This window comes from Pseudorca crassidens, chromosome 4 (genome assembly GCF_039906515.1).
Source record: "Pseudorca crassidens isolate mPseCra1 chromosome 4, mPseCra1.hap1, whole genome shotgun sequence".
In the NCBI taxonomy this organism is placed as follows: Eukaryota; Metazoa; Chordata; class Mammalia; order Artiodactyla; family Delphinidae; genus Pseudorca; species Pseudorca crassidens.
The window spans coordinates 4,287,936-4,408,553 of NC_090299.1; the positions used below are offsets into that span (position 1 = coordinate 4,287,936).

Below are 120,618 nucleotides of genomic sequence, written 5' to 3' on the forward strand. Positions count from 1 at the left end.
CACCTGGTGACCAACAGCTCACCCCAAGGCCCCACTGGGTGGCCGGCACCTCCCCACTCCACTGGCAGCACCTCGTTCCCTCTCCTGCCTTCTCGGCAGGCTGCACACTGCGGGGGCGTGGGTTTTGAACTGTCAGCCCCCAGTTTCTCTCGGGAAAACGGTCCCCAACTTCCGCTCCCGCCCACGGCTCACACGTTGCAAGGGGGTCCTCCCCCAGGGGCCGGCCGTCGGGCACGGCTCTACCTCTTCCGAGCTGAGGTCAGAGGCCCCAGAGCAACGTGTTCTCTGGGGAGGGGTGTTTCTGAGCAAGGGCTGGGGAGCCACAAGGCCAGAGTCTGAACCCCAGCTCTGCCACCAACTGGCTGCAGGGGCCCAAGCAGATCACTTCTGAGCCACACCTCAGAAATGGGGCAGTGACAGAGCCGCCGTGGACAGGAATCAGGTCAGCCACGGAGCACTCAGCCCAGAGCCCGGCACGGGTGGAGCAGTGAGCGAGCCCCCGGCAGTCAACCCTCGAGCACCCTCAGCCTGCGGAGGACGGACACCACAGGGCAGTGGCCCAGAGCGGTGAGGCAGGTCACTTGCGGAGAGAGGGCACCGTTTCTGAGCACCGTGTGAGGGCCCAAACACCCCATGAGCCGCGCGCCTCCGAGCACTGGAAGGAAGGGCGCACCGAAACGTGGGCATCGCTCTGCCCAGCTCTGTGGGACCTGGCGGCCTGCTCCTAGCCCACCGCCGCCACGGGCGGTGCTGCTGGTCTCCACCCCAGACGGGAAGGGGCCACGGCCGCCCGCTGACCTTACGAGGCTCCCAGCAGGGTCGAGGTAGTGTCAAGAGCCCGGCGGCTGGCCCAGAAAGCCCGATGACCTGCTCGCACGGGCGGCAGGCTCAGGGATGTGAGCAGGTGAGTGTGGCAGACACGTGGAGACGAGGGGCTAAAGCCACGGGCGCTCAGGCTCGAGGGGCAGCAAGGCTGGGGCTCCCCTCCGCCTAGAAGGGGTGCAGCGCTACCTTTCCAGCCCTTGACTAAATTACCATAACTGTACCATCTTCCTTATTTAACTGAGACTAGTAAGTGGATTTTAAAATATTCAAACAGCATGATACTCAAGATCTTACCATGCTTCAGGGTGAGAACTCCAACTTTAAACCAAACTGCCATGAACGTAAGTAACAATTTTACATGACTTTTATTTAATAAAACCACATATTTACAATTGAAAAAGTCCTAGTTTGATACACTTTACTAAATAAAATTAAAGGTTAACTGTACAAGCAATTAAAACATGATATGTAGAGCAAGTGTTATCAGGGGTTTTCTATCAGCAAACTATTTAAAATAGTCAAAAACTGAGCCGTTAAAAAGTACCCTTTAAAGTGAACGTTTCTCCAGATGGGATTTCAATGACTGGTGGGGACACAGCATCCGACTCTGAAGTACCAGCTGCACAGAGGTCCCAAACCTGAAGTCTCACATCCTGAAAATCAATGGCACGGGAAGCGGAGAGGGCAGGCTTCCAGGGGCTGCACTTCAATTTCTGCTTCCAGTTTTTCTAAACGAGAAGGTCAAGCAGAGCAGCACAGCCCTGTGCTGTCCGGCAGCCCTCTGCGGAAAGGTGCGAAGTGACCCTAGACTTGGACTTAGAACTTCCCGGCCTCTGAAGTGGACGCATCAAACCAGCAAGCGCTTGTGTGGTCCCTGGACAGGTCAGGAAAACCTCCTTTGAACTGAAGATGTGGCAGTATTCCAGATTGGCCTGGAATCCTGTTTAAAAATGTAATGCATATATGGTGCTATCCAAAGAGATTTATGTCAAACTGTCTGACGATAATGTTGAGGGCTGGGGTCTGACTACACGTGAAGTTGCACAAACGCATTCTCGATAACTTGCCCACGCCCCCTGCTGCATCGCTTTCTGTCACCACTTAAGGAACATCTTTATGTACAGTAAGAAAATATATACATCTTTCAAGAACAGAAAGCCCATGTCATGGAACAAAACCAAGTACATCCGTGAGGAACGGTGTGACAGGGCTCGCGGCCCATTTCCCAGGCCGGGCTCAGCCTGGCTTACACTCAGCCGCATGACGTCAGGGAACGGCTGTGTCTGGGAGGCTGCCGAGAGCTGGGTGGAGACAGAACACCTCCTCCAGGAGGTCAGGCAAGTCAGCGTTTAAAGGCTGAGGCAGACAGTGTATGCAAGATGCTCTGCAACCTCCCTGGAGAGTTCAGCCAGGAACACAAGGGAAAAAATGACACACGGAACAGAGCTGGGACGGAGGGCATGAGGATGGCCACTGGCTCGGCACCTTGCTTTGTACCTGAAGTGTCATCGGCGGATATGGCAGATATAGAAAACCTATAAAAATAATGCTGTAGTTAGGCTCTACCCCAACCCGTGTCTCCCTGCCGCACGCTATGCTCTCAGAGCTGAGGGCGCTCCCGACATCAGGAACCAGGTCAGCTGGGGGCACTCCCTGGGGGTGGGACAGGGGGCTGACAAGGGCTGCAGGGCAGCAGGTGCCCTTGAACCTGGCCTACTGAACGCGCCAGAGACCAACATGCCAACGCGTTAGCATGGAACCGGTTTCCGTGGAGACTGGCCTGTCCTTTGGACCCTTCTGTGCCAAAACTCTTCATGTCTTTGAATTTGGATAACCAAAGTTCTCAATACAAAGTTCTCCAAATTAGTCAAGGAAAAGCTAGAACAAAAAAGTTGCTAACGAACTTGGGGAAAACCAGCTGTGCGGGGGGAAAGGCTGCCAGCACAGATACTGAGAATCCTGACAAGACGTGCGGGCCGCTGGATCCTCAGTCCTTACAACCGTCCGTCTGTAAGTCAAATGCGTGAGGCGGGATCACCGCACGCAGGACTGCGCCTGCCGTTTAGGGGACAAGGGGAGTGCGCTGGCAGAGCAAGGGAGCAGCCCCCGACCCCGCCGTGCTGCGCCGGCCTCCACAGGAGCCAGGAGGGTGCACGAGGGGGTGGGTCTGAACACCCTCTTGCCTCCCCTCCGGCTCAGAGGGGCCGCCGCCGTCCGTTTCCCACTAGCGTGAAGCCCGTCTCAACTGTCGCAGCGTCTCCGTGCGCACCTCCTCCTGCTTGGACTCATCGCCACCGCTGGACAAGCGTGGGCGCAGCCTCTGGGACAGCAGGGCTCCCACTGCAACCTAAGCATGCACTGTCAGCCCTCCTGCTGGAATTCTGTCAAGGCAACGTGGTAGAAGGTCAACCTGAAGGTCAGATCGTGTCCCGGGGAGCCCATGCGCACTCGTCAGCGGCTGTCCTGTGAGAACCCACTTTCCTGTAATGTTATCTTTGGTAGTTGGGCTTTAGAAACATGACCTGCGGCCCTCGAAAGATTATCTCGGTAACTAAATCAGTAATCCCTTTCTGACGAAAATATGAGCCAATAACATCTCTGAGGTCTCCCAAATAACGTTTCTCATGCACCCTGGCTATGAAAAATTGTAATGTACTTTCCAGTAGTTGACATAAAAGCATTACGATTTAATTAACTTTTGCTGAAATGAGGGGAGGGGATTAGCCACTGCCCTATTTTTAAACCATGCAGAATATGCAGTGGTTGGCCATGGCCATCATTCCACCGAGCTTCTTAAGGCTTAGCCTTGGTTTAATTCTTTTAAAACTTTTTTTGTTTGTTTTGTTTTTGTTTAAGGCCAACTCCAGCATTAGGAATCAAACGTGAAAACAGCCCCTGTTCTTCGGAGCTGCCAGCGTGTCCGCCTGTAACAACACAGGTACCACTTGGAGAACCGCTTCAGTGCCGAGCGCAAGTCCACCTGCCGCCTCAGTGTCTGAGAGATGGGCTTCCTTTCTCCATTTCCCGGCTGTCCTTCTGCAAGGCGGTCAGTACCTGGGAATCACAGGAAGACATCGGTGGGTGAGCTGCAACACACACTGAACACAGGTCCTGACAGCCTCCTGTCACCTGCCCCCTCTCTGGTCCGTCTGCCACGCCTGCATCCAGACCCACCCTTCAGCATGGAAATCCGAGCACGCCGTCGCCAGGCTAACGTCTAGGACCACTTCCCACCAGCCAGCAGGTACCAATGGCAAGGCAGGGCTGCGGGGCTCTGTTTCTTCCACAGCCTGGCTCCAGCCCCCGCACGCCCCACTCTAGAATGCCAACATCCTCTGGGGCCTTCACACGCAGCTGCCCCCGCTGCCCTGCCCCTCTCTCTCCACCAGCAAATGATGCATCCTTCTAAGGCCTAAGAGACATCAGCTCCTCGCACGCCTTCCTGGGAGTTCCCAAGGCAACTGAGCTCATTCAACTGGGTGCTCAGCTCTTAGTTAACACCTTTGTTTTTAAAAACATGACATTCCACTCTGATTGCTTTATAACAGCCGGGACATAACAATAGGCCCCATTTATCGCACGCCCACTCTAGCCAAGCAGGGCCCTCGCCAGGCACCTCCAGCACAGCAGCTGTTTAATCCACACAACACTGTAAGTCACCTGAACAACAGACACTCATACAAGTGACCTGCTAAAAGCCAAACAGCTCATATGGACTCAAACCCAGATCCGTCTGATTTCAAAACCAAGGGACTCTCTGTAGCACCTGTGCTAAACTACCTGGGCCAGGCACTATGCCACTTTAATTGAATTACAAAGTACAAGGGGTAAAGCAGAAACATTTTCTGTGGGTTTCAAATAAATTGCGCAGAAGGGCTAAAGGTAGAGAAAAGTCCCTCTCTCTCCCTCTAAGTAAATGACACTTTCAGCTAAACATAAACATTTAACTGTTTTGTAAAGCTCACCAGGATCTTAACCTTAAGCACAGTGTTTAAGAGAAACGGGCATAAAGCACAGTTCCCATGGGACCTGGAACTGAATAACCTCGTGGTGCCTACCAGCAGGCTAACTCCCATTACTGTCCCACCGTCAGAGAATGTCCTACTGTTTAATAACCTTCGACCTGGTTTTAACCAATAATTTTCACCTAAAATGCAAGGAGCAAAATGACAGATCTGGATTCAGTCCTTCTCTCTTCGCGTGTCTCTGTGGGTACGCGGGCGAGGGTGGGGATAGAGGCAAGGACCAGTGAAATACTGGGATGGCCAGAAAGTCCCTTCGGGTTTTTCCGTAATCTTACGGAAAGATACTAATACTAATTAAGGATTTCAAGATGTAGCCCCGTATTTTCATTCTGCGTTAATCAGAGAAAGGCTCTTCCCTCTCGCCAGATCCCTGATAATTATACAGCCAGTCCCGCTCACACGTGAGCTGAGTTGTTTTAACGGCTTTGCTGAGATACAGTTCACACACCACACAATTCACCCATTCAGAGTGCACAATTCAGTGGCTTTGAGTGTATTCGTAGATATGTGCAACCCTCGCCACAGTCAGTTTTAGAACATTTTCATCACCCCATCCTCCAGCTATCACAGCCCTGCCCCCCACCTCGCCCATTCCCTTGGCAACCACTAATCTACTTCCTGTCTGCAGATTTCCCTTTCTGAAACTGCATATGAGTGGAACCACACAGTATGTGGTCTTCAGTGTCTGGCTTTGTCACTTAACATAATGTTTTGAAGGTGCATCCATGTTGTAGCATGAGTCAGTACTTCCTTTTTATAAACTGAACATATTTACTTCAGAAATGCAACTCATGTCACACTAAGCACAAAACAGTGGCCACCCCACCCTGTAAAAGCAGGGGAGCAGTTCACAGTAACACCCAGGGGCCCATTATAGCAGCTGTGCTCCTTCCCAAAAGACCTAGATGGGAAGGAAGACCACCAGCCAGAGAGCATCATGTAACAGGACAGGGAGATGAGGAAGGACTAGCCGTGAGGCAGACCGAAGGGCCCAGGTGAGAGGGGAACCTCTCTCTGGTTAATAAGTAAACAGGAACTGAACTGTACACTTTTAAAAAGGTGAATTTTATGGTATGTAAATTAATAAAGCTGTTATAAAAATAAAGAGGCTGCTAACTAAGATCAAAGGGAGAGAGTCTAATCACCTATGAAGTAATCTGGCCAAACATAAAAACTGACTGAGCCTTCAGATCTGTCAATTTACAGACATACAGCGTGGAAGGACCACGTTAAACACCACCACAGGGGACTTCCCTGGCGGTCCAGCAGTTAAGACTCTGCGCTTTCACCGCGGGGGGCGCAGGTTCAATCCCTGATCCCCGCGTGCTGTGTGGCAGGCATGAATGAATGAATACATTTTAAAAACACCACAGGGATAGAACCTGCAAAATCCAGATAGTGGGAAATGCTATTGGACAAGTGACCTCGTTTCCTCAGTAAATAAAGGGGGAAGGGAGAAGTGGAAAGGTGGGTAGCCTATACACTAAAAAAAAAAAGACTTAAAAGGCATTTCAACCAACTGCAATGTATAGACCTTACTTGGATCTTGACTTAAGCGAACTATAAGCTACGGCTGGCATCCGAAAACAGAAATCTGAAACTGGAGATGTGACAGGCACATGGGGGTTCGTTATTCCATTTCGTTCTATTTTCGAATGTACTTCAAATCTTCTACTAATAAAAAAGATTAATCAGGAACAAGCATCGTATGGCACACTTGAGCAAGTGCAAGCCCCCCCGGGACCTGACGCTCAGGCAAACTGAGCATACGCTGCGTCAGGAAGCAAGGTTTTATTCTTTCCCTTTCGGAATGATCAAGACTAGAACCAGACAACAACAGCCAATCCCACAGGGGACAAAACCTAAGAGGGGTGTCCAGAGGAGAAGAGAGGAACCTAGAAGAAGCAGGCCCAGGGTGGACGCGCTCCCGCGCTATGGGCTCAGCTGCTCCGCTAACAGCTGCTAGAGCCGGAGCAACATATCCCCACATCCAGGGAAGCCCTCCTCCCGCCCTCCCCCCTCCCCCTCCTCCCCCCACCCTCCTCTGCCTCCGCAACTGCTGAGAACACACAGTTCACCTCTTTGGGCCTCCCTTGTTTATCCGTGACATGGGGACAAGTTAGTTCCCTTTGTTTACTGTCTCTGACATTTTAAAAAAGGGGGGAAGGCTTGTTTTACAAAACACTATCTGACACGCAGAGAGTACTGGGACGGCAAACCAGAAGTTCTGACCTCCCAGTGCCACTGCAGAAGGGGTGGGAAGGCTTTTATTCTCCAGCCCCTTCTTCTGGCAGAGACCCAGAGAGGAAGCGCCTGCCCAAGACCCCCCTGTGGCAGAGCCAAGCCTCAAGCCCAGGTCACCTCACTTCCAGCCCAAGAACCACTCCAGAGAGGGCTGTTTCCTCAAAGGGCACTCGGCATAACTCACTTCCTGAATCAGACCACTGAGCCATGGCTCTACGGAGTAGAGAACAAAAGACCCGCTTACCTGAGCCCACTTCTTGTTTCGACTTTGCATCTGAACTGCAGCTATGGAAGCAAAAAGCTCCTCTGCCGGCAAGTCCTCGGGCAGCCGCGTTAGGAACTGAGCTATGTGAATGAAGTCCATGTGGGTCAGGATGTCCTCGAACAGCTTCAGGAGGCCCAGGGCCGTGCGGAACAGAAACTGCTCCCCGTCACGACAGAACACATCCCACACACGACAGGCCAGATCCAGGGGCAAAGATTTGCTGTATAAAGTAAAGATCCTGGAAAAAAAGTTTGAGTTGTTCACATTCTGGATGGCACAAAGAAAGAGCTCTGAATTCAGGTCGAATCCATTAAAATGCTCCCTGAGTTAGTCACTTTCATACTTACGCTGCGGGGTGGTGGGGGGGAGGTGGAGAAGCCCTAAGCCTGCATTAACTCTGACGGTCAATTTAAACATTTTATAGAACAGCATTATCAGGGAGCTTCCCTGGTGGCACAGGGGTTAAGACCCCGTGCTCCCAGTACAGGGGGCCTGGGTTCGACCCCTGGTCAGGGAACTAGATCCCACATGCGTGTCGCAACTAAGGAGCCCCTGAGCCACAATGAAGGGGCCCTCCTGCCACAACTAAGACCTGGCACAACCAAATAAATAAATGAAAAACAAAAAACAGCTTTATCAGCTTTCACAGAGAATCTCAAACACCGTACAGTTTCTGAATTAGACATCAATTACTTCTGCATACAACACATATTCACCGTGCACCTACTATGTGCTTATTACTCTGAGGTAAGTGCTAGATATAAGGTCAATAAGGCAGACAGAGCTTAGAGTCTGGTAGGGAGTAAAAACAGTCAACGGAAATGTATAATTCAGGGACTTCCCTGGCCGTCCAGTGGTTAAGACTCCACGCCTCCACTGCAGGGGACACAGGCTCGACCCCTGGTCAGGGAACTAAGAACCTACGTGCCACACAGTGTGGCCACAAAACACACACACACACACACACACACACACACACACACACACACACACACACACACACACACACACACACACACACACACACACACACACACACACACACACACACACACACACACACACACACACACACACCCCCATACACAAGTACCCATTACTTCTGAAGAGTACCATACACTTTTCTCCCAGTAGGGGTCAGCAAAGGAACAGAATAAATTCTTCCAAATAAATTTGACAGTGGATTACAAGAAATTGATCTTATATTTAGCAATGCAAACCATCAGATGAAAAAAGTAAGTGAAACACAGATATGTACTCCCTTAGAAAACTGGGATGGTCACAAATCAAACTACCAAACAAATACAGTCTTAGGTGAGCAAATAGGTCTAATCATCTCTACCCTGGACTTGGGCCTATGTCACAAAGCAAGGCGAGTCCAGGGTGAGATGCAGGCCAAGCTGATTCTCTGTGAATCCGCCCTCCTCCCGCAGCTGTGAGACGCAGCCCGGGTGCCATCTCCGGGTGCTTCCTGACCCCCACCCGCTCCGGGCCCCGCTCTGCCCCTGTGCTTTGACCGCGAGCTGTTTGCTCCTGTCTTCCCCACGGACACTGCCCAAGAGCAGGGACCCCACCCACTGCATCTCCATCCGCAGCACCTGGCATTCTCTGCTGAGGAAGTGTGTCCACAAACTCCCAGCCGATCCAGGACGGTACAGGTGTTAGTGGTTCTCACTGCCTTCTTCCCTGTATTAGTCCTCATCACAAGTGGGGACGTTCTCTAGCCCTCCTGGAAAATCACTTGTCCACAGGTTTCAGTATTTCCTCAGTGCCCATGCTGACTCGAGACCCACAGGGCCCGTGAAGGCAGCTGAGCTCAGGTGCTGGACTCAGACGGCGGGGCTGCCTTGGTCAGGAGGTAGTGTCACCAGGCCTCTAACAGCAGGACTCTCACTCTCCTACAACAGATCCTACCAGAAACATTACACCGGGACCTCGCTGGTGGTCCAGCGGTAAAGAATCCTCCTTATAATGTAGAGAAGGCGGGTTCGATCCCTGGTCAGGGAACCAAGATCTCACATGCTGCGGGTCAACTAAGCCCGCGTGCAGCAACTACGGAGCCTGCACGCCTCAACAAGAGCCCGCGAGCCGCAACTAAGACCCGACGGGGCCAAAAGTAATGAATAAAGTAAATAAATAATAAATCTTAAAAAAAAAAAGAAATGTCACCCCATGCTGGCAGACGTGCTCACAGGTTTCACAGGCACGGGCTTCCTGTCTGCCGCAATCTACTCTGCCTCTCTTCCCCTGGCAGGATGCTCTGCGGAGGAGCATTCATACAGCGTGCTGAGACCCAGTAACCTTCAGGGCTACCCCCATCAGTGCTTTACAAGGTTCAAGAAAGGCATAATAATCTAGATTTCAACTCAGATGATGGAAGAGGGAGACAGATGTCAGAGAAAAATCACCCCAGCTCCCGCCACCAGTGACAGAACCAGACCCTGAACCCATGCCCTGAATGTCCACAGTGGGCCACGTGCCCTCAGGCAACATGCTGGGGAGGACAACCTACCTTTAAAAGGCACAACCAACCTTCAGCCTGAGGGTTTTACTGTCTCAAAAGACAGAAAACCATCTCATTACTCAGTCTAGAAAACACAGTTCAAGGGACAGCCAAGAGATCTTTGTTTCGCCTCTCAGTCTGAACATTCTCAATTCTATCTAGAAGACATTTTATTTTTAAAAAATGAAAAAGAACTGACCTAACCCATGCCAATTCATCAGTGGAAATCAAACCTTTACATCTTAAAAGCAGAGTCTTGAGCAAAAAAGATGGGAAAATTGAGTAGGTATAGGCAAAGAGGGAGAAAAACAACAAAAGAAATTTCTCCAACATAATATTCTTGAGTTCAGATTTGTGTGTGGGTCTTCATAAACTACTTCAGATATATTTTGAACTTTACAAAATTAAGCCAACATCCAAATGATGGAGAATGCCACATTCATCTGGGACACAGTAAAAGTTCTATACAAGTGTGATTTATTATTACATTTTTTAAAAATGTATACCAAAAATGATATATATTAAACACATTCGAAGTACTGTCTATGGAGTGGGGATGGGATAAAAAGGAATAACGACAGACAAACAAGAGTAGCCTTGCATGAAATAGTGACACTAGTTTACCATGAACTCAGAAGTATGATTAATTTAATCCTCTTCAATTTACATTTTTTAAAAAATTCACAAGAATTTACCAATCAAGCTGTTATCAACCATTTGCTTTACTGAGTTGGCAAATACGGATTATTTGCAGGTAGCATTTGTAGTAAGTCAACGGTTCAAAGTTCAAAAAACTCACCCTGAACTTAGGATGGACTTAAGATATAAAAACTGGACTTCCCTGGTGGTGCAGTGGTTAAGAATCCGCCTGCCAATGCAGGGGGCACGGGTTCAAGCCCTGGTCCAGGAAGATCCCACATGCCGCGAAGCAACTAAGCCCGTGTGCCACAACTGCTGAGCCTGCGCTCTAGAGCCCGTGAGCCACAACTACTGAAGCCCGTGTGCCTAGAGCCCGTGCTCTGCAACAAGAGAAGCTACCATAATGAGAAGCCCGCGCACCGCAACAAAGAGTAGCCCTTGCTTGCCACAACTAGAGAAAGTCCACACGCAGCAACGAAGACCCAACACAGCCAAATAAATAAATAAATAAGATATAAAAATTACAGCCAAGCCCAGCCCACCCCAAAAAGAAAAAAAAAAAGGGAGCGCCACCCTTAATGCCTGTGATGCCCACCTGCTCCATCCTGCCAACCATCCTAGGCATCCCATTACTCCATGAGGTCACTTCCGAGATCTGAGCCCTGCTGGTTCTCATCAGGTCAGTCCATTCATCATCAATATTTTCCAAAGCCTGCTCTATGCCAGTCCCTGTTCTTTGTGCTGAGGCTATACAGCACAGAACAGAACAGACAAGTTTCCCTGCCCTCATGGGTGGAAAGGATATGCACAGAATGTCAGATGTTGATTTAAATAAAAGCAGGGGTGGGAGATAGGGACTGCCAGTGTGGCTGTGTAAACAGGACGGTCAAGGAGAGTGCATCACTGAAAAGTGACACTTCCATAAAGCCCTGAAGAGGAAGCGGCAAGGCAGGAGAAAGGGTCAGGGAAGTACCCAGACAGAGGAAGTGGTGAGTTCACGAGCTCTGAGGCAGGAGTAAACCCAGCAACACCCAAAGAGCAAGGAGGCCACTGGGCTGAAGCCAAAAACAGCCAAGGGGAGAACACGAGGATGCCTGTGGGGACCAGGGGCCCAGCACACAGGACCTTACAGGCTGTTACAAGGCCTGCAGGTTTTATTCTATGAGTGGAGCATCTGACCAAGGGTGGGGCCTGTCCCCTGCGCTGAGAAGCGCCTGCAGGGGAACGCAGACCTCACTGGGCGACCGCTGAAACAATCAGGCAGGTCAGCACAGCACGGCAGCAGTGGAGGTGGCCTGAAGCAGAGAGACTGTGGACAGACTCTGCGATGGATGTGTCTCACGGGAAATGCAATGGAGGGGTCTAAGATGCAATTCAAAGGATGGAGTTCTCGTTTAAGGAGATGTGGGATCGCTGGTTTGGACAGGAAGGTCAGGAGGTGAGTTTGAGGCATGTTACGTTGGTAAGCCAGACATCCAAGCAGATAAATGAATTAATCTGGAGTTCAGAGGGCTCTGGGCTGGCGACAGTTTGTGTATAGATGGTATCAGATAAAGGAAGTATTCTAGAATCAGAGAGTGAAGAATGTCAAATGCTGCTGAAAAGTCAAATAAGACTGAGAACTGATCACCAAGCACATACTTCATGTAGAAAAGTAGGAACTGTGCCATACATTGTATCATTTACTATTTTTTATGTACTGAAATGGAATTATTAAGGCCTTGAATGTACTATATCTTAAATAAAATGTGCCTTTCAAATAAAAACGTTTTAAAATTTTCCCCTGGCAAATGTCTACTCACCCACAGCTCAGCGTAGGTGACCCTCTCTGGGAAGGCTGTTTCCTGGCCCCTGGGCTAGGCTGGGTCTCTCCCGATAGATGTTCACACTGCACCTCATACATCCCTTTCATAACATTCATCGAATGGGGATGGGCCTCCCACCCCAGCTACCTTCCGTGCTCTGAGCCTCACAGGCTCTGGGAGGCCTTCCAGCAGTCAGCTGCCGGCCCCTGGGATCCAGCCCGGGCCACCTCCCGCTCAACACCAAAATTCCAGGGTCACTGCCTCCCGGTCTCCTGCTCTGGACGGCCAGCCTCTGAGCAGGGAGGTTGTTCTCCTCCCCCCTCCCCTTCAAGCAGGGCTGCTCTGATGTGCTCCAGCATCCGCAGGCTCCCTCCCTCTCCTCCCAGCTCCCCTTTCACTGGAAAACCATTCATTACCAGCAGCTTTCAAATGCTTGACTGTATTCTAAACCACATTCAGACTCAGAACCAGCTGTGAAGAGGACACTGAAACAATGCTCTCTCCTGGTTTCCTCTCAGAAGAGTGGTTAATCAGACTCCATTCCTGCTGTGAAGAGCCACTCAGCTCCCTGGGGCTGAGGTGAGCCGCACCAGCCCACAGCCCACAGCCCACAGCCCAGGAACACGAGGGCTGCTGTGCTGTGTGCACAGGGCCCTCCCTACCTGCAGTCCTGCAAGTCTGCTCCCCAAGGTGGACTCGGCTTCACCCTGCTCCAGCCAGGATGCGTGTGGAAGAGACGGGGGCAGACGGCGAAAGCCCCACAGGCCTTCCCGGGACCGCTGGTGGTGTTCTCCCATGGAGGAAGAGAGAATTCGAGGATTTCTCCCCCAAGACACACTTGCTTTGCTCCCCTGGACCACTGCATATTACTGCACTGTATATGAAAGATGATAGTTTCAGGTACCGATTCAACTAATGCATAAAAATGTCTTTTTCTATTGCTAAACTAATGAAGTGGCTATAGGCTCATAAAAGACAACAAACACAAACTGTGTGTATCTATTTCCCCCTTAATGTATGTAAGAGGAACAGTTTCTTCCCTGTCAAGTCTTCACAATTTCCAGAAAACATTCTTATCTGGAGATGCCTAATCTAACTGCTTGCCTGCAAACAGGGAGCACAGTCAGGGAAGGGAGATGGGGAGGGAGTCCACCACTTCCAAAGCCGGGCATGGAGGCAAAGCTCCTTCTCAGGAACCAGTAGTGGGAGAACGGACACCCACCCTGGTCTGCTTCTCAAAGGCCCTGGCTGCAGGTAAAACAGCCGCCAGGAAGTACATACTTCCCGGGGCTGGGCGCTGCTTTATAAGCTCCTACCTGGATTATCCAGTTTATTCCCTGAGGAAGTACAACAATCACCTCCATTTTACAGGTGAAGAAACCACAAATAAAGGGAGGCTGTAGGAACACAGACTTAGCCTGAGGTAAAAGGGCAAAGGTCACCTAGCAGTCTCCCTCATGGAGAAGCCACTGTCAGAGACGTGGACCTTCACGGCCTGACATCACCGATTTCCAGCTGTGCCCACATTTTCCCATCCTGACCAGTTCCTAAGAATGAGCCTTCGTCCCCAGAGCCCTGAACCCCACTCCCAAGCCCACCACGGTGCTCCAGAAACTCAGACAAACAGGGAAGACGCTGCTGGATAACTACCTAGCCTCCTTAGATGTTGTGAGGAGTAAATAAAACAACATTGAACACCCAACGCACAGCTGCATTCATTAAAAAATTGAAGGCAGTTGTATGTGTCTTGGTTCAAACTTAATTAATAAGCCCAACCCCTGACGCAATCCTGGAAGTCATCAGCCGGATCCGCCTCTGAGCCCCCAGAGCACCCTCCCACTTGAGCCCGAAGGTGTTCTCACCTTAGGCGCCAGCACCAAGCAGCAGGTAAATAATGTGGCCCCTGCATTAGCGCCTGGGCTCCATCTCAGCCAGGCTGCGGTGCGCTGGCGACCACAGGCTGCGCGGGCCCTTCCTGCGAGCAGCTTTCCCACCTGCGGCCTTGGAACCCTCCTCCAGCCCTCCACACGCGCTGAGGAGGCCCCCACGTGGGCCGGATTCTACTCCGGATGCCGGGAGCTCTGCGCGACAACCCCACCCTGGAGGAGCTCTCAGGCAGACCCGGAAGTTAGAAGCTAATGGGTGAGGGGCTTCCCTGGTGGCGCAGTGGTTAAGAATCCACCTGCCAATGAAGGGGACATGGGTTCGAGCCCTGGTCCGGGAAGACCCCACATGCCTTGGAGCAACTAAGCCCGTGCGCCTGAGCCTGCGCTCTAGAGCCCGCGAGCCACAACTACTGAGCCCGCGTGCCACAACTACTGAAGCCCGCGCGCCTAGAGCCCGTGCTCCGCAAGAAGAGAAGCCATCGCAATGAGAAGCCCGCGCACCGCAACAAACAGTAGCCCCCGCTCGCGGCAACTAGAGAAAGCCCGTGGCAACAACGAAGACCCAACGCAGACAAAAATAAAATGAATAAATTAATTTAAAAATAAATAAATAAAAGCTAATGGTGAAATGTATGCAAGATGCGATGGAAACTAAAATCTTCCGACGGTAATTTCACCTTGAACCTGCCTTTAAGGTAGAGACTGAGTGTAATGACAGGATCTCCAAGTATCACCAAACGTCATTCAAGAAACGTTAATCAGGATAGAGAAAGTTCTGCTTGACTCTTTTATTAATTCAGGATTATATATTACAAAACCTACTCACGCCTCCGAATAATTCTGCCGTTTGACAGCAGTGGGAAATGTTTTTGTAAGTTAAATGACCACATGTCAGTCCTCTGCCTGAACACTGAAAACTCTGTAGGAAGATGAGCACAGCGGGCAAGACCCTGTTGTGACCCTCCCGTCTCCGTGTGAGCAAAGAAGAGCGACAAGCACACTAAATAAGACCCCTTGTCAGGAAGGCGGCATCGGCAAGTGAATCTAAGTCTCAGCTGTGAAGTCTCTGTAGCGCTGGGCAGACGGCAGCCCCCAGTCCACGTGGGGAGGCTAGCACCCGAGTGAGCCTCGGGCTGGACTCCATGGATTTTAAACCCAGGAAGGGCCCCTCAGGAACAGCTGCGTTCTTGGCTCTAGGACTCTGAGCCCAGCACGGGGCCAGGCACTAGGGACACAGAGGGGACTGACAAAGCTCAGTCTGTTACCGGAGCAGCAAGAAACCAACGATGCTCTCAGTGGGTCGGCGCTGTGATGGACGGAAGCGCCAACTGCTGGGGTGGAGGGGAGAGAAAAGAGGATTCTGGAAGAATAACTCTTAAACTGGTCAAGACAATGTCCTATAAAGCTACAGTGTTATAATCCAGGGGGTGGAGAAACTGTCCTGGGAGTGAAGAAGGACAATTCCTAGATGGCCTCTGGTGGGCAGACGGCGGGGCAGGAGAGGAGATTTTGTCATCTAATCTGAGCACCTACACAGCTCACCCAGGACACTCGGCGGCCGAACCACAGGGGCTCCACAACCCTCCGACATGGACAAGGGGAGTCAGCCCCCGGCACCCTCTGCAGACCACACACACAGTGCAGCTCCACCAGGCGTGTGCAGCTCAGGCAGGCCCTGATGTCAGGGCTGTAGACGTGGCTTTGGGAAAGTGATGGGATGTAGCAGAAGAAGCAAAAGCTCTGGAGAGAGACCGATCTGGACCGCTCACCACGGGTGTGACACCGGGTAAGGGGCCTCAGTGGCTCCCTCTGTGCTAAGACGGACCTGCTCCAGATGCTGCGAAGGTGAAACAAAGCAATGAATGTCTCTGAAATGCCAGCGTCTAGGGCAGGTCCTGAGCAACACCTGCTCTTTCCCTGGGCCTCCTTCCCATTGCCCACCCTGTTTCTGATCTGAGCTTCTACCAAGAGCCTGAATCACTGCAGACCTTCTATAAATGTGGACTGCAAGGGATCATGGATGCACTGAACTCAAATCGCTACTAAGGCCTGCGCTAGGACTGCGGATACAGGCAAGGTTCCCCTTGGTCCTAATTCTAGAAAGCAGTCCAGCACTTCACCAAGAATAAGCCAACACCAGCAGAGGCCCAGGCACCAAAGCACAGCGGGCAGCATTCACGAGGCATCAGGCACCGACCACATCACATCACAAAGGTCTCGGGAGAGGAATCCTCGGAGCCCCGTTCATTGAGACACCCAGTGCTCCGCTGCACGTTCACTGCCCACGTGTCTGACGCACACTGTACGCTCTCTCATCAGAGTGCTGACGCGTCTTTGAGCTCTGGACCCACCTCGTGGGCTATGCTGCCTCGTAACTAAATCCCTCAGCGAGGACTCTGTGGGGAGGCGCACAGGCTCTGGAGCATGAACACCAGCGGTACCATCCAGCTGGCCGGGTGGCCTTGGGCAGGTCACTCTGCCTCTCCGGGCCTCTATTTCCTCACATGTAAAACAGAGGTGTTACAATTCCCTCCAAGGGCTTGTCCTAAGGGTTAAATGAGATCACGTGAGAAGCAGTGGAGTCAATCGGTGCGAGTCCCCTTGGCCTCTGCCCCCGCTGGGTTACAGCTATCCTCGGCCTAGAAAAAAGACAGAGAAGCGCTCCCCAGGACAGCGCTCTTCACACTGCCCGTCGTGACCATCACTGATCTCTTGCACCGTGACATCATCAGAGTAGGTCAGCACCAGCTTTTCGAACAAAAACAATAGGAAATTCCAGGGCGCTCTGCACATAGTAAAGGCCAGGTGCTGCTTCAACACCTGTCTCAGTCATATATGTATATATACATATTACATTGCTGCACACATGGCCACACACCGGGTCACAACACAAAGTTTATTTCCTTTTGCAAGTCAGGGTGAAAAAAGTTTGAAAGACACTATTCCAAGACAGTGTTTTCCAAACCTCCCTTTAACCTGGAATCCTAAGAATCTAACTTGGGGGCCTAAAACAGATAAGGTAGAAGTTGGAGACTCTGGTCCCACGTGATCCTCTCGTAACACCCTCCCCGAGGGGTCACAGGCCCCAGGCCTGGGAATCTGTGAGGCCAGGGTTCATAGTCAAATTACAGCACACGTGCACCAACAGGGGTGCAGAGGCACAGCCTATGCAAAAGTTGACTGTTCATGGTGTAGAGAAATCATTTGTTGGTTAAATTAAGGTGGCCTTTCAGGCAGGCCCCAAACACTCCCACCCGGCACAGCCAGACAGGTGAGCCCAGCACCCCAGCAGTGGCCGCTTCACGGCCTGATGTCTATACTATTCTGTAGTGACGTCAGCACTTGTGGCCTCAGCTACGAGCTCTGACCTCCAAACCCTCGTTCCCAGCAAGAATTCAGCGTAGTCAGAACAGTCTCAGGGTTTAGAACAGAAGTAATGAAACGCCAAAAGTCCCAAAGGCTCATTCCCACGGGTGCAGACAAATCAGCTTTATTTAAGGGACTGAGCCTCGTTTCAGATGACATTCGGACTTGACCTTCTAGAAGTAAGCCTTTTGTCTCCTGAAAAAAGTGAGCAAAAAAAAAAAAGTCAAACCAGCTACACGTTCCCAGCAGTTTTAGATTCACTGCGCAAATTAGTGCTGGAGCCCAAACGGGCCTTTCAGTCGAAGTACATCTTTCCTTCTGCAGAGCCCCTTCTGCAGGGCGGGGCAGGGGGATGTAGGGTGATCACCTTACAAGGCCCTGAAAGGCTACCCATCTGGGTAGACAGATGAGGAAACAGGCTCAGAGAGGCTCCACGGCCCTCGCTCAGGCCACAGTTAAGTAACGAGAGAGGCCAGGGGTCGGGCGGGACTGTGGGACCCCGGAGCTGACACTCTTCCTGCAGTGGGGCCTGAGGCGCTGCTCCCTCTCTGCCCCCGGCTACCGCCAGCCTTCTCAACTGGCCCCCTGCGGGTGACATTCCAGCCTTTCCCCAGGCCGCCACATCCACTGTGAGAGAAGACTTGCCGGTCTACCGCTCCACCCCGGAACTCTCTGGAAGCCTGTAAGTATACTCCGAGGTCCAACAGGTTCCCTAAAGCTGCCCTGTCGCCGCATCCGGCCCCTCTGATCTCGGCTGGTCCCTGGTCCCGTAGCACTTGCCCTGGGGCCCCAGCCCGCCCTGGCCAGCGCCCCTCCCTCACCCTCTACCCACTTCTGCGGCCTTGGCTCAGGCCCTGCTCTTCCACCCTTCGTCTGTCCCGCCTCCAGGCTCCCCCGCCTCCCCTAACCTAAAACTCACTTCCAACAGAACGCACCTCCATCCTCACCCCAAGCAAAGGCCTTCAACTGCTCCCTCTGGCCCCGGTAATCCTGCCCGAGCTCCTCAGCTTGGCATCCAAGATGCACCAGACTCGGCCTCCCGAGCTCTCGCCAGCCATTCTCTGCCCTGCACTTTAGGCTCCCACATCGCCACGCCAACTGCTGCTGCCCTGATGATGGTGCAGCACCGCATGCTCATGTCACGTCTTGCTCAAACTCCCGTGTTACCTTGTGTACCCTGACCCCTCGGCCTGTCTCCAGGCCTCGGTCCTCCCCTTGTTCCAGAGACGGCATTCATCACATGCTGCGCAGCCTCGCTGTGCACGGACAGCCTCTCCCCCGAGACAGAAGCTCCGGACAGGCAGCTCCGCCTGCCTGTCTCCGATCCCAGCGGAGAGCCCGCACAGACCTGGTGCTTAGCGACGCCTCGCAGAAGGAATGGGTAAACGGCACCTTGGCAGCTGAGAGTCCAAGACACCCTTCTCCCCTGGAGGGAGTTCAGGAGGACCAGTCACAGTCACAGGCAGCGCTCAAGAGAGTAACAGAGCCGAGCAGGTGACCCGCAGCACGGGGCTGAGGACACGGGGCTGAGGACACGGGGCGTATCGTGCTCAGGGCGGCTGGGGAGACTGTAAGGCAGGACGTGGGGCTCAGGTGAGCCCTGAGACAAGCTGGCAGTGAGGAATGAAAAATGGGGGCACGGAGATGAGAAAACACTCTGAAAACACATAAAAATGCAGTCTTACCAATCGATTAGGTAGATGTCTGGAGTTAAGTTGTTTTTCTTGAAATGAGCAAATAATTTCGGCAAATTTTCTTCAAAGAATACCTCAAATGCAGCAAAATAAGTCAACATCTAGGGAGATAATGTGAAATACACTAATAAACGCGTTATCAGCACACGTTTCCAATCTACCAAAAACAGTCAACATACTTACACCTTTAGAATCTGACAGTCATCTTCGTATGTACATTCCCACACACCTTCATCGGCAACCCGACGCTAGGCACTACACAGCCCATTTCTAAATAAGCTCACTCCCTAACCTCATATGACGCTACCGACTCCATCTTATTATTTGTTCCACTTGTGGATAACTGAAACTCAGGGCAGTTGCGTAGCTTGCCTAATGAGGCCACATCACCAGCGTGTGGCAAGGCAGGGCCCTGAACCCGTGCCTGTCCCGCAGGCTAGGCTGACTCCTGATGGGCTCAGTCTTTTCTAAGAACCAGGAACGAATTAACTGTCGAAAACGATCTCAAAAAACACGCCTGCCTCCCTGCTGACCCCCAGCATTTCCAGAGGGCATATAATGCTAACACTGAGGCAGGGCAACAGCGCTCTGGCTCAAAAGTGCAGCTCTTCTGAGGCACTGAGGGAGAAAACGCTGAAGGGAAGGGAAGCGGCCACAGCCTGTTTTATGAGCACATGCTTTTCAACTTCTTACAGGGTTTGCAGGGAAACGAAACACACAGAGCAGCGGTGCGGTGCTGAAACAGAAAGAACAGCTCCAAGTGGGTGGGAGCGATATGATCTCAGAGGCTGGATGCACGTGGGCAGACGGCAACTCCCGGATGCTGTTCGCACATCTTCGTGAAGGCATGTACGGTAAACCCGGGGTTCCCAACTGGGGGGCATCTGCCTCCCGGAGGACATCTGGCTGTGCCTCGGGACATTTCTGGTTGCTCCATCTAGAATGGGGGGGTGCTACTGCATCTGGTGGGTAGAGGCCAAGGATGCTGCTAAACAGCCTCGATGCACAGGACAGCCTCCACCGCGGCTACCCGGCCCCAAATGTCCACAGCGCTGCTGCAGAGAAACCCTGCTGGAAATGCAGGTCCCACTCAACGTTATGATTCTAGGATTTTTCCTTAATAATACAAGCTAAAATTTTTAAGCACAGTTTTTATCATGTGTTTCCAAAGAGGAAGCTGGGGTCTTACCTTCAAAATGAGGAGGTATTTAGATGTAAGTCATTTTATTATATATAAAGAGTTTTTTCCTGACTATGAAAGTAGTATCTGTTAAAATGCTCACTGTGGAAAACTTATGAAGCACAGAAATGAATAAAGATCATCCGTAAACACTGTTACGATTGTGGTATATTTCCTTTTATCGTTAAATATGGTAGCTGTTATGGAATATGTTCTGTTACACATGCTTTTGAAAAACTTAGCATTTTATCTTAAATATTTCTCCAATACAATTCTTTGCAATCAGTACTGCGCTGGATATATTTCCAGATTTTAAGGAACCATTCTGCATTCCCTTAAATCCCCATTTTTAAATGTTTTCATTTTTTACAATGAAAAATAATTTTAAATTTTATTGAATAACTACAAACAACCGTGTAATAACCACCTTTGTGCAGAGTGCCTTGCCCACACTTGAACTTTCTTAGAACCGATTCTTACGAGCAGAATTATATACCAACGCCATTTACTGCTACTGACATCTAACACCAAACTGTCTTCTAGAAGGACTCTGCCGATTTAACATTTCCCTTCACAGCCAGCATTCAGCAGCAGCTTTAAAACACTTCTTTAAAAAAAAAAAAATGTATGTATGGGCTGAGCAAGAAATACTCAGGAGTCCTTAAGGTGTCAAGGAGAAAAATTGCCTAGCTGATCTAAATTGTTAGATCGCTTTGGTCCTAAAGTACTGACGATAAATTAATTATCAGTGAACTATCAACAAATGATCAGCAAATCAAGACAACGTTAATTAAAAAGCTGATGATCTGTTGAACTGGTGACTCCTCGTCTGGGCTACGGGAAGCAGAAGGGGTTCCGACGCTGGCTGCTCGCGGACCAGCTATGCGCCTCGAAGGAACCCCGTCACTCCCGAGCCTCGCTTCCTCACCGCGCCAGGAGCAGGTGGGGCCTCCCCAGGGCAAGGACTGCCAACTCCTTCCTGAACACGCCGCCGCCCATGGAGACGCTGGTCTCAAACGCGTCTCCCCTCCTGCGTACCAGCCCACCGCGTGAAGCAGAGCCCCGCGTGGCAGCGGGCAGCCACAGGGCCCCACCATGCGACGGGCTATTGGACAGACCCTAACGTGGGGCCTGCTCCTGAGCTTCTGCTTGGACACAAAGTGTGTACGTTTGTGCAGGAGTCTCCCTCCTCCCTCACTTAAAGAATGTATTTTCAGAAATACTTTCTGAAAGAAGGTACTAAGAAATTCATGCGTATGGCTATTGACCACGTTTTTAAAGTCCAACACAACGCCCCAAATGAGCCGCCACGTTACCTAGGGCGACTTATTCTCAGTATCTTAGTGGAGGGAGAAGGCATTCTTTATCCCGCTGAAGAGAATGATTAGGCAACGCTTGCTGCGTGAGGACACAGCACCCAGGACACAACACACACAGGGGATACTTACGAGGCCGTGGTCCACTCGGAAAAACGCCATTTGACAGGGTTTATTCAAAAGATTAGAAAAAGCAATGAAGGCATCTGCAGTATCTAAGTTCAAGATCAACACGGCCGCTATAAAGGACATGCCCTGAACCTGAGAGGAGAAGAGAAAGGGGCGTTAAACGAACGGCAGCCGCCACAGTCAGAGCAGCTCTTCCATCTTATTGAAAGAGGAACCCAAGCACCCTCACGCTGGAAGGTCCCACACTGCGCCCACCCATCGCCACCCACCAGAGGCTGGACCGACAGCCTCATGGATCCCGGCCCGCCCTGACTCGGAACCAGCGCCCTGGCGCGCCAGCCGCCTGTGTGAGCTCCTTCAGTCCCACCCCTAACACGTGGGAAACCGTAACCGCCCCCACCTCTGCATTTGACACGCTGCCCTGCAGAATGTACAGCTTCCTGGTGCCGCAGAAATGTACGTCTGAGCGAACACGTCACTCTTTCTAAAGCCATGCATGCACACGTCTGCTAAGCCACAGAAACGTCAGCAGCATAGCTTTAAAAACTGTTATTGCTAAAAGCTTTCCTGATTTAACGCTGAGAAAAAAAAATCACATGCAAAAAATGAAAATCAAACCCAGTTAAAATGTAGTCAATGCCACAGAGCGGCCATGTCAGCTCCATTTCTCTACGAGGAAACTGAGGCAAGTCATTTACCGTGAGACTTTCCATACCCAACAAAAAATGGCGTCCAACCCGACATCCGCACCTACGACGTGCCGGGCAATACTGTGACTTTCTAGAGGAGAACATTATAAAGTATTGGAAAAGTTCACTTACATAACCCACATCCGGTCGGTAACAAGTGTAAGCGCCCAAAATGCTGTGCAACATGTCGTGGTACGGGCCACCCTACAGGGACCAACACACCAAAGACATGCGTCAGCCGTGTTAGTGCTTGGGTGATGGATGTCGCCGCCACCAGGCACACCTGCTGTTTCTGAGCAGACCTCGTGGCCAAGCATTATTAAGCAGCTCGGTGCGTAGCGCGTGACTGGACAAACGCTGTCTACCGACCCACAGCTGACCAGGTCATCTGTAGCTCCGCCTACGAAGCTGCGCTGAGCTGGTGGGCCAGGTGTGAGCCCTGCGCTAGAACAACTCCCTTAGCTTGGCTGCTGCTGTGTGACTGCAGTTCCCCGGCAAGTTCAGCAGGGGACCAGGTACCCAGGCTCTTCAGAGCCGGTGCATGCCCACAGGCGCTCTGCCCCCCCACCCCCGGCACGCCCCCCTCCTGACCACCCTTTCTGCCTCCTTTGCCCTAACGGCCACTGTCTGGGTTTCTTTTGTATTTTTCAGCATGGCAGGTGCAGGAGATACCCTCTAATTCTTAAGTCCTAATAGCTACCTTTTTATTCTAAGCATTCTCCAGCTCTTCCATCCCTCCAAGATTTCCATTTGTTCCTGTAACTTCTTCCAAAAATTTAATTTTGGAATTTCTTTTTCCTAACTGAGCACAGAGGTGCCTCGCACTGATGCTAACGTGTCTGAAGACACGGAGCTGACGGGCTCAGCCCACGTCACATGCTCACTGTGCACGTCCGCCGTGTGGCTACACGAGAATGCCATGGCCCAGCCATCCCATCCTGACGTATAAAAAGAAGAGGCACTTTCGAATCACAGAGGGACAAAAGCAAACAGCAATGGAAAGGTAAAAAGACGACATCCAGGGCTAAGCGGGTAAGAGAAGGGGGGACAAGGAGGGACCCTGCAGTAGCATCAAATGTCCACCCGAGGATTAGTGTCGACTGTCACCAAGTGAAATCTGGTCTAAGGCCAAATGAGAAGAAAGCAAAAGCACTATGCTGAGCTTCCCTTAAAGCTACACGTTCTTAACTTACAAGATTTCCCACCACCCTTCTGATTACGTCCCTCTAACTTTGGGGCTAAATGGCCTTTGTTTGGTGAAAATATGGTGCCAGCAGATGGCAGTTCCTTATTTTAAACGTCCTTAACTTGCTCTGGACATTTCATAGTTTCCCCACACACCCCCCCCTTTGATGTTTTCAATACCGCCCATTTATGAAATCTAGAACTTTGGGAACCACAGACTGAGAGAGACACGCCCGAAGGAAGCCAGAGCAAAGAGGAAAGCTAATTGTCCCCAGCCTCACCCGAAAGAGATCCCTAAAGCTCTCCTCCTCTTCTGAACACGTCTTTCGGCACCAAGTTAATCACCCGGTGACTCTCAAAGTCAGTGATGCCGAACCCCCAAGAGATGTTCCATGGAAAACATTCTGGGGCCTGGGTCTGGGAAAGGCTGGACCTCGGTGCCCACAGGGTGCAAGCACCCTCTCAGACTCTGTCCCAGTTCTGTGACAGCCCTTCCTGGCTACACTCCAAGTGTGTCTCAAAGCTCTGCCCTTACACTCTCTTTCCTCCAGAGCAGGGACTGCCCTGCAGCTGGTTCCTACCTCAAACAGAGCAGCCACCAGTTAGTTAGTAGGGTCCACGGAATTGAGCTGTATCCTCTCTGTTCATTCCTTTAGCGAGGTTCCCTCTCCCAAAAGGAAATGGGGATTCCCTGAACCATAAGCTGTTTGATGCTTCCATTCTGGTCCTCCTTCTGCCTGGAATGTCTTTCCCATTCTCTGGTCAGGCTGTCAATTCAAACCTAGTCCAACCACAGCCCAAGAGCCACTTCCTCAGTGACAGCATGCCTGATGCCTCACCCCTGACCTCTCCCAGCTGCTGTACGTACTACCAGGAGAGCACCTGGGACACGCCACATTTTTGAAAAGCCCAGCTGTGTCTAAGCTCTGCACCTCCTGGCTCACTCTAGGTGGGCGCTAACTGATCTGCTGTAATTTATTCCACTGTCCTTTACTGGTTACCTAGTATGTACAAGGCATGTTGCTAGAAACAGGGGCATGACAGAATCAGATTGGGTATTCCTAAGTCATATTAAATATTTGTTGGAAAGGATCAGTTACCCTTATTTTTAAAAGTCTAACTGTATTAACAAAGGACCCTCCCTCCCAACAAAAATCCCTAGTACTTTTCAAACTTGATTACAAATACATGCAATTTGACATCTGTGAATTTTAGACAAAACATACTTAGAGCAACAAATCACTGCCACCACCTACTTGCTGGAAAATGCAGAGATTAGGGAATGTTCTGGAAATGTCCAGTTTAATTAGCTCCAGACTGGCTTCTCTGTCTGCTGCTGAAAAACCAGCATCTGTCAAAAGATCAAGAGTCATCACACCTCTCAGAGGTGAGTGTGTGGAATAAGTGCGAGGCTTAGAACTTTTACAAGAATGAAACAAGGGAAGGAAGTTCCTCAGAAGCACACGAGCCTAATTACAACTTGAACCAACAGGATCAACAGTTTGTAGGATTTCTTGCTTTAAGAGTAAAAATCTCAGAGCACCATCTAATGTTAGCTCATCATCAGACATTTTCTAGAGTCTGAAATCAAAATCTAATTTGAAATTACCTTTTATCAACGACTGTCAGTGGAAGTAAGGGCAAGTCAGGGAACAGACACAAATGAATTCCAGGCACAGAAAACACCAAAAGAATCATTATTTAATCCAGAACATCACTGGTATGAACGTAGAATATGTGTGGGTTACCGCAGTATAACACTCGTGTACTATTTCTAACAAATAATTATGAATAACTTGCTTTATATTTTTAAAATTCCAATACCACACAGACAGTATTAAAAAAGAGCGGCAAAAAAGATACTAGTTAACCAACAGGAGTAATCATAACCATTCTCGTGTGTCCCAGAAAATCCTAAAAGCATAACCTAGGAAACGCAGTGTTCTTCTCTCTTTGGAAGTAGCTCTGATGCTCTTATATAAACCAACACTCAAGCAATCCCGGGTGCCAGGCCACTGTACATCACTGAGCAGTGAATAAAGGAGAAGATATCGGTCATGACCAGCCCTCCAGCATGCTAGGACACTAACAAGTCTCAGGAACTCGTATAATCTTTCTTATAAAAGTTTTCTTCTTTAACCTGTTTGATCTAAAAACTCCCTTTTCGGGGATTCCCTGGCGGTCCAGCGGTTGAGGACTCGGCACGTTCACTGCTGTGGCCAGGGTTCCATCCCTGGTCAGGGAACTGAGATCCCGCAAGCTGCTCTGCGTGGCCAAAAAATAAAAATTAAAAAAATCCCCTTTCCCATGAAGCTTTTATAAATTTGCACCAACCACTACTTCAGTTAAGTAAACCTTCCTCGTCATGTACTAAATAATGATACGCGTAACTGATCAAAGGAGCCCGCCGGGGTTAGCGCCATGTATACCTTCGTTCTCCACTTCAGAGCCTCCCGTGCTAAAGCACCGCCACCGCTCCTTGGCTCGGGCAAGACAGATGTCAAAGAGCTCTGGAAGAGAAGCCTTTGGGTAAGTGTCACGTGCACACATGTCTCCTCAGAAACACAAGACACTGCTGCCTCGTTCAAATATTTACAGTTCAACTACACACCACAGGCTTATTACAGCTACTAAAACGATCCCCCCAACTTAGCCAGAAGGTACTTCTATTGTCTATAGACATCACTATATACAAAGAAATACATAAAATGCCTCCATGCCTGGTATTCACTCTGTTACACAACCCACCCAGAAAGCGATATTGTTTTGATGTGTTTGTGAGTCTCTCGCCTTACTAGACTGTGAGCTCCTTGGGGTAAGACCATGAGGGTCTCTCATTCATGTCTGTATCCAGAGCAAATAGCTCTGGGATTGACACAGATCAATATAATCAATGAATATCTGACTGATGAAGAAAGGGAGAAACAAGCAGAAAGCCCAGAACAAGCAAAAAATCTGGTTTCAAATAAAGACAAGATGGAACCGCTACCCCCTGGCCCAGTCTTCCTGAACTTCATTCCTGAAAGTGGGAGAGGGGTGCAAGCAACACAGGCAGAGGTTTCAAAAAATAAGGATGCTTGGTGGCAGAGACGTATCAAGACAGGTCTCTCACAAGACAGCTTCCAAATCTCTCCATATTCAGAACTTATTTTTTCAGTAATTCTTCTCTTTGGGTAGTTAGGCAACAGTTAAATAACTCACACTCACAAATCTCACTTTTATACCCAGACTGCCAGGGGTATAGCCGTGCCCCACTCCTCCTGAAAGACGGAACCCACAGAGAGAGGCCTCCCAGGCCTCTGCTGGCCCACCCGTCCGGTGGGTGCCTCCCACGCCGCCCAGCCATCGGTTGCCCTGGATCACGAACGATCACTAGTCAATCACTAAGACTTTAATTGCAGCTACCCAGAGAATTTCGACCACTTTATTTTCTCCATCAATACTTCTGGAAAATAAAGCAGAGCACATCTGCCTTCCAGACAGTATGTGCTATTTTTTTAAATACAAGGTAAATTCTAGTAACACTGTTGTGTTCCAACAAGCTAAATTTTGATTAATGGCCTTCTTCTAACCTTGTGAAGGATCTGATTTACAATCTACACTAGTCTGCAAGGGCAGTACAACTATGAAATATAACTTCATACTAACATCATCACCTGGAAGGACTGCATGCATCTTAACTCAAATGCTTATGGAACAAATCTGGAGGTGTGCTGAGCTGGAGGCTAGAGGGTCTGGGAAACTTCCGCCCACTCCCAGTTTCCAGGAGGTGGGCTTAGCTTTGCTCATTTTGGCAGGAGGTGGAGGAAAACAACTGTGTGGCCCCTGACCACTGGGAACAACTTTCCAAATGAGGTTATCTGACAGTTAAAGCACAGATGCTGGCAGCCTCAGGGTAAAATGGGTCAAAGTGTCAGTTTTTAAAACACCCGCATGGTTTTACTGGCGTGTGTCTGTGGGGGGAGAGGGAGTTAGAACAGTGAACACACCTTCTTTCCAGACGAAGCTTCAAAGTACAAGGCTGACTTCCCAAAGAGTGAAGTTTAACAGTACGATTAGGTTGACCTTCAGTGAGTTTCCAACTGCACAGCCACAAAAAGAGCAAAACCATGGGGCTTCCAAATCGCAACACAGGCTTCAGAGTCAGCCAGTGGCTGACTTTCTCAGTAGGGAAATAAGGTCAACAATACCTGCCCCTCAGACCGCTGCCAATGTTAACTAAGATGCGAGTAAAGAACCTAATCCGATGCCAGGCCTCAACAGCAGACTTCAAGATCATCTGTGTTGTCACATTGGCTTGAATATGCAGCAAAAGAAGGACCCAATAAGGTGGCACTCATTCATTCATTCATTCAGCAAATACTTCCTGAGGGCCTGACTGCACAGAGAGCTGTGCTGGGCTCGGGTGACAGAAAGGAAAGCATGACAGGTGAGGCCCCAGCTTCCTGAGCATCAATTCTATGGGGGCAACTGACACTAGGCAGCTAATTATACAAGAAAGACACAATGTAAATAAAACGAGCCAATATCAAAATTTAGACAAACTTTCAAGGCATGTGACTGATTAATTAGCCATTTAGCCTGATATACGATGATGATACGGTCTATGAAGGATTTTAATTTAAATAAAATCAGTGCAGCCAACAGTGAGCACCAAAAATTAAACACACACACACAGAGTTCCCTGCATTACATCCAACTGGTGTAGAGTTGTTGATACAGTTTAGAAATTTTCAAGAACAGGGACTGAGATAAATGGTCATCCATTTCTCCAAACATCTACTTCCAGGGAAGCTGCGGAAAAACCATTTCCACAAGGTAAATGCTATCCATCTTCTCACGTACAGATGTTAAGTTTGGGGCAGGTAAGGATTAGCCAAAAAAATGCAACTTTGAGGAGATCACAATGAAAGGAAACCAGTCCCCATTCACCCAACCAGCTGTCATTACTCAAGACGGAGCACACTGCCGGGCAAGGCTACCACTGCACGTGGTGAGATCAGCACCTGACAAAATAAAAATTACAATAACGACACGAGCCCGAGCCACACAGAGAAGACACAAATCAATCTACTTTAAACTCAGGGGCCTTCAACAGGGTGAAAACTGCCACCACCAACTCCACAGCTGGGCACTGATACAGAGAAGACAAGGAAGGCGCTCTTGTCCTGAGCAGCTTAGACGGCAGACAGGGAGGAAGAGGGAAAAAGGAAGGATTACCATTTCTTCAGCACTTAATTGTAAGTCTATGAGCTCCTAGCGTCAGTTTCACCCTGGCTCACAGCCTGCAGAGCGCTGGGCGGAGAGGGGAGTGAACCAGTGAACACACTGGTGGAGGAGAAGCACACCCAAACTGTATGAGTGCGTATGGCGGGACAAACAGCCCTAAGAAAGGAGGGTACAGAGCTCGCCTCCCTCTGGTCTCAAGCTACTAGACCCTCAAGGACCCAGTCCTAGCACAGTATGCTGTCCCCTCTAAGGTGCTGATTTATAAGATGCCTAGGGAAAAAAAAGAGTCACAAAAAACCGGAAGTACCCCAGATACAGCACCTCCACAGAAAGAAACATCCTTCCCTTCCACTTTCACGTCTCCATCAAGGCTCACTTTCTGCAGGACTCTGAGAAGAGATCCGAACATGGCTCAGCCCACTAAGGCTTTGAGCCCCACGTATGCTCCCCACGTACTCAGGGAAGGTGACAGCTATCAGGAAGAAGGCGGGCGTCCGCTCTCAACTGACACCAGATAACTGTAGCACCCAGGAGTGAGCCCCGGCTCCCCACCGGCTCCGCTCCTGGAAGACACACTTACCTGGCCTCTCCGAAGACACAGCGGCGTGGCGATGGCTGCCTTTCTTCCTAATGGGGAAAATGGGACAGGAGAAGCCACAGGACCCAGGGGTGGACTCCCCAGGCCTAGGGTCATGCAAGCCACTCACCGTGGGTGATGTTTAACTCGTTGCCAATGGCTAAGCTCCAGACCTTGCCTCTCACGCTGGGAGGGATTCCCTGCCACCATAAATCTCGAACTTTCCTAGAGCACCACCTGGACAAAAACGGAAGCATGAGTTTATGAGTTTGTTCTCAGTGACGAAATGTTTGTCTACCCACGTGCTTAACCCCAAACCACAAAAGCGGGGGAGGCACAGTCGTTATGTCACAGCCCCTGGCCTCAGGGAGCTTACAGTCCACCATTCCAGACAGACAGACCAGGAGGTCGACGGCTACCTTCCACTGGGTCACTGCTGTGCCAGGTGTGCCACAGGCACTGCACACGCAGAGATGGGCGCCACAAACCAGGAGCCCAGAGCGCTACTGTGGAGCCAAATTCTCAGTGACCAGTAGCAGTGGAAGCAGAGGAAGGGTGGAAAGGACGTTCTGCACAGAAAGCACAGCAACGAGAAACAAGCCGGCCTGCTCCGGGAACGGCAGGCAGCTGGGCACGGTGTGCAGAGCCAGCAGGCGCTGCCGCAGAGCTGCCGATGGAGGGCAGGCCCCAGGGGGCCTCGAGAAGGGAGCCCGAGGGCACAGCCGCCAGCCTCTGCACAGCTGCACACACACAGCTGAAGCGCTCAGGCAAGGCAACTCTAACGGCAGGACAGCTCTGCTAACTCAGAATATTAGGAACTGCAGAGTCGCTGAGGTCTGCTGGTCACAATGAACACACACTGCTGACAGACTGGGACAGACATAAAGGTGCCAAAGGCTCCCAACACGGTGCTCCTCGGCACAGCGCAGAGGGGAGAGCACGGGCTGACGCTGCAGAAACCGGGGCTGCAGCCCCATAACACCCTTAGCTGGGGAACCCGGAGCAAACTCCTTCTCCTCTCACTATCATTCTCCCTAAACCAAGATGACGGAACCTTCCCCCTGACCCCCAAGGGCTGCTGTGAGGATTAAGTGGGACAAACCAGAAAGGTGCCCGGCACCCAGCTGGCGGTCATTAAGCGGCAGTTCCTGTATGAATGCACGCGTCTGGACCACATCAAGCATCAGTCAATGTAGGGTGGGCCAGGGCTCTGCAGCCACACAGGGAGTCAGTCCAAGGGTTCTGAGGACCTTAACTCTTGTTACTGGGCCCCACTGCCCAGAAAAGCAGGCTCTGGGCACAGCGTGTGTTCCCCGTGCAGAGCCTCAACAGGGCGATCTCTGCTCCCCCCGGACCCCACCTCCACAGTGGGAGTGAGTAACACCCAGGTAAGTGCCAGAAGCAAGTCCCCAACAACCTGACACACGGTTCAGGTTGGAAGAGAGAAAAAGGAAACTGGCGTCCAAGCTCCCCCAGCTCCTGCTGATAGGGGGAGGCCCAAAAGGAGGCACCAGCCTCTGTGCGTGGCTCCAAGACTGCTGTCCAGACACCGGCCCCTAACCATTCTGACCACGCACGAGGAAAGACCTACAGCTGTCCCTCAGACGTGAAGGAGACAACAGTGCCGGACTCTACTGTGTGCCGGCTACCGGGGGCTGTCACCAAAGCACACCCGGCGCCCCTCCTCAGACAGGACAACAGAAACTTGAGCAGACAGATGCAGTGTACCCAGCGGGGTCCTCTACAGGCACCTGGAGCCAGGGCGAGGGCAGGAAAGGCTTCTCCAAGGAAGACTGAGCTTTAAAGAACAAAGTGTTAACCGAATGAGGAGATACAGGGCAAGAGCACTCGATGCAGAGGGAATGGAACATGCAAAGGCCCTGAGGCTCCCTAAGGAAAGGGCACTGTCCAAGCAAAGGAGAGATGAAAGGTGAGGCTACAGGGAAAGGGACGTGCTGTCCCACGAAGGGTCCTGTCGGCTAAGCCAAGCAATTCCAATTTTACACCGAGAGTCACAGGAAGTCACTGACATGTAAAGTATGGAAGTGACGCAGATTCGTGCCTTAGAAGATCCCTCTGGCTGCCGAGCAGAAGACAAGTGGAAGGGGCGGGAGGGGAGCTGTCACAGTACCAGGTGAGAAACGGCAAGGGCTGCACCAAGGCAGAGGAAGGAGACTCTGTGCAACTTAACCTTATCAGATAATTTCATCAGGGGCTGTGAGAGGAGCTACAATTAATACAGCTGCTTCCCCTGAATTCTGCAAAGACGTGTAGCGTCTAGAGAGCTTACATTGTTTCCCAGTTAGGCAAAATCTCATTATTCCAAGTGAGGACAGCATTTCCAATACTTTCTTCTAATCTGCATCTTTCTTCCAGCTGCTTTTTTCTCCTCTGGGCTTCTTTCAGCTCTAGAAATCACAGTTAAAAGAAGGAAACATCTATTAACTGATATCCACTGATTTCAAGCTAGGTGACTTTTCTCAAAGAGCCAGGCTGCAAAAACACCAGGAAGAGGGCAGTGAAGTAGAGCACTGAGACCTGACCTCTTCCGAGACTCATTTCACACCTTACGGAGTTTAGAAAGCTTAGGCGTTATCCACCTTTTAGTAAGCTTTTCTGTAACGTAATACAGTATAACATATAAACAGAAAAGTATACAAATAAGAACCTAACGAAATTATCACAAAATAGACAAACCCATGAAACTACAGCCCCAGTCAAAAGACCGAACAGGAACAGACACACCAGAAGCCTCTCTGTGCTCGCCTCACCCTTTCCAATGGAACCTGCAACTTCACTTCTCACAGCTTAAGAATAACTCTTAGGGTATAACAGCAACTCTGAGAAATACCATGCATTTTCATTTATATATACACTTTTTGTGGTAAAATACACAAAACATAAAATTTCCCATTTTAAGTGTACACCCAGTGGCGTGAAGTATATTTCGCATTGTTACGCAACCATCACCACCGTCCATCTCCAGAACTTTTTCATCTTCCCGAACTGGAACTCTCTCCCCACGAAACACTAACTTCTCACCCCCCGACACACACACCCCGCCCTGCTCCCCAGCCCCCGGCAACCTCCACTCTACTTTCTGTCTCTATGAATCTGACTCTTCTAGATACCTCATATAAGTGGAAGCACACAGCATTTGTCCTTTTGTGTCTGGCTTATATCACTTAGAATAATGTCTTCAAGCTTCATGTTAAGAGTGTGTCAGAATTTCATTCCTTTTTAAGGCTGAATAACATTCCATTGTACAGACAGACCACGTTTTACTATACATACTTTTTAAACATCTAAGAATCATAGGGTTTTTAGGTGTCACAAGGCACTCTGTCAAATCCCATCACATCTTCTTGTAAATAAGGAAAACTGAGCCCACAGACAGAAAGAGATCTGCCTCTCCAGCATCACTGGCTAAAGCTTTCTGCAGCCTAGTACTTTTATCCTACACAGTCTCTTTCCTTGTGTAAATTCAAAGTGCTATTACCTTGAATGAATTAACCAGGAATAAGTAGTTAGTAGAAACATACGTTTTTGATGAAAATTATAAATCTCAAAATATTAAATAAAGCATTCACCAAAGTTCAGGTTCTACAGCTCCATCAGGTAAAGAGAAAATATCCACAAAGACACAAAATCTTGTGCTGACTTACATAACCAAACACATGTGAGCTCCATTACCTCGTTTTTTGGCCTGAACCACCATTTCTTCATACTGTTGCCTGTGTTTCTGAGCTTCTTCAGCTGGCTTCGCCGGGAGATTTCTTGATAGAAAAGAAATGATTTTTCACCATTTTAAATACTAAATAAGAGAAACTTGAAGCATCATTTACTAACAAATGAAAAGCTCAAAGACCAAAACCACATTTGTTAGATGATAAAGACGCAGCTCTTTCATAAACTAAAAATATTTTTTTACGAAAGTATTAAAATAAGCTCATTTTTAAAAACTTGGAGTCTAAAGATTAGCAGAAAGAAGAAAATAGCAATTAACCATAACTCCAATGGAGATAAACACTTAATCTTTGGGTTTTTTTTTTTCACCCCAGTCTCCAAAGAAACTTTGATTTGACCACATCGCACGAATACAATAATTGTCAACAGTTACCCTTGAAGTAGAGTACCCTAACGGCATATGTTATTGATACATCTATGTATGAATATATTCCCTGGCCAGTTTTTTTAAGTAAGTTTCATACTAGCTATGTGGTTCATCTCATTTATACACACACACACACACACACACACACACACACACACACACACAGATTCATACAATAGTTCTAAACGACTAAATGTGCTATACAACTCTGAATCCCGGTTAAAAAAATAAAACGCATGTTCTCTTTCAGAAACGTGCTGGTGAATTTGCTGGTCCTTGAAAACTGGGAGGGCGGCAATGTCTGGCTGTCTGCGCACATCACAGTGTTTTTGCTGCAGGAGAACAGGGCACGGCTTCCCACAGCTCATGTTTTAGACAGCATTACAGGACGGATCCTCACAGTGCGGCGGCTTCTACCAATAATCTCTACCTACCTTCTGAATCCTCCATTTCAGGGTTTCTCTCCCCATCTACCCACACATCCACAATTTCCAAGGACCGAAAATTAACATCAGAAGACACATTTCTTCGCAGACTTCATCAATTTTAAATGTCAGGGTTGGCAGGGACCTTAGGGATCCTAGCCGAATGTTTTACAATCTCTCTTTTTCTTAAAAGCTGTGGACGGGCTTCCCTGGTGGCGCAGTGGTTGAGAGTCCGCCTGCCGATGCAGGGGACGCGGGTTCGTGCCCCGGTCCGGGAAGATCCCACATGCCGCGGAGCAGCTGGGCCCGTGAGCCATGGCCGCTGAGCCTGCGCGTCCAGAGCCTGTGCTCCGCAACGGGAGAGGCCACAACAGTGAGAAAAAGCTGTGGAATCTTTCTATTCAAATACAGTGTTCTATGGAAACTCGATGCTTAAATAGAGATAAGCTATGGCCTGGTACAATGGAGCAATCCCTTTCCCTTACTAAGGTCTCCAAACACGATCTACAAGCCCGTCATCAAAACCCATCTCTCCTCATCAGATGGATGGAAACCAGAGGCCCAGAGGGAAGGGAACTTGCTGGGATCACCCAGCCTGTTTTCTGCAGATCCCAAAGAACCAGTAGGCTAGTCCGGGAATTGTTCTACAATACTGGGGTGCCTCCAGAACACCCACTTTCGAGTATACTTCCTGGTGCTTCTTACCGTTACAAGCCAGTCTACAATTAATAACAGCTCCTTAAGCATCTGGAAATGCTAAATTAAAGTAAAAAATCACCTGAATGGAAAATCCTGATCAAAAACTTCTACGTTAAATGAAAGTTTTCCACATCAGTCATGCTATCATATAGAACACACGTTAGTGGAGGGAATGAAGAGGGGCCCCGCATTTTTAGTAAGTGACGTGCTAATTTTTCTTCCCCTTTTCTAATGAAAAGGTGACTAGCAAATGTACTTATCCCTGAAAACAAACTCTCCACAGACTCTTCTTCAGACTCACGCTGGTCTGTCTTCCAGGATGAGTGCGGTGGTGGAAAGAGGCTCAAAGTCAAGATGCTTCCTCACATTCTGCTTTGGAGAGGGTGGCCTGCTAGGTCGTCCAGCCTTGTCTTCATATTCCTAGGACAAAGAAACCAGGGATAACTCCAGGCCCGGCCAATTCTGATATTACGAAGCCCTTTTCAAAGTAAGCAAGGTGTTTTGTTGTGAAGTCCTTTAAGTCGATTTTGAGGATGATGCACTGAAAATATTCCTTGCTCTTTAAAAGGAAAAACTGCCCATGAAAGGGGTTCAGCTCTGCAGTTCAGGCCATCACGTTATGGGGACTGTGGGCTTCCCATACTGGTAGGGAAGTCACTAAGGATCTCATCATCCCAGCTGCTCCGCTAAGGGCCCGCAAACATCGACTCGGGTCTCCTAGGCTGCTTCTGGGTAAGAGGTGTGTATTCTGTCTTCTGGACACCATAAATTTGAACTGATTATTGCAGTGGTCACAGGGAAGCTCAGAGTCAGAGTGATAGCCAATTCTAGCATGCATCTGACCCCCACCCCTGGCTTCATCTCCCACTCCCACCCTAAATTTCTAATGCATTTCCTTTTACACCACAGCATTTTATCTATTTTTGTTTGCCTTTCAAACCTTTCCTGAAATGAGGATGGGCTTAAAAATTAAAAATCTTTTGCTTGAAGATGATGAAAGCTGTTTCATTTTCTTAAAGCAGAAACGTCAAGAAAGAAATTCTTTAACATCTTTGTGTGAAGCCATCACTGCAAGCTGTTACACGAATAATTGTGCCATGCCCTGGAAATCTACGAGCGGCCTCCACACTTCCAGGTCATTAATTCGTCCTATGAGCTGCAACCACAAAACCTCAGTCACACCTGGTGACCCACATTCCAAACACCCAACCAGCAGAGTTCAGGAGAGCCAAGTAATCTGTGCCAAAGAGTCCAGTTTCTGCAACTGTGTGTGTATGCGTGCCTGTGCATGTGTACCCTTAGCCCTCTGCAAAAAATAAAAAAACAGTGTTCTCTTGTTGCCTATTATAGACAAGGCTCTCAGGACCCTCCCTTAAGGGAAGGCAACCTAACTGGGAAGACAGGACAAACAACCCAGTAGTTTAAACTAAGATTTAAATAACCACTCCCAATACAATAGAAGTAGTATCAGGAGTGGAAAGTGATGACTTGCTAAATGAATTTTATTAACACTAGTTGTCAAGTGGGGTGTTACTGGTAAAATTATTCGGCAAGCGATTATTCTCTCAGCCAGGAAAGCCTACAGAGGCTTCTAAAAAGTTAAAAGAAAACATTTTTTCCTCAAAACCCACAAGCTATGAGAAGCGTGTGCACCAAGAAACAGGCGGGTGGGGCAGTTTCTGTATATCTGGATGTACAAGGTTAGATGTCTTAACATTGTTCACCCCGGTGTAAAATGGTTCCATTAAAATCTAAAACGACCTCCACTCACCCAAAGCGGAGAAAATGGACTCACTGTGTCATCCATTCAAACATCTGAGCACCTCCATGTGCCAAGCACTCAGCTGCAACTTCACATGCTACAACAGCCATCCCAAGTATCCTATGTAGCCATCAGATTCTACATACGTACCCAATGTAAAATCTTGTATTTTATAGGAAATCTACCAGAAGTTGTGTGCTGAGAAAGATTCTGAGGCACGCTGCATGTTAACAAGAATTGTTAGCGAACGCCCTGCAAGGTGCTACTTACTTGCTGATGCTGGTCTAGTGGGCTCTATGCCAAGGCCAAAGGTGCTGAGCCCCGAAGTCAGAGGTCCCAGCATGCGGATGCCCACCTCCACTGGCTTTGTGTGCTTTACACATAGTTTAACTTTATCTCCATAACGATCTCTATGGCAAGTGTCACCGCATTTGACAGGTAGGGCCACTGAGGTTCAGAGTGAAGTGACTTGCCCCCAAGTCCATAGCCAGCAAGGAGCCGGGCCTGCAGGACTCCCCACTCCGCCACTCTGCGCAGGCCCAACCTCTCCTGTGGATATACTCAACAAACAGGTGTGCAGTTCTGGAGGGAAAAGGCCAGGGCCTATTCGAGTTAAGTGTGGTCTTCGGGGCCAGACGGGCCTGGGAGCAAATTCAGATCCACCAGGAACTAGCTGTGACCCCCGGCAAAGCACAGCTTAGAATCCCTGCACCTCATTTCCACATCTGCAAAAAGGGAAACAGCACTTAGCAGAGAGGGCTGTCTAAGGAGTGGCAGAGGCTTGTGAAGCAGTCCGCACAAGCCTCTGGGTGCAGAGGAAGTGCTCCGTAAAGGCTGGCCCTGGCTGCCGTCTGCCATGACCCTTTTTCTCCTCGGGCTTGAAACCGTATAAGGCAGAAAAAATGCCCTATGGCCAAACAACAATCAAGGAGCCCTGCAAGGTCTGCAAAGAGCACAGATACGAAGACGCGTTGTAAAGTTAATTAAATGCCTTGACTTGTGATTTTAAAAAAATCAGTCTCTTCAGTTAGAGCTCGGAGGCTCCACCACAAACGGTAACAAGCAGCACAGTCGCAACGGGCCAAGCACTTTACACACACGGAATGGGCTCAACTTGCCCTTCACACTAGCTCCCCACAACCCCGAGAGAGGAGCTGCCATCAGGTGGAGGCCGGGCTGGGGCTGGAGGAGCTGGACCAGAGGCCAGCACCCTGGCTCTGCCCCTGCACTGCTCACCGCAGACTGCCACTCACTAGAATGCATGATCCAGTTTAATCATTTATATTCAGTCTAAATGAAGCTTTCAGCTATGACACAAACCTGTAATAGTGAATTAAGTGCAGATGCAAGTCAAATACTTATGTTTTAACCACACAGAGCCCCGCATGATTTAAAAAAAAGGAGGCCTGGCCTGTCCATACTTGAAATCCCAGGGAAAGCCTTTTCAAAATTCTAAATGGCATTTCAGAATACGAATGGCTTTGGAAATTGTTAACAGATCCTACTCCAGATGTAGTTCTCACACTGCTACCTAGAGGGGTCGACAGTAAGCTCATCTTCCAAGCCAGACAAACCAACTTCAGGAACAAGAAAGGGGACGATTCACTCTCAGGACAAACAACTTTCAGCTGTGAGTTACCAACACTGAGGTCAGCATGTGATATGGCAAGAGCTAGGGCTTTGGAAGCGAAAAGACTGAGTTCTAAATCTAAGTCCTGGCTCTGATTTGGGGCAAATCATCTTGCTTCTCTCTCGGCTATAAAACGGTAGCAACTGTGAAGACTCCTGTGATGATGAGATCACGAGACAAACATTTAACGGCTGCCCATAAAGTATGAGCCCTTTCTGTGTGCCAGGCAAATGGTGGGGTCGGCCCAGCCCCGGTGCAACTCATCGTTCCAAAGTTTCTTCTCCTCTTGGGGCCCTTATGGGATCAAGCTGAAGTCTCTTGGTTTAAACCAAGTAACAATACCATTCATTGCTGTGCTCATCAGAAGTCCTGCAGGCTCATCAGTATAAACCATCCATTCAAGGAACCACTACAGATTCCAACACGCCGCATAACCCTAGAGGGAATTTAGAACAGGGTTCTGCAAAGTTCTAGTGGCAAATCAGTTTTACTGGTCACGACAGTATTTTTTTTAAATCAAACAACACAAAAATACAGAGTGCACATAGTAAGGACAGTTTGTTTCAGTTCTGTACCTACTTACAGCTATGCCTTCTTGAGAGAAATGAGTCTCAACCTAAATTTTCTAACCCGGGGATGGGGCTGGGGTGTTGTGTCAGAATAAAAAGTTTACAAGTCACTAATTTAGAAGAGGTCACAGTCCCTGCCCAGAGTGGTGCTTGTATCCTGCTGGGAAGGTAAGACCAACACCAGAGAGACAGCAGCAAACAAAGCCTACTGCACCCAACTGGGGGCTAAGTGCGGCTGTGGTCTGATAATGCAGCAAAGGTTCAGGAAGAAAGCAGTACACCAGGGCAGCCGAGCAGAGCCTCAACTCCACACAGGGGCCAGGAGCTCATCTGTGAAGGGGCCTGGCACTTTAGCAGACCTGCAGACCCCACCTTGAAGGGCTCACTCACTCTAGCAGGGGCAGTACGATGCCAGCAGAGGCTATGAAACCAGAGCAGACGATAAAAAATGTGGGAGCCCCAAGGACAGGACACCTGTGGCTGGAGAGAATAAAAGAAAACAGCTCATAAAGGGTGCCATCTCAATGGACAAAGGACAGGGGAGAGCTGGGCTGGAAGCCGTGAGGGAGGGGCAGCCCGACAGCACAAGCAGCAGCCAGGAGATGACGGCGAACAGGCTTCTCTGTGGGTGAGCATGAACGCTCTACGTGGGGAATGACGCCGGGTCCAAGTTCTGTTCTAGACTTCATGGTCTCAACAACAAGCTTCCCAGAGCTGACGGGACAAGCCAAGGCCAAGCGAGAGAGAGAAAGGAAGAGCTAGACTGGGGTAGAGCCCGAAAGTAAACAGTGTGAGGTGTGATGAGCCCATTCGATACATCCAAAGGCAACGTCTACATCATGTGCATGATCTGAACAGTGCTGGAGATAAGGACGGGGCATGAGACTCCTAAATAAAGTTATAATCTGCCAGTTGAAGAAGAAAGAAAAAAGTGTCTACCTCGACAGACATCTGTGTAAGAGGAGAAGATCAAGCTCCTCAAACAGTAAAGAAAGTGCTCCTGGTAGGATGACAAGAGGGGTGTCACTGCTACGCACAGAACTGGAAGAGTGCTGTAAAAGACAGCCAATTACGCCCAAACATGGTAACAGAAGCCCCCTAGCTTCCTGGAAATCTATGTTAGTTACAAGGAGAGAGGCTCATCAGTTAAAACCTGTGCTTAAGCCTTGGACTCAACTGGTATAGCATCAAGATTAGCCTTTTAAAATAACGAGGGGGTTTTAGAGGTACGTCTGGAATAAAGCATAGCAGGTCACCACGTGGCACCTGTGAACAGACTGACGTGAAACCAGCGTAAGGGACAGAGAGTACGGCAACCCTGTGGGCACCGGCTGAGGACCATGCAGAGGAAGCACTGTGAGTTGGCGGCAGGCCTGGCTCTGAACCATCACCTCCAGATCATCACCAACGGCAGCGTGACCTTGGGCATGTTCCTTCGCCCCTCCAAGCCTGCTTCCCCACCTATTAAATGAGAATGAATTAACGAAAGACACATGGCCATAGCAGGTGCCTCAAAATGACAGGGAGTATTACTGTCATTATTTTGCCGCAGAATTACTTTTCACAACACTTCCCGCTAAGAGTGGTGCTTAATAAGGTTGTGAAGAGTAGATGAAAGTAAAGAGCCCAGAACACTGCAGCTGGCGTCACACTTTGCCATTTATAACAAGCAACTTTTGGGGGGAGAGGGGTGTTGTCTCACAATCTGGGACGAGATCTGTTCTATTTTGCCATTTTTAGTGGTTAAGAGTGGCCTGAACAGGTCTTACAAATGCTGGGACTTCCAAAACGACAGTACTGGTGACCAATGAGGCTGACCTCACAGTAAGAAGGACCCTCCGGAATCCTCTGAAGGGCTCCTCAGACTTCAACTCTTTTCTCTCCTTACCACAGTCTTTTTCCCAGAAAGCATCCTCTAGGTTACCAGAAATGTTGGCATTTGGGACAGCAACTCTCAGGGGGCCTTTCTAATTGTCATGTTACTTACAAAACATGTAGAACACAGAAGTTCACCTGTGGACTGGTGAATGAAATGTGTTAAAACTGAACTGTGGGTTTTAACAAGCTTGGTTACTGCTACGATCTGACCACCTTACTCGGACCCTGAGCAAACGGGGTACAGCCTGAGCTCCGTACAAAGGCTTCTTGCCCCCAGGATCACGGGCAATGAATGCCATTCAGGCCTCTAAGAGGGGTGCCTGGCCTGGACTGACCTCAGTCTGAACCCAGGGTGCGATCCCCCTCTGGGTGGTAAGAATTAGGACGCGCTGGCTCTCTCTCCTACAGTCCCCCACTGTACCCATTAAAACTCAACGCTGTGAGGAAATTACATGGAATCACAGACAAAGAATGGCAGGGGGGAGGAAGGCGCATCACCGCGGCCACATGCAAGCTTCAGCTCGTTGGAACAGATGCGTGTAACACACACACATGCACACGGGCGCACCCACGCTGGGGCCTCCGGCCGGTGACGGGCGGGCAGACCCCCGGAGGGGCGCGGGCGGGGCCCCGGCCCCACTCACCATGAACGCCGCGGGGCTCAGAGGCGCGCGGCCGGCGGCTCCATGCCCGAGTGAGCGGGCGAACGAGGGAGCAAGCGGGGCTCCGCGGCGCGACCTCGGGCGGCGGCTCCGGCGGCCGGGCGGGGGCGGCAGGCCGCTCAATCGCGCGCAGATGCCGCGCAGCCGATCCGCGGCTCGGTTTCGGCGCGTCAGGCCTGGCTCGCCGGGACCCTGGGCGCCGGGCGGGGCTGGGGGAGGACCTGGGTCCCCCAAGTCCCAAGGGGTTCCTCCTCTGGCCGCCCAGGTAGGGAAGGTCGCGCGGCGCCCTCCAGACACCGGACGTGCCCACGCAGGCGGGGAGTCCAGACGCGGGCTGTCCGCCCGCGATACAAACCGGGCCTAAATGCTCGCGCCAAGCGAGTTAGGCTGCGTCCTCAGCACACAAATATCACGCTGGAAAACGTACACTCCAAAAAGGAAGCGGTGACACGCCAAACAACGTACGCCAAAGCTCTGCTTTGTGAGATTTTCTAAAAAATGACACAAGTACATTACCGGAAGGCACTACATAAGAATAGTAACACTAGTAACCTCTGGGTAGTGGAGTGACTATGAGCCATTTTATTCTCTTCTTTATACGCTACTGTGGATCAAATGCTTTCCACAGTAAGATCAGTTCAATCAGAGCGTCAGGGTGCACGCAGGAACACCTAGTGATGGAAATCTGCCTAGTGACTGCTTCTCGGGGACTGACTGGGAAGGGGCAGAACATATCCCCAGGGGGGTGCCAGAAGTATCGTCTTGATAAACATTCATCACAACTAACTGAAGAGTACACTTCGGACGGCAGCATTCCACTGTTTGGAGAGCATACCTCAATGTTTTAAGTCTTTAAAATCTGCATAAGGTCAAAATTATTTCTGGTCAGCCCATAGGTCCAATGTCCAAGTGCTGAACAAACTGGGCTTGAGACAACACAGACTCTCCTTCCGGAAGGGAACTCACAAGTCCTCAGACCATGGTACCACGCTTTCCGCAGCTGATTTTCTGGATGATAGCATTACCAAGTTGCCACCAGAAACTTCTTCACTCAGAAGGAGACTACAATGTCCATCAAGCTATAATCGAGAAGACAGACAATGACAGGTGATGGCGAGAATGTGGAGAATCTGGAATTTTCATAAGTCACTAGCAGTTGCAGCCATTTTTGAAAACAATCTGGCAGTTTCTTACGTAGTTCAATATACACCTACCGCACTCCTAGGAACCTACCCAAGAGAAATAAAAAATACACCCACAAAAAGACTTGCCTGCAAATGTTCACAGCAGCATTATTCATAAGAGCCCAACACCAAAAAACATTCCAAAAACCCATTAAGTGAGGAATGCATAAACAGCACTGACGCAACAATGAAAAGGGCACTGATACACGCTACCACATGGACACCACATGGGTGAGCCTCAGGGACATTGTGCTTAGTGAAAAGATGCCAGACAAAAGGTAATGTGCATGATTCCATTTATATGAAATTTCCTTCTCTAGAGAGAAAGCTAATTGACGTTTGCTTGGAGCTGGAGGCGGAAGCGGAGATCCACTGCAAACAGGCGTGAGGGGACTTTGTCGAGGGGTGAAAATATTCTAAAACCGGATTGCTGTGACAGTTGCATAGCTGCATAAGTTTATTAAAAGTCATGAACATGTACAATGAGTGAATTCTATGGTATAAAAATTATACCACAATAAAGCCATTTTTTAAAAGTAATAGGATAAAACTGGAGAGGCTGATTCTGGCTGGAATGATTAGGGAAAGCCTTGTTATAAAAAAATTATTCAAAATTTGGAAATAAGACAAAAGCATGGAGGAGAGGTGTCTTTTCCATTTATACCTGGGATTTTTTTTTTTTTTTGCGGTACGCGGGCCTCTTACTGCTGTGGCCTCTCCCGTTGCGGAGCGTAGGCTCCGGACGCGCAGGCCCAGCGGCCATGGCTCACGGGCCCAGCCACTCCGCGGCATGTGGGATCCTCCCGGACCGAGGCACGAACCCGCGTCCCCTGCATCGGCAGGCGGACTCTCAACCACTGCGCCACCAGGGAAGCCCCTACCTGGGCGTTTTTAATATGCCTGCCTGAGGTTTATTTAATTCTCTAGGAGAATGTGCCTGTGCTACTTACTACTCTATTAGAGCCCAGACACTGTGAAGTGACATATTAACTTGCGGATTTATGTCCAATAGAATAGATAACTCTGAAGATGATGTTTTCTTAATCTAATGTAGCAACCTTATTCTAACTCTTTTGGTTTTATGTCTATAAATACCTAGTTCCTCAAATGCCTTTGGAATCACTTTTACCATCTTACTGGTTCATTTAACTGATTTAATGCATCTCCTCAATGTGTTAAATGAACCTTTAACTAACAAGATCATTCAAAAAAAAGGTAAATGTCATGACAGAATGGTAGAGTAACTGTTCTAAGAGAATAAAGTGACAAATAACTAAAGGCAATACACAACCTGACTGGAGGCTGGTTCATGAAGAACAGTTTGGTGTAACTAGAGAAAGCAGAACATGATCTGGTCACGAACATGGTCTGAACATGGTCATGGTAAGATGCTATTATGGAAATTAACTGATAATTTTCTTAAGCCTGATAACACCTTCGTGGTTGTGTAGAGAGCTGAATGAATGCTGAATGTATTTATGGATAAGATGTCATGATACCTGCAACTTACTTTCAAATGATTCCATTTTTTAAAACTAGAAAGAGGCACAATAAGTGAATATGGAAAAATGTCAACGACTGTTCAATCTAAGTGGAGGATATATGGCTGTTCATCATTAAATTATTCCTTGAACCCTTCTCCAGGTTTGAAATTTTTCTTCACAAGGGGAATAAACCAGTAAGAAGACTGATGACCAATCCTTTAGATCTCATCTTAAATACACATCCCCACAGAAACACTTCCTGCCCTACCATGTAAACTACAGCAAGGCCCTGGTTCCTCTCTCTCCTAGCATCAGGTTCTGTTTTCTCATAGCACTTAATCACAACTTGTAATTACATGACTCTCTGATTAATATTTATTTCCCTCAAGAGACTGTGAAACCTCCGAGGGCGGGGTCTTACTGTAGTCTTCTCCGCGCTGATTGCTAACAAAGTACATGGCACAGAGGAGACACTCAGCATCACTGTTCCATCCTTCATTGCACCCGTCCAATAAGCACTTATGGTGCTTGGCCTTAAGAATAAAGATGAACAAGGTCCCTGCCCTCAAGTCCCTCACAGACCAGCAAACAGACAATTACCACACTATACGGGTGCTCAGTCCTATGACTGAGAGAAATCTGAGGGCTCCAGGAGCCCCAGGAGGCAGCTGACCTGGCCTGAGGAGTTACTGGTGACTTTCCAGAAATAATTCCTGCAACTGGAAGAGAGCTGGCGTCCTTCTCACAGCGAGGCGTGGGTTCTCAGCCCCTCCACGCCTCCTACCAACACGTAGTGCTATGCATACTGTAGACATCAGCCAACTGGGGCCCACAGGCTCACTAAATGTAAATATGAGACAGACGCATTAAGCATGTGTTAAATACACATTAAGATGTGCTTCCAAAGCACACTGCTTATCTCCTCTGACAGGCTGTAACCTGCAGGTTACTTTACCAACAGTTTCTATCACATATTTCGGAACTGGGTACCATTCAGAAAGGTTTAACTATTATACCATGTGATGACAGGTTGACTTTCACTGAATTTTGAAACTTAAAGCAAAAATAAGACGTTAACAGAGGCTTTTTCTCTATCTCAATCTGGCATTAGATGTGACTTCTATCTTAATCCACCTGAAAAGAATTCTTCCTCCTGAAGTTTTTGAGTTAACCAGCACTCATCCCCCTGCTTCCTGTATCTCCACCAGCACACTGGATTTACTTGCTTATTGATTAACCTACAACATTGTTGTCTCTATCCTTTGAGATCAAAGAGGTAAGACTGGGTGATTTGTTTGATGCAGCATCCTAAGAGACAGGCTGACAAACCCAACCTTGCTACACCACCAGGTTTCACAGGATCAAAAGGTCACTGAAGGGCTTCCCTGGTGGCGCAGTGGTTGAGAATCTGCCTGCCAATGCAGGGGACACGGGTTCGAGCCTTGGTCTGGGAAGATCCCACATGCCGTGGAGCAACTGGGCCCGTGAGCCACAACTACTGAGCCTGCGCATCTGGAGCCTGTGCTCTGCAACAAGAGAGGCCGCGACAGTGAGAGGCCCGCGCACCACAATGAAGAGTGGACCCCACTCGCCGCAACTAGAGAAAGCCCTTGCACAGAAATGAAGACCCAACACAGCCAAATAAATACATAAATAAAATAAATCTATTTAAAAAAAAAAAGGTCACTGAAGGAACGACTTCAACCTGGGAGACTGGTTAAGTGAACCATGATACAGCTACACAAAGGCCATTACTTAGTGAGTAAAAACGAGATCATGGAAGAATATTTAATGATATGGGGAAATGTCTCTGTTGTCATAGAAGTAAGAAGAAAGTCTACAAAGTGGAATGTTTTGAAATTTTGACATTCATCCATTTAACAAACCTGTATTAACGATTCACTAAAGCTAGGTACTTACTATTCTGGGCCCTGGAGATAAAGTGAGAACCAAACAAGGTCTGGTCCTAGGTTTCATGGGCTGTGCAGAAAATACCCGAGAGTTCTGTGACAGAGTGACAACGGATGGGGCGACAGTGGGTGGTTCTTCAGACGGGGTGGTCAGGGAAAACTTCTTAGAAGACACCACCTAGGAGGGAGCATCTGAGCTAGGACCCGATGAGTCTCATTCAACCCTAACAATCCCATGAGGTAAGTACTGTGCTACGCTGAGTGACGGCCCCCAAACATGCCCATGTCTTAATCCCTGGGACCTGTGACTGTTACCTTACATGGCACAAGGGACTTTGCAGATGGGATTAATGTTATGGACCTTGAGATGGGGAGATTATCGTCGATTATCTGGGTGAGCCCAAAATAACCACAAGTGTCCTTAAAAGATGGAAGCAGGGACTTCCCTGGTGGAGCAGTGGTTAAGAATCCGCCTGCCAATGCAGGGGACATGGGTTCGAGCCCTGATCCGGGAAGATCCCACATGCCGCGGAGCAACTAAGCCCGTGCACCACAACTACTGAGGCTGTGCTCTAGAGCCCGCGAGCCGCAACTACTGAAGCCCACGCGCCACAACTGCTGAAGCCCGCGCACCTACAGCCCGTGCTCCGCAACAAGAGAAGCCACCATGACGAGAAGCCTGTGCGCCGCAACGAAGAGCAGCCCCCGCTCGCCACAACTCAAGGAAGCCCATGAGCAGCAACAATGACCCAGCAGAGCCAAAAATAAATAAATAAATTTATTAAAAAAAAAAAAGATGGAAGCAGAGGGAGATGTGACTATAGAAGGGGAAGGCAGTGTGTTGATGGGAACAGAAATTCCTTGGCCACAAGCCAAGGAATGCCAGCAGCTTATAGAATCTGGAAAAGAAAGAACAGATTCTCTCCTGGAGCTCCTAAAAAGACCAGCCCTGCCAACACTTTGATTTTAATCTGGAAGACTCATTTCAGACTTCTGACCCCCAAACTATAGGAGAATAAATCTGAATTGTTTTAAGCCACCAAGGTGGTGGTAACTTATTACAGGAGCAACAGGAAACGAATATAGGTACTATCACCATCATCTCCCCTACCCCCCTCTTCTCCCTAGATGCAGCAACTAAGGCTCTGAGTAACTTCCCCAGTTAAGTAAACAGCTGGTCAGATGCAGGGTGGGATTTAAACCCAGGCAGTCTGGCTCCAGGGCCTCTTCCTATCAACTCCCCTGATGCACTGCCTCTGAACTAGGATCCCAAAATAGTGTTCCCTTTGTGGCCCTAAGGCCTTGTTAACTACCAGACACAGGCATAAGATCAAGGAACAAATGCAACACTTGCCTATTAATTAGGGATATCACGGAGTTTCCAGCACCAAACAGAAGACTCTACCCAAAGTGCTTCCACACGCTGACAAGATGTTAAGTAATATTCTGAGTCCAACTTAGACAAGCAACTTAAAGGGGAGTTTAGAGGAAACTTAACTCGAAGGAAAGCAAGGTTAACAGCCTTGCTCTTCTCAAATCTGAGGTTTCTGCAAGTCTAGGCGGGCGCTTGCCGATGACGCCTCCTTGGGAAGGCCAGCTGTGCTCCGGGCCCTGCACCACGCACCACAGCCCAAGACAAGCCAGCCGGGCCTGGCAAAGACCCAAGAAGCGTCTCCCCTGCTGATCCAACAGTGTTTAGAGATTATCTAATACTTTAAAATCTCAACCTTCCATCGGGAATTAGATCAATGTGAAAAAAGCAGTCTTCTTTGGCTGTCAGTATTTTCACATCAACACATTAAATTGCTCCGGTAAGGGCAAAAGCATGTGAAAGCTTCCAAGGGCCACCTCCCCAGGCCTTCCTAGGAAGCTGCCTCGAATCAGCTACTTCCAGGAAACGTGCTTTTCTGGTTCAGCTTATTCAACAGGCCACCCAACTGCAGACACTATCGCCTGAGCCCAGAGTCGGTCAGAAAGTGGATTCAGAACACGGACGGTCGCTTCCGAAGAGCCCCGGCCACAGCACCTTCAAGGTCAGTGCTGGGCCGGTCTCCTGAGAACCGATCGTGGACACACCAGAGGGAAGCTGCACAACTCTCTCACAAACGTATGCATGTGAGTGAAACGTACACAGACGTAATCTGGCCCAGAGAAAGGCCTGGGAGGGTGGGCACTAAACGGTCAGAGACGACAACCAGGAAGGGGCTGTGGAGTCTCGGGGGGAAGAGGCTTTCCCATTTGATTCTGCCCACCTCCATCATTTGGGTATTTTACAGGTATTTTTTCATGAACTATTTTTTATAATTTGAAAAAAAAAACAATTTTTAAGCCATTTCAGATGGAATCCAAGACTGATTTTGGCAACGGCAAGTTCCCAAACACACTGAACACGCCTGAGCAACAGCAAAGTTTTTGTTTTTATCCACTCAGAGGAGTAAAGATGTAGCCATGATGTAAGACCAGAACGAGAGAAACCACTGACCTTTACTGAGCTCCCACTGGACACCAACCACTGCTCCAGGAATACCCACACTTCATCCTACTGAACCTTCATGAGCACAGGCAAGATGGGCATTATCTTTGCAGAGGAGGAGACCAAAGGTCACAGAGGCAAAGTCAAGTCGGAGGCCTAAAGTCACACAACTGACTACGAGTGACAGAATCAGGACACAGACAAGGGGCTCTGTGATCCTAAAGTTAGAGTCCTTCCCAGGCCCCCTGCCTTCCCAAGCCTGAGACCCCTCTGACCCCAGCACTGTTAGTGGTCCCAGTAAAGATCTGTCCATTTCCTGTTCTCTGAACTCCTGTCTCTTCCTGGGAGCCACAGCGGTAAGACTGAAAGTGTGCTCTGAATGCTGCCCTCTCAGACTGACGGGGAAGTGTCCACATTAGGAAAAACAAGCAAACCTTAAGAAGCACTATGCACTAGAATTTCAGTTTATATTATTAAAGGCATCTGAGGTAAGAGAGTTATACTCCTCAGATCAACTAACTGTTGCCACGACAACAGTAGGAGACAATCTACCCATAGAATAAAAACAAAGTTCAAATTAAATGACCACGCTGCCATTTCCCTTTCTTCTCTCTCCCCCTTTTCTTTCTCTTCCAGAAAGGCATCATGTAGAAATCTGATACGTGATTAACTTGCTGCCTCTCTAAAATCCAAAATTAATAGCAATTAGACATTTTATGAGGTGATTTCCTGTTAGACTCACCCTCACCCGAAAGGTCCTGGTCCTGTACACGCGTGCCACCTACCACCTGGACAAGCCAAACCTTCCAGAACAGGCTCAGCTTTCTCCTCTGGATCACCCCTCACTGGGTAACGTTGCCCTCTTTGCCCTACCCCTAGGAAGCTCAGTGTCAAATTTGTAGTGTCCCTCTACGAGCTACATGGGAATCTGTGAGCTGTAGTTTGGGGTATCCATTAGGCTCTTGTTGCGTCTTGTGGTCCTTTGCCCAAATTCCTTAACACTTTTTCGTCTACCATTCTGCATACTTTTTAAAAACTTTTTTTAGAGTAGACGTGCACACAAATTAAAATCCAAAAGGTATCAAAGGGTAAACAGTGAAAGCAGGTCTCCCTCCTCCCCCAGTTCATTCGCCTCTCCAAAGCAATGCTATTATTATCAGTTTCCTAAGGGGCCTCCCTGATACAGTGTCCGCACTTACGAGCATATGCATGTATCTCGTGCGTACAGAGCACACTAATGGTTATTCAGCTTGCTTTTTTAAGGTATGCACTGCATTGCATTTAGGAATTTAACCAATTCCCCACTGCCAGGCATTAGATGGCTTCCGGTCTTTTCTAATCAATCTTTTTTGTAATCTTCCAATCTTTTCCAATCAATACCCTTATAAAACCATCAGTTTACCTACGCAGTAACTCATCTGTAAGATAAATTCCTAGAAGTGGAAATGCTGGGTCAAAAGTACCCTAACTGCTTGATTGATTCATTCATTCATGTTAGTTTTATTTTTTAAATTAACATATAGTTAGCTTTTTGGTGTGTAAGTTCTATGACTATTAAAACACGCTGTCTTATAGCCATCACAATCAAGATACAGGACAGTTCCATCCTCCCCAAAACCTCGTCCATGCTCTCCCTTAGTACTCACTCCTGGCACTGCAGCTTTATCTCTTCAAGTATATCATACAAATGAAATCATATAGCACATACGTAACCTTTTGAGACTGGATTCCTACAGTCAGATAATACCCGTGAGATCTGCCCAAGATTGTTAAAATAGTGGATTACACTGATTGATTTTCAAATAATAAATCAGCTTTGCACTCCTGGATAAATGCCACGTTTAAATGTATTGCTGAATTCAATTTGCTGATAATGTGTTGAGGACTCCGTGTGTCTTCATAAGGGATACTGGCCTCCAATGTGCTTCTTTTGTACTGTCCTTGTCTGGTTTTGCTATCAGGGTAATACTGGCTTCATATTATGAGTCAGTCCTTCCTCTTTGAAAATTGGTGTTATTTTTCTTCAAATATGCAGGAGAACTCATCAATGAAACCCCCTCTGGGCTTGGAGATTTCTTTTGCGGGAGGCTTTTAACTAAAATTTCCATTTCATTAATAATTACAGGACAACTGGGGTTATCTATGGCATCCTGGGTGAGTTTTGGTGATTTGTGATTTTCAAGGAAATGGACCATTCCATCTAAGTTATCAAACTTACGTACATAGATTTATTCGTAACATTCTCTTATTATCCTTTTAATTTCTTCAGGGTCTACAGTAGTATCTCCTTTTTTCATTCCTCTTACTGATAATTTGGTTCTCCTCTCTTTTCTGTCAGTTTTGTTAACATTTGATTTTGTTGATAATTTCCAAGAACCAGCTTTTGGTTTCACTGACTATTAATTTTTCTGCTTTCAATTTCAGTGATTTCTGTTCTTATGTGTATTATTTTCTTCCTTTTGCTTGCTTTGGGTTTATTTGCTCCTTTTACAGTTTCTTAAGGTAGAAAATTAGATTGGAGAACTTTTTTCTTTACTAATCTGACTGGTTTAATGCTATAAATTTCCTTCTAAGCACTGCACCCCACAAATTTTGATAGGCTGTGTTTCTGTTCAGTTCAAAATATTTTCTCATTTTCCTTGTGACATCGTTATTGTTCCAAAACATATTTAGAAGCATGTTGCTTGTTTAATTTCCAAGTTTGGGGAGATGTTCTTGTTATCTTTCTGTCACTGTTTTAGTGTAATTTCATTGTGGTTAGAGAACGTATTTTGTGTAATTTTAATCCTTTCCGATTTAGTTTCTTTTATAACGCAGGTTACGGTCTATCTTGGTGGCCATCCACGTGTGCTTGAAAAGAATGTGTGTTGTGCTCTTGTTGGAGGGTGGAGCGTTCTCTAAATGTCCGTTAGCCTGGCTCACTGACGGTAGGTTCTTCTATGTCCTGGCTAATTCTGTCAATAGTTCTACCAATTACAAAGGGGGTGCTGACACTTCAGTTGTAACTATGGATTTGTCTACCTGTTTCAGATCTCTCAGGTTTTGTACCATGTAGTTTTGCAGGTCTTTTATTAGGTACACACTCATTTAATAGCATTATGTCTTCACTGGTAATTGCCTTACCTTATCCCTGGTAATTTTCTTTGCTCTGAAGTCTACTTTTTCTGATAGTAATCTATCTACCCCATCTTCATTTTGGCTAATGTTTTCATGGTGGTGTTATCTTTTTCCATCCTTTAATTTCAACTGCCTACTTTATATTTGAAGTGAATTTTTTTTTTTTTTTTTTGCGGTACACAGGCCTCTCACTGTTGTGGCCTCTCCCGTTGTGGAGCACAGGCTCCGGATGTGCAGGCTCAGCGGCCATGGCTCAGGGCCCAGCCGCTCCGCGGCATGTGGGATCTTCCCGGACCAGGGCACGAACCCGCGTCCCCTGCATCGGCAGGCGGACTCTCAACCACTGCGCCACCAGGGAAGCCCGAAGTGAATTTCTTTTAGACAGCAATCTGTCAGGACTGAGCATTCAGACACACAACTGGTATGCTCACACAATTTACATGAAGGTAAATTATTGGTATCTTTCAATTTGGGCCTACCATCTTATTTGTTTTCTATTTTTCCTTCTTCTATTTCCTCTTTCCTATCTTGATTTCAGTTCTTGGAACTTTTGAGAATTCTGTTTTAACATACTGTGTTTTTCACTCTCTCTATGTGTAGTTTAGTGGTTGATCTGAGATTTACAATATATATTTTTCACAATCTAATTAGTATCAATATTTTAGCACTTCAAGTGGAATGCAGAAACTTTTCCATCATATCCCCTCCTCCTTCGTGTTTTATTTGTAATACGTATTACATCCACATGTGCTGAAAACCCCATACAACCTTATACTTTGCTGAAACCAAACATATTTAAAAGAATTCATTAAGAGAACAATGGTCTACTGTATTCATGTGGACATTTACCATTTCTGTTCCTCTTCCTTCCTAATGTTTCAAGTTTCCTTCTCGTATAATGTCCCTACTGTCTGGAAAACTTCCTTTAGTAATTTTTTTAGATCTGCTGGCAACAAATTCTCTCAGTTTTCCTTTATCTGAAAAGATCTTTATTTCACTTTCATTCCTGAAGGGCATTTTTGCTGGATATAGAATTTGGGGTTGATAGTTCTTTTCTTTCAGCACTTTAAAAATGCTGAAATCACTTCCTGCTGGCCTCCATGGTTTCTGATGGGAAAATCACAGTCAGCTTCCTTTTTCTTAATTTGTTAATATCTTATACATCTTTTACACGTGAATATAACCGAGAAGTATTACTAATTTATCTAAAGGAGCCCCTTCCCCACTTCCCAATAACGGACCACAAAGCCACAACCACCTCCTGCCAAGGCTACACCAGGAGCACCTCTTTAAGAAGATTTCATCCACATGACCTCACTGGAGCAGATGCTCAAAATCTCCCAGCAAGTCACTACTTCTCAAACCTTACGGCACATCGGATTCACCCACAGAGCCTAAACAAAAACAAAACACCTGTCAGACTGGAAGCGAGGTATGAGAAAGAGAAGTCAAGAGCAATTCTAAAGTTTCAGGCCTGAAAAAGAAGGCTAAGACTGTCATTCACCAAAATGGGGAAAGCTGCAAAGGGAACAGGTCTGACAGAGTGGAAAAAGAAAATCAGAGTCGGGACTTCCCTGGTGGCGCAGTGGTTAAGAATCCGCCTGCGAATGCAGAGGACACTGGTTCGAGCCCGGGTCAGGGAAGATCCCATGTGCCGTGGAGCAGCTAAGCCCGTGCACCACAACTACCGAGTCTGCACTCTACAGCCCGCGAGCCACAACTACTGAGCCCACGTGCTGCAACTGCTGAAGCCCTCGTGCCTAGAGCCCGTGCTCCGCAACAAGAGAAGCCACCGCAATGAGAAGCCCGCGCACTACAACGAAGAGTAGCCCCCGCTCACCGCGACTAGAGAAAGCCCGTGTGCAGCACCGAAGACCCAACACAGCCAAAAATAAATAAATAATTTTTTAAACAAAAAGAAAGAAAGAAAATCAGAGTTTAGCTCGGTGCTTGTTAGCCACAAAATGTCTATCAGACGTCCAGGTGGAGCTGTCCAGTAGGCAGCTGGCTGCCTACGTCTGGAGTTCAGGGGTGAAGGCCTGGCTGGTGGTCAGCGTAGGCATGACATTTACAGCCTGAGTCCAGCGGAGATCTCCCAGAGGCGCCCACAGATGAAGAAGCGCTCGAGAGGCACCCTAATGTTCAGAGGGCTGGAAAGCTGAGGGCACCCAGCAAAGGAAACTGAAAAAGGAGGAAGAGTGTGGTGACCTGGAAGCCACAGTAAGAAAGCCTCCCAAGGAGCAGAGAAGTGGACAAGGGCTGAGGGAAATAACCACTGGACCTAGCACCTGGAGGTCACCTGAAAACCAATCTCAGAGAAATGTGCTCAGTGGTACAGAAGCGTCTCAGGACGGCTGCGCTCTACTTTTCCTTCGCAACATTTATCACAGCTACAATTATCTGTGGAGTTACTTGTTCAAATCTTTCTTTCCCCGACCCCTGGTAAGTTCCAGTGAAGGCAGGGGCCGAATAAGCCTTTGCCCTTCATTATAATAACCAGGATTGGTCCACACAGTGTCTCAAATTTGTGGAACACGTGAAAGGACCATGGAATCCAAGACAGAAGGTTCCTCTTCATTCACAAACAAAGGACTGTACTTCTGTGACAGCATCACCACCCGCGCCAATGTGGCCAGAGCCCTGGTCCATACAAACCCAATGACAGGAGATCTGAAGGCAGCTATCTTCAAATACCTTCTCCCCGGCTTTACTCTCAAGAGCTTCGCCAGTCCACCAGCAATGGCCGAACGTGTACACGGCATACCTGGGCCCTTTATTTAACCCGCTGTGGGCAAAGACGGCTATTTTCCTCCTAATAGCCAGCATTCCCTTCTCACACGGCAGTGGTTCTTAAATTTTGGTGTGTGTTAGAACAAATGGCTGGAGCATTGTTAAGACACAACGTGTGGTGCCCCAGCCCCAGAGTTTGTTTCAGTGTGACTGGGGTGAGAGGCCTGAGAACCTGTGTTTCTAACAAATGCCCAGGTGATGATGATGTTAGCTTGGGGACCACAATTTGAGAACCACCGGTTTAGTGTGATTCTCATAGTTATTCTTGGTCATTTTTGCTTCCCCTAGGAAAAATCATAATGCAAGCTGACAGAAAATTACTTGCACTTCAAAATGTTTATGAAATTTGAAAAGTTAGCGGAAAGTATCAATAACATTGCATCACTTCCTTAAAAATGGCAACCAAAAAAGAAGGCCCAAACCAAGAGAATGTGGCCCAGTTACAGTGAAGTCAGCTGTGCCCCAGAGCACCCTGGGCAAACCACAAACAGCACCCAGTCCACTTAATGGACCAATTTATTAACAAAAAGTCATGACAGCCACACCCGAGTACTAACTCTGGGCCACACACTGTACTAAACATTGGGCAAAAATACTTCACATACATTATCTGTTAATTTATAAGTTAACAGGCCCATTCTGCAGATGAGGAACCAGAGACGTCACTGGCCCAAGGTCATACAGACAAGAAGAGGGGACGCCGGAAATCAAACCCGAGCCTTCAAGTCCAAAGATCTTGGCTGGTGTTCGTACCTGAACCCTCGGCTCACCACGGGCTCCTTGAGACATGTCCACCCATCCGCTTTTGTGTTTCCAGTGCCCAGTACAAGACCTGGCCCCAAAATGGCACAAGGTTTGCTGAACAAGCAAACTAAGGGATCTATGGAGGGCACAGGCTCACCCTCTCACACTGTGATCCATTTCTCAGTCAAAGGAAACAAACAATGATACCAGCAGACACTTTCTAGCACTTGGGACATTCATAACTGCTTGCAGCACATGATGTATACTCACTCATTTAATCCTCACCACCTCGGAGGTAGGTACTATTATTCTCCTAACGTTAAAGAGCAGGAAAATGAGGCTCAGAAGGGTTAAGGGACTTGCCCAAAGTCACACAGCCAAAGTGTAGCAGAGCTGGGATCCAAACGCAATAAGTCTGACTCCAGAGTCCATGCTTTTAAATCACTACGTGATGCTACCTCTCTCAAGTATAAAAAACTTCCAAAGACAAAGGGAAAAGGAATTAAGAGTTTACTAAGTATCTCAATTATGCTTTAGCTCTAACTAGAGTTATTGTCACCATTTGGGATTACAAGTCTGGACACTCGGACCCCAGTGATGGGCTCTCTAAAGTGGGGAGGGGAGGCTGTGTGAGCCGACACCTGTGACAGCAGCCAGCTCGAGCCTGGTGCCCAGGAGCTTCCTCCCAGGGGCAGGTTCCCGCCTCTGGATCCCTCTCAGGCCTTGCCAGCTCGGGGGAGGAGGGGACAGGGTGACAAATGAGAGGGCCAGAGACACAAAGCATGAGCAAACAGGACAGAGGCAGGATTGTATGACGCATGCAGGTACGATTACATCCTTTATTATTGATGGTTAGAGCCAGATGGCCCTCTTCTTTGCAGTACTGTGTTACTACATAATTAGCTGACCTAGTCACTTCAGTTCACAAAAATCCTTTAAGTCCAAGAACATAATCCACGTTCACCTTAAAAAAACGGTACGACACAGATAACAAAGAAATTCAAACATGATGCAAGTGACATTAAGAGCCATGGGAAAATCTATTTAGCATGATGGTTACTTTTTTGAGAACCATAGATTTCTTTAAGAATTTTATAACAGCTTAGCTACTGAGTTTCCTAAGAAATGTATAGCTTAGCTCTGCATACAAACACATCATATTTTAATTGTATGCTATTTTAACAAGCCTACACAATAAGTGATTCAAATTCAAAATGTAACAGTCTAGAAAAATGAATTCCAACACTGATTTACTTTGTGAGTTTCCTAGGTCCAGACAACTGCTATAAGGAACACTACACAACATTCAAGACATCTTTAATTTGACGAGGCATAAAAAATGAAATACGTGCAAAGCCAGCTTGTTGTCCAGGCCAGAGCCCCAGCACGTGCTCACACACTGCAGCCCTGGGCCTCACATGTTTATCCTCAGAGGGCCACAATACTCTGCAGCCCCACTGCCACCACTGCACTGAGCCAGGCCCCACTGTCTCCCACCTGGACTAGTCCAAGAGCCACACTCTCGCCAGGGGGACCTCCTCACTCCCTACATGAGTAAAACCCTTCAGGGGCTCCCCAGAGCCTCCAGGTTAGAGACAGGTTCTGCATGCACCACATCCCACCCCACAGGCCCCATGGACAGCCCCTCTCACTGCTCCCTGGGTTCACGCTGCACGAGCCGCCCAGCACCTGCCCCTCCCTTCCTGCAGGGGCACAGCAGCTGCGAGGGCCCTGGCGCCCAAATGCCTGGGGCTGAACTCCAGCTCTGCCGCTTACTAGCCGCACAAGTCACTCAGCCTGGTCTCAGGGCTTCTTTGGTAAAATGAAGACAGTAACAGTGCCTTCTTCATAAGGTTGTTGCGAGTTTTAAATGAACTAGAAACCCACGTGCTGGCTCATTTATCGCCAGGACATAGTAATCACTCAGTACACGATCCCCATTACTATTAATTCTCTGTCACACCGTTAAACTCAGACTTCTGTGCCACGTCACCCACCAGGCCCGGCCTCCCTGCCACGCACCTGCAACACCTGCACTGGCATCACTCCCTCACCAGAGGGGTGCTCTGGAGCCTGGGTGCAGTGCCATCTCTCTTAACTCCAGTGCTGGCACTTAGAAGTGTTTGTTGAACAACTGTCCGTGAATACAAAACTGAGGTTGGAGGGTAAGGCTGCTGCGGGGCAGTGTCACAGCACCGGGCAAGCACCGCACTGTTAGGACGGCTGGGACTCAGGGCCAAGCAGAAGATGCGGGTGGTAACAATCAGGGCTGCCGAGGCCGCTGACACCCGGGGCCTGGCTGAGTCTGTGCTTGAGCCCCCCTCCCCACGAAGATGAGCGCATGCCTCCAGCAGCTAGCATCACTCCCTCCACGGGGAGCGAAGTAGCCCAGTGGTGGTGAGATTCCACACACCTGGCCTGGCCCTGAACCCCACCTTCTCCTCCCAAGACATGTGGGCAGCGTCGGCCCACGAGGGGAAGAGGTCATACTGCAGCCTGGGTAACAGTGGCCCTAGGTTTCCTGGTCCAAGGAAGCACTGGAAGGATTAAGTCCTTCCCAAGAAACCCCTGGGATCAGAGAGGGAGAATTCTTTCACATCAAACACAATTAATAAAAATTAGATCGTAAACATATTTGCAACTCTTATTGAAAAAAAACTGATTAAATTTCATCAAGTTATAAATATCTAAAGCCCAGCTCTCTCAACTGAACTTTCCTATGTGTGCATACGAGCTGTAAGAAGTGAAAAAGGTTAAAGTCATCCACATTCTCAAGACAGACTTAAATTTTAGGTACTTAGCATGCAAGTGAAAGCAAAGCTTTCCAGTCTCAAAGCCTCCGGAATGGTCCTTTCTGCACGGTTCATGAATGCATGCTGTGCCGCACGTTGCTGTGTTTCTGTATCGTGTATACCTTTTGTGTTTTCTTTGACTCTTTCTGAGCATTCTCTCGGAGTGGTACTTTTCCAAATAACTTCCATCCCAAGTCATTTTGTTTGTCAAGTCTTGCATTTTGTTTTCTAGCAAGCAAATTCCTATAGGAAGAAAATAAAAGGGTTAGGGAATTGTTGGGTATTTACAGAAACACTAGGACAGCCAAATCACTCTCTAATGAAAACAAGTAGACTTTCCTTTCAGAGAACAATGTGATGAACCACAGACTTTAATTCTGCAGACTTGATTTTCATGTCGACCAAGAATTATGAAGCAGGTGAAAAGACCTTGAACCAGAGCAAGCTTTTTGTTATTCACCAATAGCACGTACAAATTCTACCATTTAGAGTCAGGAAATGTATTATAGCGTAACAAAGCATATCCAAAAAAGTGAGCTTTGAAGTCAGACCAAACTGAATTGAAACCCTGGCTCAATCACTCACTAGCTGTGTGACTCTGACCGGTATATTAACCTCTCTGAGGCTCAGTTTCCTTATGTCTAACAAGGGTCACTGTATGAATTAAAATTACAGGTACATGATCAGTGCTCAAAGGATAACAGTTGTTTTAGTACTTAAACCTCTAACTTAGTTTAAATTATCTATAAGGTAAATTTATACTATCTATTTATAAAGAGTCTCCATGTACCATAAAAAGAAAGCCACTCATGAGATAATCACAAGGTCTTCTCTCCCAACAACACGTGAACAAACCCAGATAACATAAATAAATCCCAAATGGTACTACAAAATAAACTATGTTTTGGAATGCATTGTACTGGTGCATTCATTAAAAACAAATGGTTTCTAGGGCTCACTGGAAAGTATAAGATGAGCATGAAGCATCTTGCGTGCTAGAAAGAAGGTGCTCAAAGAAATATGGGGACAAGTTTCATGAAAACAGTACCAGCTTGAAAAGGGCTCTCACTAGCTAAATCCGGAACAATGTAATCATCAAAATAAATAATGGGGTTATAACCCATCAAATGAAACAGAAATCCATGAGCCCAAGTGGATATGGATACAAATACACAAACAGAGGAGGAAGGAAAACTCTTAGAATGTCCCCCTAATAAGTAGAGAAAGACTGATGGGGTTAGGAATTAATCAATGGATGCTGAAACTGGTAGGTGAAAGCTGGATGAAGAAAAGGAATTTTACTTAGTTTGAAAGTATCTCCCACAAATTACCTGTAATGACAAAGACAAAAATAGTTAACTTTACAGTCGAGAAACCTCATTAGCCAAGTGATCAAAGCTGGCATCCCCCAGGTCAGGATGGACAGCACACGTCACCTGCTCTGATGCTGAGAACAACACACCATGTCAATGGCAGTTACCAAAAGTGCATCACCTGAATATAACCATGAGGAGATGTAGACACACCCAAACTGAGGGACAGCCTATGAAATAATGAATCTCACTCTAAAAAGGCCAGTGTCACATGTGGACAAAAAAATAGTGCCTGTCATTTCGGTAAACAGAGAATGTTGCACCCATCCAGCCATTAGCCACTGTAGCCATCTCAACGGTGCGCCCTGAGGGGATTCTGGATGGAGAAAAACTGGGATCCTGGCCCTAGCTAGTGAAGATGCATACCAAAGGAATAATTTCAATCAGCCCAGACCCTTACATCTTCCCATACAATCGTTAACTTGAGAGGTCTGTTTTTTGTGATTAGCAGTAATCTTTTGATGCTCAGCTGCATGGTTTTTTGTTTTTGCTTTTTTCAGCAAAAACTCCTGTATATCCTGGCTCCTTGCTTATCTCTTTGGAACAGTCCCTCAGAGCTATCTGCGAGGCTGCCTTCCTGGGCTATAGACCTCAGAAAGGCCACCAAATAAAACGTAATTCTCAACTTTTAGGTTGTGCTTTTTTTTTTCAGTCGACAAAGAAAGGCTGAAGAATTGTTCCAGATTAAAAGGAGGCTAAAGAGACCTGACAATTAAATGCAGTAGGTGGATCCTGGACCACATCCTGGACCACGGGCCAAGACAGGTATAAAGAAGACTACTGGGACAATGGACGCAATTTGAACATAGAGTATAGAGGAGAACAGCATTGGGTTAATATTAAATTTCCTGATCTTGATAACTGTACTACAGTTACAGAAGAGGATGCCCTTGTTCTCACGAAACATACTGACATACTTAGGGGTAAACGGGCATGATACCTCCAAATGATTCTTCTAATGCTTCCTCAAAATTCTTATACACTTGGGCTTCCCTGGTGGCACAGTGGTTGAGAGCCCGCCTGCCGATGCAGGGGACGCGGGTTCGTGCCCCGGTCCGGGAAGATCCCACATGCTGCGGAGCGGCTGGGCCCGTGAGCCATGGCCGCTGAGCCTGCGCGTCCGGAGCCTGTGCTCCGCAACGGGAGAGGCCACAGCAGTGAGAGGACTGCGTACCGCAAAAAAAAAAAAAAATTCTTATACACTTACATAAAATAGATACCACACTCACAGAATGAATAAAACAATGGAGTAAAATGTAAATGGCTAGTGAATTTGGGTAAAGGACATAAGGGAGTTCCTTGTATTTTTCTTGCAAAGTCTCAGTAAATTTGAAATTATATAAAAAAAAGTTATTATACAAAAACTTTCAAACAAGTTTTCTTTGTATTCTTCCTTGTTTTTCTGTTGTGGTTATAATAGAACCTATTTCAGAAATGGTTTCATACCCCAAGGCAATTTATATTTACATTAGTAAGAAATGAAGTTTGAGGTGTCTCCAGGCCCAACCTGTTTAACATCTAAGATTCAGCCAGCCGTGAAAGACTTAACACAATTAAAACCAAGCTAAAACCTCAGCCACCCAGAAAGGTTCTAAGAATTTGGGCATCCAGAGCCTGGATCCACTAACGGCTAACATTTTGCTAAAGAGGAGTTGCCTCTGAGGAAGGGAACTGGGTGCAAGGGACAAAAGGTGAGGAAACCAAACGCACCCAGAAAGGGGAGGGGCCAGGAGTGAGAGGTAGGCCTCCCAAAGGACCCTGACCTTACTCTGGAGGGACGTGAGTTGCTGAGGGTCTAGAGGGGTAACAGTAGAGAACCGCTCAGAAGGGACTGGGTACGGGGAAACTCAAAAGAAGCCTGGGCTTTGTGATCTGGGAGGCTGGGTGTAAACGGTGGTGCTATTCGCTGAGACCGACCAGCAGGAGGTGAACCAAGGGGAACAGAAACCTTGGCTTCTCTGCCCACTGCTAAGGCTACATAAGTTCACACAAATGTAGTGCAGATAAAGTTTATCAAAAATCAAAGTTGTGGGACTCCCCTGGCGGTCCAGTGGTTAAGACTCCACGCTTCCAGTGCAGGGGGCACAGGTTCGATCCCTGGTCGGGGAACTAAGATCCCACATGCCGCATGGCGAGGCCAAAAAAATCAGAGTTGCAGAATTCTTTTTAGCATAAGAGCTTAAGCTATACATAACAGGCCATGACTTTTGAAAGGTCTGTAAAAGGTATCTTTGGATGTATTACTTTTTGTGAAGTTGCAGTCACCACACGTACCAGGAGCTCTGAGCACAAAGGAATCCGTCCCCAGCTTCAGCTGCTGTGCCGTCTGCAGCCCTGGCGCAGGCACGGGGAGTGGGGAAGCCCACCAGAAAACGGTTCCGGCCGCCGGCTCCCCTTCCAGGTCGAGGGTCATGGAGAGCCTGGCATGGAGCTGGCTGCTGGGCCCAGGAGCCAGGTGGCCCCAGGGACCCGCCTCTGCCCATCACACGACCCAACCCCACTCCGGGGGCCAGGTGCAGTGCGAGAACACGGGCGGAGGGGCGAGCCGTCCCTTCGGCACCTGTGCTGCCTTCCTGACTGGGTCTCAGAGGAGCCCTCAGGGACGCCCGCAAGTGCGGAGGCTCCTCCCCAGTCCAGGAGGGCCCAGAGGGAAGACGCGTCTGTGGATACCTCGGGAGGCCCCCGCATGAGCTGTGTGACCACAGCCTCGGCCCAAGCCTGGCCCTCAGATGCCTAAGAGCGCTCTCGTGCTCCTGGGGACAGCAGTGGTCACAGCTGCCGTCCCTGACACTTCACCAGGTGGCAGAACACGGGGGCCGTGTGACTGAAGCAAGTCCTCTTACTGAACACAGGTTACTCTGCAAAGCCTTGCCTGTCTGCCTGCCACCAGCCCAGCCCCCAGGCCTGGGCTCCCACACCAGCAGTTTCTAGAGCACTCACCAAGTTATTCTGTGTTTGTTGGAGCTACTCTGTCTGCTCCCCTCTCCACACACCTTTCCCCTGGGGTGGGGTGGCCCAGGCGGCAGGGCAGAGTCATCTCTGCATCCCCAGCGCTCTATCCAGCATGTGTCTGCTGGCAAATGGAGCAGCCAGCATAGGTGTCTGCAGGGGACGCGAGGAGGCAGGGTGGGAGCCGCCCCAAGGCCAGCGGGGGCCACCTCCAAGGGTGGGGCACACGCATGGGCACCCTCAAGGCAGGGCTCAAGGCAAGAGAGACGTATCTGGACAAATCAAAGCCCAGGACTGAGAATTACACAGAGGTAGCCTCTGAGCAGGGGCAGGAGTCCCCCTGGAAAGGAGGGGCAGTGGAAGGCGGGGGGCTGGGAGAGGCCGGGGCAGGGGGTGGCAGAGGACAGCACGGCAAGCTGGCTCCTGGGGGGAAGGAAGCCAGCGGGGGGTGATGGCTCCGGGGGAGCACCTGAGCACTGTGCCAAGGAGGCGATGAGAACCGGGCACCCCAGTAAAGGGCCCTTCGGTGCGAGGGCTAAACCCCTTCGCCATAAGGAAAGCAAGCACTTCCTCTATTGGCCGCGCTAGGGGCCTCGGCTGATGGCCTCAATTCGGTCTCTGACTGAAGGGCAAAAACAACATGGAAGTGGAGGAGACTCTTACCTGCACCTGAAGGGAATCAGACCACCAAGGGCTAATAAAGAACCCGTGCCGCTCCTGGATACGTCCCCTGTCTGCAATCCACAGGGCACAATGACAATCTTACCAAGACTGTCCACGTGGAGGTTCCCTGAGAGCCACCCAGGACTCCAGGCGATGAATCCTGCCCCACCTACCTGCACACATGCGGACACAAGCACACCAACCTGGCACCCCTCACCCCACCTACCTACACACACACACACACACACACACACACACACACACACACACACACACACACACACACGAGCGCGCGCGTGTGCGGGAGAGGGCATGGCTTAACTCCTCACTAGCCCCCTTCTTCCAAGCGGCCACTCAAATCCACTCAAATCTACCCTCCCACAGCTGGCACCGGAAGCACCTGAAGACTCTTCCGAAGACAGAGGACAAGGACGTCTCCCAAGAGGCTGACCGTGGCGACTAAGCCTCCAGCAGCCCTGCCCCAGAAGCACCCCCTACAGGCAGGGGGCCAGAGTGGAGATGCCTCTCAACAACCCACCAGGCCTCATTCATTCAACGAATACTCTCTGAGGGCCTCAACTATACTGAACAACAGAAAAGGCAGCCTTATGTGCTTAGAAACCTTCGGCCTCTCCTCAGGCTAACGGCAAACCGCGGCCCGATGGCTATGGTTTGGCCGCCCCCTCGGGCCCGGGCCTTTAAGGGCCTGTGGTCCCTGTCCCTTGGGCACGGCTCCGTGACCCAACAAGCCCTGGGCACCTGCAGAACTCCAACACCATCTCTTCACACAGCGGCCGGGGCCGTCTCTTGAAAGCACGGATGGACCACGCAGCCCCGGCCCCAAATCCCTTCAGTGGTTTCCAGCTGCTCACGGCACCATCACACATGCTGCTCCCTCTGCCCTCAAAGTGCTCCTGAAAGAGGAGCCAGGAGTGCCTGCCTCACGGGGGGTTGTGAGGATTAAACGAGGCACTGGACCCCGCAGGCCGTGCACAGGCACTGGCACACACACTTGGCCACCAAAACTCCGCCTGGGGACTGAGTGCTGGCGAGCAGGGAGTGACCGTCCCCAGGCTCAACGCCCTTCAGCCGAGCCAGCCCTCTGCACCCGAAGGCGAGGCTTCAAGAACTGCGGGCTGAAGGAAGGTGACCTAGGAGGCTCCGGCTCCACCTCAGGAAACACACTTTGGGGGCTGTCACATCCAGCTGCAAGGGAAGAGCCTCATCCTGAAAGCCTGAGGGAGGCAAGAAGAAGGAGCCATCCCTGGCATCTACCCCAGGGCTTTCTGCAAAATATTTATTCCTGTCTCAATACGCACCAACTCAGAGGACAAGATATGGGACACCGGTGACAAAGCAGCGTTCGACATACAGTGCGTCAGGTCCTGCCAGCTCCCCCGTGAGGCTGGATGCTCACAGGCACCGTGGACGCCATGCCACAAGACACCAGCGCCATCAGATTTAGGAGCCAGCTTGCTTACTGATGTTTAGCTGGGACGAGGTGGACCTGTAGGATCCCAGCCCTCAACAGGAAGAGTCAGGCGTGAACCTGCTCACATCCTGACCACCACATGGTTGAGAGTCCGCCTGCCGATGCAGGGGACGCGGGTTCGTGCCCCGGTCCGGGAGGATCCCACGTGCCGCGGAGCGGCTGGGCCCGTGAGCCATGGCCGCTGAGCCTGCGCGTCCGGAGCCTGCGCTCCGCAGCGGGAGAGGCCACAGCAGTGAGAGGCAAATGCTCGCTGACAAGATTACGAGGTGTTGGACCTGGGTCCCTGTGCTCGCGAACATCGAGGTGCTGTGAGTGCGCTGATAGCAGTGTGGGCCCCCCAGCAGGCACTCAAGTACACTCCTAGATACTATTGACCTGCGACTTCGTCTTCTGTCACCAAAATGTAAAGTCCACGAGGGTGAATGCTGTCTCTTCTATTTACTGTGGTGCCTCTAGTGTCTGGAACAGTTCCTGGCATATAGGAAAAGACTCAAACTTACTGAATGTATGCTTTTTTCAGGGAATTTTCATAAAGATTACATGAGAATTATCCCCGCCCATTTAAAATAGGAGAAGCTAGGATTCGGAGAGGTTGAGGAGTCCTGCCCAGAGAGACACAGCTAAACGGCACAGAGCGAGGCCACTCCCTGGCAGGTGTGGAGTCAGGGCTGTCCCAGAAGACAGAGGACAGCTGGGATGGAAGGACGCGATCCTCCCTGACCTGGTGGAGCAGGTTCCACAAGCCAGCGGCACTCCTCAGGGGTTTCTCAAAACTTCTCAGAGTCTTAAGAAATAAACCTCTAAAGTCCTCCTCCTTCAAGACAACGTACGCTTCAACTCCCGTTTGTAATTCAGTAATTACTTGGGGCTCCTTGCCCTCCCCTCCTGTCTCATTAACAAACTGTTAGCAAATCCTGCTTCCAAAGCAATCAGAAACAAGCGGAAACACCAGCTGCCCCGAGAACTCCCTGGCCCAGATGGGTATCTTCTCCACCACTTCCTGCATCACAGATCACCTGTCAGGCACTGGTCCTGCACCAAGCACTTCTAGTGTATCTTATGTGTGAAACAACCCTACAAGAAAGGCATTATAGTTACTACCACACAGACGGGACACAGGCTTGGTGAGGTTAAGCAATTTGCTCCTCAAGGGACATATCAATCGTGACGCTCACCTGAGGCAGAGAAGGGAAAAATCTCCACTGATTGCACTGAAGTTCCACCTCATAGGTATTTTTTCCAGACGTCCACCCCTCAAAATCCAACATGCTCCACTGCCACATATACTTACGCTGCACCTCTGACTCCGCTCTGAAAACGCAACTGCCACAGAAACACCAAAGATAAAACAGCATTCTGCAAAGCAAACCTCCTGTGTGATAAAATTCTCCCTCCCCTGTGGGAAATAGGAAGTGAGTAAGAAAGACACGGAGGCGTTATTACTGCGATCAAAATCATTGTGCCAAAAATTCCTAGTTCCACACACAACTAAAAGTACCCGGAGTCTCTCCTCTTTCAGAAAATGTTACCCAAGTAGCATCTGACGCTAAACATTTAATCCCCTAAAAACAGGGATAACACACAAGGGAGGGGGGCGCGGGCAGTGAGCACGGATGTAAACACAGGCCCGAGAACTCGGGCACACACACAGAGCAGACCCTTGCTGGATCAGACCCATTTTAAACTGAGGAATATCCAAAGAAACAACTCTGCCCCATGGTGGGGTGGGCGGGCTAAATCATGTTAAATCCTCCATAACGTGGTAGAAACCTTGCTCCAGTTAAGTCTCCAATTACAAAAGCAAGAAAGGCAAGACCGCAACCACAAACCTGTCCATTAACAGGAGTGCAGGGGAGCAGGCCATCACGTCTACGGTAAGCACCCGGGTCTGCATGGCCAGCCACAGAGGCGCTGACCCTCCCCTGGAAACATTCCTGCCCAGCTGGAGCCACAGTCCCAGGAAACACTATGGGCGCCCTTCCGAGCCCTGCTCCACACCACACTGTCTGGAAGACTGAGGCATGCAGGGCGGAGCGGACCAGCTGGAAAGGCAGGCAGTGCGGGTAGGCTCTGACTCCTAACTAATCACAAGGAGGGAGGGTGCGGGGAGTCTGGGAAGCAAAGCTGAGCGACCGGGTTCCTGGGCCCCAGCACAGCTCTGCTCCCGCATCTCAGCACCCTGCCGAGACCCAGAGCCACACCACGCCAGGATAGGCGAACGACCACCAAACCCACGGCCACTGCTGGCCAAGAGGCAAGGCAAAATGTATCTGGAACCACTGTGAGCTACTCCTTTGGGCCAGGCCCTGCACTTTGTGAAGAAGCAACCAAGTACTTAGGTGAGTCACAAACACGGTCACATAAATCTCTGTCCAAATATCTGCATTAGAACCATCACTACGGGATTCTCCCTCCATGACTTCAAGTAGGGTTCAAAAATTTTAAAGGACAAGATCTGACTAACAACTTCAAGGTCTATGGAACTGATCTATTCTAAATCCACAAGAAGATACTATAGGTTGGCTGGCCCTTGGGGCAAGCATCGTTCAATTATGTGTCAACAATTAATTAGCCCATGGTAATACAATCCTCCAGGCGCCTTGGCCAGGGTCCTCTTTCTAATAATCGGCTCCACCGTCCCTTTAAAAAAAAAAAAAAAAAATCTGTCGGCATGTCTGCAACGTTTGAAACGACACAAAAAAAAGTCTGACTGGAGACAGTCATTAGATGGACATCTCTGGCAAGAGGAGGCGGTGAGGACCAAAGAGGGAAATTTTACTTCTACATTACAAATATCTGTATTGCTTTTTTAAAAAAATCAAACGTTGGCAACTGAAAAGAAAAGACAGACAATCAAATATGGGAGATAAGAGGGCACAAGAGTGGTACTGAGCACGTAGCCTGTGCCAGGCCCCGAGACCAGTGAACAAAACCGACAGAAGTCCTGCCCCAGGGCAGCTGACACTAACGCACATACTCTAACAGTGCGGGGGACCCCAAAGTGGGGTGTCTGGACCAGAGGCAGCATTACCTGGGAGCTGGCTAGAAATACCAATTCTTGAGCCCCATCCAGACCTACTGAATCAGAAACTCTGGGGTAGGGCCCAGCAACCTCTGTTTAACGAGCCCTCCAGGTGGCTCTGATGCTGCTCAGGTTCGAGAAGCGCACTGTTCTGGACGATGTTTATATGCTTAAAATTCCTGCTGTCCTACTTAAAACTTCTGGTCAAATTCCTCACTGCCCAAGGAGTCAAACCGACCTTCTTCGGTCTGGCACATCAGCAGCTCAGGGTGAGCGCAGAGTAATCATTGACAAAGTGACCACAACAACAGAGGAGTCAGCCACCCCCAACACACGGCCCCCGCCTTTCTTCGGCTTCATCTTCGGTCTTTCTCGGGATGCTTTCTTTTCTCCTACACTACAGGAGAAACTACAGCTTCATGTCCCTACATGCTTCCAAATTTTTCCTCAACCTGCGGTATTCATGTTTTATCATTAATACCTCAGCAAAAAATTTCCAAAAATATCCTTAATTTTAAAACTCACAGAGAAAACTCAGGTCCAGATGGTCTCACTGGTGAATTCTTCCAAACGTTTAAGGAAGAAACACACACACTCTTCCAGAGAACAAACCTTTTAATCCCCACACACCCCCTCCCCAAAGCAAATTTATTAGGTCACTCAATGGATACATTTATAGGTATTAGTCACCAAGAAAAAAAACAGGACTTTCTGATGCTCCTTCAAGGATCATTTGACACGGAGTGTGTGTGTGTGTGTGTGTGTGTGCGCGGGCGCACACGCACACATGTGTGTGTGCACGCACGTGTGTGTATACTTTTTAAAATTCCCATGAAGCTTTTAATTATTTTTTAAAATTCATATACAATAAAACTGACTTTTTGGTGTACAGGTCTATGAGTTTTAACACACTGGTCAGTTCGTTTAACCACCAGAGAAAAATCTTACAGAAACTCTTTGAGAAAACAGAAGAAAGAACATTCCTCAACCCGTTTTATAAGGTCAGCATAATCTTGATACCAAAACTTGTCAAGGACATTATAAGAAAGGAAAATTACAGGCTACACTCTTATGAATACAGAAAAATTTTTTAAAAACACAAAATATTAGCAAATCAAATCCAATAACAGATATAAAGGATGATCTATCAAGAACAAGTTGGGATTATTCTAAGAATGCAAAGTTAGCTTACTTAACATTAGAAAAATATGTTATTCACCACATAAACAAAATAAAGGAGAAAACACATATAACCATCAATAGATGCAGGAAAAAAGCATTTGATAAATGCAACATATTCATGATTTTTTAAAATCATAAAACTAGGAATAAAAGGGAACTTCCTTATTAATCTGGTAAAAATATTTATTATAAAGTAAGATATCTGATAAAAGGTATCTTACCGCAAAAATCACACTTAATGAGGAAATGGTGAAAACTTTCCCAGAGACCAGCACCACACAAGGCTTTCTGCCAGCACCACTTCAATTTAGCACTGTATGGGAGTTCCTAGTCATGCAATAAGGCAAGAAAACTAAATAAAAGGTATAAGAATTGGAAAGAAACAAAACTCATCCACAGACAGCATGATTTTCTACAGAGAAAACCCAAAAGAATCCATAAACTATCAGAACACCTGAATTTAGCAAGATCATGGGATTCAAGGTCTACACACAAAAATTAACTCCACTTGCAACTAACGTTTATAAAATGACACTTTAAAAACCATCAAAAAATAACAAATATCCTCGAATAAATTTAATGAAAGAAACACAGGACCTTTACATTAAAAAAAACTATAAAGTACTGTGGAGAAATTTTTAAAAACCTAAATAAATGGAAAGACATACCATATTCAGAGATCAGATGTCTTCATATAGTAAAAAATGACCAACAGATTCAATGTAAACCCAAACAAAACCACAGCAGATTTTTTGTGGTAATTGCCAAATTGATTTTAAAATTTACATGGAAATGAAAAGGACCTAGAATAACCAAAACAATGTTAAAGAAGAACAAAGTAGGAGGACTTACTCTATAGCTATTAAGACTTATTATATAGTAATAGTAATTAAAAGAACATTAGTGAGAGGACAAATAGATGATGGAACATATACAGTCACCTGATTTATTTCAAAGGCTCAGTGGGATGGACAATCTTTACAATAAATAAACATCAACCACTCACTACCTCACACTATAACAGAAAATTAATTCCGACAGATCATGGATCTAGTCTGTAATGACAAAACAAAGCTTCTAGAAGATAACACAGAATTTCTTAAACAGAACACAAAAGGCACTAACCATAAAAAGAAAAATTCTATAAAGCAGAATTCATTACCATTAAGAACTTTTGTTAGTTAAGAAAACAAAAGTTTAAAACATTAAGAGAATAAAAAGGTAAGCCATAGTGCAGGAGAAGATATTGCAATACATATGTCTCACAAAGGACTCGCCTCCTGAATACAGAAAGTACACCTACAAATCAGTAAGACAACCCCAGACAGGCAGGTCACAAAGGAAGGTGCCACATCGTCAATATGATATAAAAAAGTACAGCAAATTATTAGTCATCAGAGAAATGTAAATTAAAACCAAATACCCTTACCCTATTATCAGAATGGCAAAAAGAAAAGAAACAGAAAATTGAAAATTGCTAGTCCAAGTATATACTGGTACGACCACACTGGAAAACCACTTAGCAGTGTCCACTAAAGCAGACCCAGCAATTCCACCTGAGATATATGTGCACCAAAAGACATTATGATTAGCATTCTCCCCAGTGGTCAGAAGCGGAACAAATCAAACATCCATCCACAGGAGAACATAAAGAGATATATTTGTTCAACTGAAAACTATACAGAATGAAAGAAAACAAATACTGCTGCCACACAGTGACCACCTGGGTGAACCTCAGACAAGGTTGAGCAAAGAAAGCCAGATGCAAAAGTATATGCTGGGACCTAGAGACTGTCATACAGAGTGAAGTAAGTCAGAAAGAGAAAAACAAATACTGCATGCTAACACGTATATATGGAATCTAAAAAAAAAACAATACATGGTTCTAAAGAACCTAGGGGCAGGACAGGGATAAAGACGCAGACGTAGAGAATGTACTTGAGGACACGGGGAGGGGGAAGGGTAAGCTGGGACGAAGTGAGAGAGTGGCATGGTCATATATATACTCCCAAATGTAAAATAGCTAGCTAGTGGGAAGCAGCCGCATAGCACAGGGAGATCAGCTCGGTGCTTTGTGACCACCTAGAGGGGTGGGATAGGGAGGGTGAGAGGGAGGGAGACGCAAGAGGGAAGAGATATGGGAATATATGTATATGTTTAGCTGATTCACTTTGTTATAAAGCAGAAACTGACACACCATTGTAAAGCAATTATGCTCCAATAAAGATGTTAAAAAAAAAAAGTATATGCTGTATGACTCCATTTACCTGACATCCAAAAAAAGCAGAACTCATCCAGGGAGATGGAAGTCAAAACAATGGTTGCCCCTGGGGAGTGAGGTGCCGACCAGGAAGGGGTGTGACTGGGGGCACTGGGGATACTCTCCAGGACACATAAGAGAGGGCTCACATTGTCCATGTTCAACAAACACTAACAGCTCCAGCCACTCTCCTCTGGAGCCTTCCGGGCTGATGGGCCTCCTTCCTCCCGAGTCCCTCCTCTGTGCCCCCAAGAGCACTTTTACGTTGATTTTACATTGATGTCTGACAGAGAGCTGGGGACTGTATGTTAGTTATTTATGCATCACCTCCCACTACATGGGGAGGGGTCCTTCTTGGTCTTTGTACCCCCAAGGCCTGGCATAAAACCTGCTGGATTGGGCTTCCCTAGTGGCGCAGTGGTTGAGAATCTGCCTGCCAATGCAGGGGACATGGGTTTGAGCCCTGGTCTGGGAAGTTCCTACATGCCGCGGAGCAACTAGGCCCGTGAGCCACAACTGCTGAGCCTGCGCATCTGGAGCTTGTGCTCCGCAACAAGAGAGGCCGCGATAGTGAGAGGCCCGCGCACCTCGATGAAGAGTGGACCCCGCTTGCCACAACTAGAGAAAGCCCTCGCGCAGAAACAAAGACCCAACACAGCCATAAATTAATTAATTAATTAATTTTTTTTAAAAAACCTGCTGGATTTGCTGCATTAACAGGTAATTCATTAACTAACCCTGAAACGCACTCCCGCCTGTGCGCCTCTCACTGATAAGTCAGAGTGCAAAACAAAACCCACTGTTCTCCTGCGTCACGACCTCCTTGAAATCTCCTTTGAACGCTCCCAACATCTAAATACAGGAAGGAAAAATTAAATAGAGATGCCTTCTCTAACACCAGCTTAGGTTTTTACAAGGAGGGAAAGAGAAGGCAAGGTGAAAATGCCTATGTAATGTAGTACAGAACGTTGCTAAGGAAAAAAATACAAATTTATTCTTAATCTCCGACGGAATACTAAAGAAGAGAGGAAAAGCAGAGTTGCTAGTAATAGTCTGTAAGCATCACAAATCATAAGTGGTCTGGGGACCGCAGCGACAAGTTGAGAGAAGGGATGAAATGGCCGTGTTCTTTCCATTTTAGGGAACATAACGAATAAGATCTGCCCTGCGGCGGAAAGAGCAAACACAGGACTCAGCGTCAAGCAGATGTGGCCTCAGATCCCAGCTTCACAACAAGCTGCCTGACTTTGCGTAAGAAATGAACCTCTCAGTTTTCTCAGTGGAGCAGAGGCACCACCACTCAGTTACCTGGTTTGTGACTGTTATGTGTGCTTATCAGTAACACTAAAAGCATTCATTCATTACACAGGGCCAAGCATCTCATCTAATTTCATCTTGACCTGCGTCATACATGTTATTCTTTTCATTCGACAAGTACACATTGAGCACTGATCATGTCCGAAGCTGTGACAAGTTCAGGGAATACAATCAATAACGACCAGAGACACAGGTCCCCATCCCCGACGGGCTTACGTGTGACTTTCAAGACGAGGAAATTCAGAGACATAACCTTGCCTAAGGTCACGCAGTAAACCGAAAGGCTTGGATTTGGACTTAAGCCACCAGTATTTTCCCCTGGTGGTTCTCAATCCTGGCTGCAAACTAGAATCACCTAGGGAGCTTTTGCAAAAATCCTAATGCCCAGCTCTCACCCCAAACCAATTAAAACTGATCTCTGAGGGCAGGGCCTGGACACTTTTTGTTTGTTTGTTTTTTAAGTTTCCCGAACAATTCTATTGTGCTGCAAAGGCTGAGAACTTTGCTCCTTAGCTAATAAATGTTCCCTTCCCATTCTCTCTCGTTTCTTTAATTGATGCTTTAATCTACACATACAAATTTAAGATTAACTCCTTTCCAGCAGTTTCCATGAAGAGTGAATTACTTTTAGATTTTGCTTTAAACTATTCCAACAATTCTACTCACTAAAGTAAAACCAAACTGTGAACACCTGCCTTACAATGTAAACTTTTCTAGTATCTTCCAGTCTCCTCTGTTTCCACTGACCAGGCTACCTGGTCAGGTAGCTCTGGAGTTCACCTGGTGTGCCCTCTCCCTCCACTGCAGCATATCCAGGCCTTGTCCCCTGGATTTTCTGGAACCCAGCAGATCCCTATCTTTTCTCATGTGGAAAACGCTTAGCCCAGAGCGTACACGAAGCAGGCCCTGCCCGTGGGCATTAAACAAACCAGTCTCTTACATGCGGCTCCAGGGACAAGAGTCCATACTGTGCAATTGAACAGAACCAAGCCATGTTCTAATGTTCCAGGGCCAGTCAAGAACATTGACTGGACATCAGTTGGGCATCAGGGATGACAAAGACCCAGGCCCTGTCCCTGAGAGGCTCACAGTAAGAGCAAGACACAGAACAAAACTAGACTAAGCGAGGCTGTAGGAACAGAGAGCAGCATGCCAGGAGCAGGCTGCCTCTGCCCTGGCCACGCTGGGAAGGCTTCACAGAAGAGGTATCAGCTATGCTGGGCTGTAAGGCTGTGCAGAAATCGGCCAAGGGGACACAGAGCGGAGGGGAAGAGAGAATCTCAGGTAAAGGCAGGGCAGTGTGAACCAGCAATGCTGGGCTCAGAACATTCAGTCCCATGAGCCAGAGCAAGGGCCCAGGAGAAGCAGAGGAGGAAACCAAAGGCATCTCTGCATTCTGTAGACCGAACGACCTGGAAGGACAAATCCTCCTAAACTTCAATTTACAGTAACCTGAGGCCAGAGCTACGAGCAATTCTAACAGTCCATCAGCTCTCGTTGAGAGTTTCCTCATTCATAAAACAGAGGCTGGACTTTCACTGCAGTAAACTTGCACCAAGGACAGAGGACTCCCAGAGGTTTGCCGTCATCACCTCAGGAGAAGGCAGATCAGAGCTGACCAGGGTCAGGACCGCAGTCAGGAAGCAAGAAGCACTCTGGGCGTCTGTCCCGGGGAATCATCTGAAATGCACACAATGCACACTGAGGTGCACACAGGTAATTTTATCATCAAAAAGCAGGAACAAAAACGATTTCCTTATTGTTGGAGAAGTAAATGATTCACTGGACGGAATACCATAAAGATAGTCATAACTGTATGAACAATTAATTTTTAATCATGTGAGAAGATGTTTTCTATAAGTAAAAAAGCAGGATGCCAAGCTGTACAAACAAAACCCTTTTTTTTTTTTTTTTTTTTTGCGGTACACGGGCCTGTCACTGCTGTGGCCTCTCCCGTTGCGGAGCACAGGCTCCGGACGCACAGGCTCAGCGGCCATGGCTCACGGGCCCAGCCGCTCTGCGGCATGTGGGATCTTCCCGGACCAGGGCATGAACCCATGTCCCCTGCATCGGCAGGCGGACTCTCAACCACTGTGCCACCAGGGAAGCCCCAAAACCCATTTTTATGTTTAAATTTCATAGAAAGTCTGTAAGGAGATAACAGTAAAAAGGAAAATTAGTAGTAGGTGTAAAAGTGGAAAGGACAAAAACAGAATGATGAACATAAAAAGCACAAATTTTTCCTACGTTTTTGTTTTTTTGTTTTTTTTGCGGTACGCGGGCCTCTCACTGTTGTGGCCTCTCCCGTTGTGGAGCACAGGCTCCGGATGCACAGGCCCAGCGGCCATGGCTCACGGGCCCAGCCGCTCTGCAGCATGTGGGATCCTCCCGGACCGGGGCATGAACCCGTGTCCCCTGCGTCGGCAGGAGGACTCTCAACCACTGAGCCACCAGGGAAGCCCTTTCCTGTGTATTTTTAAACAAAGAGAAGCTTTAAGAGAACATAGGTAAAAAAGGTTTATTGTCAAAAACAAAAAACAAAAACCTCTGAGAAGAACATGCCAGTTTCGCAGACACCCCAGGTGTGGACGCCAAACGTGCAGTCTGAAACCTACTTTGATGGGTGACCTGACAAGGGAGACCAAACTGTTGCGGGAGGGGGAGGGTCTTCTCCCAAATTCTAGAACAGTAATGTAGCCGAAAAGGAAAATATTTAGATTTTAAAAGTTAAGTACTCCAGATCTCTTTATTACTGTTTTAGACTTGCAGTCTACCCCTCCATCCCTTAAGGTTATATACTGAACATCCACTCAGTGCCTGCACTGGCTAGGAAAAGAGAATGAATAAGATGTAGCCCCTGCCTTCCAGAATCTCGTGAAGAGGCTGTGGTTGCTGTCGCAAAAGGGGGGCCTGCAGAGGGTGTGGGTGCTGTCTGAGGGCTCTGGAAGGGGGTAGGGTGATCAGAGAAGGCTTCCCAGAGGGGGTATCACTTAAGCGGAACCCTAAAGGACAACAGGAGTTTGCCAGGCAGAGGGAGCAGAGCAGGCAAAGGTGCAGGGGTAAGGCACGGTTGGTTCAGAGAACTCCCTTTTTTTTTTTCCTTTGGCTGCGCTGCACGGCATGCGGCATCTTGGTTCCCTGAGCAGGGCTCGAACTCACGCCCCCTGCGTTGGGAGCGCGGAGTCTTACCCACTGTACCTCCAGGGAAGCGCCCAGAGAACGCTGAGTAACATTTTGTTGGGTCTGTGGCTGTAGCACAGGGTGGAGCTGGAGGCCTGAGAGGTGGGCAGCGGCTGGACCCAGAATGCCCCTTACAGTCAAGTAGTTTGGAGTTTAGGCTGCAGGTGGTGAGAACTACCATGTAAGCAAGAGAATGGCGCAGCATTCAACTCATGGACTCCAGGCGTCTAATTCCCATGAAGAAGGGGAATCAAGAAAAATGACCCCAGGGCTTCCCTGGTGGCGCAGGGGTTGAGGCTCCTAGCTCTTCACCAAACCCATTTTCTCGTTAGCCCAGGAACTGGTCCCATTTCCCAGCCTCCTTTACAGGTAGGTGTGGCCACGGGACAGTTCCAGACAATAAACTGTGAGTGGAGTGATGTGTACCACCTCAAGTGTGCCTACAGCCAGAAAACCTCCCCCGCCCAGCGCCTTCAGGCTCTTTCCCCTCTTTGGCTTGCTGCAAAGGAGCCCAGAGTCCGCAGGTTGCAATCGACAGAGCCACAGATGGGAAGAACAGGGCAGAGTGTGGACATAAACTTCCACTGTGTCTGAGCCATGATATTTCACGTTTGTTACAGCAGCTGGCACTCATCTAAGTAAATATCAATACATATTTGTGTGTTCTCCTCACAAACTTTGACCACCACTCAATTTCTTCTACTTTAAAAACAACTGCTGTCAAGGGAACTTCTAGAAAGAATGAAACCTGTTCATTCCAGGGTAAAGACTTAGAGTAAATGAACCGTCAGGCGTGAGGGTGCATCAGGAAATATTTTTCCTCATGTGACTGGCCTCCTGCCCCTTCTTCCTCCTCGTACTGGGCTCCCTTCCACCTGTGGACAAAAAAGTGCTGCCTGCCATTCCAGTAAACAAGGAACGCTGCCCACCATCAAGCCATCCAGCCACTCCGTCCAACCCTCTGGTGCACCCTGAGGGGATTCAGGATGGAGAAAAACAGGATACTGGCCCTAGATAGTAAATGCATATCTAAGGAATCATTTCAATCAGCACAGACACTTGCATCTTCCCATACACAGAAAAGCTCTAAAATCATTAACTTGAGATATCTGGGGTTATTTTTGGTGATTTAGCAATAATCTTTTGTGCCTCACTGCAAGTTTTGCTTTTTTCCCCAGCAAAAAACTCCTGTATATCCTGGCTCCTTGCTTATCTCTTTGGAACAGTCCCTCAGAGCTATCTGAGAGGCTGCCTTCCTGGGCTGTAGTCCTCAGTAAAGCCACCAAGTGAAACATAATTCTCAACTTTCAGGTTGCGCATCTTTTTTCAGTCAACACACCTCTGCAGGACGTGGACGGGGAGGCAGAGCCCATGCCCTCCTGACCTTTTCCCCTGGGCCTCCCCTCCTGGTGGGAAATGTATTTAACCACCCAAATCTGAAACCTAAAGGAAATTAGGACTTAATTCCAAACCCTAATTTTCAAACCCCTACAAACATTTACTATTCCCTGTAACACCGTACACAGAGCCTGGATTCTAAAAGGCCTCTGGCTGCAAGCAAAGGAGAATTAACAGGAAAACTGGACGCTTGTGGGGCCCAAAACGGCTATTAGGCAAGTCTGCCTGACTCATCATTGTTCCATGTACAGAGCCTTACAGGAATCCTGAGACAAACCACAACTATTCACAACAAAGAATCAGCAAAACTGGAATTGAAACAACTCTCGGTTACACACCCAGTTCCCCTCACATAAACAGGAACTAGCTGATTTGATGTGGCAATCCAGTAGGATGTGTACCACGAAAAACGCAGAAGGCTCAGATGAGTTTAATGTTAGCTATATCAAGTACCCAGTGTTCTACGAACAAATACATACTCATTTTAGAATAGGCACTACTCGAGGTAGAAAACAGAATAAGGCAGTTTTAATTGTTGTATCGCTCCACCAACATTTTTTAAGTAGAACAAATTTTACACCCACCTGGGCAAAGGGAAGTTAATTTATGAGTAGAAAGTAGCTGATGGCTGAAGACCTGCTTTGCAGGAATGCGTTTTGCCTGTGGCTTTCTCACAACCCCACAAACTCCTATACCCCCCACAAAGTGTCCTGCATTTCACAGTGAATCACCCCTCCCAGGCTGACCATAACGTCAAACTTCCACAAAGACGCAGTGTATGATTTCCCGATAGCGCCAGCACACTGAGGGTGTTGCATAAACTCAGGAAGCCAGATGAACCTTGCAAAGAACAAATACGTTCTCCTCACCCCCACTCCCCAAAACTACCCTGCTTATGGCTGTGAAATTTCTAAGGACATGAACACCTTCCAGAAGCCAGGGCAGAAATGCGGCAGAGAAATCAGTGCAGCCTGTGAGGTTTACGAGAAACATACATGGTCTGGCTACTGAATAGGACACATATGTGCAGGCTGAGGACATTCTCTCTTGGTTCTGTTCAGGCCGCTCCTGAATTTACCGATTCCGGCACTCTGCAGCGAAAAGTCCCTGCCCTCCCCCCCGGGGCCAACCGGCATTTCAATGTCAGCACCCAACAATAAGTGGCTGAACTTAAAAGGTTTCTTTCCTCAGATACGGACAAGTTTCCTAACCCACAAACGCGAAGGAAACAGATCATCAAACCCAGCTGGGATCTCCCAGAATATCTTCCTGTTCCCTTAAGTTCCACACCTAACAGAGAACTGGCGAGACCACACAAAACCAACCAGTGGCCTGATTTTAATCAAGTCCATCAGTAACATGAAAGAAATCCATTGTGTCCACCCTTCAGGGCTGACTGGATCCATTGTCTGTTTTCCCTTTCCTGCTGCTCATCTCCTGGGCACGTTGGCACTTACTTACTAGCGTTCATTCATTCACTCAACCAAGAAGCAGGGAAGAGACCCCTCATAAATTCTAGAGAGGGTGCAGTACCGCCACCGTGCCAAGCGCTTTACTATATGCGTTGCCTCCTTATCGCCACTTCAGAGATAAGGGAACCAAGGTTCAGGAAAACGAAGCAACCTGCCCGCCACCCATCCAGAAGGGCAGAACGGATATTCACATCTTTGGCTCTACAACTGCACGCTCTGAATCCCCACTGAGTTCACTGGAGGCACAACAGACACCTTCAGGACACACCTCTGAGGGGGCAGGCTCCTCCCCATCTACTCTTTTTTTTTTTTTAATATTTATTTTATTTACTTATTTTCTTTAGTTTTTTGGTCGCATCGGGTCTTAGTTGCAGCATGCAGGATCTTTTGTTGCGGCGCACAGGCCCCTCGCTAGTTGTGGCACACGGGCTCCAGAGCGCATGGGCTCTGTAGTTTGCGGCATGCGGGCTTAACTGCCCCGCGGCACGTGGCACCTTAGTTCCCCGACCAGAGATCGAACCCGCGTCCCCTGCATTGGAAGGCGGATTCTTTACCACTGGACCAGCAGGGAAGTCCTCCCCCTGTCCACTCTCAAGTATCTGGGGATATTGAAACCTGCACTAGAGCTCACAGGCAGTGTCCAGCAGGGCCTCCGGGCAGATCCTCAACACCCTGCAAGCGGCTCTGGCCCCCCCACCCCTCCGCTCCAGAAGAGGAAGCAGGCCACCCTGTCTGTTTCCTCCCTCTCGCTAGGGGTCCCGTGGATGGTTCTTTCTACAGGCTTCCCTTGGCTTCATACACGTCATAACTGATTCGCTTGTTTCACAACCACCATGTGCTGCTTTTACACGTGAAAACAAAGGTGAAAACTCAAGCCACAGACTGTCATCTGGACGATCTAGACCAGCGCTGGACGACAGAACATCCCACAATGACGGGAATGTATAAATCTGAGCTGTCTCATGGGACAGACCCTGGCCACGTGTGGCTACTGAGCCTGGAATGTGGCCAGTGTTACTGAGGAACCAAAGTTCCCATTTAAATTCAAACAGCTACGTGTGGCCAGTGGCTAACGTGCTGGACAGCTCAGGTCTGGACTCCGGCAGAAGCACCTACTGTGTCCCAACGTAAGGACCCAAACAACGAAGCAGGGCGCCTCTGCTGAAGCGTGCACGAGCTGCCGGGGGACCAGGGACGTGGAGCCCACTGGTTTGCTCCCCAGGGAGATGGGTGCAGGTCAGTGGAGCCCATAAGACACACACATCAGAGAAACAAGGCAAGTCCCCACCAACCTCAGCACCTCTGTACCTGCCGTGTCCTTCAACCAGAACACTCTTGTTCATCTCACTCGGATCTCTGCTCAGATGTCGCCTGCTCAGTGATGCCCTCCCTGACCTCCCTATTTAAAACGGAACCTCCCGCAGCCCAACCCTACACCATCCCTCATCCCTCTCCCAAAACGGAGAGGGATGTTTTGATCTCTCCCCAGCAGTTAAAGCCTGACATGGAGCATCTCCCGCAACCCTGTGGCCACAGTAGACGTAAGGGCCACTTGGTACTTTTGCTGGGGGAGGGGCTGTCTGCTGCTGCACCCCCAGCACCAGGTCCTGGGTGGCTATTCACCGAGGAAATGAACGACATCTGAATTCAACGATCAGACAAGCATCTACTGAGTTCTAACTAGATGCCAGCTTGGGATGAGTGAGATGTAGTCCCTCGGGCACCCAGGCCGGGGGAGGGGGGAACCCATCGGATGACACTACACGATGGCACAATGGTTCCCCGGGAAACTTCGGTAGATTCTTCTCATTTAAAGTGTGCGCAGCAGTGAGGGGCAGAAAGGGAACCTACTCCAGGAGGGGTCGGCAGGCCTGTGGGAGGAAAGCAGGGGCTGCACGCAGGTGAGACACCGATTCAAGACGGCTCCTCCCGCTGGATCAACCAACCGCCTGGCCCAACTCTGCATTTCACACGTGGGAACGCAGCACCTGCAAAGCAACTTGCCACAGGTGCGAAGGGGGTAGGCGGCAGAGCTCTGAGGAAGAGGCCACCACCCGACGTCTCCGAGGGCTTCAGTCAGGTTCCCACTGCCCCTTCCCACACGTCACTCCAGCTGAGCCCACGCCCCACCCCACCCCGGGAAAGGGTAGCCACTAGTGTGTCACTGCACGTCCCCGCCTTTACTTGTGCAGTCCCCATGCTGCCCTCGAGTGGGCTCCAGCCCCGACAGACATTCTGGGAAGTGCTATTGCGGGGCGAAGGGGGGCACCCACGGACCTGGAATGGCCAGGAGATGGGGCCCACCAGGCGGAGGGCAGCCAAAGCCCCAGCACCGGGCAGCTGCGATGACGCACACAAGCTCCCCGGCCCCCAGTATCTTCCGTGAGCCCCCCTCTTGCGTGAACACGGGCTCCTCGGGGCACACAGAAGGCCCGTGAGGCTGGTCCCCACGTGGAGGATGGACCGGCCCCTGCTGACACTGGCTAAGCATCTACAGGCACGTTTCAGGGTGCAGATCCTCAGAGGAGCATGGAGAAGGCGTCCCTGAGTGAGCAGGCCTGCGCCTGGACAGGGGGCCACAGGAACATCAACACAAAGGCGCAGGCAGCCAGCGGGAGGGAGGGTGGAGTCCCCTGCAGACCAAGGACTGAGGAAGACGGAGGGGCACCTCGCGTCCAGCCCGACAACGGTCACGCTCCTCGCAGACCTTTCTTTGTGGCATTTCTTTCCCCTCTTGCTATCCTGGCCTGGGCGGCCACTCCAGGGCACAAAGCCCCAGAGCAGGGCACCAATGTCCCATGCAGCTCCTTAGCAGTGGGGCCTGCAGTGAGCCCCGGGGAAGGGGGAGCCACACGGCCCATTCAGCGCTATTTCCCACGGTTCTCCCCCGGCCCCAAACACGGGACCCCGCACCCCATGCCAACGTCTCCCTGAGGACGGGGTGCTGTTCACAAATGGGGGTCTTCTTATACCCATGGCCAGCCCACCAGAGCAGTGCCGATCATGACCATGCCCCTGGGACAGCAGCGCTGCCTCCCTCTCCCGCCCCAGCACGCGACAGGAGCGGGACGAGGCACTTCGCCGCCTTTCTTCCGCCTTCCCTGACCAGAGTCATCAGACAGAGCTCTAACAGTGTGGTGGCCCAGAGCAGAGCAGACAGACTGGGGCTGCGGAGGAGGCGGGCTGAGCCCCTCCAAGCCCCACTGCCAACTAGCCGTGTGACCCTAAGCCCGTTGGCTCACGAGGTGAAGACCCCACCAACCTCGAGCCTTGCGTCTTTCCAACTGGCTCCTCTGATTTCCCCACCCACCGGAGTCTCTGCTGAGCCTTCCTCCTTTCACTGACCCTCACCCCCCAGACACCCCCTACCCCTGGCTCGGCTCCAAGGCCAGGTCACACTCTTACACATACCCTCAGCTCCCCTGCCTGCCTCTCACTTCACTGGACCCACTCAGCGAAACTACGCCCCTGCCCCACGTGCGTACCCGTGCAGGGAACCCACGGGAGAAGAGGCACAGCTGCCTGGTCTCCAGCCACGGGCCAGACCCCTGACGCCCCCGCAGTCACGCTGCCCTGCCCTTTACTCTCCCAGCCACCTGGATGGCGTTCACACCTCTTCCCTGCTCCTCCGTCGCCACCCTCTCTGTCAGCTGAGGATCTTGCTTCCTACTTCACCAAGAAAATGATGCAACAGAAAGAGAATTCCACTGACAACAGCAAATGCTGGCGAGAACGTGGAGCAACAGTAACTCTCGCTCACTGCTGGTGGGAACGCAGAATGGTGCAGCCACGTCGGAAGGCAGTGTGGCAGTCTCTTCCAAAACTAAACATACCCTTACCATTCCATCCAGCAATCAGGCTTCCTTGGTATTCACCCAAAGGAGCTGAAAACTTACTTCCACACAAAAACCCGCACACGCATGCTTACAGCAGCTTTACTGGGAATTGCCAAAACTTGGAAGCAACCAGTATGTCCTTCAGTAGGTGAAGGGATAAATAAACCGTGGTCCATCCAGACAGTGACTGTCACTCGGCACTAAAATGAGATGAGCCAGCAAGGCACTGAAAGCCATGGAGGAACCTTAAATGCATATCACTAAGTGAAAGAAGCCAATCTGAAAAAGCTGCGTACTGTACGATCCTGACGATGGAAAAGATAAAACTATGGAGGCAGTAAAAAAAAGCAGTCACCGGGGGTTAGTGGAGAGGGAGGGATGACGAGACAGAGCAAACAGATTTTTAGGGCTGTGCAGCTACTCTGTCTGATCCTATAATGGTGGATACATGTCATGACACACTTGTCCAAACCCACAGAATGTACAACACCAAGAGTGAACCCTCGGGGCTTCCCTGGTGGCGCAGTGGTTGACAGACCACCTGCCGATGCAGGGGACACAGGTTCGTGCCCCAGTCCGGGAAGATCCCACATGCCGCGGAGCAGCTGGGCCCGTGAGCCATGGCCGCTGAGCCTGCGCGTCCGGAGCCTGTGCTCCGCAACGGGAGAGGCCACAACAGTGAGAGGCCCGCATCCCGCAATAAAAAAAAAAAGCGTGAACCCCCACGTAAACTATGGACTTTGGGTGATAACGATGTATCTATCGGGTTGGCCAAAAAGTTTATTCGGGTTTTTCCATAAAATGTTATGGACAAACCAGAACGAGCTTTTTCGCCAACCCAGTATCAATGCAGGCTCATTGACTGCAACAAAGGTACCACTCTGGCAGGGATGCTGACAGTGGGGGTCTGCGCAGGTCCCGGGGGAGGAGGTATGTGGGGACTCTGCTTCATGCTGCAGTGCACCTAAAACTGCTCTAAAAAATAAAGTCTACCTTTTAAAAAGCAAATATGTTGATTAAAATCTATATTCACACACACACACGATGAAGCAGCATTAAAAACGATAAAGTAGTCTCCATGCACTGAAAAGGAGAGGACTTCCGGCCTCCTACGGCCACATCTGGCCTCCAGCATCTGCGCCCACACACGCTGCTCCGCCGCCTGTCTAGCCAGATGACGCCACCCGGCCAAAGCCAATTTCTCTATTTGAGCCCTAGATCCCACTCCGACGGAGGCAACTCAAGGACAAGGCTCCAGAATTCTCTACTCTCTCTGGTATGTTCAACTTCTACTCTTTTACTTCACAGTAAACAAAAACAGTAACAAAAACAAAAACAAAAGGATTTCTCCAGGCTTAAAGCAAGCTCACACCACTTCTTCCTCCAGCTATCACCCCCTTTCCTTGCCCCCGACGCAGCTAACCCACCAAAAGCACTGCGCTTGCCGCTTCCAGCTTCCCTCCTCCCGTTCCCTTAACTTTGCTCCAGTCATGCTTGGCCCTGCACGGCTCCCCTAGAACAGCTCTGGCCAAGGTCCCTTTGCTAAAGTCACTTGTCCTCATCTCCCCTGACCCTCGAGCACCCTCGGCCCAGCCGATCACACCCCACCCCCGACGCCCTGTCTGGTCTGCTCCTGGCTTCCCTGGGCTCCGGCACCCCATTCCTCCACCTCCCCGGCCCACCTCCCGCAGGCCTCTCAGCGCTCCACGCTCGTTCCTCTTGGTGACCTCACCTTGTCCCAAACCCCCTGGAGTTGTTGGAGTGCCAACAACTCCAAACTCGCATCCCTGCTCAGACCCAGCTCCCCAGGTCCAGACTCCTCCGTCACCACCTACAGCAGCCTCCAGGCCCGCACGGGGCCTGGTCCCACTGACCTCAGCCCCCTCCTCACTGCTCGGCCTCTTCGCTCCCCGGCCCGAGGCGCTCCTCCCACAGGCATCTGCTCCATGAACTTCCTTACCTGCTTCAAGTCTTTGCTTAAACCTCTCTTCATTCACCCGATGGGCACTGCTTCGGTGGGCAACCCTGACCTGCCTTCTCCAGTCCCCCTGCCCCTCTTACCACCTCTACTCTCTCATTTTCCTCCCAGCACTCATCACTGCCCACATATATGCTTCACTTATTTATTAATGGTGATTATTATCTGCCTCCCCCCACTAGAATGTAAGCTCTCCGAGGACAAAGGTCTTTGGTCCACAGATCAATCCCAAGTACCTGGAACAGCGCCTTGGCATATGGTGGCTGCTCAGTAAATATTTCTGGAAAGCACGTATGATGAGAAACATACTTAAGGACCTAGCTCAAGGCTTGGTACACTGCAGGCACTCAATAAATAAATAACTATGGCTGCGACTTGCTGCCAAAAGAAAACAAACAAAGCCTAGCAAAGCACAGGGAGGCAACGCACCCTCAACAAACCCAGCTGTTCCTTCTGAGCACAGCTGTATCGCCGACAGAGGGCTCTCCAACAGTGCCTGCGGCGGCACCCAACCTCCCCCAAGTGTCCAGCACAGACGGCCGGCCTCCTGCGGCTCCCGTCACATGTTGGCAGAGGGCCACTATCTGCTGCATCTTCTCCGAACTCAAAGGACAACCTCAAACTGACCCTCACCTGGAGTGAGAGAAACATCTCTAGTCAAGGTCACCGATGACATCCCAGGTGCCTAAACACCAGTTGGTGAGAACTGAGCTGGGCAAACAGGGGTCGGAAAAGAAGTGCAGGCATTCCGTAATCAAGGGGGCTGAGCTACTGAAAATCCATCTGGTACAAGAATTCACATCGGAGGCGCTGAAAACCCTGGGGTGCGGGTTTCAAAACAGGGTCAGAAGCCCCAGGGTAAACGTGTGCCTGTGAAAACAAGGCACACAGAAAGGGCAACACTCGGAATAACGGAGACGCCTCACAGACCTTTCGTTAGGGACATCGGAACCACCCTAGCAGGGTCCTTGCCTGCTAGAGCCCCCCTGCTCCTCCGCGCTCAAGGCCAAGGCGGCGCCTGGCACTGACCCTGCTCTGCCGCAGCCCCCCACGCCCCCGCCCGCGAGCCAGCAAGCCTCGGAGCTGACCCCAGCCCTGAGGAAGTGTCACGACCCTGCCCCCTGACCCACCCGGCTTAGTCTCTGCTCCTCCGGCCTGCAGAGTCTCCACCTCCTCTCCTCCTGCCCTCCCTGCCCAAGTCCCCCCTCCCCTTTCTGATCACAACACACACGTGACAAGGGGCAGGGCTGTGTCTTCTGTAGAAAGAGCAGGGACTTCGGAGTTGGACAAGTGAAAGGTCACAGTCCCTACTCGAAGGGCTGTGAAACACATGCCTGAGGGAGAGTGAAGTGCCTGGTGCGTGCTCAGAACAGGGCAGCTACTCCCTCCCCCAAGGGGAGCCCCTCCTCTAACCAGGTTCAACCCTCTCTTGTCAAGGCAGTCATCAGCTCCTGGGCAGACCTGCATCTTACTGTGTGTGGCTCTTAACGCGCTTTGAGTGCTTTGAGCCTGAATGTGGGTCCTAAAGGCCCCGCCGAATATGAGCTCCTGCCCACCTTTCCATCTCCTCTCCCACCTCTGCTCTCCATTCTGAGCACCTCCTGCTACGGTGCTTTCCCAGAAATGCTGGGCTTTTCCCTGCTCCTGTGACGTTGACAAAGAAACACTGTCTCAACCTTGTGCACACGGAAGACACTTTCAAAGGCCTGCTGGCGTGTCAGCCCTGTATTTCTTTCTGGACCTCCCCAGGGCATTTGCTGCTGTGCTCGTATCTCTTTCCAAACCCTCATCACACGGCACAGTATAGGGATTTGCACAGCCGCCTGCAGCTGTGTCTGCCCATCTTCGTATCTTCTTGCCTGGCGCTTGAGCTCGACACCTTGATCAGGTCCCTCCTTTCATTTTCACAACTCAGAGGAGGACACCCTCAGGCCATTCTGCAGACAAGGACCCTAAGCCCCAGAGAGGCTGAGTGGATGGCTTACCCAAGACCACACGCCAGCAAACAGGTAGATCAAGAGAACACCAACCAGCGCTCCGTCCAGGTATCACAGCGGTGCATGTGTGTACACATACACACACCCCAGCAGCTCAGATATACAGCAGGTGTTTTCTGTATATCACTAATGCCAGGTCAAAGTCACCAAGAATATTGGCAAGCACATTTTACAGAAAATTCACAGTTACAATGTTATACCTCAATTCACTGATGCTAATTCTAAAATGGTCAAAGCAGTAGAAAACTACAGTCAGGCAAAAAAAAAAAATAAACAAATAAATAAATTAGACATTAATATGCCTGCCATGTGCTGGGTGCTTCCCATCCATGTACATTTATTTCCTCCCCATTTAATCCTTTGAAGCATGAACTTATTTCTGTTTTCCAGAAAAGAAACCTAAGTTCAGAGTCCCAAACCCCGTATCATCTTTGTATCCCTTGCTAGCTACTTAACCACCTCTTGCCTCAGTTTCCTCACCTATAAATGAGAATTATTACGGCACTTACCTGAATCCATCAGCTTTCAGTGCAGCATACAGAACCCACTCTAGGAATTTTAAGCAGAAAGGGATTTAACTCAAGGAATTAGATGATTTCAAAATCGCTGTAAGGGCTGAGCTAGGCACCTCTAAACTGGGCCCCCAGGAACGGCTCCCTGAACAACACAGAACTGACGCACCAGGGGAGCTGCCACATCTGAACTGCCACTGGAATGGAATGCAACAGGAGCAGGAAGCCACCACAACTCCTCTCAACCCTGGGATGCAGAACGCAGCCACCTCCTGCACCGCCGCGGCCTCTACACATTCGGGAAAGGGACACAGGGAGGATGCTGCGGGGAAGCCTCACATCTCTATGACATCACTAAACAGCAGAAAACAGCCAAAGGGGAGGAAACATGGTCTCCGCCTGACTTCGGCCTCAAATCTTTCACAAACGGGACCTAATTCATGCCTAGAACCCTGGCTGCAAGCATCTCTGGGAAACACACACTTTTAACTCCCTGGCTCCACAGTGCAGGAAAGGCCCCTAGAAGGATGAACAAGCCAGCCCATGGAATCTAACACACGGCACTCCCTCGTGTGGCAGCTGAAGATTAAGCAAGGTGACCCCTCAGAAGTGCTGAGAATGGCACCCGGCAGGCACTGGGCATTGTCTGTTACTCCCTGTGCCAAGGGCTCTGGCTGTCACGTGTCTCTGAAGTGCGTCCGCCCTGTTGGTAAGCTAACTCACCTCCCTAAAAAGAAAGCAGGGGGCAGATACGTTCCTTAGCACTGCTCATGTCGCTTTTCAAATGGTCAAATCCCAAATGCCTAGATCAGTACAGGAACTAAAATTTTAGTTGCGCACTTGCCCACTGAGTCAAAGTGCCCATCTAAAGATTTATTTTTCTTAAGCCAGTGGTTTCAAGTTTTTTCACACTCCCTTTTTAAAAAAGTGAAATCTTATGGGAAACCCAACAAAAGCAGAGAGCAGGGCCAGGAATCCAACCTGCTCATACTGGGCATGTGCTCTGCCCAGAGCCTCACCTGGAGGATGTCGTTTAACCTCCACATCAACGCTTCACAAGAGGCACAATTAACCCCCTGTCACCCAGTACACCCTGGGGACCACAGAGGTTATTAAGGAAGTTTCTTGAGGTCACACAGGTCAAAAATGGCAGAGCTGAGGTTCAAACCTGGGTCTGAGCAGCTCCGGCTCTGAACCACCAACTCCTCTGTCTCTATCTTTGAATTACAACTCAGTGCCAGGGCGAACCAGACACAGACTGTGCCCACAAGGACCTCTCAGCCAGGTCGGGAAGCGGACCGGAAAAATGCTTCATTACACTCCTTTAAACACACCCAGGGGCTCCACGGCTCCCAGCCGTCCACAAGCTGTCCCCTCTGCCCCACGTCTTCGTTTGGCGAGCTCCTTCTCACCCTTCAGATGCAGTTCAAGCATCGCTTCTCAGCAAAGGATACTCAGCTCATCTCTCCTGAGAGCTTAATAAAGGGCTGCACAAAAGAAGGTGTAAGTGGTCAAAGGTAATTACTACCTTCCAGCCCGGAGCAGATGAGTAGCCTTAAACCCCGGGCTTCACAGAAATCCCAGCCCTATCTCCTGTGGAAAACAAGTGTGTTACTGAATTCCTCTCATATTTGCTGTCCAGCTTTTTAGATAAAGGCTCTTACACTACACCGGGCTCAGAGGAGCCCTGAACACAGTCCCTCTCTTCTATATAAGATGAGGATCCTGGGCTTCCCTGGTGGCACAGTGGTTGGGAGTCCGCCTGCCGATGCAGGGCACACGGGTTCCTGCCCCGGTCCGAGAAGATCCCACATGCCGCGGAGGGGCTGGGCCCGTGAGCCATGGCCGCTGAGCCTGCGCGTCCGGAGCGTGTGCTCCACAATGGGAGAGGTCACAACAGTGAGAGGCCCGTGTACCACAAAAAAAAAAAAAAAAAAAAAAAAAAGATGAGGATCCTGCTTAAAATATATTACATACTTTATATTAACTTTTTTTTTTTTTTTTTTTAGTATTTATTTATTTGGCTGCACCAGGTCTTAGTCGCAGCACATGGGATCTTCGTTGAGGCACGCGGGACCTTTAGCTGTGGCACGCGGATCTTTGGTCGCGGCGTGTGGGATCTAGTTCCCTGACTAGGGATCGAACCCAGGCCCCCTGCATTGGAAGTGCAGAGTCTTAGCCACTGGACCACCAGGGAAGTCCCTATAATAACTTTAAATGGAATAAATCTATTAAAATATTGAATCACTGAAACTAATATAATATTATAAATCAACTAGACTTTAACGAAAAATATACATATGTATACAACATTAGTAAATTTCCTTCAAAGAAGCAATTAAATACCAACATTTACAACCTGCTAGCTCAGCAGTCCTCGACAGTTGGGCGATTTTGCCCATCTCCCCACCCCAGCCGGCCAGGGACATTCGGCACTGTCTGAGGATATTTTCGGTTGTCACAGTTGGAAAGATGCTACTGGCATCTAGTGGGTAGAGGCCAGGGATGCTGCTAAACAGCCTTCAATGCACAGGACAGCTCCCACCACAAAGATTCACCCCTCCCCAAATGTCAACAGAGCCAAAGTGGAGAAATCCTGATCTTTTTCAATCCTGGATTGATCAAAGTAAAGCACAATATGGGGATAAGAACCAGAGAAAGCTTTAGAAAACATATTTTTTAGAAATGATAATATTTATGTTAGAATCACTGATAGCTACTACTTACGGAGGGCCAGGAAGTGTGCTAGGTGCTTCACCTATTTGACCTCTAACCTTGCACAGTAGTTTTATGCCCCATTTAAGGCTCAGGGAGGTGAAGTAACTTGCCCATGGTCACACAGCTATTAAGTAGGACAGCTAACACGGAACCCAGGCAGCCCAACTCCTGAACCAGTGCTCCTGACCTCGGTACCCCCAACACGCACGCGCGCGCGCACACACACACACACACACACACACACACACACACAGCCCCATGTCAAGACTCGTGCCCCCCACCCCTGCAGTGTGTGTCCATCTCCCCCACTGGAGGGAGCTCCTTACGGGCAGGGACTATCTCTAAGCTCAGGGTGGAGTCTCCACAGGAGGTGCTTACCGCAGCCTATGTGAAGGAGGGGCCAAAGGCACAAACTGGAGCTGGGCCTGGGCTTCCTCGGGGCAGTGGCCGGCCTCAGCCAGCCCTCCTGGCGCTCCTCTGCTCCTGACTCGTCCAGGCCACCCTCATCAAGCAGTCAGGTTCACCAACAGGTCTGCTCCCTCAGGCTCCAAGTTCCCTGACCACCTCCACTGCTTCCTCTGAGCCCCATTCTCCTAGACCGGCCTTCCACAATGCCGCCCACACTGCTTTCCACAACCCAGAAGTGGACTCGGTGAGGACAAGGACAACAGACGGGCACGAGGGTCAAGGGAGTCGCTGGGTTGAGGGGAGAGAGTGGAGACACAGGATGACTCAGAAGCCTGGCCTGGGAACCACGAAGGACCAGCTCCAGCCGCAGCCCTGCCCCCAACAAGAACTCACACGGTCCACCGTCCTCGAAGTACCTGCTGTGTGCCAGGCCCTGCCTATAAACTCACCTGTAAAATGTTTAGTGGGTTCCAGACATTTTTGCACAGAACCCCCCGTTTTCCTCTCAAAGGAATTATGGACTGAAACTCTTCTCTAACACTTAAGACTCCAGGACAAAAAATTCACTACACTTGGCCCACGATATCACAGATCTTGATTCACTTGTCATTAATATGCCACCTGCTTCCCAAAGGTACTTAATAATGGCTCACAATAATAATGTCACAGTCATCAAAACGAGGGGAAGGAGATAAGAATTAAGAAATAAAACAACGAGGAGACATTTGATTTCTGTGGCACAAAGCCAAGAAAGATTTTCAAGAAACAATCTGCAGTAATTGATAGTGTTTCCTTTCAAAGGAAATGAGGCTCCAACATAGACAGTAAGACAAAGGCAAGCAGACAAAGCAAGACGCAGTCACGACCATCACAACAAACAACTGACGCTGCAACGTTCACTCTGTCTGGGTCCGTACTAAGGTCCACATGTGTGAGCCCACTTCGTCTCCCTGACCACTGCAGGAGTAGGCCTCATCATACCCATTTTGTAGATGATGAAGCTGAGACAGAAAGCAAATGACGATGGGAACAATGCAGGTAAGACTACAAACACGGTATCAATAAATCAACAACACAACAGGCATCGTGTGCTAGGCTATTTACTAACGCTACTTTAGAGATGAGAAAGCTCAGAGAGGAGAAGTAACTTGTTCAAGGTCACACAGCTAGAATGTGGGTGCAGATCTGTTGAATTCCAAAGCTAAGTTCTTTCCTCTATGCTGTTTCCCAGCCACCCCCATTTTCGAGCAAGGTTTCCCAAATTTGCCAAGAACCTCAGATGATTCTAAAAACCCGTCTCCAAAGCCCTTCCCCTGAGATTCTGATCCTGGAGCTCTGGGATGGAGCCTGAGGAGCCGTATTTAACAGGCACCCAGGCGGTATTCATCAACAGGCAAAGTTGAGGACGCTGATCTGAGCAAAGGGAACAGTTCAGCCACACAGACCCGATCTGCAGCAGCACTGTTTTAGGGCTATGGCCTCAGTGAGGATCGTGGCTCTCCCCCACGGTTCTTGGGTCTCTCCCACTGAAGGCAACCGTGCAGTCACTGAGTTCCGGGGCCAGGACTCTCCTGGGAGTAACACAATACCTGTCCGCGGGTGCATCAGAGAGAAGAGGTGCCCATAAAACCACAGCCGCCACCGGAGAGCTCCTCACTCAGGACTGGCCTCGGCTCATCCAAGACGACCCCACCGCCAGACGATGCGTGAGCCGAGGCAGCCGTAAGCGGACGTGCGCGCCCACAGCCGCAGAAGCCCCGGCTGATTCAAGCCAGCACATCCACCACCTCGAAGGGACACCCGTACCGCCAAGTGTCCAACACGGGCTCCGCTACGGGCACAGACAGGGGCAGCCAGGTGCACCACGGCGGCGTTCCCACCTGCCAGGCCCTGGGCCCAGGCCCTCCAGAGAGCTGCTGGGGACCAGACGGCCCTTCTGCACACAGTCGCCAGGGCCCTCGGCCCTTCCCTGCGGCACTCCACAGTCTGAGAGTTCACGTTTGCCTATGTGACTGACTGATATGTCCACTTCCACCACCCCCAGCCCGCAAGCCCACCCAAGGTCACTACCAAATTACTCCCATATTGCCTGTCAAGGGCAGAGCCCAGGACGCAAACACAAAACACTTGTTGAACGGAAACACAAGGGCACAAAAAAGAGGCTGTAGGAAGGGCTGCACGGGGCTTAAGGTGAGACACAGGGATGCCAGCATCCCGGTTCGGCGCCTGGGGACAGGGCACCACGGGGAGTGGGGTGGATGGCCCGGTCCTAACACAGGTGGGAACGTGTGTGGCTGCAGTGCAGTGACAGCACACATCTCAGAAGCAGGCCCAGGGCCAGAACACGAACAAAAGAGCACAGCCAGGCAGGAGCACAGGGCACGCGTCCAGGGGCACCCAGAAATACCTGCCCTGGGTTGTGCCAGCGGAGGCTGGAGTTACTAAGTCCGATATCACCCTCGCCAGCACCCTCTGCTTGGCCCAAGAAACTCAAGTTATCAGCATAAAGGGCCCTTCGGAGGATAAAGCTGACAAAGGCTGCTGATTTGCTAACAGTGGCCACTTACAGGTCAGCCTCAGCCACAGCAGGTCAGAGGCCAGGAAGTGACAAGAGACTGTGCGAGTGACAGGGACACAGAAGTGACAGCCAGCAGTGAGGAATCGAACAGCAGAATCACCAGTCCTCCGCACAAGTCCACAGGACTCTGGGCTACTGGAAACGGCATAATTTTCTGTATGACAGTGTCTGCTCTGTGGGCAGGAAACACAGGACACACTGCAGACAAGAACAACAAAGCAACTGGTCTGAACTGAATAACCTGGCTCTTCTAGAGAGATAAAGACAGCATTACCTTGTAAAGAAGTTACTAAATGGTCCCAATATTTTCAATTTCCTCCCCTCCTCGGTTTCATCAACACAGTCCTGCTGGCGTAGGTCACGGGTTTCCTTGATGGAGCTCAAGGTGACATCAGTAAACTGTGGGTCATCGTCATTCTCCAGGGTCACGATGGCACTGGAGCTGCTCGTGACCACGAGGTCCAAGATGTCCTCATTGCTGACGGACAGCGTGGCTGACAGCTCTGTGCCGAGACTGGACACGCTGCAGACTGAGACATTGTCGCTGCGGTTCAGGGTTTTGGAGGTGGGGCTGTAGAGCTTCACTGAGTCATAGCCTGTCCTGGGAAACGTGGAGGACTTCCGCACACTCTGTTCCCGCTCGGCACTGGTGGGAGCTGGTGGCGCGTAGGAAGGCAGTGGGCACGCGCTCTGGCAGGCTCGCTCAGGGATGATCTCCGACTCGGACTGTTTCCTCTTCACGTGGACCACGCTGCAGGGGACAGGTTCCGGGTTGCCGATCTCTAGGGTAGGGATGCCTGAGTCCACCGATTGAAGGCTGTGCCGATCTTCTAAAGCACCAAGTTTCAGCTTGGGCCCGTACTCAGGCAACGAGAGGGATCTGGGTGCCTTGAGATTCAGGGGTTGCAGGTTCTGAACGTGGTTTCCTGGTCGACCGTCCAGAATGCCCACCAAGGCTACGCCATTTGTAGTGGTGGAAAGGTTTCCATCAGTCATCTTGGTCCACGGAAAAACTAGAAAAAACACCAAAACGGAAATCAGGACAGTGAATATAAAAGCCAAAGATGCAATTCCTCTGACGCACGTTCAAATGTTCTGACACCCCTTTTAAAAGAGGAATCCTTGAAACAAGCCCTACATACACAAGTTTTAATTCAGGGCCAGAAGCTAGAGTTTTAACGTATATTATCATGATATAAAACAACAGGAAGATAATTCAAACAAAGGATACACCCAGGGTAAAAATACATAAAATAACCATCTTTATCATCCCCATCACTGCCCCCAGTCACATCTGCGATCCTCAGGACGGCACTGGGAGTGTGAGGGCTGTGCCGGGCAGAGAGAAGGGGTTTTGTTTTCCACGTTTTTTTAAATGATAAACAGGATACCTCTGTCAAAAGTATGTGAATTCATAACCCATACATAAGTCAAGGTTCAACTTGTTCTGAGACAGCACAGAAATCGAGACGCCTCCCTCATGACAGAAAAGAAGATGAACTGTGTATGCCATGTGCAGTGAGATGACCCCAAACACATTCAAGTTAGCCATGGGTCTCCACGATGTTTTAGTCACCTTACTCAGGTCTACAAGGCGGGGCATATTATCCCCTTTACCATGGAAGAAACTGAGGCTCAGGTCAAGAAACGGGTCCATGGGACTTCCCTGGTGGCGCAGTGGTTAAGAATCTGCCTGCCAATGCAAGGGACACGGGTTCAAGCCCTGGTCCGGGAAGACCCCACATGCCGCGGAGCAACTAAGCCCATGCACCACAACTACTGAGCCTGTGCCCTAGAGCCCGTGCTCCGCAACAAGAGAAGCCACCGCAATGAGAAGCCCATGCACCACAACAAAGAGTAGCCCCCGCTCGCCGCAACTAGAGAATGCCTGCGCGCAGCAACAAAGACCCAAGGCAACCAAAAAGAAAAAAAAAAGAAATGGGCCCAGGATCACATTGTTATTTAGCCGCAGAGCTGGGATCTATAGGACTGACCCCAAAATAAGCCATAGTAGTGGATGAATGGTATAGTTTGGGGTTATAAAAACCCAGGTCAGAAGGCTGGCTCAGTGAAGACGGATGATCAATAAAGGAAAAAATAAAGGCCATGAACCTGCAGTAAACACACAGGCCCTGCCTATGGTTCTCTGGCCTAAGACTGGGGTAGGAGGCGCATCAGCCTGGACAGCACAGTCCCCTGTGCTCTGAGAACCCTGGGGTTTGTTACATTACCATCTCCTGTCCTTTTAAAACATCAAAAACTAAAGAAACCTGGTGGTGCCTTTAAATTTGATCCATCGAACAGAAACCACATAAAGAAGGGAACTTTGGGCTCAGTCCTTCCTGGGTTCTAATCCCAACTCCACTAGATTGCCTTGGGAGAATTAAATAAAGTGCCGTGAGAAAGGCATTCAGCAGGCGCCCCCCACCGCAGGCACTGTTAGCAGCTGCTATCATACAACAGCAAACAGCTGAAGGTCTGAAGCCTGGCAGTAACACTGATAACCACCCCCTTTCGGGTGTTATTTTAGCTTTTGCAATGAGCTTCCCGCTCCCCTTCAGGAAGCCTGGTCTGCCTCTCACTGTCAACACGGCCAAAGCAAATTCATTAAAAGCAGAAAACGGGGGAGGGGTAATCTCCCCCCCTCCCAGACATGGAAGGAACCAGTCACACAGTACAGCACTGGAGCAAAAACAGAAATAAGAAGGAATGAATTCAATTGCGGAATTCAGAAATAGACTGAACTGGGCTTCCCTGGTGGCGCAGTGGTTGAAAGTCCACCTGCCAATGCAGGGGACACGGGTTCGTGCCCCGGTCCGGGAAGATCCCACATGCCGCGGAGTGGCTGGGCCCGTGGGCCATGGCCGCTGAGGCTGCGCGTCCGGAGCCTGTGCTCCGCAACGGGAGAGGCCACAGCAGTGAGGGGCCCGTGTACCGCAAAAAAAAAAAAAAAAAAAAGAAAGAAAGAAATAGACTGAACTATGAATAAAAACTTGAAATATGACCCAGTGAGTAAGGAAGGATTATTTAATCATGGTGTCGTACTAATTGGTTATCAATTTTTCTTGGAAGGTAGAACTACACCAAAACAAAACTACAAGCAAAATTACAGCTTAATACAAAAATGAGATTATAAAGGTATTGCACAAAATAAAGTGCTTCCCTAACCTACAGAGCAAAAACTCAGTTCATCCTCGGAAAGGATCTGGGCATTCCCCTCACCACATGGGAACCTGTCTTAACTGTTTTGCAGTTCACACTGCCCTGAATTTCCTGGGCTGCGGCCCCTACCCTGAGTCCCCAGCCAGGAGTTCCTCCCAGGCAAGGCCACAGCAAACTGTCTCTGGAACCCTGCGCTGGGAAAACTCCCGAACCAAACCATGATGTGAAACAACAGGATTCACGACGGGAAGACACGGGAAGATAAATCTGTATACCAATTTGAAAGTTCTACTTTTTTTTTTTAATCAAGAGGAAAATCCAGTAAGAAACATTTTTAGCACATAGTTAAGAGCTAATCTTTGGCAACGCCAAAGGTAATGAGAATTATCCAAATACCATCAACACACCAACAGGTCAAACTGGCAAAAAGCCATAAACACAAGAGGAAAAACTCACAGTAAGCAGAGCCGAGACCCTCCGACAGCCCCAGCTGAAATTCTGGCCCTGCCACTTACTAGCTGGGGAGATGCTCAACCTTTCTGAGCCTCAACTTCCCTCCTCCCCAGGAGTAAAAGGGGGCGATACCATACATCTCACAGGCTGGCTGAGGATAAAGGAAATGAGGTGTGGTGAAGCGCCGGCACACCTGTACCTGACACACGGTAGGTGCCCAATAAATGTGAATTTCCTCCACTCCAGCCACATAAAGAGCCTGAGTACCTGGAAAAAAAACCTACGAATTTAAACTGAAATTTTGACACTAGAATAGGCAGCAACATGGAACAAGTGTGTGATGTGGACCCAAGGACCCCTTCTCCTCTGAGTCGCCAAGATGGAAGCACAGGGAAGAAAGAAACAAGGTCGGACAGAGTCCCAAGCCGCTTGGTGGTGGCCTCGTCCTCCGTCTTCTCTCCTCTGCCTTGGGGCCACAGAGAGAAGCCTGAGGGCCTCTTCTAGGGAGAAGCTGAGGGACCTTTGGGGCCCCCGATGGTTCCAAGTCCAGCTTAAGTTTCTTAAACTTGAGGAACAGACTCAGAGAACAGCCTTCAGAGAAATAAACCTAAAAGGGAAAAAGTACTTCCCCTTGCACCATATTCTAAGACCAAACTCCGCAAGGGCCAAGGCCAACTGTCCTCAAGCCCTTTCACCTGGTGCTACCAGTGCCATAAAACCAGAAGCCACACGCCAGAGCACCTGCCTTCTGACGGGGCCCTGCAGGGAGAGGCTGCACAAAGGGGGTGCTTCCAAGAGAGGCTGCAGGGTGGACTCTGGAAGCCAGCCAGGAGAGCAGCTGCAGATGGCCTGCCTCCAAATCACACGTTCTCTAAAGACAGAGTAAGCCTAAATTCCCCAAGCCGGCCCAGGGCCCTCTGGATCCGTCCCTGCCATCCACACCAGCCTCATGCCGTCACCCTCACCTCTCTCAGCACCCAGCCGTCCTGCGCCACTGCCGCAGGTACTCTCCCCAGCTCTGCCATCAGCGCCCCTGGGGATCTGGGAGCGTGTGCCACAAGGAGACACAGCATCTCCCCTGAGAAGCCTTTCTCAACTCCCCCAGGAGGCTGCAGGCCCTCCTTCCTCCTGAGCTCCTTGCGGCCACACCCCACCTGCAGCAGTTTCCGTGTCTCTCTCTCCTGGCTCCTGACTAAGCTTCAGGCGGGCACATGCTAACGGTTTCTGGATACCACTGCCTGGTCAAATGCCTAGCACGGTTAAGGATTAAAAAATCTATTTGCGGGACTCCCCTGGCGGTCCAGTGGTCAAGACTCCGCGCTTCCACTGCAGGGGGCATAAGTTCGATTCCTGGTGGGGGAACTAAGACCCCACATGCCACGCAGTGCAGCCAAAAAAAAAAAATTGTATTTGCTGAATTAATTATTACTAACAACTACATTCTAGTTGTGGGCAGGTTTCAGGGGCAATGCATCCAAGAAACATCTGTTGAGAGCTGGGTTGTGTTTCAAGAACAAGGTGAGCAGGGGAGGTCACAGAAGAGGAAGAAAATCCATCGTGCTCCCAGCCGTGCGTGCAGACGGCAGACCCAGCAAGTGAGCGGTGACCGCCCTGTGCGCCGTATCCGCTGCTAGACTAGACGGCGACCAACACTGTCAACACTTGACGGCTCAGGAAAGTAAAACGAAATTTCCCTCTGCAGTTGTTTCCCAAAGTCTCACACGACCCCCTGCGCAGTGGCCGCCACAGCATGCGACCTGGGCTCTCAGAGTCACCCGGGCACAGCCCGGCACCAGATCCAAGTCTGATGAGGAGCAGCCGTCACCGTCTGGAGGAGAGAAACACACAAGACATGACGCACAGATAAGACGAAGACTTTCTATTCCAGGCAGCAAGGCCACCTGAATTTTACTTACCTGCCACAAAACTGAGTTCTGCAGGAAGCAAAGAGGAAAAGTGCCCAAGAGACTGACACAACCTTCACTCCCAGGGGCCCGTCTTTAGTTTAATACGAGTCAGAGAGTGGAGAGCAGCTCTGCCAGTGACTCTGAACAAGGCTTTGGAAAACAAGTCCATCTTGAAGCAACAATTTAATTTTCTCCTCCTTAAAAAGTAATGGGACTAAGTCTTGACCAAGTCTTCATAAATGAAAGAAACAGTTTATGAAACCAAAACTAAATGATTTAGTTAGGGTCCCAGGGGAAGAAAACTCCACTCACTGGTGGCTTCAGGGAGGGACAGCTCTGCCCGTCCATGCAGACATCCTCTGCACTCCTCTCCTCTCCCGTGGCTCCTTCCTGCCCACGGGGCGTGTGCTATACACAGCCTCCCTCGTCCCAGCTCTCCCCTCTGGACACCGCGGAGGAGAGCGGCCCCCTCGCACCCCCATCAGCACGGGGACAACGCCACTCTCCCTGATCCTCCACGGAGGGTGCGCTCATCTTCGCTGCCAAGCCTCCTGTCAACCCAGGCCTGCCGCTGCTCGCCGTACCCTGCCGCTTAAGAGTCAGGCGCACACGGCCCCTTTCTATCAGCCATGGCCTGAGGGCCCATCTGTCACAGATCCAAAGTTTCCAGAGGGCAGGAACTCGGACTGCAAGTCCTGACAACACCAGAGCACCACCATAAAACTACAATTTCATGAGCACCAGGCACCGTTCTAAGCTCTTAACACGCCATTCTGTGCCAGAGCCCTCAGCAGCCCTCTGCGCCAGGCATCACCCCCACTGCACAGAGGAGGAAACCGAAGCACACAGCTTGCCCAGGTCTCCACTTTCACGTGGCAGCAGCTGCGGCCTGAGCCCAAGTCTGTGACCCCAAAGCCCCTTGGTAAGCTTTGCTACTTACAGCCCTAATGCAGACATCAAGCACCTCCTCAAATCCTTATCCCTCCCGTGAAAGAAGAGGATCTCACAGGTGGGAACAACGCTGGGCTGAGCCAGAGGCAGCAACCTGCCCAAGGTCTTGCAGGGAGGGTCCCACCTGAGTCTTCTCTCTCCAACACCTGCGTCACCCTCCAGAAGGCCTCTCAGGGGTCCTTCACGTTTCCTGGTGAGGATGCTGGTGGGACCGCCAGACTCGCCACAGGAGTGGCTCTCTCAGGCCTTCACCTCAAGCCTAGACCAAACAAAAAGGAGAACCCACTGACCTGTGAGACATCTCCCATGACAATCAGACATTTGTGTAGAGGGCTCACAAGCACCAACCACTGTGAGTCTCTTTCTCTTTTTAATTCAAGCAGTGGAAAGAAAGGCATAGGACGTTCTGCATCTCAGGCGCCTCGGCATTAACAGTTAACACAAGCAGCTGCCTCTGCTCACCGGTGCACGCTGCACGGTGGGCACTGTGTTCGGTGTCCACACCCACCATCTATGACCTATGTAACCTCCCCAGCAACCCCCAGAGCTGAGGACACTGTCATCACCATCTCACAGACAAGACCGAGGCGCAGATGGAACGCAGACTGAAGGGGTCCTGCTGGGGCTGACCTGGAGCCTACACTAAGGTGCTTACTCTTTCCACTGCTGCACAAGCGGCCTAAAATAATGGACTAATGTGCATTACATAGAAAGGGAAAGTCGGGACTTCCCTGGCGGTCCAGTGGTTAAGACTCCATGCTTCCACTGCCAGGGGAGGGGGTGGGGTTGATCCCTGGTCAGGGAACTAAGACCCCGCATGCTACGCGGCACAGCCAAAAAAAAAAAACCACAGAATAGGAAAGTCAACTAGAAAAGTAGTTTGTTTTTTTTAAAGAGTTATTCTTTAGGATAAAAACAATCCTAAAAAAGAATTTCCTAGAAGCCCAATATATTCCTCTGGACGGTGCACGGCAACTTTGAGGCACCTGGAACTCAACGCGATGTAGTTCAGTAAGTTTCCGTCCATCAGCAAACCAGGCAGAAACTGGCGTTAAACTGCTGAGGGTCCCCAGAGGCTCCTTCCCAACCCTAAGGAACAGATATTTAACTTACACCGCCCAAAGGTGGTGATGTTTAAAAGGCACAGGTGGGACATTTTAAATTAAGGACTTTCAGTGCACAGGGGAGGTTTCCCCTCTACCCCCAAATGTTTCAGCTTCATATATTTACCAAAACTAATCATCATAAGTACCTGTAAAGTGACCGGAAGGCAACTCACAGGTTCGGAAGATAGTCCACTTAACAAAGCCAACACAATTTATAATCTTAATTATTAATAAGTCAAATAATTTACTGAAAATTTACCAAACACCAAACATACCAGGAGCTATCACGTGCTCTAATCATCACAAGCCTGCCAAGTACACCCAAGAAACTATGAGATTCAGAGAAGCTGAGTGACACACCCAAGGTCACACAGCAAGAGAAACAGGATTCAAACCGGGTCTGACATCAAAGGCCAAACATGGCTTGCTGTTGTGCTTAAGAGTACAGACCCTAAACTTTGTGATCATCGATAAGTTAAATACAACAATATTTAGACTTCTCTGTATGTATGTTAGACTTCAATAGAAAAGTTTTAAAACTAAAATACACAAGGGGAAAAAATAATGCAGGTTCTGGAGGTAGACCACGTAAGTTCAAATCCTGGCTCCTCCGCCTAGCAGTTGTTGGACCTTGGACTAGTTTAACTTCTCTGTGCCTCGATTTCCACGTAGTAAGAGGGGGACAATAATAGACCCTATTTCATTAGGCAGTTGACAAGATCGGGGAAGAAACCTACATAAAGCCTTTAGAATCGTGCCTTGGAAGATGCTCGCTGGCATCACTCTTCCCCGGGCACCCGACACGGCCAGCCAGCTCAGGCCCCCTATTTTAGCAACTCATTTGCATAAGCAAGCCCAGACACAGCCAGTCTGCACAGCCTCACTGTACGGCTTCGCCCTGTCACCAGCATCTCTCCTCGCACCTCCGCTGCGGCACTGACCGAGCGCTGGGCCTCAGCTTCCCCATCTGTCAAATGAGGTGACTAGCCCAGCCAAGCTACCCGAGGTCCTTGCAACTTGACGATCTAGAATTCTAAACCCAGACCCTAGAAACTTTATACCCTCCCTACAGCAAACATTGACAACACGTACCCATTTTCCTAAAATCCTCTCTTACATATTAGGTACAATGTCTGCTGTGATGACAAATCTTCTCCAAGGTCTCAAAGCTCCGCGAGCACCCACGCCATGCTGGGCAGGCATCCTCTGTGCTGAGGGTGAGGACGTGACAGTCAGAAGCTCTGACCAACAGGGAAGACAGATTCTTAAGCATGTTGCTCTGATAAGCTGTGTCCTCTCTGCTGAGAGGCCTTCAGCAGAGCACAAGCAAGGGGAAGTGGAGGTAGGACGGGCAGGAACTCACCCGCTGGACAGAGGGAAGTAGGGCAGTGGGAGGGAGAGATGGAGAAGTGGAAGGGCGGAGGGGTGGAGGGGTGGAGAAGTAGAGAGAGGTGCCTGAGGGGAACTGCAGGGACCCGCGGAGGCCAGGTGAGGCAGCCCTGATTCAGAGCATGAGAGGGTGGGCTGGGGGCAGGCTGTAAACAGTCTCGCGAGCATGGAGCAAGCCCACCTCGGCGCCACGCAAAGTGCTAAGCAAGGACCTGCCAGGACCTGCTGGGGCCGTGAAGGACACTGAGATGAGCGGAGCCTGGCCCCGTGACCTGCCTCAGTGTGAATGTCATCCCTGCCCCTCTCCAGCTGGGTGACCCTGAACCGGTTACCTGACCGCCCTCGATGCGGCCCAAAGGGTGCATTCACTCAATAACCCTGAGCCCCAAGAACATGCCAGCTTCTCACAAGGGCTGTTAGTCAGGTGAACCCCACAGTCTCAAGGGGTCAAACATACCACCACCAAGACAGTAGTAAGGCAGCCTTGGTTGGGGGGTGGGAGGGCGGAGCAACCCAGGTGGGACAGGGGCTAAGCAGTTGGGAAGAAGCCCTATCCAAACCTGAGACACAGGTTGGTACCGGCCAGATAAACCGGGCAAGAGGAAGGGACTGCTGTAAGGTCTGGTCTGGTCCATGCACAGCTCCTAACAGTGCCCAGCAGCCACCCATCCTCTACAAAGGTAGCCAAGACAACGGCGAGGGGCCAACGCCTGCAGACACGGGCCCTAAGACACCGCCCTGCCCCGTAGACGAAGGGCGTGAGTCCGTGCCCAGGAGCCTCCTGCCCACAGAACTTCCCAAAGCCAAGCTTCCACTTCCACATCCAAGTTGGAGCAGATGGCGCCTGTCCAACTTTGAAACGCACGCGGCTGCCTGTGGCCCGCTGCGCAGGCGCGGGGTCTGGGGTCCGCCGGCCGGCGCTGCGGCCTCGTGAAGAGGAGCCTTCCCGGCGGCCGCAGCCCCCCAGCTCTGAGCCGCCGCCCCCGCCCCCGCTCCTTCCTCGGGGCAGCTCTCTGTCCCCATACAGCTCCTGCCCCTCAGCCTCCCGCTGGGATGCATCCCGAGGGGCGGGTCCCCGAGGCTGAGGGGGCTGTAGTCCAGGTAAGGGGGCCCCTGAAGCAAAAGGGAGTCCCCGGCCTGGGGAGTAGGCGGTCCCAAGAGAAGGGGGCGTCTGCGGCCCCAGAACAGGGATCTGAGAAGCAAGGGGGTCGGGAGCTGCCAGGTGGACCCAGAGGTGGAGGGGGTTCCGGGCGGTCGGAGGCTCCGAGGTGTGGGGAGAGGGGCTCCGGCGAGTCGGGGACTGCAAACTGCCGGGGGTCGCAGGGGTCGGGGGCCCTGAGGTGGAGGGGGTCCCGGCGGCTGGGGGGCTCCGAAGTGGCGGGATCCCGGTGTTCTGTGGCCCCGACGCCGTGGGGGCTCTTATGGGTCGGGGAGCGCCGAGCCGGCTCCTCTCCCGGCCCGGGAGCCCCGCGCGTCTGAGGGGGAAAACTTTTCGTCAAGTTCCGGGAAAGGAGCGGGTCGGGGCGCGCGTCTCACCGAGGAGCGGGCGAGCCGGGCGCCCCCGGGCACCGCGATGCTCCCCGTGCCCCACGCGCTCCCCCAGCGTGGGAGGGAGCGGCGGCCGCGCGTCGAGGGGGCGCGCAGGCAGGACCCGAACCCGCGCGGCCAGCTCCGCCCCGCCTCAGGCCGCCTCCACGCTCCGGCCGACGCTGCAGCAGGTGTCAGCGGCCCCGCGCGCCCCGGCGCCCTCCCTCCCTCGCGGCCCGGCCCTCGCCGGAGGCCCTCAGTACCGGAGTTAGCGCGGCTCCGACGCCATCCCCGGGGCCAGTGGGCCCGCAGCCCAGGCCCTGCGGGACCCGCAACTTGCGCGGCGAGGACACCCGGCGCTGCAGGCGGCGGGCCGGGCCGGCAGGTGCCCGCGAGCTGCCCGCAGCCAACAGCGGCGCGCGCCCTCGCCCCGCCCCGCGCGCCCTCGCCCCGCCCCGCGCGCCCTCGCCCCGCCCCGCGCGCCCTCGCCCCGCCCCGCGCGCCCTCGCCCCGCCCCGCGCGCCCTCGCCCCGCCCCGCCCCCTGCCTGCGCAGGCTGCTCTTCCGCCCGGGCTGCCGCGCCCAGGCGGGCTGCCGCCGCTCCTCGAGCTCGACGCTCGTCCCGCTGCCCCTCCGGCCCGCTCGCCCGCCCGCCACGGGCTTCGGAGCGGCGTTGCCGGACCTTTTCTCTCCCGAAGGGCAAGAGGAGCCTGTGGGGAGGCCTGAGGGGATTTTCATGCCCGCAGACCCCCCGTGAACACCCATCAGGGGCTTCCTTACCTGGTCGGCTCCACCCGCGGCCATCTTGGAAGTGGGAAGCGCCCGGGAGGGGGAAGGGGCACGAGCGGGCAGCGACCAGGCGTGGGGAGCCGAGCAGCGGAGCGCATCGATGGGCGCCCCTGACCCCGAGCAGGTGTGCGGGGGAGGAAGAGCCCGGACCCCACCTGGCCGCCTGCGAGAGACCAGGTGGGCAAGATCCGAGCTCGGGCCCGGGACGTACAGCCTCGGGAAGGTCGCTTTGAGGTCTTCCCTGCCGGGCCTTGGTCTCTTAATCTGTAGAACGGGCTTTTCTGTTAGTTGTCTTTTATCGAGCGGTTACGCAATGCATAGCGCCGTGCCTCCCCAGACTTGTCTGCACTTCAGCGTCTCCTGGGGATCTTTGAAAATTTCAAAGCCCAGGCCACGCCCCAGGCCAACTGAATCAGTCTCTGGAGGTAAGGTACAGTTTTGGAAGCTGTGTAATGTGCAGACAAGTTTAGGAGCCGCTGGCCTAGCGTTCATGTGCATTACTTCCTGTCAATATTGCAGAACCTCCAGAGACAAGGTCTGTGATCAAAACCGTCGTACAGAGTGGGAGATGAAGTCACTTACCCAAGGGTCAGGGCTGGTCAGTAGCTGAGAGGGGTCAGAAACCAGATGCCCCGCCCCAGACCGCCTTCCAGCATCATGGAAGGCCCTGAATAAGAAAGGTCTTGTTCGCTCGTTGTTGACCCCTACCTCATCCCCCTCCTAGAATGTACGCTCCCTGAGCCAAACCGGGCTTATCTTGTTTATTGGTATGTTCCCTGAGCCTGAAAGATTATGTTCTGAGGGCATCAAGGCAAGAGGAAAGACTCCAGTGGTTGGGAGCTGGAAGGCCTGGGTTCCAAGCTAGGATTGGCTCCTGCCAACCAGGACCCCTGAGGGCTGTCGCGGCCAGAGCTACCACAGAGGAAACCTCAGAGAGACAGCCAGCTACATCTAGCAGGGCCGTCGGGGACAGGAAGGGTGATCTCTCCATCACAGCGTCTGGACGCATGCAACGGAAGATTAATTTGGGCTGTGGTCATTAGCGTTGGGCCGAAGAGCCCCTGACTTGTTTCTCCTGCCTGGGTCGTGGCTCTAATAACTCTTGGCGCCCATTATGATAGCAGGAGGGGTGAGAACTGTACAAAGGAAGTGTGTTACTAGAATACACTAACACCCTTCCCAGCGCTTCTGTTATGCCTAGAGCATAATGCAGGCTTTACAAATGCTTACATTTCTGCATGTCTTAAGGAAAACCAATAGCAGGCCTCTTTCAGCCCCGCCCCCCCGGTGTGCCCCCCTGAGCTTATTTTAAGGAAACAGGAAAGTACAGACTTGCTTCAGGCCTGACTTAATTAGCAATTTAATACATCAGATTAATAAATCTGCCTTTACGGTGTTCTTTGCGACTCCCCAAATCCCTTGGAGCCCTCATTGTCAGTCTTAGGGCTTTAAAACCCCACAATGACAGGAACCGTTGTTCTACATCCAGAACCGAGGAAGCTTGTGGTCCGTGGGTTTGCATTTGGCGCCCTCTGTCTGCCTTCTCCTCACCCTCTCACCACCCTGCTGCCTCCCTTCAGGTGGGGAAGGGGGTGGGCACAGGACCTGGCCAGCAGCCTCTGCCCCACCAAGCCCCTGTGCACCTCTTCTCGGGAGATGTGGGGTTCTAGCCTCCCAAATGCATATTTTGCCCCCGACTCTTCCCCAGCCCCGGGAATGTGAGCTCCTTAAATATTTGTTGAATGCGTGAATAAACCTTTGTCATACCTGCACTCGCGTGAGCCCTCCCAGGTGCCCCATGCTGTGCTGGCTGTTTCACCCCATCACCACACCTACTGGCACGTTGACTCCTGCTTTACAGGTGGGGAAGCAGGCGTGGTGAGGTGAGGCCGCTCAGCTTGGCCCTCACAGCTTGCCCCCCACTGTCCAAAAGCTCCCGCCCACTCGCCATCCTCCCTCCCACCCTCGTTGCCCCCAGCTTCTGTTCAGGGCCACCGGGGGCCCAGGGTGGGAATGAAAGTACCGGCGGCGGTGGTCACACTTCACTTGTGAGTGTCAGCGGGCCGTCCCCACCAGGCAGAGGCAGATTGAGCAGCCATCATTTATTTCCAAGGAGCTTTCCGCTGGCCCAGGGGCTTTCAGAAATCCAGGAAAGCCCATCTTTTCTGTCTTCATTCCTTGGAATAAAGGAATTCACTGTGGAGATGGACGTTCTCGTTGTTAGGACACAAAGCCTGGAACTTGGGTTTGCCTTGTTGCTTCTGAAAATTGATCAAGAGGAGGAAAAAAAAGCAAAGTCAAAAGTAGCCCAGGTAGCTGGAGGTAAGCCTTCCAGCAACCTCAGGCCCAGAGAAGATGGCCAGAGACACGGAGACGGAAAAGTGTCATAACAACCAGAGTAGTCACCACGAACCTCTGCAGTTTGCGGCAAAGAAGCAGCATCAGACCCTCACAACCAGACCATCAACTCGTATTCTACTCAGTTTTAACAAGGGCAGTTACCTGTTGCTTACCTGCAGAGGTGAAAATCAGTGAATTCAGGGAGGTGGAACTCCTAGAAGTATTACAGCACATTTATAAAAGGGAGAAGGCATGGCTCCAGCAAAAGAGAAAATTATAACACACTGAATCCTTTTCATCTAATAGTGCACTTGAAGGGAGCTGTCCTTATAAAAAAAAAAATACCCCCAAAGTCAGGCAAAGACTGTTGTAAAAATATGCTCACTGAAGTGCTACTTACAACAGTGAAATGGATATGATGTGGACGTCCAGTCATGGGGGAAGCTTAACTAACTGGAGAGACTTCTATGCAGCCATTTAAAAAATCTTTAGGGCTTCCCTGGTGGCGCAGTGGTTAAGAATCCGCCTGCCAATGCAGGGAACACGGGTTTGAACCCTGGTCCGGGAAGATCCCACATACCGCGGAGCAGCTAAGCCCGTGCACCACAACTACTGAGCCCGTGCTCTAGAGCCCACGAGCCACAACTGCTGAGCCCACGTGCCACAATTACTGAAACCCACGCGCCTAGAGCCGGTGCTCCACAACAAGAGAAGCCACCACAATGAGAAGCCCGCGCACCTCAAGGAAGAGTAGCCCCTGCTCACCGCAACTAGAGAAAACCCACACGCAGCAACAAAGACCCAATGCAGCCAAAATTTAATTAATTAATTTTTAAAAATCTTCAAGTAGTTTATTATAGCAAAGAGGAAATGCATAAGTTGTAAGAGTGATACTGAATTTTAAATAAAACATAATCATAGAATATGGAATGTCATCCACAGAAACAAACAGGTAGAAACACTCAAATGATATCAGAACACACATGATTACCTTCTGATTATGTATTTTGAAACTTTTAGATTTCCCGCAACAAACGAATGCTCTATTTATATATTTTTTTTTTTTTGGCCACGCCACGTGGCTTGTGGGATCTTAGTTCCCTGACCAGGGGTCGAACCCATGCCCCCTGCAGTGGAAGCGCAGAGTCCTAGCCACTGGCCGTCAGGAAATTCCCCTGGAATATTATTATTCTATTTATAATGTAATAATAATATTATTACTATATTATAATAGTAATATTACTATTATAATATTCTATTTATAATAATATTTAAATATTATTCTATTTATAATGAGATGTGTTAAGATGCTGACTGATGGGTAACCGACAAGATTCAAGAGGCACAGTAACCTGAGGCCGTCGGATGAGGGCTCTGCACCCTGTCCCTTCTCATCAAAGCACGACAAGTCCTGTCACCATTTTGTCAGTGGGAACACGCGTGCTCCAGGGGGTTAGGTAATGAATGCAGAGCCAAACACACTTGCTGTGACGGGAGTGCTGACCACAGAGCCCTGTGACTACGGTCTGTGTGTTCTACCGTCTGTAACAGCGTCTCTAGCTGCCCTAGCAGCCCCATGATGCTGTATTGTTGCCCCATTTTACTGGGGACACTTGAACCAGTGGGGTCTGGTGCCCAAATCAAAGGTCACTAATTCTCAGAGCATCCCAAGTAATTGCTTGGAGGAAGTAAGTTATAATGAAACCAACAGACCCTGCAAAGTATGGAATGCACAACCTGGCGCTGGTGGGTGGCGTGGGGGGGGAGGTGTGGTGCAGGGGACCCCCTGTGGCTTGCGGCTCACTGATGCTTAAGAGGAGCCCAGGGCTGGAGGCCTTAAGGCTCTAGGTACTAAGAAACCACAGAAAGCACGTGGGGGTGGGGCTCTGCGTTACAGCACACCACAGTGGAATTTTCCAAATAGCCTTGTTTTTTAAAGGCATCGCCCCGTTGCCTTCTGCTGCCGCCACCCTCAGAAAGCGAAACCCGATTTAGAAGCTGCGGGATCAGGTCTCACGTGGGAGCCACGTGAGATGGGTGCAGAGGGCAGAGGTGGCAGGGGATGCAGATGCTTCTCACGCCCGATCATCCCTTGCGGGAAACTCTCCCGCCCCTTCCACGCGTGCGGCTCCCCGGAAGCACCTCGAACTCTGTCAAGTCCTCCCCTTTGCACCTGCTCTGCCCTCGGCCTGGACCTCCTGGGATTCCCTTCTCCTCTACTTCCTAGTCCCCTCTGGTGTGTGGCTCAGAATGGTACCCCAGGTGCTCTGACCCTCGGAACGGCATCCCCGACTCTTACCCAACTCCCACCCGAGGCCGTGCAGGGCTCCAGCAGCCCCTGGGCCACCTCCCAGATGCCTTACCATCTTGTCTGGTCTCTGTGCAGTCCCCAGGTCCCCAGCGGGTAGTCAGGGCCCACACGGAGGAGAGGGGAAGAGCGTAGCCTGCCTGAGCCCTGCGCAGTGTGTGTCTACCGTCTTCGTCCTCGCAGTCGCCCATGTTGCCGAGAAGAACTGAGGCTCACGCGGGGGAACGTTCCGTGCCCACGGCCCCATAGCTGCGAAGGACACAGGCAGGATTGGCAACCAGGCCGTCTGGCTCCAGGTAACATACAGTGTGGTGCTTGTTTGGTGGTGACAGACGGGACACCTGGGGTGAGGCCCTGCCCATGCCACACTCTCCCCACCCCTGCTTCCCCACTGCCCCTCCACAAGGGACCCCATTTTTTTCCAGCCCCTGAGAAGCAGTTGACGATAGTAGAGAACATGAGCTTTCACGTCAGGCAGATCTGGGCTGGAATCCCAACTCTGGTGTTTACTGTGTGACTTTGGGCAAGTTACTTAACCTCTCTGAGCCTCGGTTTCCTCTTTCAGAGGAAGGGGTGTCCCACATACCTCAAGTGGGGGAGGGGTTTAATACGTGTTGTCTTTCTTCCTGACGCATCTACCCGCCCTGACCTAGCGACTTCAACCTTTCCCTTTGCTCCTCCATCCTAAGCCAACCTTAGATATTGCCCACCTTAGAGGAACCTTCTTGGATGCACTCCATGTTCCTCTTCTTGCCAAACCTCAGCCCCTATTTTCTCCTAACTCATCCACCCACCAACCAACAGCTCCTGAGACACACACACACACACAGAGTTGGGCCCAGCTCCCTCCTGGCTACAGAAGTTGGCTTCCTAAATGTCCCAGCACCCAGTCCAGCCGCTGTCCTTCCTCCGCCCTGCACCTGGAGTGGAGGATGTTCTTAGCTCTCACAAAAACACCCCTGGCGGCTCCTTGCCCTTCCCCCCCCAAGAGCAGCCGCCCCTCCTCTTTGGGGAGGGAGCAGGCCTCAGCCTGCCCACCCCTGGGTCTCTGCCCTGAGGGGCCTCACACAAGCCCCAGGCCGGCTGACCTTCCTCCCCCCCCCACCAAGTGTCACCCATCAGGAGACCTTCCCTCCCGCTGCCACTCCACCCCCAACCCCCAGATACTGTAGGCACCCTCTCTGCACCAGGCTCCGATGCCCAGCTGATACCCGGTGCGCGCCTGAACGAGGTCCACCTCTGCCCTTCAAGGTCTCAGAAGTCTCCAGGAAAAGCCTTGAGATTCTGCCGGGTCGCGCTGATTCTCTGAGCACTGGCTGCCCACTCCCTCCTACGGAGGGTGAGCTCATGGCTGGGAGACAGTTGGCCGCAAGGCTTTTGTTCTTGTTTGAATCTGGGCGGGGGGACTTCCCAAGGACAGGCCTGCAGAGGTGAAGGTGAGGGTGTGTGGGCCCGAGAGGAGCAGCGTAGCAGCCAGGGTGACAAGTAGACAGAGGGGGGCGGATCCACCTCCAAACTGCTGCCTCTTCATTTGCACCCACCCCCCCTACAGCCACCAGGCCACCAGCCCTGATCTCTCCAGGACCCCCTCCCAGATCCGGCCCCAGCCTAACTTTGCAGCCTCGCCGCCTCCTTCCCATCCAGACTGGCGTTTTCCAGACACCTCACAATCCTGGCTGCACAGAGTCCGCCTTTGCTTGTCCTGTTCCTTCTGCCTGGACCCCCTCCTGCCTTCTCCAGCCATCACAACCCTGGTCCCCTTGGCCACGTGCCACCCCCAGCTCCCACACCTGGCAGAGCTGGCCACGCCCTCCTGAGAGGCCCGGGAGCCCCTTGCTCATCCCCGTGGCCCTCCGTGCTGGGCACGTGGCAGGTGAACCAGATTCTCCAAGGGGGTGGCAGCTGCCGGATTAGGGGTCTCCCAACCCCACGCAGCCTGGCCTGGGACGCGCTCAGCATCAACACCCGCCTGATGGTCCAGCCCTCCTCCTGCCCTGCGGGGGTGGGGCTGGGCTTGGGGGAAGAGCTGCCCCTAAACTCTAAAATGGGCCAAGATATCGGCCAAGAGCCACAGGTGAGGTGTGCTGTCTGGAGCCGCAGGAAGACCAGGCCGAGCACCCTGGCCTCTGGTTTTCTCCTGGAGATCCCTCTCTGGGCCCTCTTGACATAGCCTCAGATCCTGGTCAGTGGCCTCTAGAATTGTCTGTCCACCTGCCTCCCCATTAGGCTGTGAGCCTAACCCTGGCACACAGGAAGTGCTCAGGACGGTTTGAGGATGGCTGTTCCAGGCATCAGGGTCCCCCCTCCAGGCATCCCCAATCCCAGTGGGCCCAGCCCTCCGGGGAGATCCAGGCTTCACCCAACAAGCACAACCACTCCCTGGGTGGGACGTCCAGAAAAGATGGGCCTGGGGCTGCCCAGAGGCGCTGAGCAGAGCTGGGTTTGGGCTTCAGGGGCGAGAAAGAAAAAGCTGGTCACTCCCCCAGGGTCCACCAGGCTCCGGGCGCCTTCCCTGGGGCCTCTTCGCATGCAGGGCCAGTCCCCATTTTCCTGTCCCCAACTCCAGCTCCTCCCCTGGGCCCATGCGAGGCTCAGCTGCCTCCTGTCCCAGAAGGAGACAAACCTCTTCCGAGGCCTGCTCCCAGCTGCCGCTACCTCTTGCCAAACCTGCGCAGCTGAGCTTCCAGAAAGAGCGATCCGCACACTCGGGTCCACACTGCCTCGCACCCTCTCACTGCCTTGACATGCAGGGCCGGGCCGCCCTGCCCTGCACATGGCGGCGGTTGGAGACACCCGTCTGGCACTGGCTTGTCTTGACTTTGCCCTTCTCTGAGCCTCGGTTTCCTCATCTGTAAAATGCGGATGACCGTCGCCACCTCCCTGGGCTCTTGGGAGCCCGTGGGGAGGTGCATCCCTGGGGAGAGGCGGGGCTGCAGTGGCAGGTGGGGTTCTGCGTGGAAGGGGCAGGCGTAGCACCACCTAGAGGAGGTGAGCGGGGGTGTGCCAGGGAGCCCTGAGCCGGGCCCACGTTCTGGGAGACACAGAGCCTCCCTCAGCGCCCCATCGAGGCTCCCGGCAGATGTCTACATTGGAGACATAGGAGGGGCCCAAGAAGCCGCCCTGAGCCCCTCCAGAGGCCTATGCAGGGAGACCACGTGGGGTCAGGAAAGAGACCCAAGCCAGGAGACTGGGGTCGGCACCCCATCCCAGTGTGACAATGGGGCGGCATATTTAACATGCCTGAACTTCAGTCTCCTCATCTGTGAAATGGGCACATCAGGAGGTGTGCGGTTTATCCAAGGCACAGAGTGTGTGGCACAGACAGAGCTCTAATGTGTGTGTGGAGTGAGACAAGCTAGAATTTCACAAGGATGATTTTAGATGTACAGGGATTAGCACTTGCATTTTTATGTGTTTTCCATATTAGAGGAAGGGACTTCCCTGGCGGTCCAGTGGTTAAGACTGAGTTTCCACTGCAGGGGGCGCATGTTCGATCCCTGGTTGTTGAAGTAAGATCCTGCGTGCCATGCAGTGCAGAGAAAAAAAAAAAAAAAAAAAAAAGATATTAGAGGGAAAGGCTGGCCTTCCGTTTGCAGAAGATATAAAGCATCTTCGCAGAGACCCTGAGTGGCCCTCGAAGGGGCGAGGGCCCAGGTAGTTTGGGTTCCTGTTCGTTAACTGGCTGGTGGTGTGATTTTTACCCTAGGTACTTTTTACAGGTTAAAAAAAAAAAAAGGATCTTTTATCATTACTAAAATATTTACCAAATTATCTCGTGCGTGCCAGGTCATGTGGTAAAAGCTAGGACCCAGAAATGATTCAGAAACAATCTCTTCTCAGTTTATAGAGGAGACGTGTAAAACGATATTTTATTTTTTTCAAACTTTTACTTTAGCTCCATGTGAGAGTAATAGCCACCGTGGAAAATTTGGTGAATGCAGATGAGTCCACAGAAGAAAATACACGGTGCCTGCCACCCTCCCTTCCAGAGAGAGCCACTGGCATGTGAGCCACTCAGACGTCCCCTTTGTCTTCTTTCCCTACGGACTACCCTCTGAGTAACCGTCAGCCCCGATGCGGTCCTTCTCTGCTGCTTATTCGGTGCAAGCCGCCTCTGTGAGCTGCACCTTCCTCGTCTCTGAAATAGAGCTTAAAACGCGTTCCCTCCCCCGTGGGACAGTGTGAAGCCGAGTGCAGCAGTGAATGTGGAGTGGTGTAGCCGGCGGGGCGGCAGGTGCTTGGTAGACAGCGGCTACCAAGGGAAGCCCGAGAAGCAGGCTACCAAGGGAAGCAGAAGAAGCCCACTGCGCCACCAGGGAAGCCCGAGAGCCATTTTTATTGTGGAAAATTTCAAACATACACACAGTGAACCGTAGAGTGATCCCCTAGGTACCCATCTCAACACTGGTTATATTCTGCTCTTCCTGTCACCACCCCATATTCTTGTTGTTTTTATTTTTCCTGGATTCACTTAGAGTGTATCTCAGATATATCAGAACCCATGAAAATACTTCAGCTTGTTCCATGCACATCTTTAGTAGTAAGGTTTTTTTTTTTTTGAGGCATAATCATAATATCGTCAGATACCTATAAAATTAACAATAATTCCTCAATGTTTTATAATTTCCCAATTATCTCTAAAAATGTCTTCTTATAGTTTGTTCAAATCAGATTCTGGGAAATTCCCTGGCAGTCCAATGGTTAGAACTCTGCGCTTCCACTGCAGGGGGCACGGGTTCGATCCCTGGTCGGGGAATTAAGGTTCTAAATCAGGTTCCAAAAGCAACATACTGCACTTGGTAGATGGGTCATTACGTCTCTTTTAGTCTGAAATAGTTCTCCCTTGGTTTGTTTTTCCTACGCGATATATTTGATGACATTGCGTTATTTGTCTTGTGGAATTTTCTGAATTATGGATTCAGAGGACTGTACATTTGTGGTGGTGTTGAACAAGCTCCTCTAGCCCCAGTATTTCCTATAAACTCAGTTTCATCCCAAGCAGCGGTCCTCAATTTTGCCCCCAAGGAACATTTTGCAGTATCCTCTGAAGAGAGTCCCTTAGGAGGCACTGCGCTGGGGATGGGAGTGGGACCAGTAGAGTGGTCTGCATCTAGGGGTCACTCCCAGCATCCACGCATGTGTACTTCCTACATGTCCCATCAGGAGTGGACAGCTTATCCCACTCTTAGCAACATCGCCTTGGACTAGGGGGTCCCGGTGCTGTCAGCACATCACCTGATGATTCCGCAGCCATTCATAATCATGGTCTAGATCAACCATTCGGGTTGCGGGATGGTGAGACCTATTTTTTTTTTAGTGTAATGCAATTATGACTTTAATACTTTCTCACATACTGTTTACAAAGGGCTTTCCCATCCAGGATCGAATAACCAAACTCACAGCTATGCTGGAGGCGGGTCCAATAATCTTCCTCTTTTTTTGTAAATTGATTTTTACTGGAGAATAATGTACAGTGTTGTGTTAGTTTCTGCTGTACAGCAAAGTGAATCAGTTATACATATACATATATCCACTCTTGTTTAGATTTTTTTCCCATATAAGTCATTACAGAGTATCAACTAGAGTTCCCTGTGCTACACAGTAGGTTTTTTTAAAAATTAATTAATTAATTATTACCTTTTTTTTGGCTGCGTTGGGTCTTTGTTTCTGCACGTGGGCTTTCTCCAGTTGCGCCGAGCGGGGGCTACTCTTGGTTGCGGTGCACGGGCTTCTCATTGCAGTGGCTTCTCTTGTTGCGGAGCACGGGCTCTAGGCACATGGGCTTCAGTAGTTGTGGCACGTGGGCTCAGTAGTTGTGGCTCGCGGGCTCTAGAGCGCAGGCTCAGTAGTAGTGGCACACGGGCTTAGCTGCTCTGCGGCATGTGGGATCTTCCCGGACCAGAGCTCGAACCCGTGTCCCCTGCACTGGCAGGCGATTCTTAACCACTGTGCCCCCAGGGAAGCCCTATACCGTAGGTTCTTATTAGTTATCTATTTTATACATAGTAGTGTGTCTAAGTCAATCCCAATCTCCCCATTTATCGATAATCTTCTGATAATTTTCTCCAGACAAGGAGGCTGAGATCAGAGAAGGGAAGGGGCACAAGACCCCACAGCTCAAAAGGAGAAGCAGGCCAGGCCTGGGCAGGGCCGCCGCCCAGAGTTCCATTCACTGGAGGATGCTGAGCTCATGCAGCTGCAGAGAAGGGAGGAAAGGCCCTGTGATCTTCTTTTAAGAGCTACAAAAGTTCTAAAGCGTTCTCTGCTGTGCATCAGCTGTTTCTAGCATCCCTCTCCAACCTCAGAGACCACTGCTCACCCATGACACAAAGGGGGGCCCGGCTCACACCCCTTCAGGCCTCCTGCCACCTCCAGCATGAGACCCAAACCCTCTCAAGCCCCTCCCACATCTGTCTTCCCATCTTTTCCCACATCACGGTCCCCACCCCAGCCAAACCCAACTGGGACACCGAACTCGGATTCTGATGCACTAACAGGAGACTTCTGCTACGGCTTGACCAGCTGCTCTCGGTGGGCACTAAGGAGGCGGTTAACCCCTGTCCAGCACCCATGTGTGCAGGCACGTTATTGCTTTTAACACTGGGGAGTGGGTTTCACCTTTTCAGCTTTCACATGAGAAAACCGAGGCTTGGAGAGGGTGACCGGCTTGCCAAAGGGGGCCGGAGCTCATGAGGAGCCATGCAGGACGGCCTCGGCCCGGGCTTCTTCCAGGTGGCCCCAGGCAGCCACCTCCCCGGGGCTGGGAAAAGGTGGGCCACAGAAAGTGTGGCGGAGAGCTCCACTCCACACGCCGTCGGAGCTCCCCGTGCCGGGCCTTGGTCTCCTGTGCTTTCTGTCATCTGCAGCGCACTGGAGAGCGGTCACTGCCAGGAAGGAAACCATGCTGTTCACGGCCAATCTGCAGAGTGACAGGGTGGAAACGGACCCCAGTATGTTTCTTCCAGATGAAACGGGTAACTCATTCCACAGGAAGGGCCGCGTGTATGCCCTTGGAGTGTGTGAAATTGACGACTGCACCGCCTTCCTCCCCCTGCCCTGCCCAGGGATATCACATGGCCTTGTCAAGGCCACTCAGCTGTTCAGGGCAGAGCTGGGCCCCGCATACGTCACCCTGCACCCCTGGCCTGCTGACTTCCGAGGCCCCTGAGTGGGGCGGGGCTATCTGGGGGCAAGATAAGAAGAGCCAGCCTTCTAAGGAAGGGGGCTGCCTGGGCTCGGGGGGCTTCACCGCTTTCCTTCAAACTGCTGAAAACTTCAGAGGGCCAGAGCTCAGGCAGGCTGCAGAGACCCTCCGAAGTTTATCGAGGAGAGACGAAAGAGGAAATTGTGGTATCTTTATCACCAGACAGCTAGGGCTGAGGGAGGTTTACTGACTTAGAAAAATAAAATTCATACCATTGTTATAAAGCAGAAACTAACACACCATTGTAAAGCAATTATACTCCAATAAAGATGTTAAAAAAAAAAGATTCATACCAACATCAGGTTGAGGGCCTGGCACATTAGTAGGCTCTTAACATGTGTTTGTTGAATGAATGAATGTTTCCAAACGCTATTTTTTGCGACCAAGGCCCAGAGACCTCCTTTTCTTCCCAATTAGTAGCTTAATGCCAACATGAAGACACGCTGGCCCCCAAAAGGCCCCAAACTGCTGTCCCTACTTCCATGTGACGGCTCAGTAAGGTCAAGGTGCAGACTCCAAGGCTCCACTGTTCTCCAACCTCGTCCAGGTAACAAAACACCCTCCCAGCACAGTGGCACCAAGCCTGGGAGAAGCGTTTCTGAGCGGGGGACCCGAGTTCAGCATGAGGACATGACCCAGAGGCTCAGGTCTCCCCACTTCCTCCCAAGCTCAGGAGGGGGATGCCCAGTGGGGGAGTGGGCCTGGGGAAGTGAGGGTCCCAGGAGACCACCTGAGACCCTACCAACAGCTGCTGGCAGAGAGGCCAGGCTCACCCAGCACCCCCGGTAGGGCCTTACTGGGGGGAGGTGGGGCTGCCAGCGGGACTGAGTGCCACGCAATTTCAGGCTCCCAAGGCTGGGGCACGGAGACAGGCCCAGGTGAGTGTGAGGGGTGGTGACCAGAGCAGTGCAGCACCGCTGCTAAGAGCCAGGGCCCACCACTGTGAGTGTGCCTCCCGAAGGGTCCCCAACCTCTCTGAGTAGTCCTGGGGTCTGCGAGCGATCGCTGCAGGCTACAGGGACGCCGGGGGCGCACGCGAGCCCAGAGGGGGAGCCGCGGAGGGGGCTGCTGCCTATCGCTGGCTCGCAGCTTCCGGTGTGTGGGAGGACGCCGTGGTCACACCTGACATCTGTGACCGGCAGGAACTGGGTCCTGAGCAGGGCCACAGGAGTTGCCCCCGGGGCTGGGAGGAGAAGAGCTGAGAGTCAGGCCCAGAGGGGCCAGGATGTGCTCGAGGCCCTCAGTGAGCCTGGGGTTTTCGGCACAGGGTCCAGGGTCCCTCTTCGGTAAAGGGGGGAAGCGCCCTGAAGCTGGCTTCCCAGCTGTCGCCCTGGGGCTCGTGGCCTGCGGCCCCCAGGCCTCCGTGTGTCCTCGAGGGGACCCCGAGCCCGCGGTGCTGCAGTCAGCCCAGGCTCCTCCGGGGGCTCTTCCCTCTGCCGAGGGTCTGACGGTGCAGGGGCAGGGGCGCGGGAGCATGGAGGCCACACGGCGGTAGGCTGCCCGACCTGGGAGTGACAGCCCAGGCCTGCTCACCCCGGCTGGCGGTGCTCCTGGCCGGGCCCCTGGACTTCCCGAGCGAGGGAACGGAGGGGGCGGGCCCGTGGCAGGTCTGCTCTGGCCACGGCGGCGGGTCAGAGCAGGAGCTCCTGACGCGGGCCTGGTCTCCTCCACCCGTCCCAGACCCGGGCGCGTCCCAGACCCGCGCACTGGCTCGGGGACAGAGAGAAGCGCATGCGTGCGAGGGGAGGGGAGGCAGCTTTACCTGCCCTTCACCAGTTGGCGGAGAGTGACCAGCTCAGGGTCACACGGCTGGCCGAGGTCACTTCGCACCTCCTCAGGTGGGCAACAAGAAGCGGGGAAGGGGCTTCCCTGGTGGCGCAGTGGTTGAGAGTCCGCCTGCCGATGCAGGAGACACGGGTTCGTGCCCCGGTCCGGGAGGATCCCACATGCCGCGGAGCGGCTGGGCCCGTGAGCCATGGCCGCTGAGCCTGCGCTCCGCAACCGGAGAAGCCACAGCAGTGAGAGGCCCGTGTACCACCAAAAAAAAAAAAAAAAAAAAAGCAGCAGGGAGGAAGGGGCCCAGCTCAGGTAGGCCGGCCTCTTCCTTTGAGAGGCCCAGCAGTCAGCGTGCCCTCCTCTGCCCCCTCCCCAGTCCCCCTCTGCGACCGAGGCTGGGGTTCAGGGGAGCCAGGGCCTGTTGGGATGGCAGGCCAGAGGGTGGGGCCTCCTCTGTCCCTCCCACACAGGCCTCCCCAGCTCTGGGTCCCCTGGACTGTGACATGAAGTGGCCAGCCCAGTGTGAGCTGCAGCCGGCCACGTGCCTGTCCCCCAGGGAGACAAGTGTTGGCCGGGTCCCAGCTGCTGCTTTGCCGCAGGGTCAGGGCCCTCCTGCCATCCTGGCTCCACTCCGATGGGCACACTTGGTTCTGCTGCGGCCCCGGCCCCCACCAGGAGGGACAGTGTGATCTCGTGAGGGTGACCGGGTAGGACTGAGCAGGCCACCTGATGGCCACGTGACCGCAGTGAGCGCCCAGGGCCACAGGCCTCTGCAGGGCCTGACCCTGAGCCCAGGGCTTTGCTGCCACTGGCTGGAGGGAGGGGAGGGGAGGAAGCGAGGGGCAGCCTGCAGAAGCTGTGATCTTCCTGAGCCACAGGGCTGGGCACGGCGGCTTCCGGGAGGGGTCTTGACGCTCACTCTAGCCCGTGCGGCTGCGTTGTTTCATCTTTACAGCCAACCCTGACGAGAGGTCCTGTCGTGATCTCCACTGACAGCCGAGGACACCGGGGCTTGGACACTCGCCCAGGAGCGCACGGCCAGCGGGTGGCAGAGCCAGGAGTCACCCCCCCCCCCTGCCCCCGGCATCCTGTCTCAGTCTGGACTCCTGGAGATGACGCCCTTACGATTACGTAACTCACGAGGACTAGAAAGAGACGGAGGGGCAGAGGCGGCTGCTCAACACCTCCCCTCCCCCCCCCAAGCACACTTTTCATAGTGGCATTTTGGCCAGATGGAGGCTTTGGGATGGGCTCCACCGTTCACGAGGCGTGAGACCTAGGCGGGTGGTTACCTTCCCCCCGTGTATGCTTTCTCAGCCGTAAAGGGGGCCAGTTGTACCTACCCCACGGCGTTGAGAATGAACACTGAACACTGTCTGCGAGAACGCCCGGCACGTGCTCGGCTGGTACTGGTGACGCCGACCCCGCCCGCGTGTCAGGAGCTGCTGTCAGTTCACTGAGGGAACTGTCCCCGAAAAATGCTGTCAACTACCCGCCAGCGACGGAAGGCCAGCGGCGGGCTCCGAAGCAGAGGCTCGGGTGCTGGTCTCCGTGCTGGCAACAGCCCAGCCTGGGAGGCCGTCCACCAGCTGCTCCCGAGGGAAACGGGGGCGGGGCCCTCCTGCTCCTCGACCGCTGTGCAGCCGCCAGCCTCCCAGGCCTGGTCACAGTCACTTCACCCACGGGCCCAGGGCCGCCGGGACGGCATCTGCAGTGGCAGAAGGGGCAAGGCCGGCACCTCAGGGACATCTAAGCAGGGGCCTTCACGCCCCTCCCTTCGCTGTTCACTGGGCTGTGACACCACGGTTCCTGGGGACAGTAACAGGCCAGGGCCCCGCCCCCAGCTGCTGTGCACAGGGCAGCCCCGTTTCAGTCCAGCTCGACACCCCACCCTGCTTTTGCGGGTGAGGGCACTTGTGAAGCAGTTACGCTCGCAGGTCTTCAAAGAGCCACGACGACAGTAGGGCCAATGGTCGCCGTGGCCACGAGGCGCACCCCCGTGCAAGGAGCTGGCGGACGGGAGAGGTCCTGGACGCGGCAGCGGAGGGCACGCTCCTGTGACGTCTCCTGTCGCGCCCGCACACGGGGCCGCCCCGCCAGCCTCCGGCCCTGCCTCAGTGCCTCCGGCAGGGCGGCCGGCTGCCACCACACCGCCCAGCTGGGCGCCGCGGCCAGACCAAGGAAGACGTAGTTCGGCCAGTTCAGCCAGGGAGGATGCAGACGCATCCCGGGATGGCGCCCACCCGCTGCTCAGCCACGAGAGAACGGTCGGGGGCCTGCTGGGCACGAGGCACTGCTTTAGGTACTCAGCCCTGGGGTTCCCTTTACAGATGTCACCTCCAGTCGGGTTGGGGAAGGATTTCACAGACAACGGTGCTGAGGCAGCCGCTCAGCTAGCTGGGAAAAGTGAAGCTGACTCCTTCAGCTTTGGTCCTCGTCTGCAAGATGCACGCTCCAGAGATTTGCTCTACCTAACACGGGAGAATATTTTTTCACTCTTAAGATGGAGAAGGCATTTTAAAAACGTGCCTACACATCCTAGAAACCAGAAAAAAGAGATGGGTAGAACACAATTCGAATCCTCCTGTAGAAACCCACCTCTCCTCCGTGCTGTCGAGAGGCAAGTGCTCAGCTTAAGGACGGTTGAAAAAAAGGAGGTCTAAGCTTTCTGAGGTTGACCGTGGGTAACTGAAACCCTGGAAAGTAAATCCACGGTAAGGGTGGGCAGCTGTACATGAATTTATACATGTGATAAAATGACACAGAATTATACATACATATCTCATCAACACATATTTCCTGAGTTTGATATTGTACAGTAGTTCTAGAAGATGTAGACATGGGGTAAACAGTGAAGGGTTCATGAGCCCTCTCTGTACTATCTTTGAAATTTCCTGTGAATCCGTAATTATTTTGAAATAAACTATTTTTAAAAGTCAAAAAAAAAAAAAAAGAAAAGAAAGGATGTCTAAGCTCATGCACAGGTCTAAAGGACCTTGTGTCAGTGTGACGTGGGCGACACCACAGCACCAGCAGCAGGCATCCCACGGGCTGGAACTGCCCTTCCGCAGCCATCGTCCAAGGAGACCCATGTTTAAGGACATCCACAGAAATGCTATTTAGAATACTGAACAAACACGAAAGGAACATTCTAAATGTTGATCCATGGACTTCCCTGGTGGCGCAGTGGTTAAGAATCCGCCTGCCAGTGCGGGGGACACGGGTTCGATCCCCAGTCAGGGAAGATCCCACATGCCGCGGAGCAACTAAGCCCGTGTGCCACAACTACTGAGCCTGTGACCTAGAGCCCGTGAGCCACAACTACTGAGCCCACATGCCGCAACTACTGAAGCCCACGTGCTCTAGGGGCCACGTGCCTCAACTACTGAAGCCCATATGCCTAGAGCCCGCGCTCCACAACAAGAGAAGCCACCGCAACAAAAAGCCTGCACACCGCAACGAAGAGTAGCCCCCGCTCGCCACAACTACAGAAAAGCCCCTGCGCAGCAACGAAGACCCAGCACAGCCAAAAAAAACAATTGATCCACAAGGAACCTGTTAAATTCATATAATAGAATCATA

General features: G+C 50.7%; 1 protein-coding gene, 2 long non-coding RNA genes and 1 other non-coding gene across 9 annotated transcripts; 1 reads left to right on the forward strand and 3 right to left on the reverse strand.

The window, feature by feature from the left end:
- Nucleotides 1–1,171: 1,171 nt before the first annotated feature.
- TBC1D14 (TBC1 domain family member 14) lies at nucleotides 1,172–103,547 on the reverse strand. Of its 6 annotated transcripts, none has more exons than XM_067735031.1 (14): nucleotides 103,400–103,547; nucleotides 92,400–93,138; nucleotides 57,913–58,033; nucleotides 35,097–35,215; nucleotides 33,251–33,333; nucleotides 31,848–31,965; nucleotides 29,688–29,794; nucleotides 26,181–26,261; nucleotides 25,008–25,102; nucleotides 22,699–22,770; nucleotides 21,881–22,009; nucleotides 19,244–19,353; nucleotides 7,339–7,597; nucleotides 1,172–3,879 (listed from the first exon to the last, which is right to left on the reverse strand). In XM_067735031.1, exons 2-14 carry the CDS (start codon nucleotides 93,119–93,121, stop codon nucleotides 3,814–3,816), a joined length of 2,082 nt encoding a protein of 693 aa, XP_067591132.1. In that variant the 5' UTR covers nucleotides 93,122–93,138; nucleotides 103,400–103,547; the 3' UTR covers nucleotides 1,172–3,813. The 6 variants fall into 6 exon arrangements, with proteins under 6 accessions (XP_067591132.1, XP_067591133.1, XP_067591130.1 ...); XM_067735032.1 differs by lacking the exon at nucleotides 103,400–103,547 and adding an exon at nucleotides 102,884–103,029; XM_067735029.1 differs by lacking the exon at nucleotides 22,699–22,770 and having other exon boundaries at nucleotides 103,400–103,522.
- On the reverse strand, nucleotides 88,546–88,618 carry TRNAG-UCC (transfer RNA glycine (anticodon UCC)). Its single transcript has one exon. It is a non-coding gene; the product is annotated as a tRNA-Gly (tRNA).
- On the forward strand, nucleotides 103,205–112,987 carry LOC137223377 (uncharacterized). Its single transcript, XR_010942840.1, has 3 exons — nucleotides 103,205–103,585; nucleotides 108,135–108,352; nucleotides 111,952–112,987. It is a non-coding gene; the product is annotated as an uncharacterized lncRNA (long non-coding RNA).
- LOC137223378 (uncharacterized) lies at nucleotides 104,991–109,680 on the reverse strand. The gene is made up of 3 exons (XR_010942841.1): nucleotides 109,244–109,680; nucleotides 108,112–108,305; nucleotides 104,991–105,669 (listed from the first exon to the last, which is right to left on the reverse strand). It is a non-coding gene; the product is annotated as an uncharacterized lncRNA (long non-coding RNA).
- Nucleotides 112,988–120,618: the final 7,631 nt, after the last annotated feature.

What these genes read in the sequence shown, in the direction of transcription:
- TBC1D14 (XM_067735031.1), bottom strand. Translation starts at nt 93,121, where the DNA reads ATGACTGATGGAAACCTTTCCACCACTACAAATGGCGTAGCCTTGGTG. An exon ending in TTGCCTAACTGGGAAACAAT is followed by an intron (nt 29,795 to 31,847) that starts GTAAGCTCTCTA and finishes GTTTTTGTCCAG; the next exon opens with GTGGTGCTCTAGGAAAGTTC. An exon ending in GACATCTACCTAATCGATTG is followed by an intron (nt 7,598 to 19,243) that starts GTAAGACTGCAT and finishes CTTTTTTTCCAG; the next exon opens with GATCTTTACTTTATACAGCA.